This window comes from Parasteatoda tepidariorum, chromosome 5 (assembly GCF_982258835.1).
Source record: "Parasteatoda tepidariorum strain Cologne lab strain chromosome 5, Ptep-v5.0, whole genome shotgun sequence".
Lineage (NCBI taxonomy): Eukaryota > Metazoa > Arthropoda > Arachnida > Araneae > Theridiidae > Parasteatoda > Parasteatoda tepidariorum.
The window spans coordinates 1113949-1258127 of NC_141759.1; the positions used below are offsets into that span (position 1 = coordinate 1113949).

The window sequence follows — 144179 nt, forward strand, 5'->3', positions numbered from 1 at the left end:
TTCAATAAAAATCATTATTTAGAAACTAAGAAACGTAAAATAAAGAATGCTGACGAAACAAAAACAAAAAAACAAAAAAAAAACTTGCATAATTTATTGTTTAGTTTTACATAAATAAAATATCATGAAAATTTCGACAAAATCAAAAATATGGAATACTTTAACCAAACTTATTTGTCCAGTTTTAAAATAAATGGTTCTTTTAATCGCCTCGAGTGATGTTGAAAAGTAATTTCAAATAAACGTATTAAGATAACTCAGCTCATTTTTGAAGGGTTTTACTTGGAACATCTCTTTGACTGTCACCGTTCATTCGTCAGATTAGGATAATTTTGTTCTTCCTTCTTTTCTTTATTTTATTCACTTATATATTTTCTTTTCTACTTAAATATTATGTTTAACAAAACCTTTTTAGTACATTTCAATGCTTTACACTATTATGAAAAAAACTTTAAGAATGAGTATGAAAATGATAGTGATCATGAACAAGGAAGGCAAGATGAAAATCGTTAAGAAGAAACTTAGAAAGTGGTATAGATGACATTTAGAAACTCTTTTGAACTTCATCATTCAAATCAAATAAAGGAAAGAAAACATTAAAAGTAACAGCACTAAATTGACAATAAATATGAGAAAATTAAAAAATTATTGATTTTTAAATATTTGAAATATATGGTATAATAAAGAGTTCGCTGACAATAGAGTTTTTGTTTTCGGTTCTGTAGAATGATTTGAAATATTTGAAAGTTATTAATTTTTTTTTTAAATTTTTTATAACATTTGCTGTCAGTTTAACGCTGTTGATTTGAACTGTATATGTGTCTCTTTAATGTGACGTAACTTCTGCTGAATGGCATCATCTCTGATGTTGACTAGATCTTCTTTTATTTCTACTGATATTTATTCAAATGTGACACCACCAAAACGTAACGTTGTTTTTAAGGAAATCTAATTATAAGTTTCATTTTTAATTAATCTGAAAGATAACTGAAAGTAATACAGTTTTTGCACTTGTTTTCTTCCGTGTGAGTAATAACGGTAAAGCTATGGTGGTTAAACTAATAGAGAAAAGCTCTCTTTCGGTAGTCGACAGATAAAACAGGAATTCACGCAGACAGTTAATGGGGAGGAGTTTAATGAGTTGTTTACATATGTTAAGAGCTTTCCATACTCATTTGATGATTTATCTACTCTTTTATATTTATTTTTCTCGACGACAATGTATAAATATTCTCTATACTTTGTCACGTCACCGTCGCACACACGACTTTCACAAAAAGCATTCACTTCATAAATGGGAATTCGCTTCAAGTAAATGCAGTTTGTTATGATCATAAACCTATTTTGAAGTTCAAAACTTAAAAATATTTAATTTGTTATTTTAAGCTAAATTTATTTCTAAAACTGTGGTTGGTAAGTATTATATTTGATAAATCTATTTGACTCCATTAAATTATGATCCGCGAAGGGAATGACCTACGTATTCAGATGTATAAATGCTCTTTAAATAGTTTGAGAAGCGAACTTAAATGATAAACGTCAAAGTACTCACTATGTCAAATAATTATTTTGTTTTTCGTTTAGGATAATTTCAACATGAGTAATCATCACAAATGTGGAAAATGTAAAGATTTAGAAAAAATTTGCACGCTAATAAATAGCGTGTTTTTTTTAAAAAATTGTTTTTATTTATTTATAATATATTGACAGATATCAAAAGTTCAATCTTTGAACCAGCTTAGATTTTATTTTTAATTTTGATGAAATAAAATGAATTGAAGAAAACAGTTTTGAATAGCCATATATATTCCAGATACAAACCTAATGGTTAAGATTACTTATCTTACCAACATAGGCTATACTTTGTGCCATGCAGACTAAAGCAAAAAAGAAGAAAAAAAGTAAATAAAGCATGAATGAAAGCGACAATTACGTTTTATTTCTGCTCTGCGCTTGATCCGCTTTTCCTTCTTTTTTTCTTTTCACAATTATTTTTAAATTTTATTTCCAATATAATTTGCATAGGAGGTGTTCCCTCTCTGACAATTGTTATTTTAGAAGTATCTTCTGATTATGGCACTTCATTTTATTCAAAATCGTCAGACAACAATATCACATTTACACTTCATATCTCTCAAAATCTATCTACATAGAAAAATCATAAGATTTTCTATTTAGGTTGCTCAACTTTGCGTAATTAGTTTAAGAGCAGTGAAACTTGTAATTAAAAAATGCCTTGTAGGGCACTCTGCAGCCGAGAAATTTGACATGGAAAAAAAGCAATTTTTATTCATATTGTGAGGAATGGTGAGCTCGTCATTTTAAGTTAAAACAATAAAATTACTGCAAACAACAATAAAAGATTTATTCATTTAATACATTTTTAATTAAGACTAATTAATCAGATACAAAAAAATGAGAGAATGAAAGATGATTTCCCGTTTTCCGTTCCATATTCTAACCACTCTTATAACTAAACAGCTAACTCTACACGCTTAATCTAATCAGAAAATGAATTCAATTTACAAAAGAGAAGAGAGACAAAGAAGTAAATAAACTATTAAAACATTAAATCAAAACGGAAAAGCGCCTGAAGCAGCTAAAACCAAATTTACTTTATTTAATTTAGAAATTCAATCAAACATTAAATTTTTAAAAATTAAAATTACGCGCTTAATTAAACCTTTCTCTTGAACTGCCTTATATTCTTTTTTTTTTTCTAATAAGCCATTGCCGAACTTGTCCTTCACTGCGTCCATTTGCATGTCTCCAAAGCAAAGTTTGAACTGAATCTTTTATGCTGTCTTCGATAATTAAACATTGGAAACTTCTTTGCATATCTGCTAAGGTGATTGTCTATGTATGTACGAGAAAAGAGTTAAACCCCAGCTCTGCTAGTTTCAACGTTGAAGGACATGTGTTGTTAATTATTGCGTTGAAGGACATATGCCGAGAATCATTAACTCGTTTTTTTAAACGATTGCTGACTTATATTTTTATGGCTATGCTGTTAAAAATTAAAATGAAACCTTTCTTGTAAAAATGTAATATACGTGATTTCTCTGTAAAAATTTAAAAGAATGTTGAATCATGATATTCTTCATATTCGCTTCAACCCCTATAGGACGTTAAACTGAACTCCACTGTTGGAAATTTCCTTGAAAAATTTCTAAACAATTTATTTAATCGTTTTTTTTTACCTTTTTCAAGCAAAAACGCAAAAACGTCACCATCAATAAGATGGTATTCAAATTGTTAACTGTGAGAAGAACCGTTTATTAACTGCTTTAACCTGAAAAGTTAAACAACCAGAATTTTATAGCGCTAACTAAGCTCACCTAATGAAGCCACTTAGTTCCTTGTAGCTGATACCATATGATAGCAGAGAGAGCTATTCTGTCAGTCTCAAGATGGACAGAACGGGGGTTCGAGTCCTGGTCAAAACAACAACAGTGTATTTTTTGCCATCTTGCACTCTAACATGAATGAGATACTAGTAGGGTTAAATATCATACAAATAAAAATTTTCCTCATTCTCATAAAAAAATATCATTGCAAAAATTTAAAGCGATGTTTACTAATTTTAAATTTTACAGAACACACTTTAAAAAATTCCAGGATCAAATTACGGTTAAAAAATACAGACGTGTGCCTCATCACTGGTGTATGCATCAATCATAAAATCCATTTTTCTGTAAAATATTGTACCGTATTTTATACAGTAATATTTATTGAATTCGAGCATTCAGTAATTTTACGGTAATTATTACTGTAAATATTACCATGAATTAAATTTTTTATTCCGTAACATATTCCAGTAAAAATGGATTTTACCAACAAAAAAAATATCACCACTCTAATTACCGGTACTTTTTGCGGGAATTTTTTACCGTGCAATAATCCTCAAAAATGAAATTTTTTTTATTCTTAACTCACGTAACCTTGTTTTTTGTGCTTCAGCTATTCATCTGCAATATCTTTTTTATTTACCTTATCTCATACAAGGAAATCGGAAATTCAAGGTCATTAAAACACCATATTAATTATATACAATTAAAAATGGCTTTTACACATTTTAAGCAAAGTTATTTTCATTAAACTTTAGTTTCTATTATGATTTAATAGAAATGCCAAATTAAATGTTTTTCTAAACATTTAATATGACAGCTTTAGCAGACGAAAAAATAATACCTTGACAATGCTACTTAAAATATAAAGATTTTATGTGCCAAAACGAGTGCTATATTTAATGGGGACCAAATTTTTATGCTTACTCAAACTTTTATGCTCACTCAAACTTTTATGCTTACTCAATCCTTAGAATGCTAACTCTTATGTTCACTCAAACTTACTTGCTTGTAGCTTCGTGTGTGTAGCTCCACGTGTTTGGCGCCTATTTCGTTAAGAGGGAAATATTAAAATAATAATGTATCCTGTTTCAGTGATTTCATTTCTTATATTTCAGTTTTTATTTGATTTTTGATGATTTTTAGTTCATTATTGAAGAGATTTTGTTGTTTACACTGACGCTGAGAATCAGTGAATTTAGAGCATTGCACACACAGTTTTGTAGAAATATCTCCCTCCCTCACCTCAACGAATTGAAACTAATTTTTTCTGTGTTTTTCCTGTATTCCTTCACCAATAATGACTATAAAAATATTCATTCTTAAAAAGTGTGGATTAAAGGGTGAGGAAAGAAAACTCTGAACTGTCATTTCACATTTTGTCTCGTGAGCACTCATGTTATCTGCAAATTTGAATCAAATTGTTCATTTGAATTTATTACAATATTACAACATTATTTACAAAAGACAGTGATTTTGTACTTAAGTATTAACGTTGAAATGTTCCAGAATTCTATTTAAGTTGTTATATATATATATATATATATATATATATATATATATATATATATATATATATATATATATATATATATATATATATATATATATATATATATATATATTCAAATTAATGGAATACCACAGGGATCTAATTATTCATCTCTCTTAGCTAAATTATTTTTGCATTATTATGTTATTATGAAAAAAATTTTACTCTTAGTATTAAGTTTGTTTTTAGATATATTGATGACTTAATTATCTTTAATTTCCTAGATTTTACTGTTTTATTGCGTGATATATACCTTGAGGAATTAATCTTACTTCGTAATCATGATGATAACATTAATTTCAATTTTTTGGATTTGGTTATTATGAAGGTTGAAAATATCTGCTTTGTTGATTTATACGATAAAAGAAATGATTTTAATTTTAATATTAATAAACTAGTTACTTGGAATTCTAATGTTTCTAGGAGCATCTATTTAAATACCACTTTTAATGAAATGAACAGAATTAAAAGAATATGTAGTAATATTTATTTATCCAAAAAACAAATCGATAAACTCTTTCAAAATCTGATAAAAAACAATAGATACCCAACTAATGTAATAAAATTTTATATAAAATCATTGAATTAATCGTATATTTTGGTGGATATATTTATTAAACATATTTTTGTTAATTTTTATGATTTTCCCATGTGCAAATCCATTTCAGGTAAATCCATTGCCAAAATTATTTCTTTGTTAATTTGTATAATTTTTCCATGTGCAAATCCATTTTGGGCAAATCCGTGGTTAGAATTATTTACTAAAAATTCCTTTACTAAATAATTTTCTTTGGTAATTTATACAGTTTTTCCATGTGCAAATCCATTTCGGGCAAATCCGTGGATAAAATTGTTTGCTAAAAATTTCTTTATTAATTTATACAATTTTCCATGTGCAAATCCATTTCGGGCAAATCCGTGGCTAAAATTATCTACTAAGGTTTTTTCTTTGTTAATTTTTCCATGTGCAAATCCATTTCAGGCAAATCCGTGTCAAAATTATCTATTGAAAGAATTTTTTCTTTGATAATTTAAATAATTTTTCTATGTGCTAATCCATATAGTGCAAATCCGCGGCTAAAATTATCTGCAAAACAGGCAATTTATGTTTCTCTTTTCTATTTTGTACTTTTTCTTAAATAAACATCTATCTTCTAAAACTATTTATGATCAATTTTTAAAATTATCCAGTATAATATTACCTTGCGCACATCCATTTCGGGCCCATCCTTGGTAACTAACAAATCAAAACTCAGAATAACAAATCACTTCAACAGTGCAGTAAGAACGACACTTTAAAACCCTCTTGTTACACTCAATTTGCGCTTTTGTTTTCATCTTTTGTTTTCATATTTTGTAATCTGGCAATCTTTCTGCGAAAACATTTTTAAATCATTCTTGAAAAATATCCGTCCATGTAAGTTGAACTGATTTTGCTGCTCGCTTTATAGTCCCCCCTTTTTACTTTATTTTATTATCTGTTTTTACATGTTATTTTTACTTATTTGTACTTTTTGTGATCTATTTCATTTGTTGTTATTTTTTAAAAAAATTTTTTGAGTGCTCCTCACACTATTGTATTAATTTATTTAGCTTTGGCTTTATTGATACAATATCAGAAAGCACTCTGATTTGCGGATATATATATATATATATATATATATATATATATAGCAAAATAAATAAATACAAAAAGAAAGTTAAGAAAAACAATAGGTTTCATTTATTGCGCCTACGATGACGATGGCAGTGTTGTATATCATCTGAGAGGAGGTATTTTAAAAAAGAAATTTTTTTTCTGCTTCACTTTCAGTTTTTATGAAACGCGTTTTGTGTTTAAGCGAAAAGAAAAAAAAATGCTGTCAACATCTACTGAACCACAGTATTGGAAGCTGCATTGAAAATATCAAAACTTGTTTGATTACCGGATGAATCAGAGAGGAGCTGAAAAGCGTTTTTTTTTTTGTTTTTTTAAAATCTTCAATCTTCTTCAGGCAATCAGACAGGTTTTAATGTTGTTTCTATCGTCTTCCTCGCTTACGATTCAGTTTCTGTCTTTTCTTCGCTAAACATTTAATTGCGGCCCCTGAAGTGAATACTTTTTTACTTGTTTTTCTTTTCTTTTTTTACAAGAATTCAAAAATATACATTAAGGTCCACAACTTGCATAATTAGATACTTTTATTTTTCAGTCTAGGCCCAATGGTGTTATTTACCTTGATTTTTCTTTGCTTTTGCGAGTTCGTTCTTGGTGAACAATTTCGCTATTACTTGGATATAGAGAATTTGATGGATCCCGATTGGAATTACGCTACGCACACTGTCGGTACTAAAATCCAGTGTGCATCCATGTGCTACAGGCAGCCAGAAGACTGCTTTTACTTTGGGTACGAACAGAAAAGCTGCTACCTCCTGAGAGAGAGCGTCGACAGACACCGGTGCTCCATCGAAAACTGCAGCAGAGATGGAATGAAAATATATAAAGTGAGTAACGTTGAAATATTTCTCATGGAATTTAAAAAAACCCGACTCTATCTGTCAAATAGGACTGTCTATGGGCTGAGAAGATTTATTAAATCTAGGTTTCTTTTTAGAAAAGCAAAGTCCTTAATTTACACAACTCTTGTCAGGCCGGTCTTGACATATCCTTCTGAATCTTCAACAATGACAAATCTGGAGGAAAATTGAATCTCGATATTTGAGAGAAAGATTTTGAGGAGTGTACTTGGTGTTGTAAATGAAAACAATAACTGGAGAATGAGATTCAAATTTGAACTGTACAAGATTTATAAACATCCCGATATTATTAAATGCGTAAAAATAAATAGAATGAATTGGATGGCCCAAGTGATTCGAATGAGTGATGACAATGCAATAGAAATGATATTGTTATTTAGACCACAGAAGGTGGAGGTTAAGATGGGCTGATTCGGTGGAGTCTGACTTTCTTGCAATTCATGGAAAAAAATTGGAGATCAAGGATAAATTTGAAGTTGTTAGGGAAAAATCTTCAGAGGAAGGCATTGGCACACGCTAGGCTGTCTAGCCAACTATGATGATGATGATGATCGCTGAAATACGCTCTTATAGGTCTGAATCTCACCAAGTCATAGATCCAGGGCTTACCAACAACTTGCCCGGTTAGTAAAAACGCAAGAAACGTCGTGCTAACCACCATCCCCAGGGAAAAAATAGCTTAAAACCTTTAAAAAAAAAACTTCAGATGACCTTTTCTTACTTTTGAGTAAGATTTTTGACCGAAATGCAGCTTTTTTTTCCTATTAAGGTGTCTGAGAAAAATCTTTAGGTTTTTAACTGAAAATCAATCCGAATTAAGTCTGAAAAACCTGCAAGTATTTTTTTGAAAACTTTTCTAAATGCTGACTGCAAATCTCTGAAACACATGTATAACTCTGCATGTTTTCAACGGAAATTTTTTTCCGAAAGAGGTGGTCAGCAGAGAATTCCATTGAACTTCCTTTGACAGCTGACACGAGTAACAGAAAAAAAAATAGCGAAGAGTTTTTTCAGAAGTTTGCTGCGATATTTAGACAGTTAAATATTAGACTAGATAAAAAGATATCAAAATTAATCCTGAAGTAACAAGCTTATAAACTAGTCAATCGAAAATTAATATACATATGCTTTAGATTTTTTATAATTTTCTTGTGTCTAGACGTAAGCAATATTTTTTAACATGAAAGATCAATGATGCTTATTTAAATTAAACTTGACTCTTAACTGAAAAAATAATTAATTTCTGAAATGTAATTAAAATTGCTCAGCACTAGGTATATATATATATATATATATATATATATATATATATATATATATATATAAGAGTTAAAAGGTGAGTCAAGTTAATTACTAATTACTTTCAAAATTACATCTTCTGTACATTTTAAGTCTAATATATTATGCGGACCGGAAAGTTATGTCGTTTTCGCTCATTAATATTCGTTAGTTTTAAAAACCAATTCCGTTTTTTTCGATTCATTTTTGATCCGGGATTAAAAGGTTGTTGCTAACGAGGGTGAATATATTATTGATTAAAAATAAAATCTTGATAACAAATATCAAATGCACCGAAACGACATTACTTTCCGGCCCATACAATATGTATAAATGAGGCTAGACTTTAGTGTTGCTCAAATTTTCAACTTGTTTCCTGTTCACATACTGTAAACTTCTGTCACATGGTTTCCACAGCCTGGGAGTGGCTAGAATATTTGGATATTTCTTCAATGTGCTTAGTATAAGAATTTCTGGGTGATTGATTTAACTCTTGTTGCGCGATGGGAGGATTCAATAATGATTTTAAAATAACCCGAAAGTTTATCTCATTAGTACAGAATTTCTGCAAGTTTATCTTGCTTTTAAGGTCCATCTTCCTATACGACATGGAAAGAGAGCATGGAATGAAATTCCACTGTGTGAAACTCCAAGGCATTTAAAATGTCCAACACACATGTTTGATTGACAGGAATTCATTGAACAAAGATCAATCTATCGAAAATATACTTTCCAGATTTGGATTAACTTCAAATCATTAATTTTATTTTATTTTATAACCGTCGTTGAGTGTGCAATTAAAGAAATATAAAAAAGCACTTAGCATAGACCTGAAATTAGTCTTTGTATATTATCTTAGTTTATAACCGTCGTTGAACAGCCGACCCATTTTAGGGTTTACGGTTACTAATGTTCAACTATGTAAGTTTGAAAGCAATTTCAAATTTTCATTTATTTTAAGAATGAAAGATATTAACTGAAGTTTTATTTCATCTCTGTTCATTACAACTTTTTTGCATTAAAGTGTTCCGAAAATAATTTCTGCTCATTTTATTGTGCACTCCTGAAACTAATAATAAGCAGAAAAATATCCCATCATGAAATTAAGATGAAGATAAAAGCAAAACTTTTTAGACAAAATTATATTAAATTATAAATTTCTTGACGAAATCATTATTTTCTTAAACCTGCAATTTTAATACAGCATAAAAAAACTTCAAGGTACAGGTTTTATACCGGTCTCAATTTATTTATACATTATTTGCATAAAAAATTTATATTATTTTTAAACAAATAGCTCAAACCATTTCAATACAATTATTTTTGCTTGATTATAAATTTATAGTTAAAAAACCAATAATAAATTAGTGGCATAAAAGGAAAACATAAATGCATAACTAATTCTCACATGCAAAGATTATTTAGAATAACATAAATTTTATTGAATTTAAAATAATAATATTAAATGGTTTATATATGTGAATAAATTTTGAGAACTGATTATTATGGAATTCCATAATATAAGGCTTCATAAATGTAAAAAAATATTGTTGATGACAGATTTCATCTTTGATAGTCTTTTATAAAACCTGCAGTTTTTATTTTGAATTATTAGAAATCATGGCTTCATAAAGCTTTTGAAAAAAACAAAGATTTCTTTTCGCAGGTCTAGAGTGACCTTTGAAATGTCTGCGTAAATCCTTTTCGAAGGTCTACGAAACGAACTGACCTACGAAATATCTGTAGTTTTCTTAATGAGACATTGCTTTCCCTGAACAGTTTTTGCAGATTTTCTTCCCAGGTCATGCCGTATTGGTCTAAGAAATTTTGGAGATTCCTTTCAGTCCTTTATCCTTATGAAGCTATAGTATTATTTAACAGCACATTATTTTGCAAAACACGTGGAAAATATGGAAGTCACTTTCGTATATTAAGTGTTCAGCGTTTGATTATTTTAAGTACTTCTACGTATATTTTCTCGAAACTTTGAAGGAATATTACACTATGTACGGTTTTGAGTTAGCTACTTATCTTAAACTACACATTTGTCAAGCTTTTGAGTTTTTAAATATTTTAAATTTATTATGCTTAACACTGCTGAAAACTGATTTGGATGATTCTAAAAAATTACAATAATGTAAATTGCATAAAAACAATAACATGAAAAATCTGAAACAAACAATGAAAAATCTGCAGAATGTTAATCAGAAACTCGGGGGAATCAGCAGAATACAAAATCTGTAGATTGCATAATTTTGTCCGAAAAAAATTTATCGAGAATCTAAAATGGCAAAGCATATTACATCTCATTATATTATATCTCATTATATCTCAAATTTTGATTAGGTGACGGTATTTTATTTTACATGCAACGAAAGATACAAGGAAAATAAAAAGCCGCCTAACTTATTTCTAGATAAACCATGACAGATATAAAATCATCATTGATCACTTTCAATGCTGTAGTTTAAAATAATAAAGTTGAAGAGTAACGAGATGTTCCAAATTTAGCAAAGAACGACAGCCATCTATACTTTCTCTCCTTGGTTCTCTCGCCAGTTAATTAAATTATTGGTAATATTCATGTATAAGTCTATGTTAAAAAAGAGCGCCTGTTGTTAAAAATCGTCACATAAATAATTCAAAAAACTTAATATCTGACTATCTGGACTATAATGTATTCACGTTTCCCTCAAATAAAGTGACTTGAACAGCAGTGGCTCAGGGAATAGAGCGCTTGTATCCCAACGAGATGACCCGAGTTCGATCCCAGCGATAACAGGTCGATTCGAATTCCGCACCCGTCTCACACCGACCAAAGCGCTGACATAAAGTACCTTCGGTGGTACACAGATCAAAGATTAGCGTCCCCTTACCATCAGGTTAAGGCTGGAAGATTTTCGTGGTTTTCTTCTCCATGTAACGTAAATGCAGTTAGTGCCCTCTAAAAGTCCTCCATGAAGGCAAATTTCTCTTTATACTTGATCCAGGAGTCCCCTTGTCTTCTGGATAGGGATCAAAATTACAACCGTAAATCCTAAAATGGGTAGGCTGCTCAACGCCGGTTACAAAATATAAATTATTATAATTTCATTATAATAATTTAAAGCTTTTGCTTTCTCGAGAATCATGAGTCATAATTTGGAAACAATTTTTCTAAATTAATTGCTTTTCCACAATTTTTATCATTTTTTTTTTCTTTTCTTGACAATGATCAAGGAAAAAAAAATGACGGTTAAAACCTTTCATACACTACAGGCAGAAAGCTCACAAAAATTCTTTTCGGTGACTCTAGTTCTAAAAAAATTTAAAAAATTGCATATACATCCAAAATTACAAAATAATGCTTGAAGTATTTCTGGAGAAATTTTAAAAAATGATAAAAACTGAAAGTGTGTCTTTTATTATTGTGGGGTAAGGCATTTTCTCTAACGCAAAAAAATATACAACTCGAAAAAATAAATAACAATACTTTTAATTACAGTCGCTGAATATTGCATTCGCATATTTATTGATCCATTTTGAAGGTTAAATCACAATAGAAAAAATTGTGATCCCCGCTAGGCAATTACAGGTTACTCGTTGGCAAAATGATTGTTGCTTAATTTACTTTTGGAAAAGAAACTCTATTGTGTTTTCATCTTGGACATCTTTAACTGATAATCCTGAACTGCTCGGTACACAATTTCGCAGACATATTGAATTGCAGCTCAGACGCATTCTGTGTAAATTCTTTTGATGACTGAATAGACATTGAACAGCCAATCGAGATCAATATTATCATTTTCAGATGGGTACAATGGTGCTTGATGGTGATTATAAGCTGCATCATACACCTTTTTCGAATTCACAAGCTAATACATGAAATATGATTTGAAAGCTAGGCTTTTTTTCAATTTTACATGAAAAGTGAATGAATCATTTATATTGCGTGGAAGACAGTCTACGATTCTTGTGCAAGTCATTGGGTACTTTGACAATGGATCCTTTCATCCCTAACTGGTGATCAACACCCAGTTCTCGTATTTGCATGAAAGGGGTTCGGAGAGTCACCATCCCCTCTTCGGTAGGGTTCAATTCCCTCAACCACTTTGGTATTTTTGTGAGGGACGGGCTTCATGATTGCGTTTGCGAACGGAATCCTTTCGTTTTCTCGTTTGTGTGGATTGCTTAAGGTATTCCCGTCTGCGTTCTTTGGCTTTGGCTGTTTCAGCCTCGGTAAGTTTAGGCCTTGGCATCGTTTTTCTTCTTGATTCAACTCTGACTTTTGGGACCGTGTCAATCAGTTTCGACCCTCTTTATTTGTGATACTCACCTGAATTAGTAATGAAAACGATCCAGTTTGAACTGTATGTTAGAATTTCTGATTCTTAATTAAAACAATAAAAACAAAAATATTATTCAAATGATGAAATTCTCTTTTATTCACAACTCGAAAAGTATTTATGGGATCTCACATTTCCCATATCTCAAAAATAAACTCTCCAACTTAATACATAACAAAATTAAAGTGAAAAAAAGAATTCGAAAAAAATTATCAAACACCAGCGGTCACCATAGCAACGCATGAGCACTGTTCACTATTACTCTTGATTATTAAAGTTGAAAAGTGATGACGCCATGAAATCCAAACCAAGACCCATTTTGGCAATGAGTAATATATTCGTAACCATAATACGAACTTTTTCAGAAAGTTGCATGAAATGTTTCATGCATGCGTTGAACGTAACGCGGTTGCAGAAAAGGCGGATGCTTCTAAGTCTTGCGATCTTTATTCGATTTATCAATTTTATCTTTAGATCATTAGATCATGTGTACTTTTCTGTTTCTTCCTTCAAAAAAAATGATTCGTTTCATTTGCTGAAAAAATAAATACAAATTAGAGAATCTTACCTTGTTTCTAGGATATGAATTTTGTCTTTGAAATTCATCAAATCTAATCATTAATGTCCATAGTGATTAATAATTAAATCTGTTTAAATGGCTGGAGCACCCTGTACCTTCCTGTCATGTAATTTCAACGCTTTTAAGCTCAAACAAAAAATGCGAGAAAAAGGAAACAGTTTCTTTTTATAGTTTTTAAAATTTTTTTTTTAAATATTTGAAAACTTGCGATTCGTTTAAATCTCGTATCTTTTTTGTTTCTCTTTCTTTGAGGTGAACTGAATGTTCTGAACAACCAAAATGCAGTTCCGAGATTGATAGATAGTCAAAAATGAGAGATTTATTTCCAAGTGTGTTTAAACCAATGACTGCCTCAATCAAATTTTTTCTTCTTAACTTTTAGGTAATAATTCCCCCCTTAGAAACCACTACACCCATGACTACTTCAGTAGGTAAGTATTATTCTAATATCTAATCGTATATTAGCAAACAGAACAATACATTATTCATTAAAAGGAGACACAATTAAATTGAATTCATTTTTATGGATGGAATGAAAATCGGTTTTCTCAAGAATTATTTTCAAGCTCCGATTCGAACTTCTAGTGTATAACTTCTATCGGTGTTTAAACTTATGGATGTGCATTATTTAACTGGAGCTTATCCCAATTCGTTGACTTCTTTTCCCCGAAAACGTGAAACTTATTACCCAAATGTTTCTTTCTTTCATAGTCATTTAAATTTTCGAAAGTTAATCTATAATCATGGACTTACTGATTTTCTTCTTAGACTTAGTGGTTGCTAAGATAAGAAAATACCCGTTTAGTTTAAGCATGAATAAATTACAACTCTTTTTATAATGGAACTTTTCATATCACTTCAATTTTTTTTTTTAAAAAAAGCCCTATCCATGAGTTCAAAGAGAATTTCAAAAAAATTGAGAAAAGAAGGTCCTTTTTTGAAAATTTTGTGTTTTTATAAAAAGGCCCATTTTTCTATATCAATAAACTAGCCGTCTTCGACGAATAGCTGGCCGGCTGTTGAGGTTTGAGTTCGAGATTAGATATAGTTTTGAGTTTCCTGTGCTGGCAACATCTTATTGTTTTTTATATTCTTTTTGATGTAAATAAAAGTTAAGTTTTCAGTTTGTTCTACGTGACTTTCAGTCTGATTTGCTCTCAACAAAATCCAACATTTTGGTGCCGAAATAACTCGGTAAGTCATACTGAAATTTTATAATTACTTTCGTCAAAAATCTGAATTGGAATGGCTACCGGTAGTGAAAAACTTGTAATATTTAAACGCAAACGAACAACGCTACGTACCGCCATTACGAAACTAACGACGAAATTGAACGATGCTGCTAGTACACAAACTGAAAAGGAATACAACATTGAACGTTTACAAGATAAAATAAAAGAATTAACCTTGGCAGACGATGAAATACATAATTTTTTAAATGATGAAGAATATCAGGAAGACATAATAGAATGCGAAAGATACACAGAAAATGCTCATTTGGCGTTATTTAATTTCAAAAGAACAGCGAATCGGAACACGAATTCAATTTCTGAAACATCGCCAACAGCTGCCAATATAAATAATTTTTCGTCTTCGCCTTCAAATGTTACAGTAAAGTTGCCTACAATAAAAATAAATACGTTTTACGGCGAAATTGAAGAATTCCATTGTTTTTGGGAGCGTTTTGAAAACTGTATCGACAAAAACGAAAGTTTATCGCTAATTGACAAGCATGTTTTTTTGCGGGGATATTTAGATGGAGAAGCAAAACGAATAGTTGATGGAATTAATATAACTGCAGAAACATATGCAACAACAAAGAATATTTTGAAATCGAAATATGGCGATAAAGATAAAATAATACAGGCTCATCTCGATTATTTAGAAAACCTAAAACCTGTCAAAAATCACTCTCCAGCAGCAATAAATGAGTTATATATTGATTGTAATCGAAGAATACAGGCTTTAGATGCTTTAGGAGAAAAAACTCAATCATACGGAAGAATTTTGGCTCCTAAAATACTTCGTGCTTTTCCTCATGAAATCTGTCGTAACTGGATTGTACATGCCAAACGTGAAAATTTTGGTGAAAGCGATATTTCAAAATTAATGAAATTTTTATCAGAAGAGGTCGACGGATCAATTACTGCAAGTAATATTAAAGGTTCACTTGCTCCAGATTATCCTATTAAATCCTCCTTAGAAAATTTTAACGTGAATTCTAAATCAGTTACCAAAAGTAAAATAATGTCACCATTTTGTCCTTTCTGTGAAACTGTCGGACATTGGCCTCAACAGTGCAATGTTGTAACGGACATAGACGCGCGCATACAGAAATTGAAGACTAGTAATAGATGTTTTTTGTGCACTAACCGAGGACATAACAAAAAAAATTGCCCTCGTAGAGAAAAATTTGTCTGTTCCAAATGCAAGAGAAAACACCATACATCAATATGCAAACCTCTAACCAATGAGCAGCCTGCGGCTACATCTACAAACAAAATGATGTATCGCCTTCCAATTTCGTTCATTTGCAAACCGCACGAGTTTTCATAACTGGGCCCACTGGCATTACAAAATTGACACGTTGTCTTTTGGATGGGGGAAGTCAATCTAGTTTCGTTTCTTCTAATCTTGTGGATACTTTAAAACTTCCAGTAATTTCAACCAGACATTTGGACATTCAAGCCTTTGAATCCCCAGCTAATGTTGGCTACATGCGAAGACAAGTCAAATTTCAGTTATCAAGTATCTGGGACAAATCTAAAGTTAATGTTACTGCATTTGAAAGCTCCAACAAATATGCATCACACCTACCTTCATCAACGGATGTTTCACTTTTTGCTAAAAACAGGCGAATGAAACTTGCTGATCCAGATGATTCATTGTCGAACTTACCAATTGAGATTTTAATCGGTGCAGATTACTACTGGATTGTTATGAATTCTGAAGCTCCAGTCAGGTTGTCGGATTCTCTGGCTTTGGTCCCATCAAGTTTTGGTTGGGTACTTAGTGGAACTCGATCACACGCAACAGTTTCCTTCATTTCAACGGTTCATAATGTTGATGTGGATACTTCAACTCAGGAATTAGATAATGTGGTACGAAATTTCTGGAACTTAGAGAGCATTGGCATACAACCAACACAAGAAAAAATAAGTCCTCACAACTCTGAACTCTTAACGAACTTTCATCAATCTTTTGAAATCATCGATGGTAGAAGAGTTGTAAAATTGCCTTGGAAACCAGAAGTTCAACTTTCGTCGAACAATTATGAAGTTGCAATTCAACGATTTAAATCTTTAACAAGGAAAATGCATGCAAATTCAGAATTCAAAGAAAAATATATTGAGCACATGCAAGATTATATTGATAAAAAACACGTTGAAGTTGTCTCAGAAACACATAATGAAGAACGTTTATTTTACTTGCCCCATCACGCAGTAAAGAAAATCACAAATGGAGAAACTAAGTGGCGTATAGTTTTTGATGCATCTTCACATTCTCCAGGTCACCCATCTTTGAACGACGCTCTTGAAGTAGGACCAAATCTTCTTCCCGATATCTTAGCCACATTGTTGAGATTTAGACTTTCTAAAATAGCAATCACTAGTGATGGGCGACAAGCATTTCTGCAGCTGATTCTAGCAGAAGAAGACAGAGATGCAACACGATTTATTTGGTACAATACTACATATACTCCTGATGGGAGACTCCGCACTGAAGATAAAATTGTAACCTATCGATTCACACGTCTTCCATTTGGACTCGTCTCTAGTCCATTTTTATTAGCAGCTTCTCTTCGTGAATTGGCTACAAAACACAAACAAGCATATCCTACAGCAACTAGACACATTGAGAATAACACCTATATGGATGATTTTGTAACCGGAACGTCTACGGATACTGAAGCTCTGATTCTTTACCAAGAACTGCAGCAACTTACATCACTTATTAGCCTACCATTAGACAAATGGACTACAAATTCTAAGACTTTGAAAGATATGTGGAAACAAGAAAGAATCTCGTTTAAGGATATCACGCAAGTCTTGGGTGTTAAATGGGATACTAACAGTGATGTTTTTCAAATTGATGTGCAGACAAAAATTGTTCAAGCATGTAAAGAACCAGTTACAAAACGCTTGCTACTGAAGTTGATGTCAAAGTTTTACGATCCTCTAGGCTTGTTTGCTCCAGTTACAGTAGTTGTGAAGATATTGTTTCAAGATACATGGCTTAGTGGTATTCAGTGGGATGAACTATTACCTCCATCTGTAGCACAGCAGTGGCACAAGTGGATAAATGAATTACATTATCTGAATGAAATATGCATCCCAAGATGGATTGGCTTTTCCGAAAATTCCGACGTTACCATACATGTGTTTTGCGACGCTTCGGAACGTGCATATGGTGCTTGCTTGTACGCGCGTCACGCAGATGATATTTCTACTGAGATCCATCTCATTTGCAGTCGAAATAAACTAGCCCCAATCAAAAGGGTCACCCTTCCGAGACTTGAATTGTTAGCTGCACTACTAGGAGCTCGCCTACTCCAGTATTTTTGCAAGGAAACGAACATGAAATCCCACACTGCCATACTATGGAGCGATTCTACTGTAGCTTTAAGTTGGATAAAGGGAAATCCTAACCAGTGGAAAACATTTGTCTGCAACAGAACAACAGAAATCCTTCAAAACACTACTTCAGCACAATGGCGCCACTGTCCCGGTACAGATAACCCAGCGGATTATCTTACTCGTGGTACCTTTCCATCACAGTTATCGATTTTAGAATCTTGGTGGCACGGTCCGAAATGGCTAAAACATGATCCAGAAACTTGGCCTATCAAAGTTTTGTCTACACGTACACAACCTTTAGTTGAAGCTGAATCACGAAAAACCAAATTTCAATCCTCCTACGTTGCAACTACAGAACCCATCATAGACATATCACGTTATAGTTCTTATACGAAACTTCTTCGTGTGACTGCCTGGATACTACGTTTTGTATACAACTGTAAGACACAGCAACGCATAACTCATGAACTGAATTGTAATGAAATAGAGAAAGCTAAAAACTATTGGATACAAACTGTACAGAATCAATGTTTCTCAGCTGAAATAAATGCCTTAAAAGCTGAACGTCCCCTGCCGAAAAAATCCAAAATTTCCTGTTTCAATCCCTTTCTCGAAGATAATTATTTACGCCTTGGGGGAAGGTTGCAATTTTCAAACATTTCATCTGACACTCGACACCCTTTATTGCTCGATGGTAAACACTATTTTGTCCACCTTTTGATCCAGCATACACACATACGACTCCACCACTTAGGTGTGCGTATAATCCTGTCCGAGTTACGTTCAACCTTCTGGATTTTAAGAGGACGTCAAGCTATAAAGCAAGTTATTCACAAATGCCTACCTTGCAAGTTGTCCAAAGCAAAATACGGAAAACAAATCGAAGCTCCTTTACCTCCTGAAAGAGTTGTACCTTCTGCTCCATTTACTACCACAGGAATTGATTTTGCTGGACCCGTGAATATTCGATGTTTGAAATCAAGAGACACAGCCTACATAACACTATTTACTTGTGCAACAACACGTGCATTACACATTGAACTTGTGTCGGATCTTACCACAGACAAATTTCTTTTGGCACTACAACGTTTTGTTGGCCGCAGAGGACTCCCACACACAATCTATACCGACAATGCTACCACTTTTCATGCAGCAAATAAGGACTTGATTCTGCTATGGCAAGTTCTGTCATCAGCTAAAACTCAGCAATACTATGCCCAAAATGGCATAACTTGGAAATTTATCGCCCCACGAGCGGCTTGGTGGGGAGGCTGGTGGGAACGCCTAATCGGAGTTGTCAAGCGATGTTTACGAAAGGTACTCGGACGAGCACTTCTTGACGAGGAAGGTCTGTCCACGGCCCTCATTGGAATAGAAGCCGCTCTGAACAGCCGACCATTGATATACGAAGATGACAGTTCCACAGCCTTAACACCAAGCCATTTCTTGACAGGACGGAAACTAACGGCCATTCCATCCAGCCCAAATAACAACACAAAGCTAAGAAAATTCTACAAGCAGCAGCAGGACTTACTCGACTGCTTTTGGAAAAAATGGTCTAAGGAATATTTGCTTCAATTGCGGTCATTTCATCAAGTTCGTAATCAGGACAATATCATTAACATCCGAATTGGCGATATTGTACTTCTACAAGAAGATGTCCGACCACGTCACATGTGGAAGAAAGCTAGAGTGGTGAACTTGCAAGAAGGACGAGATGGAAAAATAAGATCCTGTGAGCTGAGAGTTAATGGTCACAATATAACCCGTCCGGTAGCTCTGGTCATCCCCCTCGAGGTCGACCAGGGTGGGGAGGATGTTGAGGTTTGAGTTCGAGATTAGATATAGTTTTGAGTTTCCTGTGCTGGCAACATCTTATTGTTTTTTATATTCTTTTTGATGTAAATAAAAGTTAAGTTTTCAGTTTGTTCTACGTGACTTTCAGTCTGATTTGCTCTCAACAAAATCCAACACAAGTACTCCTTCGCGTCAGTCTGCCATGAATGCCAGAGTTTTTACTGATTTTGACCGGCAGGATTTCTTTTCTCGGTATAGAGTACTCTTACAATCATTCTAAGAATCTTTTTCATCCATTTGCAGAAGCATATAACTATCGGTGATGGGTAAAGCAATACATATTAAACGGGTGTATTTAACTTACATGATACTTTAAAGGAGTTATTATAGTCCAGAAGTTAGACATTTTCTTTGGAACAATTAATGCCGATTTTTATTTCATAGAAAACTCTGTTTATATCCTCTTCGAACTTCTAAATTATTAATCTGATCGTATCGAGATGGGTTTTATTCAATTCAGCGTGAAAAATATGCACCGAAAACAATAGTTCACTTGCTTTTCTGGAGAAAAAATTCATTTCTCAGCTGAAATTAATCCCATTTTCTTAAAAACTAAAGTGAGTAGGAGAGTAGGAGAATTTTCAGGTATCCATTATATTGACACGAAAATGTTTTTATCAAAACGTATTTTGGACGTTAATTTTTCCCCTCTTTTAGTTATAATAATTGGATAATTAGTTCAACCTTTAAAAGTAATCGCCTCTAAAAAATGAAAAAGGACTTTTAGTGGTATTATTCAGAACTTTCGAAACTGAGATTTCGGGTATTCCCGTTCAAACATTTCATTTCAACGATTTTTTTTCTTTTGACGTTTTATGCAGACATGCGATCACTCATTTTTTATTCTTTTCTTATTTCTCACTCCTAAATTTACATATATTCTGTATGTCGTGCATTATCCGCTCAAGAAATCTAACACTAATAAAATTTCTCTCAACAAGCATTCACTACTACTGAAAAGGAAACAACCACCCCAGATATAAGCTCAACCACTGAAACTACAACTGACGTGACATCAACAACCACCGATGCAGCAACAACACCTAAACAGACAACGACAACTACCCCTGGCACGACGACAACTACCCCTGGAACGACGACAACTACCCCTGGCACGACGACAACTACCCCTGGAACGACGACAACTACCCCTGGAACGACGACAACTACCCCTGGAACGACGACAACTACTCCTGGAACGACGACAACTACTCCTGGAACGACGACAACTACCCCTGGTACAACGACGACTACTGCTGACACAACAACAGCCAAAGAAACAACTTCTGTATTACCAACTACGTCTGAAGCGACGACCACTACGACGGCAGAAACAACCAGTACCACCATAACAACAACGACCCAAGCAACTACAACTACGACAGGTATGCTTTAAAATAAAAAGTGTAAATTTAATATCTCATACTAAAGTGATGAGATGCGTGCATTTGTAGCATATCCGTAGCTTCATATATCAGGATGATTCAGTTACTAAGTTTGAGGGAGGTATTGCACCTCATAAGGATTGAACATTGCTTAAAGACTATAAATGTCATCGTGCCCCACAAAGTTATGAGCTGACTGTTCATGCGTATTCGAACTTTTATTTATCTAAATTGTCTTAATTTCGTGTTAGTTTCACATTTTTTAGTAACTATAGTCAACAAGTGCATTCATATAGAATCTCTCCGATTCTCAAAGTCTGGTCGTCATTTTTCTAAAAACATAATTTCTAACCTTATTTTATCTCAGTTCATAAACTATCGGTTTCAGAAACTATCATCTGATTTTCATATTGTGTTTATGAATCATCATGTTTTATTCAATATTTTGACGCACCAAAGAATAAGAAATGACTCGTCCACTATTTAAAAACTAATCCGTAAGCCGTTGCTTCGATTTCAAACCTGTGAATTACGTTGCTCAACTATACATACTGTTGAATTAAAAACTTGCTTTAGATCTAAAAAAAAAAAAAAAAAAACATTTTCTTACATTTTATTTCATATAATTCATTATATTTTATTTTACAACCATTGTTGATCAGCCAACCCAATCTTGACTTTACGACTACCCATATTCAACTCCGTATCCTTGTTATTTTGAACCCAATCGGAAAGACAAAGGAACTCCTGGATCAAGTATTGGGAGAAAATTTGCCTTCCTTGAGGACTTTTTGATGGAACTAACCCGCATTTGCGTGACATGGCGAGGAAAACCACGAAAATCTCTTACGATTTTTGGATGGCAAGGGGACTCTAACCCGTGATCCGTCTTCCACTGAGAATAGTTTATGTCAGCACTGCAGTGGGTGCGACCTGGGTGCGGAATTCGTATTGATCAGCCTTTGCTGGAATTCGAACCTGGCTCACCTTAATAGGTGGAAAGCGCTCTATCCCCTGAGCTGCCACGGCTCGCATAGAATTCACTGAAACATTGTTCAAATTTAAAATTTTGCGTGAAATAATTCATTATTTGTTATTTAATTTAGGCTCTCGCTTTACAATTCATTGCACTCGCGTATGAAATAAGCCCCCCACGAAGTGGACTTCCATTGTGTGAAAAACTGGTCGACCTTTTGTTCTCGAAAATGTCGCAAAAGCACCAAAAACCACATTTATTTTTAAATTCATTTATATATTTTAATATGCAGCATTCGGTGGGAAAAAATTTAATTTGAACATTCCACAGAAATATACATCCATCATGAAATGCTTACTCGAAGCAAATACTTTATGCTTAACAAACGGAATCGTTTTACAGTGAAACATTTGGTATTTGTCACTCGGAGGTTCAATGGTAGAAGAAAAACAACAAGAAAGAAGAAGAATTGTCATCATTGAAGTGTTTCTTTCTTTTATACAGGTGCACCGCAATTTTCGTGTGATCCTCCGGACGGTGCTGCAGCTGAACTCCTATGTCCCCAAGACAGTTACCTTCTCAAAGCATTGGGATCGTAAGCATCAACGGATGTTCTCCTATTCAGTTTTGACATAATTGAAAAAGAGGATTTGTAGTGAGAAAACTTCTGAACCAAATGTGCCTAACCTATATTCCTCTTTTTCGTCGATTTTCTTTTTATCATTATTAGTATTTTTAACTCTTAAGGACTACTTTTGGGGTAAATTAGGCATACAAAGTACGGAATTTTACAAGAATTCGACATTTTATATAATATTGATATCACATTTCATTCGGGCAGGATAGAGGAGAGAAGGGTACTCTAAAGTCTGTAAAAAGTGACAAAATTGACCCTGAAGGTGACAAGTACGATTGAATATTCATACTTGAAGATCACGGTAAAAATTTCCCTGGAGACAAAATACAGAACTATTTTTTATTGAAGTTATACTTCCTATGCGACTTCCAACAAGGCTGCGTTAAACGTTTAACGCTACACTTTTATTGGACGGGAAATCGCGTGGTAGGATCCAGTTTTCCCTCATTCATTTCCATATTGTTTTGGTTCTCACTAGCATAAAAATAATAAAAGTCATAAAAGTATTGTTTTTCTATAAATATTTTTTTAGTTTAATTTGATACACATATAATTTAATAGGATAGTATTTTTTATTTTCAAATTTAGTGGATAACAATTGTAAAAAATGAGTGAAAACAATCCCACGGACAATGCGACGGATTTAAGGTTATGTCAAGGTACGTCTCTTGTAAATATCAATTGATTGTTAGGTTTTCTCTTCTGAAATTACATTATGACGCATTCACATTAATACAAGTACATTTTCCAGGGCGAGACGATAAGGCAACCACAAACACTTCCACTGGTTCAAGAGGGAAAAATGCACAATATTACCGTGATTACAGAGCACGGAAGCGAGAGGAGCAGGTAAAAGAGTCGTAGAATAGAACTAGTGATCCTTCTACGACTGCTGATTCTTCTACAATTAACGTCGCAGGTTGCGAAGTTTAACTTCTTCCGCGCGGAGGGACCCCACGCGCTATTTTTTTTTTTTTTTTTTTTTCAAAAATAAATTTCCGTGTTGAAAATTAGGTTGAGTTTGGTTCAGTAGTTTTCTCACAATCGAGTTTTTAACATTTTTGTTCTTATTATTATATTATAATTTCGAAATGTTTGTCCCCTTTTTTCTATATTTTTTTAAAATTCAAAACTATAAATACATCGAAGTTCATTTTGCTTATTAAAACAGTTATCTTTGTAAAATACAAGATATGTGATAAATTACACTAAGGGACAATTTTTTTTCTTCTGTTGCATAAGATTTTTGAGCAGATCTTAAGGGACTTCATACTGACTGCAACAGCAACAAAACCCATGTTGCAATGACTTAACGCATGCGCACTTTTTTCACCTTCCTTCTGTTGCAACAACCAGCGATTGTTTTCGCATTGGCTTCAAGAATTGGATGGGGTTCAATTTTCGTCGCTGTTGCAGACTCAGAGATTCAATCCGATTCATATTATATTTCTAATCTCAAAGGCAAAATACGATGAAATCACGTATGATTTTAATGTTAATATCATTCAGAACATAGTGACTTATGTTTAGATAAAATATGTGAATATATTTGAAAGATTTATTTGACACACATTAAAAGACATTTTTATTACAAAAATTTATTTTAAATGTTTTCATTTATGTAAATCTTAGTTGAAATAATTTTTAAATATATGTGAAATAATACAATTTTTAAAAACATTGATTAAAAATTTTTAAAAATATATATTGACTTGATTTAGAGACAGTGCTTCTAACTTCATGAATTCCTAAGATAAATTTTTAAAATTCTAAAGAGGGATTAATCTGCCGATCTTTCGTTGGTTTAAGCTATTTTAATGAGTTTTGTTAATTATGAAAAATGCATTGAATAGATACTTTTCTTTATTTAATTCTCTGAAAGTATTTTAAATTCATTGCGAAAAACTTAATAACGCGTCATAAGTTTTTTTCCTAAAATTAGATTTTTTTAACTGTCATTTTTATCCATATTTTTTGTCCAAATGTTTGAGTTCAAAAACGTTATACATAAGAGGGGATATATCTCGTAAATGCTGTGACACAATTCTAGGGGAATTAGGGCTCATCATCGGGATTAAAATTGCATAAGAACCCGAAAATGTCATCACATGAAGCTTCCCTATTACTGAACTGCTTCATGTGCTTCTGAACAGTTTATAATAAGCGAAACAGCCCCAATACGCGCATGACGACATTTCCGGACATGGGTTCCTGTGCAATTTTAATCCTGATGATGTGGCATAATTTCGCAACGTTTATGCGATTCCTTGTTACATAAAAAAAATTTTAAACTTTTACATTTCAACCAAAAATAGGGCAGACTTTATATGCTAGATTTGAAATCAACGATGCGAAAGATGTGTTCAAAAATCTTATGTAACGAAAAAAAATTCGCGGATATAATAGTGCGAGATGAAGACGAGAAAATATCTTTTCTTTATTTTGTTTTCCAATTTTTTAATATTTAAAAAAAAAACTTTTTAATTTTAAAAATATTTTATTTCATTAATTTTTCTTCTTTTCTTTATATTAATCTTTATTATTATATTATTTTCCATGTTATCTCAATATTTCTAACTGTGCGTGTGCGTTTCCGATTAGTAAACAGTTGTGTAGGTAGGTTATTATTGTTTATAAGTCGTGGCAGTTATGATATTGTTTCTCCTACCAAACATTAACAGAGAAATATACAGTTTTACTATAAGTTTTTTCATATTCTTTTTGAAAAGGCTGCCGTTATATTATGAGTGTAAATACTTATATATACTGTATATATACTGTATATACTTATATATACTGTATATATATACTGTAAATATATATATATATATATATATATATATATATATATATATATATATATATATATATATATATATATATATATATATATATATATATATATATATATATATATATGTATATATATACTGTAAATATATATATATATATATATATATATATATATATATATATATATATATATATATATATATATATATATATATATATATATATATATATATATATATATATATATATATATATATATATATATATATATATACATATATATATATATATATATACAGTGGTGGCCAAAAGTGTGGACATTTTTTGATAGTTTCATGCTTTTCAACTTTGTGTGCTTGAAGAATATATTAATTTTCACTTAAATACAAGCGTTTATGTATCAAATTGAAGGTAATTTAACGTAAAATTTAATAATAAATACAGTATTACAATATCTGAATTACAAAAAAAGTTATGCTCATTTTAGTAGAACAAACAAACACAAATTGTTTTGAATAAGAACGTGTTTTGAAGTAAAGGCGTACTAGCCAATCACAAATACTGTTCTTAGAAGAGTTATTGTTGTGGAAATATTTTGCGGAATGATGTATACTATTACAATTAAATAGAGTATTGCTGTTTTTGAATATTTAAAGTCCTTCTATTTAATTAAACTAATTTTAAACAGTGTCATCAACAAGAAGAACTAATTGGACATCTACAAAAAGAAGCCGAATTGTCATATTGAGAAAAAATGGCCTCTCTTAGGCTGAAATTGCGAGGCAAGTTGGTAGTTCAGTGACTTGTTCTGGTGTAAGAAAGTTCTGTTTACGTTATGAAAAAACGAAATCAGTGGAAAATAAAGCCAAATCAGGCCGAAAAAAATGCACAAGTGCTACTGCCGATAGAAAAATTAAACGGCTATACCTTCAAGATAGAAAAATTTCATCAGATGCCATTAGATGTGAAACGAATGCAGCGGGTATTGCAGTAAGTTCAAGAACAATAAGAAGAAGGTTATCAGGATTTGGACTACAAGCTAGAATTCCAAGGAAAAAACCTTATTTAAATCAAAAGCAACACCAAAAACGAGTTAAGTGGGCAAAAGAACACATTAAATGGTCAGAAAATCATTGGAAGCAAGTAATCTGGAGCGATGAGAGTAAAATATGGTAGTGATGGTAGAAAATACGTTAGACGTAGAGTAGATGAAGCACTTCATCCTGATTGCATTGAAGCAAATACAAAAAACACAACAAATGTCATGATTTGGGCATGTATGTTTGCAGATGGAGTGGGCCGAATTCAAGTGATTGATGACATCCTGAATGCCAAAAAATACATCGAAACTGTCCTGAAACCAAAATTGATACCTTCCATCAGGGATCTCTTCCCCAACAACGCACCATTTATTTTTCAGCAGGATCAGCTGCACGCCACACAGCAAAAGTATGCCAATCATGGTTTCAAAATAAAGGCATAGATATATTACCATGGCCAGGAACTACTATTAGCTGCATAACTTTTTCTTTTAATACAGATATTCTAATACTGTATTTATTATTAAATTTTACATTAAAGTACCTTCAATTTGATATATAAACGTTTGTATTTAAGTGAAAATTAATATATTCTACATGCACACAAAGCTGAAAAACATGAAACTTTCAAAAAATGTCCACACTTTTGGCCACCACTGTATATATATATTAAGAGAACTTATACATCATTTTGTTCAAAATTGAAATGGTAGGTAAAACAAATGTCTTTCAGCAAAAGTCCATTCTTCGGAGACGCTCTCTCACCGACATGCAGCACTTTCAAGGACATACTATATGGTGACGTGGAAACGGAGAAGGTATTCTGGTCGTTGGATGGAGGATTCACTATCAATGCTTATTGTGATGGGGAACGTGACGTCATTCTCAGTGAGTCTCTATAGTCGCACGCACACACACACACACACACACATATATATATATATATATATATATATATATATATATATATATATATATATATATATATATATATATATATATATATATATATATATATATATATATATATATATATATATATATATATATATATATATATGTATATATATATATATGTATATATATATATATATATATATATATATATATATATATATATGTATATATATATATATATATATATATATATATATATATGTATGTATATATTTATTTGTATATATATATATATATATATATGTATATATATATATATATATATATATATATATATATATATATATTTATATGTATATATTTATATGTATATATATATATATTTATATGTGTATATATATATATATATTTATATGTGTATATATATATATATATATGCTACGGTGAATGACCGAAGCAGGTGGTTGTTGACTTTCACCGGTGAATTTGGAGAAACACCAAAAACGTAGGTGAAAGATCGAATATTTCATTACATTCTTGTACATTCGGACCCTCACCGGTGTATGTCAACTATCACATTGTCGCTTTGGTGAATGTCCGAAATATTTGTTACGAGTATATCCAATTTTATATTAATTTATTCGTTGATATAATTATATTTATTTGATATATTTATATTTATTTCACATATTTATATTCATTGTATATTTTAATACTTACTGACGATAGATTAGACATCAGTGTAGGGTATACCGAGCCAGTTAAGGCTAAGTGCCACTGCCCGGTATACATTTGCCCGGTATACCCTGCACTGATGTTCGTATGCACTGATGCTGCACTGATGTGATATATATATATGTATATATATATATATATATATATATATATATATATATATATATATATATATATATATATATATATATATATATATATATATATATATATATATATATATATAAGTCGAATTTTATGCAAATTCGAATTTTTCTGAATCATTTGATTCGAATCACGTAATTCGCAATTAAGTCTTTATTCGAATCAGTGATCCAAATTACTAGATTCGAAATGAGATCTGTGTATCTTGATTCGAATTGATCTAATTCATTCGATTCGAATTGATCTGAATTATTTAATTCGAATCAGTGATCCGAATCACATGATTTGAATCATAGATCCAAATCATTTGATTTGAATTGTGATACAAATTGCATGATTCATAACAGTGTTCTGAATCCCTTCATAAGAATCATTTATTCGAATCACATGATTCGAATCACTGAATTGAATCACTTGATTCGAAAAATGATCCGAATTACATGATTTGAATCAGTGATCTGAGTCACTTGATTCGAATTTGTGATTTGAATCTCTTGATTCGAATCACTGATTTGAATAACTTGATATGAATCAGTGATTAAATCAATTGTTTCAAATCAGTTATCAAAATTACTTGATTTTAACAAATAATGCGAATCGCATGATTTGAATCATTGATTCACATCATACAATCAAGGGTTCGAATCATTCATTAATCCAAATCATTTGATTCGCATCACTACTTTGAATCGTTCGATTAGAATGACTGCTCTGAATCCCTCGACTTGAATCACTAATCAAAATCACATGATTCGGATCAGTGATCTGCGTCACTTGATACGAATTCGATCCTCTCACAGCATTACTTTTGTGCAAACGGAGTGTTTCATTGTAATTTGTTTTATGTAACAATTTTGATTGAAAAAAATATATATTAATTGCATAGTCGCAAAACTATTACAGATATGCTAACAGTAGAAACACGTAAATATTTTTTTTTTTGTAAAATGTGAACCATTAAAGACAGAAGTATAGCTTAAGAACAAAAAATTTTAGTACATAATGAATTAAAGACAAAAAGTACGAATCATCATTTTTTCTTTGTTAAGCAGCGCTTTCAGAAAAAAGAAAAGCAAAACAATTGAAACATGGAAACAGCAATAAAATCTCGACCGTCATTTAAATTAATGCACCCCCCCCCCCTTCTTCGAAATTTAATATTCTTGAGAGCTGGGAGGCTGAAGAAAAAGAGGAATATTGATTATTTGTGATAAAAAAAAAGATTGAGAATATGTACTATTAAGTTGGAAACCACACCTTCTTCTGAGGAAAAAAAGATCAATTTTTTTTTCTAAATGATTTACACACGTATTCTAGAGTTTATTTTACTTTATTTTCCTTATTTATTTACTCATTTATTTATTTATTTCACAAAATAGGTGAAAAATAGGTAGTGTTTATTTCCTGTATTGTAATAGTTTGCTTCCTATAGTGTAATTCTGTAGCCAAGTAATTTTGTACTCAACACAAAACAAGGGAGCTCCAGGATCAAACTAGCTTTCGTGGTGAGCGTTTTGTTGAAACTAACCCGTATTTGCGTTACATAGAGGAAAACCACGAAAATCTCCCGTAATTAGCCTAACAGCAAGAGGATTCTAATCCAAAATCAGCCATGCACTGAGGATATTTTACGTCAGCACTGTGGTCGGTGCCTTTTAAGCTATTATTGGTGCTAGGAATGCTTAATTAAATTGTGATTATAGGAAAATAGTGTACTTACACAGGCACTAGAGCAACACGGGAGTTGGTGTACGCTCCAAACAGGGTCTAATCCTAACCTTTTTTGCATTTATTCGTATCAAAATAAAAAAGGTTATTTTGAATCATGCCTTAAACAAAAAGGCAAATACGAGGAATAATTAGAATAGCTTTTTTTGAAAAGACAATAATATGATATTGAGGCAGTACTGCAGAAAAAATTTAAAAATAAAAAATTAAAAAAAATTTAGAATCAATTGTATAATAAATAAATCACTTTCATCTCATTTTTATCAATTTCATTATCGAATCATTCACTGATTCGAATCAACACGCGAATCGAATCTGTAAGTGATTCGAATAATCAAAGTGATCCGAATCACTTTGATGATTCGTTTTGCCCAATTCTACTAGGTAATAGAAAACAAAAGTAATGATATTTATTTGTTTAGAAGAGCCGTAAAAACTCATCATTGGCGACAATGAGGCTTAATTAATGTTGTTAATATGTTAATTGATGTAAAAAAAAAACTACTGTACTGAAAATCAAAAATAATAGAGGAAAGATAATTATTCAGTTTGAAGAGCCGTAAAATATCTCCATATTATTGTTGATATTAATGCCCTATTAATATTGCTAGTATTAATTGAAATGAAATAAGCTATATGTAAAAAAAAGCAGAATTAAAGGAGAAAAAATATTAATAGAAAATTCGTTTATAAGAACCGTAGAAAATAGCCATTCACAGATGTCGCTTAATTATTGTTCACTACAGACGATAATAAGTACTACTGGTAATTGGTGGGGTTTTTGTAGGAACTCTAACAATGGGTGTTCCGTAGTTTCAGAAAATATTTTTTCAGTGGTAGCAAAGATAGTATATTAATTTTATTTAAATAAATTAGAATTAAAGAACTTTATTTTACTACTATTTATAAATATTTCAACAGTAAATTAAGGTCTGGCAGAGAAATGATCATGCTTCAAAATCCTTATCAAGTTCTAATAGGAATTCCATTTAAAAAAAAATTCGGTTTTAGCTGCCTGACAAATGTAGTTTTCACAAAACTAAAATTTTGAAGGGTTATGTAATGAGTACCAAATATGCTAATGTAAGGTATAAAATATTATATTGATATATTAGGTGATTATTTAAACAGCACCAATACTAAGCAGTTTTAATATCACCCAATATATTAATATAATATTTTATGGTCCCTCGAAAGGAATATGTACTGGAGAAAATTACTTGATAGTGGCAAATTTTAGCTATCGTGAATTAGCCGTAAATAATCACATCATGCCAAATAATGCAAAATCCATTTTATTTTTATTCTAATGGGATAAACTACAAAAAAACGAGCATTGCTTACTTCAATAAAGCAAAGCCACCGAAGAGGGCAACAAATAATATTAAATTAAAAATTAGAAATTATTTCAGCTGGATTAATTGAAAAACTTGGTGGAAGAATCAGGTAAGTGACATTTTCAGAATGAAAAAAGTTTTATCCGAACTGTTTTATTATCAATTTATTAAAAGTTGGAACTAATAATTCTTTGCTTCATTTTATTTACCACTGCCTAATTTGAAATAAAAATCATGCAATGGTACTAAAAACTAATGTGGATTGGTTATGTTAAGATCAGTTCTGTTATATTAAACATACTCATATTGATGCAACTACTTTTTATTATTTTCTCTGATTCATTTATTCTCTTAAAAATTTCACTTACCTGGTTCTTCGATCAAGCTCTTTAATTCTGCCGCTTTTCAGTTTTCAGCTTGATTTCGTAGTATTACTCAGTGCTGATATTTTGATTATTTATTTATTTTTTACTTACCCCATGCAAAGAACGAATTTTCAGCTAGCTCTTGAATAAAAATCTGGTAAAAAAATTTATTTTGAATATATATAACGAAAAAGCAATTAAATAAACTCAAAGTAAAATTTGGAAAAGCGCTAAAGCAGCATTACCCTAACATCTGTTTTCAAATAAACTTATAAAAAGATTTTAAAATTATATTTTTATCGAAAAAGAAAAGTAAATTTTAATAGAACAAAAGAAGTATGAATGCAATACAGGACTTTATCAGGGTACACCCTGAATTCATGCATTTATGTAGGAGCATTAAATAGTTCGCAACTATTTAATGAATCAAAAGCTCTATTCGTGATTTGAAATTTACATCTTCTGCGTTTTATGTATTTTTTCGAAATGGAGCTTCTGTACACTAAGTCAAATAACGCGCCTGTTTTATTAAATAGTTATTAACAAAAAAATCTTCAAAATGAATGCATGCTGAATGATCCCTGATAAATTCCTGTATTGCATTCATGCTTCTTTCATTTTATTAAAATTTAGTTTCCTCTTTTCATTTGATTATCATCTCTCTCTTCTTCAGAGCAGAGCATTTAATTAGGCACACATGAATCGCCTTTAAGTTTCATCAAATTGCAACGAAGCAGATGATTATTCGGGTCAGATGATAGTAACCTTTCGATTGATTGTGTGTATTAATTTCAGAGTACACTCTTTGTGTGATGGATGCCCATATACCGGTCATCCTTCTCAAATGCCGCAAACTGCTGGATTCAACGAAGGTGGTAAAGACTGTAAAGGCTACCAGCGAGGATAATAAAAACGCCCTCGTCTTGTGCGGCTCAAAGACGGCCCTCCAGAGGATTGACATGGAAGATGCTGGCGATAGGGTTATCACAAGAGTAAACTTCACATGCGCTGAATTGGACGCTGAAGAACTGGCTGACACGAGCTTGGCTGAAAATGGAGTTGGATAAAACCCTATTCATTCGATGTTCACAAGACCAATTAAATCTTGAGAGAGAAAACTTTGATTTTTAGCAAACCTCATTTTCATTGGCATTCGCAATTTAGAGAATTTTCGCATTAGAATATCAGCAGAAACCGCAGCTTGGCAATTTTTTTGAAAAGTGAGGATATTGGGTCGACCAGATAGGTTACGCAAATTCAGTAAATAACTTTACTGAATTTGCCTGATATGCTCTGGGGAAATGTATTCCGCAATTTTCTGCAATCTTTACCTGGCTTGAAAGTTGCATTCTCGATCATTGCGTTATTTCCAACATGAAGATACGATGCATTGCCTGTATACCAGTAAAAATAACAGCCTCCGTAAAAAATTTGTTTTATACCTTAAAGCGATGGTAACTGGTGGATGTTAGATCTGTCGGGTCACAAAGTCCTCTATGTTACCATAACAAATTATACCTCTGGGGTTACTGGATTGGAGAGGGATCGTTTTCAGGTTCAGGTCAAAATTACGATCTGTGGATGAATGAATGGATGTATGAATGGGTCTGCCCTATAAACGAGTGTGAAGTATGGGTGTGGCAGAAGTTGAATTATTGGCCATAGATGGCGCTACTGTAAAACACGAACAAATGGTCCCCATGCCTTAATGCCTAATAACCGCAACATACCTTACAACTCAATTGGATGTGCATGACCATGCCTGTATATTAAAACTGTTGAAAATTATGTCATCAACAATGTTATTTTTCTCTCTTTTATCACACAAAACATATTAAAGTCTGTTTCGTAGCTTTTGAGATAGTCGACGAAATCGGAAAATTCTCTTCATTTATAACACCAATGTAATAGCTGGAGTTATTTATAATGCTCCTGTTGCTCTATCTATCGTTTTTTTAAATGGTTATATTTTTTACGCATGTGTTCAATTAACTTATTTAACATAGAGTTGTTTTTTATCGACTGTTTTCGCTTATTTGCAAATGCATATGTAGACTGTAGTTTATTTCATATAATATTATGAAATTATGCATGAAGATATTTATTAAAAGCTTTAAAACAGAAAAACAAATGCTGTTTTACTACCTTTCAAAAACTGCTGATTTCTTAAACAATTTACTTATTTAACATAGAGTTGTTTTTTATAGACTGTTTTCGCTTATTTGTAATATAGACTGCAGTTGGTTTCACATAATATTATGAAATTATACATGAAGATATTTATTAAAAGTTTTATTAAACAGAAACATGAGTGCTATCTAACTACCTTTCAAAAACTACCGATTGTAGAATTGTGATGGTATTATTTTGGCAGCAAAAATTTGATGAGAATCTAAAATTCCGCACATTTTATGTCTCCAACCTTGATAGGATGGCATGTATTTTGCATGCATCGGAAGATATTGATCATTAGAGCAAATATCCACTTTTCTTTTCTCAGTATCTTCCAATACATTTATTTTTTATTTTTTATTTTATAACCGTCGTTGAACAGCCGACGGAATTTTTTGTATTTACAACTACTAATGTTCAACTCCGTAGACTTGTCATTTTAAACCCAATCCAGAAGATAAGGGAACTCCTGGATCAAGTATTGGGAGAAATTTTGCCACAGTGGAGAAATTTTTGGCGAAACTAACCCGCATTTGCGTTACATGGAGCGGAAAACCGCGAAAAAAAACACGGTTAGCCTGATGGCAGGGGGACTCTAATCCATGATCCGTCTACCATTGAGGATATTTCACGTCAGCGCTCTGGTCGGTGCAAGCCCGGTGTGGAATTCGTATCGACCAGCCATCGCTGGGATTCGAACCCGGTTCACCTCATTGGATGGCGAACGCTCTATCCCCAGAGCCGCCGCGGCTCTTTCCCATACATTTGGGAAAATTAAATAAAACAGTTTAAAAAACATAATTAGAATTCCTCCAACAGTAAGATTCCACATTGAAAATTAAATTTTTTCCTGCTGTAATATAATTATAATAGATCTGTGATACCATAGAATGAAACCATTCTAAATAAAAATAAATAAACCAAAATGACTGACTCATTGCGAAATGAAGTCTAGTTTCGTTCCAACATTGAAAACTAAAAAGAAATCAACGCATTGGGAACAAAACGTTAACCGAAACAAATTATAATCGTCTGAAGATTGGTTTGTGTGGCCCATTTTCACCTGTCGCTTATTCTAAGGGAAGAGAAGAATGTCTCCGTTGAAAGGGAAATATTCCAAAAATGCCTGACAGTATACATCAACTAGAAATGCTTTTCCCAAATTTAGAGCCTCTTTCCCGATTAACTTGGCAATAACGCTTAATCTGCTTTAGATGTACGGTTTACCCCATCACTCATACGGCTCTTCATTCCTGGCATTCTGCAGTCCCCTCCTCTTATTGGTTGCATTCAGAAGAATGACGTTCTGATGAGGGCGTGGTCGAAGGATGAAACGGTAACGCCTTACGTAATGTTCATCTATCAACGTAACTAAAGTCGGGTTTGAAATATTTGGCTGGAAAGTGCCCGCTCTCCACAATGTTTAAATAAAAATCTTTTATTTATTTTAAACACATTAAGAATCTAGTTACAATGAGAAGAAAAACGTTATTGTAACAATAATACATCTAAACATAATTAAAACAACGAGTAATAAAAGCGTATAAAAAACGATGATGAAACGTAAATAAGAGTTATAAGAAACATCAAGATCTTTTCAAGGTTCGATAAAAATATTGCGTATAAAGAATTTTTTTTATATTTATTTTATTTATTTGTTTTTGCATATTTACTTACAGTTACTAAATGAGCTTACAAATAATTTTTCACTTTGTCATAATTTTTCACCTTCTTGCAAAGTGTGACTTTTGCAGGAAAGCTGAATCATGCTTAAAATAAAAGAGCAGTCAATATTATTTAGAATTTTATCGAAAAATAATAAACAGGATAAATCTTCCGCGATACAATTTTTTTAATATTGTTATAGGAGGAACTGCACATATAATACTTCAATATTCCGAGACAGGGCGAATAAAAGTAGAAGAATTTTTAAGGTATGTTCATTTTTAAAGTCTAAGGTTTTGCATTTAATAAAACAGTTTACGACAAGCCTTGGAAACTAAATTATTAATATGATAGATAAAAAAATTAAATAAATAAATATTAGATTGAAAAGTAACTGAAAGTATAAAATATTTAAAATTAACTTAGTAATAAAATGAAGTCGAAAAATCTTATTCTCATTATCAATGCTATAGAAATAGTAAATCCTTATTTATATATCCTTATTTATATATCCTTATTTATAATCCTTATTTATAATCCTTAATTATATAACAATTGTTATTATGAAGTACATCATACAAAATGACCCAATAAAGTAAATGACCCATTTTTTAAAAATTATTAATTTCATAAATGCGAAAAATTGTGGAAAAAGATTGTTTTGGACAGTTTTCGTTTAGCTTTCATTAATAACTCATTTAAAATATGAAATTGGTAAAATATAAAATATGTGAAAAAGACAACGATGATTTCATTAATACACAGTAAAAACTGTGATGTAATTTCTCTCCGACCTTAAGTTAAACAACTCTTAAAACACCCCTTTTTTCCAAGTTAACGCCAACTTGATCTTTCATATACATTTTAAAGAGTATATGAAAGCTCTAAACACCAAAAATGGTAAAAATTTACACCGAGATAACTCGCTTTTCACCCCATAAATTAAATATTTTCACTTTGGAGATCTCCCGATGTTGGAGCGTTTTTATTTCTATAATAAGTTGACGAGTGTTTGCGACCAATGCTGCTTTCCATCTACTGTTTATATGTTATTAGTTGTGTCATCACGACATTTACATTTTAAAATTTTCAAGTTTTTGTAAAATGCATTAAATAATTTTATAATGCATATTTTCTAACCGCTTCCGCTCCATTAAGTCTATTTCGAATTGGTCTTAATATTCTCTTTGCTGCGCGTATGTTCGATATACAAACTCCTTGTATTTTAAGAATTAGAATGAGTGTATGTATGGCAATCTGAATTGCTGATTTTTACATTATACTGTTATGCAACAGAAAAAAAACTTCACTGATTCTTATGCGCATCTTATTTTACTGCAATTTCTGTAAAATTTTAGAGATAATAAATAACAAACATGGCTGTTGGGGGATACGCCAAGTTGTTTAAAGGAACATTCTAGGTGTTTCATAGTACCTGGAACTATCCTAGGATAGTGGTGTAGTAGAACAATTGTAAAGTAGTTGCCATCATTTTTGGTGTTGAGGTGAATTAAAACTATTTACGGTGCATATAGCCACATTTCTGATTTACTTTTTCAATCTTATAGTTATATTTATTTGTTCATTCTTTTTTTGTTTGTTCGCATACAGGCAACATGTATTTTCATGCTCATTAGAATCCATTGACTGGCTTCTTTGGAAAAACATTTCGCTTAAAAAACGAGCTGATGTTAATATCTGGCTTACGAAGAAAGACAAAATTTCGAATTTAATCTACCCTAAAAATCAAAGGACTTACTAGATTAATATTTTAGTTAAACTGTCTTAATTTACATTTTCTTAATTCATCAAAAACAGTTTTTAATTTAAAGACGCTTATTTGATTAGAAAACTGCGAAATAAAATATTCATTTGAAAGTTTGTAAGAATATGTGTCCATATTACTTGGCAATGTTGATTACTTTCCAATTTATCAGGCACTCTCTTGCCGTTTATGCAAGTTCACAAATTCTTCTCAAAATGAATTGTTAAAAGCTGAATCGAAATTAGAACTCGAAAGGGTTGAACATCGTTCATCGATCCCACTTTTTATTGTTTGATAAAATAACTATCTTTTAGCTATATTATTTATAGTGAGACATTCCTCTCTATTTATTTTTCAGTGCATTTGAATTCCTTTTCAATGTGTCTTATTAACACCAGAGATAATTCGTCTGTCTTATCTCGAAAAAATCTGATATTGAAGAATCTAAAATATTTTATGAATGAACCCTTTTAAAGGGTGTCAATAAATTTTCAAACTTTTATGATGGGAAAAGTTTACACCAATCTTACGCCCTCTTCCACCACACATTAAATACTTTCTTTCGAAAATACCAATGTTGACGCTTTGCCAAACACATAGAGCAAATTGGAGTCCGTAAATTTTTTACACAAATGGGCCCAAAGTTTTTAAGGCCAAAAATTTGCCCAAAGATAATTCCATCCCGAAATTAAATTTAAGTAAATTTTTATTATTTTATTTATTAATAGTCAAGAAAAGTTTGAATTGCTGGGTATAATTCTTTTACATCATTTTAGACTATTCAATTTTACATGGCAAAATACAAAATTTGAATGAAATCGGTTGAATAGTTTCTGAGAAATCAAATTTCGAAAAAGTCGTTTATATCAAATTCAATTTCTCAGGATGGAAATATGTCTCTTTTGCCAGGTAAAATCTCTTCTGCTGTGTAAAATTATCTCTTCTGCTTTAAAATTATGTTAAAAATTATATACCTTTTAATTCAAAATTTTTCGGACTATTATTAAATAAAATAATAAAAATCACCAAATATTTACTAAATTTTTTTTTACATGCATAAACTTTGTCTTTGGTTTAGCAAATTTTATTATTATGTTCAAAAATGTTTCACTTTTCTTAAAAAGTTCCCCAAATACGGTAAAAAACGCAAAAAATAAAGCTAATACGCTTTCCTGGCCATACTATTGAAGCCATATTTCCCAGATTGTGGCTGACCCCTATAATTTGGGGGTCAGAAATCCGAATCCGTTGAAAAAAAAAGTATTTTTTTCAATGGATTCCATTGAAAAAAAAGTATTTTTTTCAATGGTCTCCTGAAACGGATAAGCACTGAATATAGAGTCAGCCACCTTTTTTTTAAAAAAAAAACTCCGAAAAACACTTAATTTTATAAAAAGGCAATTATGATTTCATTAAAGCATGTTTTGACTCCGATCTTAAAAAGCGCTGATTTTGTAATCCAGTGATTTTCTAAGTACCAACACCGTACAAAACGTCGCCGTTAGATTAGCGTCAATGATCGGTAAAGGTTGCTTAAGACTCGGATGATGTGTTTTTCGTAGTACGGTAAACTGTGGAACGAGTGCAGTATTGCTATGTGTCGAGGAGTGAGTCCCCATGTCATGGTCACCCATGGAGAGGTTCTTATAGATGCCGTCGTTCTGTTCGCAGACTGATGCACCCGAATGGAGTTAGGAAGCTGCAATAAGCTGGCTGCTTCGCTCAAGTTCGTGACAGTTACTGACACTGAACTTTTATCTCAAAGAATTCCGTCTAAATAAATGACAAACACTGAAGCTAGCCGTATAAAATAAAAACGGTCAATACTTCATCTGGCTGTATAAATCAACGGCCAACTGTCAGAATTTTACGAAAATTTCTTAGTGAAGGGTTACTAAATTAATTTTCTCTATGGAGGCTTACTCCATATTTAAACTGATCTTAAGAATCTACACATAAGTTGAAGAAAAATATAGAGTATTAGGTAGCAACTGCTCTTAATTTACATTGTTAGGTACCTTTTCAAAAATGAAATCAAAATTGTTAGGGGTCACACATTTAAATAAGGGAACAACGAAAAAGCAAAAACGTTATTAAAATCAGACGAATAACTGTGAATAAAGGTGAAGTTAAAAACATCAAAACAAGTTTGCTTGACGGATTAAATTTCAAAGTGGTTTCTTATAATCGTTTTTCACCATTTCTCACCCTTCACGTTTTTCACCTTCAGTCATCAAACAGTTTTAAATGTTGTCCACTTCTTGAATTGTGGTTTACAAATGAATGTTCGACTCTTAATATGCATTTAAATCTTTTTGGCTAAACCTCTAAATGCATACATTGCAAAGACGGCCATGACGCGACACGTCTTTATAAAATATCATATTTTTCAGATCATAAATCTGTTTCAATTTACAATCTTAAAAAGAGTCTTTGCTTGAATAAGTTACAAAGCAATTTATCATCTTAAGAAAGGTTTTAAGAATTAATATGCTATGAAGTTTGTAAACACTGAAATCTTAAGAACTTACTCAACATTCGCAAAATTCTTAAGTAAATGACAAATGTTACAAAAAAAAAAAATGTGCTGTATCATAATAGAGGTGGCCTAAGAATTATTCAAAAGCACAAAAACCAGTGATTCTGCGTTTTATCCGATACATTTTTTTGAAATTTGTTTTAAGCCCACGTCATTTTACTTTTCTTAAATGTTAATAAAGCTATCTTCATGTACAAATCTTCTACTGATTTCATTTTTGAGACTTCTAAAAACATAGACGAGAAGCGCGCTATTCGTAAAAACATCACTTTTAATCATATAGTTTGAAGTATAATCGTTAGTCATATACTGAACTGATTAGGAGAATTATTTTGCGAAAACACCGATATTGGCTAGCTTTGAATATCATCTGTAGATTGTTTACATATTTACATTTGAATTCAAGTTGGGGAGAAACAGTAAAAGTTTTCGACGCTGTTACGCACTGATCAAAACAAAAGGTAGCCACAAAAATAAGTTTTTAATTGTGTAATAAGGATAATTATTAAATCTCTCTGAACTGCATCATCCATATTTTCTATCCCCTTCCATTAAGTCATCTTTATATTCTCTCTGTGCTTCTCCTATATTTGACTTAGAAATTAATTTTATTTTAGGAATTAATCTATATATGCTTTCGAAATTAATGTTTCTTACTTCATATCGTAACATAAAAATAGCTTTAATGTCTCTTATGTGTACCATGTTTTATTGTAATTATAAATATTAGTGTTATTAAATATAAAAAAGAAGGTAAAAAATGATACCTCAAGTAGTGAAAAAGGAATATTCTTGGTGTAATGGAGCATTTCATTGGTGTGAAGCAGTTGCCGCCACTTTTTATGTTAAGATACGCGAAAATTTTTTGCAAGAAATTCTGGTACTAGGAAACTGTTACAAATATGCTGCATAGGCTTGCATAGCTCTTTAATTAACTTTTCAAATGAACTAAATAAATAAGGTTTTATATTTTATTTATTTATTAATTTAATCAAACATAGGCTCAAAAACATTCAAATCGGATGAATTAGATTTGAAGTAGGTATTAATTATCATACTATTCATTTGAATAATATTTTGTTTCCATACCAAATTTGAATAAATTTCTTAAGACCAACAGATTTGTTTCTTCTAACCGATGAGAACAAATTTTTAAGTAACAGAAGTCGGAGTCGAAAAAATTTGCCCATTTTACTGACTCCAACTCGTGCAAAATTTCTCCGATTCTATAGCCTTAATACCGCACAGAAGATTGGACTCAATAATTAATTGCGATTTTTTCTTTTAAATTGGAGCATTTCTCTTTAATAGTTTTAATTATTTTGATCGAATTTTCTGTGTATTAAATATAAATCAACAATTATACAACAATAATGTTGAATCTATTTATTTTGTTCGATCGTAGGGTGGAAATTGAGATACCTTTTTTATTGAAAAAAAACATATTTACGAAACAAAGCATCTAAAGAGTTGAAACGCAACTACTAATCGTTGAATAATTTGCGTCACAAAATTATGCGAAAAATGTCTGTCCTTTCCTCAAAAATGTGTGACACACTGTGATACATTCATTGGATTCCAATTCATCTGTCAAGTTCTGCTCAAGTGACGGAAAAACGATGGCGATAGTTTTCCAACTTTGGCGAGAGTGGTGGCGAAAAGTTTTCTGGTAACCCATTCCTCCATTCTGCGGGATCCGGGGGGCCGTCGTCACCCAAAAATGACTCCCATCCAAACCAAAAACAGAAGTTTAAGGTGCAAGAAGTTTCCGGATCCTGTGGTGTACTCGAATATAGAAAATTTGTGTCGTTTGAATTTTTTGTTCTGTGAAAGATTCTGCATGCATCGAAAGGGTGCACCATGAGTTGCGCGGATGTCATGTATCAGCCGTACTCGCCGTATTTTCCGTATCATCAGAGATCACAAGTTGCCGTGTCGTCCACGGGGGCCGTCGGACCCCTCGCACCCATACCTACTCAAGTGTCTGCGGACTATCGAGTAAGTTAAAGATTCTTTATTCCCAGTGGCAAACTCAAATCTAAACGCAAACCGATGAGGATGACTAGCATAAACAATTATTATAAACTAGACACAAAAAATGCTTACTCATCATGATTTTGAATACACTTTGCAAATTTTTTTATCTTTATTTTCAGAACAAAAAACAGCGTCATAAAGCCTAAATAAAAGGACAGAAATGGACACGTTCTGTTGAATGCTTTCCTCGGTGTTTAATACCAAATGACAGTTTCTTTTATGCTCCTTTTTTTTGGTGCTTTAATGATGTTGTTTTTTGCTTTAGTCTAAGTAGCATTAAGTATACTCTATCCTCCTTTTGGATCAAATAAGTAAATTTTGATGTGCATTTAGAAAATAATAATAATTTTTTTCCTTTTAAAATAAAAGTGTTTTTTTTTCAAGGCTAGCCTTATGCCAATGAGCTAGTTTCGATATATCTTAATACTAATTATTTATTCTATGCTTACCTAATCTTCTCTACTTTGTGAAGTAAATTGAAAATGGATCCAATTTCAGCCTAAGAGAATTTTGTTGATTAAATTTTTTTTACAATATTTACAATAATTTATGTTAAAGCCTAATGAATAATAAACTCATACTTTCCTGCTTTAACGAGAGATTCGCCTTAAATATTTTAATGTGGTAACAAACGTTCAACTTTTTTATTTGTTTTTATATTGAATTTGATTAATTATGATTCGGCCTTCACAACAAATATACAATTTTAACAAGATAAATCTTCCACATAATTATGTTAATTTTGTATCAGGGCTCCGGTACTAAGAAACATTTAACAGTGGTAGCAACCAAAATGCAATAAACTTCGATCATTTATTACATTTGTAACCACCACGTAACATAATTTTGTTAAAGAAATACGTTGTATGAGATTTGCGACCTAACCATACTTTTTATTGGTATTTTTGAACTAAAAAAAAAGAAAAACAACCCATGCTAGGATTAACTTAAATTCACTAATACTCTTAAACTCGCGGCATATTTATGTGTGCTCGTTTACATATTTATACTAGACCCCTGGAGTTAGTTGTTAGATAAAACTCATTAAGTAATAAGCATATTCATTCATAGTTATTGTTAAAAACGATGAATTAAAAACTGTTCTAAAATGGCAATTAAGGAGAATTTGTCTTTCCATTATAAAGACCTAACTTTTTTTTGTTAGTTATCTTATTCACTATCAAGTTTTATGCCGATCTCTAATAAATAACAGTCACCAGAGCAAATAATTTAAGTAGCCTTCATTTGTCTGCAGACAGAAGCATTTCAGTGTATAGCATTTCAGTGTAACTGCTAGCAGGTAATTTTGTTAGAAATCAATAACCGCAACGTTTCCTTAAAAACTTAAAATTCTGAACTGTATTATGAATGCAATCAAAATGCGTAAACAGCCCAGGATTCATTTTTACAAGAAACATTTTCCCGACCTCACCATTAAGTATTTAAATAACGTTTTTAACAAATAAAATGGGTTTACTCAAACCCTAAATTTTGTTATTGAAAAAATGATATCAAATAACATTTATGTTAATTTTATGTTAATCAAGAAACAAAATGTATTCATTTCAAATAAATCTAAAATATTTGTAATTGATGACATTATAATATGAATACGAGAAGCACGTGTTTTGTAAGGTGACTTTGTGAATAATGATGCAGATACGATGTCTTCTATCCTGTTTAAATCGTTAATTTCACCCTATATCAGACATCAAGACTAAGGCGTGTAAAAAAAGGGATTATGATGGAATTAAAAAAAATTTAGCTCTCTGTAAAAATTGTTGAGAAATAAGCATATAAGCCACTCTGCAGGCCGCAAGAATGCAACTGCAGACTAGAAATTTGGCCCTGCTGAAATAGAATGTTTGCTTATGAACTGAATTTAAAGTTTTTTTTTTTTCTTTCTTACGAAATTTCAATTTGTTTGAATGTTTTGCCATTCTAAGTGCTTCTTTCCGAGTTATTTCTCACACATTTTTTTTTTTTTTTTGTTGCTCAAAACCTATAAAACTTAAAAACTTGAAAGTACGAAGGGGAGTGGGAAAAAGGGATTATGATGGAATAAAAAAAATTCCATTTAACTTTCCAATTAATCTTGTGATTAGAAAACAAAAACATGTTGGTTGTTCCATTGTCTGCTGAAATGCAACAGAGCTGAAATTCGAGGTGCTGATAAGATCATTTTGAATTATTTTTAACGGGAGTTTTTTGTTTTTCGAAATTCTATTTATTCCGATTATAAGTACTTTTTCGTGAATTTTTAAATTTTTTTTTTTATTTTAAGCATTGATTATTTATCTATTGTTGCAGAAAAAATATTTTTCCCTTACGAGATCATAATATTTTTATCTTATAAGCTCGCATTCGAGTAGATATCAATCATAACATTCATAGAGAAATAAACTTAATAAATAGCGATGAAAACCGTTTTCTGTTTGAATTGCTCTTAGTCTTCGCATTTATTTTCGTTATTTCCACAATGTGTATTCCTTTAATTATTTTTTTTATTCAAGTACAGATAATTAGTTTTAAAATCTAGGTCATAGAGTGGCTTATTGCATTACAATTAACACATTAACAAAATATTCTTACACAAATGTAAAAAAAATATTTAAAATCGTAATTTTCAGTGTTTTTGATAGAAATATTTACGTTTAAGAAGAAATGAACAATAATAAATGAGAATAAATTATGGGACTTGAAAAATGGAGCGAGCAGGACAAATTTTTTAAAATAATAAAAGAGAAGTACTGTATTTTGATAATATCTGTTTCACTGCAATTTTCACCCTTTCCATTGACTAAAAACTGAAAAGAAAAGCAGATGCACGAATATTTTCTTTTGCTCTCAGTAAGTCATCGTTCATTGCTAATTCTACAATTCATTTTATTTACATTTTCACCTCATTTCATTACAAAAATAAGGAGATCTTTTTTTTTTTTTTCGTCTTGTGCCGATGAATACTCTGTGACGGACAGCTTTTTTTTTTCTCTTCCAAGCATTAGTTGGGTACCTGAAATAGATTATTTTCGATTACTATAAAAAATTACTATATTCAAGTCAATTTTATTTAACACTTAAGACATTTATCTTAGATCTTGTATTACTCTTATGACGTCAACAGCCTCTTATCATTTGATGTTTAGCTTTTTATATCATACTACATTCTTATTACTTTCTGCTTTTATAGCACTCCTATCATATTTTACCCGTATCATTCATAGGACTATTATGCGTTATTCATAGGGTCTCTCTCATATTTTTATCACTCTTTACGTTACATTATTTATACATTTTACAATACTTCACAGGCTCTACCGGTTACTCTTTGCTCTCATATTTCTCTTATAGTATTATTCTTGTATTATCTTCACTATTCGTCTTTCTTGACTCTTCTTATTTTTATCACGTCTATTATTAAATGCGAACTTCTTTATAATTAGAGAGATTGAAAGTATTCAGGTGATACTATAAGCAGTGAACACACACTAAATATGACACTTTCTTCACAAATATCATTAAAGGAAACCTTTCTAAATAGTAACAAATTGTTTGTGATAAAGAAGGTGGAAAACGGGAAATGTTGAAGTAGAAGAAAAAACTTTATGTTTTGATTAATTATATAATTTTGAATACTTTACTGCTTCAGTTAAGTTTTTGGTATCACCTTAAATATTTAAGCGAATTTTACATTATTCTCGCACGATATCCTTTTAATTTTGTTTACTCTTTAGCAGCAAAAAACTTACATAATCAAGAAAATTTCCTTTTTATTTTTGTTCCATTGATGGAAATTTTTAGAAATATCTGTTCTTTAATTCCTTCGCACAAGGTTCTTCTTAATATTGCACTGATAAGGGAAGTGTTGTCATGAAAAGGGTGATAGCGAAATCACACTTTACTCTAGTAGATATTTTCTTATATCAACTGCCGCTCAAGTTATTTAAAAAATTATTTTTTCATGATTATAGATTAAGTTAAAACTCTTATATTACCACGATGAACAGGTGTGTTTTGTTTTGAAATGAATAATTTCACGATTTCTTCTTGAGTCGATTGCCAAACATTGAGTCTTCCCCTCCCCTAGGATTTCTATCTTTGGTCAATTAACACATGATGCTTCCTCCCATCCTGTCAATCCTCTTTTGCAATGGTCTTCTATGTAGCTTTACCTCGCCTGTCTTAATCTTCCTCTTTTTCTTTTCACATCATGTGACCATCTACTTTCAACATTTGCAAGATTGGATCTTTTTGCTCTTTGCATATGGCCGAGCCCTTTCCGTCTTTGTTTTTTTTAAATTTCTTCCTTATTTGTATGATATTATATTGGGTCAAAAGATTTTTGGTATTATTTTTACACATTTATTTTGAAATGTTTCTAGTCTTTCTTATACTAATTTCCTGAAGCTCCAGCATTCGTAACCATACAAAAGAATGGAATGCACAATAACCTTGTATGCATTTTCTTATGTAGATATGTATACTTAGTGCTCTTCAAAAGTTGTAGATTTCTAAAAGCATGATCTAGCTTTCATGACCTAATGGGAACACAAATAATTATGCTTTTTGTTTCTATGGTTTGGAAAAATAAGAACTAGCAAATTTTTGTCAAGTTAAAAAGAGCATTTTCAAGACAATTAAAGATCTTTCTGATCAATATTCTTAACGTATTGTTGACCGGTCACGAGTTAACTCGTGTTTTCATAGCAAAACGTTGCCACCTGCTACGAATAAACTCGTGACGTGCGTTTTTTTTCTCCCTCGTCACCGTTGTTTTTTCAGTGCGTTTTTGGAGATCACACAGTATACAATTGTTGGTCAGCAAACCTCAAGCTGTTTCTCTCGGTTATAAGACCTGGCGGAATACAATTAAGCCTACGTGCATATTACAGTACAATAAACACATGAAGGGAATAGATCTTGCCGATCAATATTTGTCTAATTACAGTATTTTATGAAAACGTTTCAAATGGTTAAAAGAAAAAAATTTAGCCTTTTTTTTCTGAAAAACTCAACTTTGTTCAATGCATATGAACTTATGTGTATACATGTAATGTATGAACATATATACAATGAGTTTTGTGCATTATATGTACATATGTACAATGAGTTTTGTGTATTATATGTACATATGTTCAATGTACTTATCTGCCGGAAAATAAAGCGAGAAATTTCTACTGGATGTAACTAGAGAATGGATAACTGTGGATTCCAAAGAGTGCAGTATAGCAACTGACACTTCCTGATTTTCTAAAACAGTTCCTTATGATGATTCACCCTTATAGTAACGAATATGTCTTAATATAATCACTGGCAAAAAAAAAAAAATCAACTACAAAATTAGATATATTTGTAAAAGCTTTCGTGTATCGTTACTCGTAGGAGATTTTTACACAAGAAAAAGAAATATTAAAATTGAATAATGAATACAATTTATTTATGTTGTTTAACTTTCACATCCAATCACGAAATAATATCTGGAGACATGAGATAAATTCTGAGTACAATTGCTGGTCAGCAATGTGTTAAAAAAGAGAAGAAATGGAAATTTTACAACTATTGACCAAAGACAACTGACGAAGTTTTGATTTCAAGAAAAAAGGAGTGCACTTACGATATCTCTCAAGACGAAACTTAATAATAATTCGCCCTTCTGAATTGTCACTTCAAAATTACTATAATTGATAATTTATATTAAAGCTTCATAACTCAAATACAAAGTTTAAATTTTTTTTTCAATTCAGGCTGCGGACATAAAAGTGCTCGAACTCAACTGATTCTAAAACATATCTCTCTCGTACTCCATCGACATAAGTGACCATGGATAATAAACACTCAATTCTTCTCACACTATATTTTTTAATTTCCTCAAGAAATGGAGAATCTGTACTGGAGTTGCCTACTTCATTCCGTTCTTTCAAGAAAGCGTTGTTTTCCGTTTTCAATGGGGATTATTTTTCGTTTTACAAGCTGATGTTACCGTTTCTAATATGGATATTTTTCGTTTTACGCATGGCTATTTTCAGTTCATGTGATATTACAGTTGTGCAATTCCGTCATGGCGAACGTAACATTCACAGACTCTAAATGCACATGACTAAGTTTAAATTAAAAAATAATGCTATGAATTTATAATATAGTTTTTGATAATTTATACTTACACTAGTTTTTATTAAATTTGGTTGTTAGCGAAATATAATTCATGTGCTGCATCCATAGCAGTTATTTGTTTTTTTAAATTTTAGAAAAATATGTTAATCAAGGAAAATTAATGAAAATTGGAATAAAAGTAGATGACACCAACAGTTTTTTAAACATAAAATATTAAAGCTGCTTTGTTTTGAAATTGCACGGATTTGAAATCTACAAACGTTACGATTGTTAGACGGAATTTCCCAGCTTATACTGATCTACGACTTTCTTCTCCGTGCAGTAACTATCTTTCTTTTTTTCTTCTTTTTTTTAAGTCATGCGCAATCGCAACTTTATAATAAAGCATAGTCGAGATTTATACTTAATTTAAACGTTTGTGTGTTTTAGGATTGAACACTAGGTAACAGAAACCTTTCAATAATTAATAATAAATTCTAATTAATTTGAAAGTTACTAAAAAAATAGGTTACATTATACTTAGTTAATAATCATATGAACTACTTTAGTTGTTTTAAATTTGAAACAAAACATATAGTTTCAGAACATATATTTGGTTATGTGCATATTTTCTTACATTTTACGAAGCTATTAAAAAATAAATAAAACATTATTTAAATTGCGATGTTTATGAAGACAATTTAAATTATCTACCAGGGCAGACATTATAGTAATGGATATCCCTCAAGTATTTCTTTTGAAATTATAGTTATTTATAGATATAATATTTCGGTTTTCAATTTTTTAAAAAAAAAACAGCCATAAGTAATCTAAAATGAATCCTATGCATTAACTTCTTGTCTTAAATTACGGTCTCGGAATATTATTATTATATATATATATATATTATGTGTGTGTATCTGTGGGTGGGTGCAAGCAAACAAATTCTACAGCGGAGCTACTATTCTGTTTTTGAGTCATTAGATTCTCTTAGGAAACTTTCTATTCCTTCGCCAGCAGTGAATGGAAAATTTCAAGTAATGTACCATGTAAAGTTCCATCGAGAATGGAACTAGTACACTGTACCGTAAAATTACAGGTAAACATCAGTCAATAACACAATGCAATTTTACAATACACTCTGTTACAGTACACTATCGCATTAGATTATTTCGTCTCGTTCCACCGTTTGCCTTGATTCGGCAAACAAATTGAATTGTCCGAATTTCAAACAACGTGAAGGACCGAACTAAAGATAACTTATGAGCACAACGTTGATTTACGGTCAGTGGTCATTCAGTTTTTGAGAAAAAATACTATGAATTTATTTATTGTCAGTGACCATAAATTTATTCATGAATTCCAACCATACATTTATTTATTATCAGTGAATGCAATACTTGTTGTTGGTCACTGACCGTAATCTAACGATGAACAACAAGTTCTCTAATAGTTGATAGAGCCAAATGAAATGTATAGCTACTTTCAATCGGTCGAAGAAGCTGTACTATCCATAATATAAATTGCATTAAAACAAGTTGCACTTTTCAGGTCCTTATGCCTCAATTATTAAATTGAGAATTTTATCAAACTGACTTAGTTCCTTTAAGTGTATACATCATCACAGTGATTATAATGAAATATATTTATCCTGTAACAAGAAAGGATACTTAAAATTGTTCACAATGTTTTAATACATATTCTTACCTTACATTAGTCACATATTTTAATAACGTACCTATTTGTCCTATCTTTTAAATTTTACATAATTTTAATAAAATGTTTGGAATCTTGTTTTATTCATATGAATGTTGATTTCCTTGTTAATGACATTAGTTTCTTACCCTCTCTACCTAGCGCGTGTGAATGCATTTTACATTGACTTGCCCCTCTCGGCTATTGCGGTTTTTCGGGTTTCGTTTCTCATTTTTTTACTCTCTCTACGCCAATCAATTTTTTAGCTTTTTTTCTAACCATTATTTTTTCCTATTTCGCAACTTTAACCTCTTTCATTTCAAATTACTTTTGTTCTTTCTCATTCACGTCTCGCAAGTCTTGAAAATGTGAGAATATTTTTGAAACGCTTGAAATATGTGGACAATTATTTCCTATTTGTATATTTCTGAAGTGAATGAAGTTTTTAATCAGGTAATATTTCTCCGCTTTCAGTTTCGTGGGATTATTCATTTAACGTATGCATTTATCTTATTTTTATTAATTTTATGAATTTTTTAATCACATTTAAACTATTAATAAAATGCAAAATGTTTTGTAATATTTTTCATTTTATAATTCAGAGATACTAAAAATAATCACACTTTTGAAACTATTACATCAGTTGAATTTTCAACTTGTGACAATTTAAATGTTTTTTTTTTTTTTTTTTTTTTTTTTTTTTTTTTTTTTTTTTATCTTTAACGAATTTGAATGTCATAAAATTGATTTTTAAGTAGAATTATTTCTTGAATAACGTTTTTAACATTTGCTGTTAAATTGTTGTATTTCCTATTATTTATGCATGGAATAATAATCACTCAAAATTATTATGGATTTTATAAAATGAAGTGGGTATTTTGGGATCTATCTATTACTATTCATCATCTCATTAATACATTGTAAATAAGGTTATCGTGTATCATACTTTTAACTGTGCAGACATATTGTTGTTTTCTTTGAACTTGTTGATTAGAGCGTAGATTATTATTTCTGAAGTGAAAATAGGTATTTTTAATATAATAATGTCTCTAAAGATTAAGAACAAAATGCTGACGAATAAAAATCTTCTTTGAGTGAATCATTTTATAAATTTAGATCATGAAATATGAAGTTTGTTGCCTGTTTTGCGTTTTTTTTTTTTATGGAATTTTTTCTTCTTTTCTCTGGGAAGTCTTTTTTAGAAATATTCCTTTTTAGTTAGTCCTCGGTTTTCTTTGAGAGTGGTTTAATTTTAATCGAAGTTATTAGACAAATTTATGATCGAAGACTGAAAAAAGTAGATTTTAGCGGAACTGCACTATGGTTTTCAACCGAATAATTGTATCTAGAACGTGTAGATTTCAGCGGAACTATACTGTGGATTTCAGAAAAAATAATTATATCTAGAACATATATGATTTCAGCGGAACTGTACTGTGGATTTCAAACGATAATTGTATCTAGAACATATAGATTTCAGCCAGTGGAACTGTACTGGGGATTTCAAACGAATAATTTTATCTAGAATATATAGAAGAAAAGTAATCCTAATTTATAAACGTGTTCCTGATTGTAAACGTGCCAAATATGCCTGTGTTTTTATTTTATTTCATTTTTTTACTTACTTTCCGCCATTTTCCCAGAAGAATAAAAATTTTCATGAGAATTTAATTGTCTGAGAACAATTTCTCAAAGCATATAGTAAAATAATTCTCATATCTGATTATCGTAAACTGAATAATGCATTACGAAAAAAAAATTTTTTTTGAACTATATCATAAATGTAAACATAAAAAATGTTTTATAATAATGTAAATAAACATAGATAAATAATAATAGATAAATATGGAAAATATAGTTAATATAGATAAATTATTCAAACATTTTTAATAAATAAAATTGCTGAAGATTTTTTAAATAAATATTAGAAAAATAAATATTGTAAAATAAATATTGATGATTGAAATTTTTTGAAAAAAAAAAATTGTTAAAATATTTTATAATAAATATAAATTATTGAAATATCAAAATTCATAAGACATGAGTTCAAGAAAATTCTAAAAGAAGGTGTAATGAATCTAATTAATTTGACATAAATATAAATTCTTGACGCATTTTATAATCAATGAAAATTGCTGAAATATTTTATGTTAAATGAAATTACTGAGACTTATAAATATAAAATATAATCAGTAATAGATATAAATAATTGAAATTTGGTCGAATATTATACACATTTTATTACGGAAAAGAAGAATAAAAAGTCCTATTTTTTTTCCAGGAAACTAACCGACGGTTGTTGAGAAAAAGGATGGCACAAATCAGAATAGAAAAAAAAATGTAAATAATTGAATTGGAATAAATTGAAATTGAATAAAAATTGAATGATTCGAATCAAATTTAAATATTATATAATAAATATAAATAATTGGAACTGAGCATTGAATAGCTAATGTAAACAATTGAAACTTAATAATTTGAAATAAAATTGAAATATCGTATATCTAATGTTAATATTCAAAACAGAATAAGGTGAATTTGAACTGAAATTTAAGAACTGGAATTGAATTAAAATGTTGTGTAATATATAATTGGAATTGAATTGAAATATTGAATAGTTATTAGGATGCCATTAAGCAATATTATTATTATTTGCAAAAAGAAGAGCGTTATCTTTTATTCATGTTTTCTCAAAATATTACCGACACATGTTAGCGAGAATGGTATACAGAACCAAAAAGACAAGGTTAAGTATTATTACAAGATAATCACCTTTTGAGTAGAAGCTTGTTTTCTTTTTGAGTCCTCGTTACATCTTAAGAGTTCATCTGGGGTTATCTTTGTGCCGGCATCTTATGAGCTCCTCCCCCTCCCTCTTTCTTATAACTGATAAATGAGCTCACATTTGCACCATAATATCGGCACTTAAAACCATGAAACAGTGCAAATTTTATTTAAATTTAATGAAGCATTAAATTGAATCATGTTTCCTAACAAGTTGAATCATGTTTCCTAACAATTGAATCACGTTTCCTATAAAATTGTTCATAACTTACCTTTTCTTCAGAATTCACTCCATAAGCATAAATTTTTTTTCTTGCTTATTCTTTAAAATAACATATCAGAATATAAATCTTTTATCTCATCATCGAGCAAATTTTTATATCCTTTATTTAACGCAGTTGAAGAAACACGAAAAAAAATTGTCTATCTGAAAAAAAACTAATTTAAAATTACTAGAAGTTAAATGAAGGGGTCTAAACTGAAGCAATACGCGTTATTTTTTCAGAGAAGAATATAATAGGACTAATGCGCATAAAAATAGTAAGAAATATGAGGCTTAACATGCTTTTTCGATGGCTACAGTTTTAAGATATTGATAGGTTAATAAATAATTATGAATAAGATATTTGTAAGTTAATAAATAATTATAAATAAATTATAATAACAAGCCAACCCCTGTTCACCATAAAACAGCTCTCACAAGGCCTTAGGGATTGTTTTGGTATTCCAGCTTACTTTGTTTGCGCATTTGATAAATATTTTTTTAAATCTAGCTTTGAATAAGTGGTAGCGGTCTCATTAAAATGAATTTTTAAAAAATATCCAATACATGCATCTAGAGCAAGAGATGGCTCAGGTGAAAGAGAGTTCGCCTTCCAATGAGGTGAACCGGGTTCGAATCCCAGCGATGACTGATTGATACGGATCCACATCTGACTTGCACCCACCACAATGCTGGCGTAAAAATATCCTCAGTGGTAGACGGGATCATGGGTTAGAGTCCCCTTGCCATCAGGTTAACCATGAGAGTTTTTCGTGCTTATCCTCTCCATGTAACGCAAATGCGTCCCGTAGTGGACTGATCGTTAAGACACGGTTCCCGCCAGATCACCGAAGTCAAGCATTACTGGCTGCGGTCAGTGTTCGGGTGGGTGACCACTTGGATCAGTCTGCGTATGGACCGAGGGTGTGCGGTATGGGTCCTCGTTAAACTGTTCTACCGTAAAGTGCTCGACTTCGCGTGCAGGTCGTCGGGCTACCAAAACAGGGTAGCCATCCCCTCTGCAGAGCATCAAAATTGTGATGATATGTTTTCGGATCATCCTCAGGGATGTTCCCCAGACCGTCGCCAATAGCCCATTGTGCAGCTCTAGTGCGACGTAAATGAACTACAACAAGTAACGCAAATGCTGGTTAGTTCCATCAAAAGGCAAATTTCTCCCAATACTTGATCCAGGAGTTCCCTTGTCTTCAGGATCGGGTTCAAAATGAAACAGTTGAACATGAGTAGTCGTGAGCCCAAAATATTGGGTCGGCTGCTTCAACGGCTAGTTCTAAAATATAAAATAAATTCTATGCATCTTTTGAAACTTTTTAGCGACAGACCTTTCTTTCAATTAAAATACGTTACGATTTTAATTGCATGCATTTCCCCGGAACACGGAAATAACATTTGAAAAAAGTAATTCACAGAATGTCCCTACGTATACGAAATTACAAAAATCAATGTTCGGAGACGCAAAACAGTTCGCAATTCAGTTTAACATAACCTCGTAAAATGTATAAAATCAAAAGAAAAGGGTTACAGAAAAAAATGCATATCTGGCTGAGATTTGTTGATAAAAAAAATTCTCACCTGTGTTAATTATGAAGTATCATTAAATATAAAAAATAAAGGATTAAATTATAAAAGAACCTGCGTACATTGACAAGTAAAATTAAAATAAAAATATTGTTCAGTCTGTTTTATTCATATGAATTGTTCGTTTTTAACCATCCATTTCTGCTCTTCCTAAACCACAGTTTATTTTAGTTTTTCGTTGTCTATGCGAGAAAAGAAGATTCAGAAATTTGCTAACATGTACTTTTAAGCGTTAATTCTTACGACTTCTCACTCACTTGATATTTAATTCTTTGTTGCCTGCAAGAAATCGAAGTATTATTTTTTTACAATCTACACATTATTATTTTGTGTAACTGCTTGCTGTGCTCGCCAACCCCACACATCTCTTACAATTGCTTTGCAACTCATGCTCATTAGATATATGATACATTATTAAACTTAAATGCAGCTCTTAATTATTTTTGAACTATCGGAGCGTAACAAAATAATTAAAACTCAAAATTGCCTGTACTTGTAAGTTTGTTTGCTTTTTTTTAAATTGAAATTATTAAAACTGAAATATAATTGCGAATTATTATTAGAGCAGTTTCTTTATGGAAGCAGTTTTATAATATTTTTGAAGATAGGATAGTTGATGAGCACAATAAAATCAAAGTTATAGCTCTGTTTGTTCGCTTAAAGTTTGCTTAAGCATTGTTCCTTAATATTTTGTTCTCTATTTTCATGTTTATGACTGCTCATTCTCTTGATATTTCAGACTGATACTCTTTTTTAAGCAAAGTTCTAAAAATTAGTTGTGCTTGTATGAGTTATCCGCTTTTTACTCTACACTACAACTCAAATCATAACAAATCAGTTTGTTTTACCCTTTCACATAACATGCAAGATTTTCATCGCAGAGATAAAAAATAAAAAAAACCTGACCACTTTAAATAATTTTTGATCTAATTGGTTGTCCTCAAATAAGCTAATTAATTACAGCAGAGAATATTTTAAATTTCGAAATCAGAAACAAAAACGCTCTTTCTATGGACAAACATGCCTTTTTTTCGATGGATTCGAATTTCTGACCCCCAAAATATAGCCGGTAGCAGCAATCTGGGAAATATTGTCCCAACAGTTTGGTTAATATAATAGGGTTGAAAAGTTTCCCTATAGAGAGGTAAAAAGTTTAGATCCCTTAATGTTAATCTTATTTTTTGCGTATTTCGCTAAATGTCGAGAAATCTTAAAACGTAATGAAAAATTTCTGAACTCAGTTATAAATTTTGTATTTCCGAAGATTATTCCTGAAAAAAATTAACTTTCAGTATCTATAAAGTATTTTTTTTTTTCATTTTATTTAATAATAGTCGACAAAAAATGAATTGTTGAAAGGTATTAAATTTTTTGCATTATTTTAACGAATGTAATTTTTGCAAAGCAAAACACGAATTTTAAGCGAAATCAGTAGAATAAGTCCAGAGAAATCGAATTCAAAGTATCTAATTTGTTTTAAAATTCGAAAAGAAATTTCATTGGCTTTTTTTAACAATCTACCAAGCGATGAAAAATGTAGGGTATTTTATTTGACAAAATGAGTGGTGAATTTGCTTCTAAAAATGGATATCTTATTTGGTGTTATTTTAATCAAATAACACATGGCTCAAATTACACTTAATAACACATAACATAATCAAATAACACATACACATCAAATAACTATTTGGCTCAAGGCGAGTTTGAAGGATGACAAAACAAATTAGCAGCTTTGTTAAAATCAAACTTTGGATTTGTCTGCTATTATTAATCATCATTGCTATCATTAATTATCTTATACATTGTTATTGGTTATTAAAACGCTCTTTTACTACTCAACTATTATTTGTAAAGGATTTGCCAAAACGAAGGAAACTCTTACTGTTATATCTAAATTTCATTCGGTTAAGAGAATACGCGAATCTAAAAGAGTAAATGAGACATTTAAAAACATAAAGATATTAGAACAATTTTAAAAATATTCCATGGGCAAAAGATAACCTTGTTATTTTACAAGTGTCAAACAATTGTCTGAATGTGTTGCTATTAAATTTAAGAAAAGAAGAAAAAAGTAGGGTCAAATGGGTTAATTAATATCCATGGGATAATTATGACCAGAACCATTTTTTAAAAACCCATTAAGGGTCAGAATTTTTAAATATATATTTTATGCATACATTTTTTCAAGGAAGCTTTAAGTTGTTCTTAGTTAAAATTATGGAGTTAATATTCAAATTAACTCAATAATTTTAACTAAGAACACTCACTTTTGGTGCGTATTGATTCAAAGTGCTTTCAAACCCCAAAGAAAAACCTGTTTGTATCTAAGCTCAGCAATTTTTTTCTACCTACGATAATTATTTATTTAAGCTTATTACCTGAATGTAAATGGTCATAAGTGTCTCTATTATTTTACCAGAAGCGGGTAATTAATGACAATATTTAAAGTTCAAATTTATTGACCTTTTGTGCTCAGTTGTTGAAAAAAGCAAAAATGTCTAAAGCACACAATTTTCAAGAAAGAAGAAAAAAGAAGAAAAATGAAAGACTGCAGTAGGCTGTTGCGATGTTAACAGAATCAGCATCCAAAATCAGATACAAATTGGTGCGAAACTTAGTTCAGAAAGTCAAGAAGCTGTCTAACTGAGCTGGAACTTGAAAGAAAAACAGGAACTTGAATGTTTGTTGTCAAGAACCAGGTTTGGTGGTGAAAGTAAGAGCTTCTGTTTAAAAAAAAAAGATTCGAATTCTAATGTTTTCAAGGATGGTAAACCTGGGAACATTTTCGCTTGATCCTGAAGAAAGCCGAGCACTTTCAGTAATGGGTCCAAATCTATGTCCAATTTCAGAAAATGATTTAAAGTTTTATAAAGAAAGAAACTAAAAGCAGTACATAAATAGAAAAAAGGAACTGACATCGTCAGAAAAAGTGTACCTTTATCTTTAAAGCGGAGATTTCAGTGTGCACTGAAGATGTGAAAAGCGCTGGTTAGAACTTTTGGAAGTACTGATTGTGAGATAACGGCAGTATTAGGATATGCTCAGCTGATAGTCATTTCTCAACATGTCACCTTTAAAAAGCTTAGGTATGTAAGTTTGATACTGAAATGCTTTTTCTTTTCTTTACATTCTTAAATAGTAAAAAAAAAATCTCCTTAAACCATCAAAACAAACTTTTTTTTTCTTGTGGAGATTGAATGAAGTTTAAAATAATAAAAAAAGAGTGAAACGTGGTCAATCTGGCCCTACACTGAATCGGGTCTAAACTGCCTGAATATGATAAAACTTACCATGATTTTGGGCTCGAAGGGAACACCAAAAGTACGATAATTTCTGAGTCAGTGCATTACTTAGAGATTTTTGTAAAATTAAGAATAAAATGTTGCTTTATAATACGTAATAATATTTGGTAAATGTGGTAAAATTCGATCATTTTATCATGATATCTTAGAACATGACATAAAACCATTTATTTGGCTAAATTTACTCGTCAAGTTTGTATTTGCTACGAATTGTGAACTATTTTGATATTTCGATTTACTATAATCGTGAAAACCAGAATTTCTGGTAAACCGTTACATTATGAAGGGCTTAAATACCGTATATTTTGTGATTATTACCAAAGTTATGTCTTTATTTTTCTTTTCTTTCTAGAAATGTCTCTACTATACAGAGACAGAATCTTATACAAAATAGTTCATGTAAGCAGATGATGCATTCTAAACTATTCTTAAATGTCTTAGATATTTTGCTCAAATCAAGATGTTAAGACTATTTCTGTGAGTGTCATTGTTTCAGTTTGTTTTGTGTATCTCTGTAGCAGGTCTTCTACGGCGGCAATGTTTACCGTGCGAAGTATCTGTTTAAAAATAAACAGATGGAGGTGTGCTTGTTAATACCCCTCGCAAACGATGTTCAAAGGAGTCTTCCGTCCCCAGGGATGAGCTGTTTTGATGAGCCGTGACATGTTCATTCCCCTTCTCCCTTTCCATGAGATCGTGTGACCATTTCCGATCAAAGACTTTCAGTGTCTTTGCCCGAAATTACACCATAAGTTACGCCGACTGATGGTCCGTTCTGCTTGCGGCACAAAGCGGTGGCTTTTTCACGTTTTGAAATTAGTAATTTAAGATAAATCTGAGATATAGATGGTTGCATTGTTGGTAGACACTCATTTGTCCTCAAGGCCGATATCTCTATCTCATACCCCAAACAATCGGTTCACAAAGAAGGTTGCTTTATCCCGAAAGCATCATAAATTTCCCTAAATTCATATAACTTTTCAAAATATGTATCTCTTCCTCGCTTTTTTTTCTTATTCCCTTAATGTTATTTCGGATTTATTTTTAATAATTGGGTCTGGAATCACTAAAAAATAAAAATAAAAAATACCCGTGTAAATATCTCCTAAGATCTCAATGCAAAACTGACCCTAAAATGGGTGATGGCATGTTTCCTTTTAGAATTTTATGTGAGGTCAGTGTGGGCAAATTAAATTATATATATGTATGAAATCCGTTATTTTATAATTTTATAGAATGCCTAGTTATTCCATGAAATGACTGATCGTGTCCGCTAAAGTGTAAAACTGTCTTGTATTTCATGGTTTAACTAGTTATTTCATGGAATAACGATCTGCAACCCGTTAAAGTGTAAACAAACAGTATTAAATAATCCCATTACGAAAGTATGTGTTGTCTGTTTAAAGGAATGCAGTGAAGATATAGTTTGCTTCAAATGTATGGAGCCTGTCCATATATCATGTTCGGAAGATTATGTTTCAGAAGATGAAGTTGAGTAGAAAATCTGCAAATTGTGCTTTAATGAACTTAATGTTCAAAGAGAAAGAGAAAAGTCTAAAAAATGTTTAGAAATTCAAGCGAAAAAGATGAAATTAATGTCGGATAAATCTCATTCTGAAGCCTCTGTGGGGTTTACCGTTCGTATCCCAGTGCCTGAAGTTGACAGAGGAAAAGGTGATGCCAGATCTATTTTAGCTATCATCATAAAAATAACCGAAGAAGGATTTTTCCAATTGGGCACAAGAAACGGCCGCATAAAACAATTATATTCCCGATCCCAGTTCAGTGTCTGCAAACAAAAATTAATTAAAATCGAAGAAGTACCAGATGTAGAAATATCGCTCTGGTCGGTTGCTACAGCTCAAAATTTAGGTACTGGTCAGGGATTTAAAAAATGTTCGTGTAAAACCCAGTGTGTCAACAAAAAATTTTTTTGTTTTAGAAATAATGTTCTTTGTAATTCCAAGTGTCATTTTAGTAATCCTTGTGGTAACAAATGATTTTATGGTACGTTTCCATAAATACCATTTATACGCTGAATAAATTAGATAATTTTGCTTATTTTTCATTTTAATTGTCTATCATTAGTCTATTTGTAGAATACCTAGTTATTTCATTTTAGATGAATTGTTTATTTTGCACTTTAACTGTCTCTCATTAGTTAATTTATAGAATACCTAGTCCTTTCATAGAATAACTAGTTAAAGTGTCAAATTAATAACATAATACACACTTTAACGGACACAATCAGTTATTTCATGAAATAACTGCATTATATATTTTAACGGTAACATATATATATAAACTCAGATAGATACATCTTAAACAAAAAGGAAATTAATTTCAAATCATAATAAATCTTGGCATGTTTTGATTAAAATACTAGTTTATAATGGAGCATTTCTCTACAGTAAAAAAGCCGTTTGGGCACAAATAAATTTATTTAAAAAGATTGATTTATTTGAAACAAAATTGAAATTTATATCTTTCCTTTTAAGAAAATAAAAAATAATTGTTGTAGGATAGTGGCCTGTTAGCTTTAAATAGGTATTGAGATGCAGTTCAGGTAGTTTAACCAATTATTAGTTTGGTAAATGAAATGGTCGATGAAAGTTTGGTAACCATTTCTTCTTCTCTTCTGAAAAAACGAAAGAATCTTGAGTAGAAGAAATGTGCACTTCTTATTCTCTGCCGAATAGAACATCTTAGTCTCTCTAAATATAAACAATTTCCACTCTACCAAAATAATGTACAATACTGTTTTTTTCTTCTTGACTAGCAGAAAGTGCTAAACTCTCATGGAGTTGTCAATAAGTTTCAGTTTTAATTCTCTCCTTCAAATTCTCTGAAAAGAGTGGATTTAGCTACTTTTCTGTTGCGATATGCTTTTGATATCTTATTTCTGCTTCATTGACAATTACAGAATCAATTTTAAATTGAATCACCCATTTTAAGTAGATGATGGACTGTTTCGAACACAAGGAGTGTAGCCTGAGCGGTATTTCCCTCACTGGTGCATAAGAGAAGTTTGCTCAGATTTAGTTTAATGAAATACAAAAAATTAATATAATTTAAAATTATGTTTTCTTCTTTAATTCATCTATGATGAATTCAATTGTTTTAACAAACTTGATAAAATATCTTCTTTAAATTTCAAAACCTTTAAAAACTGGATGAATGCTAAGGTTTCGGACTCAATTTTTATTTGAAATTGAAACTAATATTTGCAATTATTCTGCAAAATCATTCTCATTTAGAAAATAAATAATGCTAAATATGTAACCAATTCATATTTCTTTCACTGGAAGTTGAATGGAAATCGATTTGGATACGTCCATGTGTCTATGCTTACTCTTACGGAGACGACACTTTAAGTTTTTGATTGAAATGATACAGAGCAAAAGTTAACTTCAAAATAGGTAAAAACAGTTTGGTTTATAACAGAGTATCACATTTTGTTGAATTTCCGAGAATAAAATATGCTAATAACAGAATAAAGAGAGCATTTGAAAATTGCTTTTGCACCATACAAACTTTTTTTTTATTTTTACAAATAGATTGTGATTATGTAACAGATAATTACATGATGCAAGTAATGTGCATATTGCAACACAAAATATAACTACACATGCAAGTGCACAATGAACATTCAAGAAGTCAATCCATGATAAATCACAGATGAGATTTGACAAATAAATGAAAAAGCTATTTAAGATGTCGACTTTAGTCCCGTGTCTATGCTACTGTAGTTGTTGTTGTCGTACGCTATTAAGGCGAGGGGTATGCTTGTTCTTGCTCTTCAGTGGCGCTATCTATGGCCAAGAATTCGACTTTTACCACACCCATGTGTCACACCCGTTAATGGGTCAACCCTTTCATACATTTATTCATTCGACCACAGATCGTATTTTTGACCAGAATCAGAGAACGATCCATCTCCAATTCAGTACCCCGAGAGGTGTGATTAGTTATGGGAGCATGGAGGACTTTGTGACTCGACAGATTTATCGTGTACCAGTCACTAGAAGTCCTTGACCGGCTGTATTTAAACTACCGTTCTCACGAACGTGAGTCCAGTGTCCAGCCACTCAGACTATCTCGGCTATCTATACTACTGCTACTGTACTATGGAAATAGGTGTTTCATTGTCTAGTGAAAGGGACGAGTACCGATGAAAACTGCTTAATTGTGGTTATCACGAGATGGTCTTTAGCTCATGCCAATTGCTACTGATTACATTATTTTCGTGCGATGAATTTCCAGAAAAGTGTTATGCTTAATTTCATAACGTAAAGCCATCACTAAGAGCAATAAATAAATAAAAATTGGAAAAACTGTATCTTTATTATTGCGTTGGTCTTCCAGTTTGGTGTGTGATTTCAGAGCGTTGATTAGAGCAATGGAGTCGACGGTTACAATATTCGAATCTAACTCTAGACGTTCCCGATTCCAAATTATATTCAATTCCACCAAATTCCTGGAATTGTTACGATATCATCGTTTTGTAATCGTAGCTTAATATTATAATTTATCTGATAATTTGATTGATATTCCATTATTCTAACTCCAATAAATCTTTAGTTTATTACTTAATCATAATAGATTGTTTAAAAGACGATGACGAATCTGATGAGGATGAAGTATAAAATAAAAAACTTTTCTATTGTATTGCAAGAAAAAAGTATTATATTTATTGAGTATAACTTAGTAGAATAGATTTGTTTATTTTTCAGGTATTATGCTTTTTTTACATAAATTTTATGTTAAAATGTATTCTAAGAATTTCTTATAATTTTTTTTTAAAGAAAACAGAAAAAAAGTTGGTTTTTTTCGAATAACACTATTAACCTCAAATGAACCACAGACATTTTGTTTTCTTTAAAAAAGTTGATAAGAAGTTTTTGCCACATATTTTAAGATAAACTTTATATAAGATGAACATAATGCCCGGAAAATGAACTGAGACTATATCAAATTTATTCTAATAAGTTACACTCAATATATATAATTGTTTTATTTTTTCGCGCAAAACCATCGAAATGCTCTTGTTTTTTTTTTAAAAATTAAAACCTTTTCACTATAATTAAGCTTATTAAGTAATACAGGTTACATAAGGATTTAGAACTTCTAGTTTCAATGATTTTTGTATATAAAACTCTAGTAGTCATTACGAAGTATTATTAAAACTAAAATATAGTTCTGAATCAATAAATGGAATGGCCTAAATGGAAATGGCCTAAATGGAATGGCCTAAAATAAAAATTTAGAACAGTTTGTTTGTTGATACTTGGTTTTAATATTTTATTTCTGCCCAAATAAGTGTGTTTCAGCTTCCCAACCAAGAAAAATATATTTTTTTTAAAAATTCGTAAATACATATGTTTAAGAGACCATCCTGGATTTTAGGTTAAATTTTATGTGTTCGTTTTCTTTTCTGTACCTGATTTTTATTGATAAACTGCTATTCGAAAGCTACTTGAGAAAGGAGGAAAATAAAAGTGCTGATTAGATCAGCTTTTCTTAGGGATAAAAAAAAATAGCAATTTTGATCAATTTTGTAATATTTATGGAAATTTCGTAAAACTTAAAATCAGTATGGTTACTCGATTTGTGTTTTTGAATTCATCATTTAAAACTACACTCGTTTGTCAGACTTTATTTTATTTATTTTTCCTTTAATTTAATTTTATTACAGTTTAAACTGACAAAAACTGATTTGGATGATGCTAAAGATTTCGTTAACGAAAAATTGCATTAATGCAAAAATATTTACCAAAAGTCTGAAAGCAGACAACTGTATACTATTGTGACGCTTATCGTCACTCAAAATTAAGGGCAAGAGGAAGGGCTAAATATAGATTTCTAGAACATCTCAAAGTTTTCGATTAAATAAAACTACTGTGGGATATCTCCATCGGCGAACAGTAACTTTAATACGGATAGAGTAATTCAAGTGAACAATAAGGTTAAAATCTCACAATGGGCCCCCATCATGGGACTCATTCGAAATCACAAATAACTTTTGTGCTCATTCTCTAAAACTTTCCGCAAACTTTTCATCGGGCCAAAAATACTAATATTAAAGCAGCCGAAGGAAAGGAGAGCAATCAAAGTGATTCTACTCTAGACAGATACCGAAAATTAGTAAGTCTCTCCAACTATTCTAAAACAATTTAAGTTATAATGCTAAGTTGATTTAATTGTAAATGGTAAAATGGTTTAATTGTAAGTAAAATATTATTTCCTTAAATTTAAGAGAGACGAGCAAATTTCCTTTATTTAAATTAATTATAATAACTATATGATATGGCCTAAAAGAGCCACACTATTTAACTACTGTTCATGAATTGAGGATTTGGAGAATTGTATTTGTATAACGTCATCAGGCAAAAGTAATAAAGAATCTGAAATACCGCACAATTTATGTCTCAAATAGCCTTTTAAATGTTCATGCTCATGACTGCTCACTCGCTTGATATTTCAGTTTTCATATGTTTGTGGCCGACGTGAAAAAGAAATGTCATCCATTTTTTCTTAACAATTTCCACATGAGTGTTTTACAATCTAGATGAGTTGACTTTGAACTATAATAACTACTTTTATTTCATTTAAAAACATTTCAGCACATTTATACAGAAAAAAGAATTAAAAAAGACTTTAAACTGATATTTTATGGATAGTTATCGCATTGATTATGTATACGTATTTCTTCAGAGATATTATAGGCATAATTACAAGATACTGCATAAATTATAAGAATAATTATAACAATATTTATAATAAGATTTGACGATATAAAAGCGAATAAATATTATATTTTAAAAGAACAATGCTGATACAATAAAGAAAAACTGCACGTAGTCAAATTTTTATTGAATACGAACAAATTGATTTAAAAACGAGAAACTTTCGTATAAGTCGTAGACGAATTTTAATTCGTATTAAGCAGAGTTGAACATGTTTATGGGAATGTTGCAGTCATCCTTTAACTTTAAGCTCTAAAAATCTTTCTCAAAAACAAATTTAAAAAAAAAAAGCATCCACATTAGGGAGGGGCTGTCACAAATTAATATTTTACTGAGGAAGGAAAAAAATTGCTTTCGAAGTCTCTCAAACCCTCATTGAAAAAAGCTAGACAGAAAACATCAAAACCAGTTTGATTGCTTGATGAGTTCAATTAATTACCTTTCAATTCTTCTTTGTTTCCTCCATCTGTCAAACTGATTCTGATGTTTTCAGTCCCGGCTTCCTGAGTACTGATTCCTATGAATTCGATAACATCCTGTACTTCGGTACTATTTAAGATTTAAGAGGTGATGCAAGAGGTGATCGGGAAACTCAAATTTTAACTGAAATTTTAGCTGTCTTGAATCTTTTTTTTGAAACTATAGGAATTGAAAATTGTTGTGGAAGATATTTGTAAATTATTAAAATGTCATATACTCAGTTTTATGAATGATATTTTGCAAATTTTTCAAGTATTATATTTTTCTATCACATATTTCCGAGGAGCCCATTTCTTTCTTCCATTTTTTGACGAATCTTTTGGGATAAATTATATTTTTTGATTGTTACTCTGAATTTTAAAACAGTCTATGCATTCTAGTTCTCAAAATTAGAAGCTAAAATGGAACATCCAATATGAAATACCATCTGACATTTTTACAATAAGAAATTCTTAAATAAAATTCTTTATTAACTGAATCTCCATGTCTATACACTATATAACTTTAAAATAAAATTCTGCATAGAAACAATTCTCTAGCATTTAAACAGGACGAGGTCCATAAATTAAAATACTACATGAATATAAAAAAATTAAAATACTACATGAATAATGGATTTCAACAATTTTTCTTGATTTATGCAAGCATTTTAATTGTTTTTACATGTTTTGAAATATTATTTTTAAGATAGGGAAAGTTTCTGAAAAAATTCCATCTTTATTCAGTTTATTGTTTGCTTAAATACTTAAATTAGCATCACTACTAAATTGTGGCTCATTTAATCGATATCTAATTAATCTGTATTAGTGGAAAACTATTGCCATCCATTAAAATTTTTAATTGTTAGTGCAATGCATTTTTTTTTTTTTTTTGTGCCATGAATTACTGAAATTTTCAGTGTTTAAAATAGTTTTGATGTTAATAGAATGAATTTCGTATTCTTTCGTGAGACGTACTATATTTTGTTTTTCAGTTTCAGTTTTGAATTCTTAAATGATATTCTCTAAATTATTCTATAAGAGCTCATCTGGCTGAATTATTATTGTGAAAGAAAGTCATTCGATCCTTGCTTCAGATCGATGGGGTACCACTTTATTTGGGAAATAGGGGCGGCTTGTGCGTCATGCTAACCCTATTGTCACCGTCATTCCAATTGTCATGAAACTGTACCAACCTTACCTCCAAGACATCTTGACTTCGAGCAGACATTTTTTGCGGGAATGCTCGATGGTTTTATATTGTCCAATATGAGATTCCCAAAATAAATGAAATTGAACAAATATCTAAATGTAATTATTTTTACAGATATCTCGATACATTTATTATTATTAAAAAAAAATTCATTTATTTATTTTTCGTGGTTCTCTTTTTAGAAATTTACTTCGATCAAATCACACACAGACACCAGTCCGAGCAGCCTCGATCCAACAACACCCGCCGCTTCTCCCATCGATTGTCGTTCTTCTCTTCCATCCGCCGCCGCCTCCATCCGGAGTCCTCCGGCCGCCGCCGCATCTTCATCTGCCGCCAGCAGCACTTCTGAGGGAGAGAAAAATGATAAGGCGGAAGCCCAGTATTTGTCTGCCAATTGTGTCCTCTTCACATACTACAGTGGGGACATATCATCCGTTGTGGACGAACACTTTGCCCGGGCACTCTCACAGGTCACCAGTTATTCACCTCCTGAGACAGCCAAAGCAATACAGGCAAAAGGTAAGCATCATTCGAATCACGGAAAAAAGGCACCTGTAAAAAAAGTAAATGCAAGAACGCACCGAGCGAGAATCTATAAAACGAATTATGAGGGGGACAGGAAAGTAATGTCGTTTCGGTGCATTTGATATGTGTTATCAAGATATAATTTTTAATCAATAATGTATTCACCCTCGCTAGCATCAACCTTTCAATGACGGATCGAAATGGATCGGGAAAAAAAAAAGGAATTGGTTTTTAAGACTAACGGATATTTAATGCACCGAAACGACATTACTCTCCGGTTCCCCTAATAATTTGAAACCCACAGTAATTGAAATAAAAGTAATAAGTTATGTATTTAAATGCAAAATGAATAGAGAAAGAGTGCTAATTCGTCTAAGAGAAATGTAAAAAATCGTAATATTTACTTATTGAAGCCGATGATGCTTGATTAAATTTGTTATTGGGTAAAAATTTGATTAAAATATAGTTCTGTTCAAGGAAACAAAAAGAATAGGGATTATTCTTTTGGGGGAATCCTGAAAAAATTGTCAAACTATTATTGGCTCCAATGAGGCTCAATTAATTTTGGTTATTAGCACCCATTGAAATAAAAAATAGGCTGTGAGCTCAAAAGAGAAAGTAATGGAGAGATGGTTACTATTATAGGTGTCAAAAACGCTTACATAAATTTGGTATTAAGTATTTAGCGAAATTAAAAAATAGATATATATTCTATGCACTATAATGCAAAATTAATGGAAAAAATGTAACAAATTGTTCAGGAAACACGTTAAGTCGCCATTTTATTGTTGGCGCTATGGATAATTATTTAAATCTGATAATAATAATTAAATGAAATTAAAAAATAAGCTATGTTCAAAGCAATATTAATGGTGAAATGATTCTTATCTATTTAAAAGAAGCGTAAAAAATAGCTAAAATATTACTAACACCAATAATGCTTAGTTAATTTTGAAAATAAAAACAGAGGAAAAAAATAAGGTATTTACTCTAAATATTTTAAGGCAAAATTAATTGCGAAAAGGCTTTGAGACTCATTCGTCTAGGAGAGATGAAGAAAATCGTCATATTATTATTGACGCCAATAATGCTTAATTCATTTTGGTAATAGGCTCTACTGGTATTATGGTCATCTGTAATAGGTACCAAATGTTAAAATGTTGTTTTGTATATAGGTACCACACATTATAGTAGTATATTTGATACCTATTGAAACTACATCGATACTGGGAAGTTTTATTATAGATGCTGCTTACAGTTCCTCTAAAAGGATAAGTACTGGAGAAAATTCCGTGATTGTTATAAATTTTGACTATCGTGCGTTGTTTTCGAGCATCTTATCAAATAATTTTGACTTTTGTTAATCCTTATTTTGCTGAGTCTAAAAGCGTGTTGTGTTTATTCTAATAACGTGAAGCCACTGGGAGGGACAAAATATAATAATAAATTTAAAAAAATGGAATTATTAATTGTACATGTTTGTTAGTTTTGTGGCCGTTCAGACATTTATTGATTGTTCGACGCGAAGAACGAGTATTCAGTTAAAGCAGCAAATTATGAAACTTTACTTAAAAAAATATCTGTATATTTTTGCAGCATAACCGCTTGAATTAGTGAATTATGAAATCATTTTATTCTTTTCCGATGGTCCGCAGAGATAATGATTAGAATCAAACATTGACATCATTTGATCGAAAACTGGTGACTTAAATCAATATATTAAAGATTAGTATTAATTGATTCCTATTTGTAGATTCCAATTAAATTAAATGATTTAGTGCAAGATATCCATACTGCGAACAGTGTGCACTGAATCTGTTAATTCTTATAAGCTCACCCATTTTTAAGTGACTGTTAAATTTTTTTACATGCATGACACCTATAATCGGTTGATTTCAATTACTTAGTCAGTTTGAAAGTGTCGAATTAAAGACTGATATCACTTCATTGGGTTCGTGATTCAACTCCTAGATTTGAATCACTTCAGTGATCTATACATTTGCTTTGAATTATTTAGATAATTTATGTTGTTCTACTCCTATGTTTACAGCGTATTTCTCAAAGATCACCCTTAATCTGTATTTTTTAAATCTTGATTAGGAATGAAAACAGAAAAAAGAAAGCTTACACATTTGAGAGTCTCAAATTAATACTTAAGAGAGCAAAAATCAGGAACGCTGTTGTTCTATGACGAATAACAGTAAAGGAAGCTGAAAGTAATAAAGATCAAAACAGGGTGAAATTTGAAGTTAATCTGTCTTGTTTTTTATTCAGTTTGCCTCGCTGTCCTGTGATTTTCTAAGTTCAGCAGCGTTTACTTTCCGCCACTTTAATATTAATTTATGACCCTAGATGTGTATTTCTGATAAGGTTTATGAAAAATATAGATTAAGGTCAGAAATACCCTGTATAAATATGAACTTTTTTTTTCTATCGATAATTTATCGCAAGGGCAATCGCTGTACGTCAAAAAGTTATGTGGTCAACTCATGAAATTTTTCTCTAATGGCAACAATCGAGTACAGAAGTATATCAATAGAGCTATCAGAAAATATTACTTGAAAGACAATATTTTTTTTTAAACTGATCGAAAGATATATACAATTATATTGGATTTAAATCATGATATAAGCATAATAAATGATGCAACTTGTTTTCTTTGTCTTCTCGTAAGTCTCACTCATTGAATCGGTACCTTTTTTTTCCCTTCAAAAATAGCTTAATATATTGAAAGAAAACTTATCGGAGTGTTAATATGTATGTAAATGTAATATGTTTTAAAAAGAATAATTTCAGAATTTGAATCAAATGAGGAACATGTCAGATTTTAACAAACACTTGTAAACAATCAAGTTTAAAAGTAATGTTTATATTTTGCTTATTCTTAATGCTAATATTTTTTTATTATTATGATTAATATTTTCCTTTATTTTATGCTATTTGTGCAACTGTTGAGAGTATATAACAGTTATTCATGAATATTACGCTAAATTTTGTCCATCTCTAGACAGCATCCTCTAATCGTCATACTTTGACCCCCTACGTGACAATAAGAAGTATGAAGCCACAGTTCATAAAATTAAAAACATAAAGCACATGTAATTAATTCTTCTTCCCTTTTGATATTCAAAACGCTTTTCCTATATTGAAATGTATAAGCTCATAAAAATATTCAAAAAATGAGAAATATTTTTGATTTTCATAATTTTTATTGAGATAGAAAATTTTTTTCAAACGGGTGATTTTTTAAGAAAAATGTTTACATACTTTTTGTAATAATTATATTACAAGTATATGAGTAATTAGTATATGAGCAATAACTATATGTAAGTAATAAGTATATCATTTTAAGTGTAATATTAGTCCGTTTCAGAGGTCTATCCATTTAGTTTAACTCTGTTATTGTTTAAAATTAAAGCTTTCTTTCGATAATTTAAAAGTTTGTCCACATATTATCTTCAATTTTGCCGACATTTTAAAGTACTGTTTTTTATTTTATATGTTATCTATTTTACTTATTTTTTGAAAAGAAATTAAAGAATACCCCTAAATAATAAAACCTTTAATGAATGCTTGACTTCTTGATTTGAAAAAACTAGGAATATTGTTTCGGGGTATGCAAACAATGCAATTTGAAAGTCTTTAACTTTTATTTGAAGTTCGCAGACAAGTTTTAAATAAACAAAAAAGAAGAGTGATTCGAATGAATGCACGTTAAAGAGAGCAGAGCTGCTGTTAAAATAAAAAAGAACAGGATGGGATTTCTCGCATTCAATTCTTTCACGTGCTTTGAAGATTTCACCATCCGACATAAGTTCGTACATTTGCTGAGGGGAGGCGCTGCTTGTATGTTTTTAAAAATATTATGATTTGTGCCGCTTGCTTGTTGAGTTTCTCCTTTTCCATCTCAACTCAAATTCCATTCACATCAGATGAAAAGAAAATGAATTCATCGCACGTCTTCCTTACGAAAATTACCTTTTTTTTCTCAGTTTGATATTCTCTATTCCATAGTTGTAAAGGAATTGGAAAGTTTTTATTTGTCATGTGCGTCTTAATTCGTGTATGTCGTAAGCTAATTGAATAACATTGTTCTTTGTTAAACATTGACGTCATTTTGAAATGCTCCTAGCAAATTGAGAAAGTATCTTCCATTTTCTAATCAGCACGATGTTTTCTAGACTTATTGAAGTGACTACATATCTATATATTTTTAAACAAATTAGAAATTAGCACAATCAGCCTGATTTATTTCTGAAAATTCGTTTTTAACCCAGAGTGGGGAAGAATTGTTATAAATAACCTAATAAGCGGTTTTTGTATGTTTGGTAAAAAAAAGTGTAATTTTGTATACTTTTAAACTAAATATATCATTCATTGCTTAATGATTGATTCAATGCCTGACATTAAATCCAAAGTGGTGAGGTGCATTGTAAATAAACTTATAAAATGTATAATAAGTAATTAGGATTAATTGCAAATTAAGATTAATTAATAAATTTTGCACTCTATTCCTGATTAGTCTACAAGCATATAGGCTGATAATGTAATCCTAAAAGTATAAGGCAAGATAAAAATTTACCTAAGAATTTCCAATGTGTCTAATTGTTTTTCCATAGGCAAATGTAACTTCAGAGTCCGATTCTGAAGATAAATGAGATGAACCCAAAATAAGCATGGAAAGGCAATAATGGCGAATTTTCTTTTGTCTCGGAATCCACTCTGAATGAAATTTATAGTCACAAACAGATGCTCCTAAAGACAGTGCTAAAGAAGCGAATTTCTTCTTATCCAGGAAACAGATACTTATTGCATTCCCACAAAGTATGCGAGTCAATAAAGCTGCTCCAGTTACCCTCCCAAAATAGAATCTCCAGAGATTTCGACATGAAATTGCGTCAGAAAAGGGTTGCAAGTAACTGGTATTCGACTTCTCAATATGTGATATGCTTTCAAGTGCCTTGCTAAGAATGATTTTATGACTCTAAATTACCAGCATTCTTTTCTTTAATACAACAGAGGGAAGACTCTGAATATATTTATATCAAGTGTTGATTAAGATACACTAAGACAAAAGGAGAGAAAGAAAACCTCTTTAAATCGCTTTTCTACTTATTTTCTAGATGTTCACATTTTAAAATCAAATCTGTTCACTCCGGATGAGATATTACTGAGATAATTATGAAATGACGCGCATTGCATAAGTTCATCTCATTAAAAGTCCAATCGGAAATTTCTTAAAAAGCGAATAAAATTCGGAGTTCTCTCGTAGTGTTAGTTTGATTGGCAAATTTTCACTATAGTCCGTCATAATGGCCCTCAATAGACAGTTTTAGATTTCTTAATAATTCTAAATCAGAATATCGTCGGTGCTAACTATTTAGTATATTTGAGGTCACCATTAAGATTGAGTTCTGAATCATGAATATCCGATCATCAAATCAAAAGTTATTCAGGGTGGTCCCTTTTTTGCCCTCCGTACATCGCACGAACCGTAAGGGTTGAATTATTTTTATTCTAGGGAGGGAGGCAGTGAGACTGAAAGATCTTTTATCGATAATTTTGTTTGTATTTGTATCTTCTCTGTTAGTTTATTTTCTTTCAAAAATTATTTTTCAAGTAATTCTTGAAGTACAGCTTGATCCGAGAAGGGGAAAAAAATGTTGAAGATTGTGAAAATGTTGAAAAATGTTGAAAATGTTGAAGAAAGTGAATCCTAAAACTTATTTCCTATGGATCTTCCACATTTTTTTCAAATTCAGGCAATTTAGAGTTTTATTTCACAAAAAGAAAAAGAAAATCAGCTACTACTCACAGCACATCTACTCTGGGGTACACTTTAAAGCTTTGCAAAAATAAATAAAATGGCAAGGCAGTTATACCACCGGACGTTTTAAAGAAGACGGTGGCTGTAAAATACCATATTAAAAACTTTTCTTCTTAAGTTAGGCTTTCATCTTCCCTTATCACGCTTCAGCAAATCAAATTTAGTGCCATTAATTTATCATGTATTGAATAATTGTCTTCAAAATTTGCTAACCTACCAAGTGCAATATTTGAGTGCTAATATTTTTCCGACGCTTTGCAGCTAGATTTTAGGCTTTGCAGATAAATTCTGAGGTTCTGCTATTGGGATTTTATCTGAATTTTAATATTGAAAATGATTTCTTTCTCAGCTGTAGCACTTAGTTCCATAAAGAAAAAGAAATCTAAAAAATTAAATAAAAAGTGCATAATATTTCAGAAATTTCAGTTAAGAATACTATCGTATCATTATTTATAAACAAAATTAAATCAATTATTAAAACAAAAATTCCAATTTCTAAGAGATTTACAAAATATTTCTACGTTAATTATAATCAAAACAATATTTCAACATATATCTTATAATCTTTTATGCAAGCTCTTATTTATAAATAAAATTAAAAAAATTCTGGAATGTGGAAGAACATGAATATTTTAGAATGGAAGCTTTGCTTGTTTACATCCAGAAAATTTTGTAAGGGTGAGGACCATACAACTAGAGAATATCAAAAGAAATGAATCACTTATAGCTTATATGGAGGAACCCATAAAAATTTAAATTTCAAAGCAAAACCTAAAATAAAACTAATTGGATGCCTACATCGCGGGAATGGATCCTAATTTGCTGTCTGTTAAAACCTGTTTCTTGTTTATTTTAGCAGCTATTCTTTCCATTCTATTTCGAGTACGCCTAGTCCTACAAATATGTATTCTCTTGTGACACATTCTATATTCTTCAGCAAAGAAAGATTTTTTTGTTTCTTATTTAAGACAAAAACTGGCAGGACGCCATATAGAGCTTAAGTGAGTTAATTATGCAACAAAAATGCCAGTTACACAAAACAAAAATAATCACGATTATGATAAAATGCAAATTATAATTCTAGGTTAAATTAAAGACTTAGATCAGGAGGGGTTTTATTTTAATCAATTCTATATGTGATAAGTCGTTCTATTAAAGTAACATCGCGACAATCTAACTTTTAAATTTAGCTCAATCTGACCCAAGTCAAAAATTTTTATGATTTTCCATTGATGGACCAACATAATCTTGATGGTAACCATCAATAACTTCCATCATGAACCATTATACTTTTAATGGTAACCAACATAAGTAACCATCATCCCAATGTAGGAATTCGGACTGATTTATGATGGTTCAACATATGAATAGCAGCTTGTTTTGATGGTTTGTTCCTGTTAAACCATCAGAAATTTCCATTATAGTTTCTTAAAAATCAGATGTTAGAACGATCATGAGCAACCATCATCCCACTCTAGGAATTTGGACTGATTTTTAATGGGCCAAAATAAGAATAGCAGCTTGTTTTGATGGTTTGCTCGTGTTAAACCATCACAAATGTCCATCATAGTTTCTTGAAAATTGAAAGTTGGAACGATCTTGAACAACCATCATCCGAGTGTAAGAATTCGGACTGGTTTATGATAGACCAACATAAAAAAAACTAAATTGTTTTGAAGGTATATTTCTGAGAACCAACGGGAATTCCCATTAAACCATCCCGGAAATGTATAGTTGGAACCATCATGGATCATCATGGTCCATAAGAATCAAACTTCTCTTGATGAAGAACCATCATAGCGTATTAAAGTAGCATCATGGGATGTTGGAAGTTTGTTGGCATATGAGAAACCACGAACTAATAATGGAAAATGTTAGATGATGGTGGGCATCAAAAGATGTTGGACCATCATGAATCGCACTGAAACCAACATAAACCACCAAAATGATTTGATGGGACCACCAAGAATTTTGACATCAAAAAGGTAGACAGAATTTTAGAACGATATATTTTTTTATAAACAACTAGCTGATGCTGTATTGGTTGTCTTTTGCTTCCCGAGTATCCATAGTGTGACATCACAATTTCTTATTTAAATGCATTGTTCCATTAGCCAATAAAGAACAAAAATCTATTCTAGAATGGACGATCGATGTGACAATTTCTCTCGGAGACAGAGAATCTTATTTAGAGAGAGAGATAGAGAGTAGATATCGCATCAACGAAAGAAGAAAAAAAAGAATGAGTTGACGTATTAGTGATCTCTACAAAAATGTCTCATTCGGGGTCTTCTTTTTCGATGACATCGCTTCATTTGTCAAAATGTCTCTTCTTCAGTCCCCTCCCCCTATATTTAGAAACAATGGTGGGGGGGAAGGGGTTCTCGACAATTGTCTGGTGCCCTCCGCATGAAAGGAGATTCCATCTATAATTAGTAAGAAAGTAGAGCATTTCTACTGTTCTTTCTTTTCTTTTTCTTTTTTTTTTACTATTATTTCATTAAAATTCTTTTTCAAGAGTGGTAGTTAATAAAAATATAAAAAGGATGGGGGATGAGTTAGTGATGGTTGCCATGAATTTAAATCCAAAAAAATGACGTGCATGTTATGGTTCGAATGATTAATTATCCATTTTGCATAATCACTCTTCATAACCACATAATAATCACATTAGCTGGACAAAGTAAGTAGTCATTGTCTAGACCTTGAGCGTAGCCGGCCTCAGCCTCAAACGTGATCATGAGTGATCAATGAACTGAACTCTGCCTTACGATCAAAAATGAATTTCAAAAACTACATGACGATGGTGAGAAATTTTACAAATGTTTTTCAAGCTAATTCTAAACAACTGAATTAACTGAAAAGAGAATCTTAAAATTCTAAAATGTAGAGGTAATAATGCAAAGTGCAATTGTTTGACATTTTGATTCCATTTTGAGAAAATTTTATTTACCTAAAGATGTTCGAAAGTAACCAAAAACAGACGCATAAAGAGTATATATTATTTTAGTACCACACTTCTCTCAGCTAAAGGTAGTTCTTACGTAGCTCTAAATGCTTCATAACTTATTCAACAAATTTTATTTACAGTAATCATAGATGTATGCTTCTTTATTTGAATTGATGTCTTCTCTTAAATCTTCTCTTTCTTCAAATTCTTCCGATGCGTCTTTTAATATTTTGGATTCTTCCTAATAAGTTCAAAATTATTGACAATACCAACTAAATTCTCGTAAACTTCTCTTCATTAAAAAATGATAAGCTCTGTTCTGGGTGTTTAACTTCAAAACTTGAAAGAAATTTCAAAGGTGGATAAAAAAAAATTTTAAGAAATCTACAGGGAGTACGATGAATTTAAAAAATTTAACGTTCGAGAATTAGTTTGAAAATTTTTATCTGTTCCATTTGCGAAAAATACTGCCACTCTACGGGGCCGCAGAAATGTAACTTCATAGTAGATCATAATTGTAGAAATTTGAGGTGTTGAAGGGGCCATATTTGTTTTTTCAAAATTCCAATTTATTCAAAAGTTTGCTATTTTTAGTTCCTTTTATAGCGATATTTTTTCTGATTTTTTTTTCTTCATGCTACATTTTGTTTTGATGAGCAGAAACTATACAACTTGAAATTGTGGTGAAATATAGAAAATAAGTACAGGGCGCATAACGGAATAAATAAATTTTTCTTTTGGTTAATACTACTTCGAAAATTATGTACTGTTAAACAAATAATAAAAAATAATGTGAGAAGCGATTAACTATGGTTTCGAAATTTGAGATGCTGAAAGAGCCATTTTTATTTGTAAACTTAAAGCGTGTTCTTTTTTGCGAAATTTGAATTTGTTTGGAAGTTACTGAAATTTTCCGAGTTTTTGCTGTGATTTTTCGAATTTCGTCAGTGAGCTTTTAAATTTGGACAAAGCTCAAAATGAGCGTTTTCAAAAATGGACATAGCATTTAATTCCGCTTTTTAGACCAGAGTTGGGCGTCGATTACAGCATCGATTACATCCGTAAATAATTAGAGATAATTATTACTGTATAATTTACTAATTTGTAATTACAATTATAGGTTATCGTAATTACAGGTGTGCTCGACTTCGCGCGCAGGTCGTCGGGCTACCGAAGCGGGGGTGCCATCCCTTCCGCAGAGGATCAAAATTGTGATGGCATGTCTTCGGATCATCCTCCGGGATGTTTCCCAGACCGTCGCCAATAGCCCATTGTGCAGCTCTAGTGCGACGTAAAGTAACAACAACAACAACAATTACAGGTAACTACGGTTACAAGTAATCATGGATCTAGTGATCAGTACAAGTAATCTGAATACATATGGTCATAAATAGTTGCAATCACATCCAGAAACGACTACAGGTAATCATGATTGCAAGTAATTATAATATATGATTACAGGTAATCAAAACTACACGCAATCTTGATTACAAGTAATCAAAGTATACAAATTATGAATTCCAATTGTGAGATGTATGATAGGACATACATTAAAAGAATGTATAAACATTGCACGCATGTACAGAGTGCAAAAAAACGGAATATCCAAAATAACTTTTGATGTAATAATCAGATCTGCACGTTCTAGTACTCGACCTTAATGGTTCGAGGTGTTAACATCAAATAAGCAAATTTATTTATGCATACCATATTTTAAGTTACGAAATCAGACAGAAATACATACTTTCTCTGAACAAACATAAATTCTTGTTGTTGACGGATTTAGATTTCTGACTCCCAAGATGGCTGCAGTCTAGGGAATATGGTCCTCATACAGTTTGATCAGGAGAGATTTCCAAAGTTTAGACACCTTGACGTTTACTTTATTTTTTGCCTGTTGAGCATCTCGAGAACTGTTTAAGCTAATTAACAAATTTTTGCATCCAAATGTAAAATTTTTTATTCAAAATTAATTTCATGCAAAGAAATAGCTTTTAATAAATATTTATTATTTCTTATTATTTTACATATTGACTAAGTATCTAAAAAATTTTAAACTTAAATACGCAAATTTTTATATTATTTTAAGAACCATTAAGATTGAGGCCTATAACGTGAAGATCCGATCATTAGATCTAAAGTTATGCAGGGTGGTCCACTTTTTATTTTTCACACTGTACATATGCACTATATATGTATTTCCACTATATGTATATATATATATATACGCAATATGCAGTCGCATTTACTTGTAATTGTATATTTTGATTGCTTGTAATCTTTTGGCAAGTAAGGATTATTACAGGTATCATGATTACTTGTATTTAGATGACTTGTAATCGCTGTCACAGTAGTAATAAAAATTATGCGTAGTTGTAGTCAAGTTACAAGTAATTCGTTATTGTAATTCATCTGGTGTAATCATGATTACAGTTTTAATCAAAACTGTTTTGAGTTGTAATCATGATTACGAGTGAATGATTAATGTAATCAATTGAGATAATCGATTACATTTTTAAAATCTGTTTAATATTAGTACCATTAATCATTAAGAATTCCTTATTGTCATTTAAAATCCACTTATTATATCAAGTTATTACGGCCTTCCGATTCTTTTTATTTTGCCTAATGTATAATATATATTAAAATTTTAAAGTTATATAATAATTATGTATGAAATTAGTAGTAGCCTAATATTCAAAAGATTTAGTATTTAAATTGTAAATGACAATTTATGCATATTAAAACATAAAAATTTAAAACTTCACTCACAGCTTTTTCTTTGATGCGTTACGGGTTTTGTTACAGCATCACAATTCTGAACTTATTGGTTAACATTGTAAGAGCGCGTTTAGAGCCTTGTCCATTTTCCTAAACACTTATTGTGAGCTGTGTCCATTTTCGTAAACACTCATTGTGAGCTGTGTCCATTTTCGTAAACACTCATTGTGAGCTGTGTCTATTTTCGTAAATGAGCATTTCTAGCTATGTTCATTTTTGTAAAGGCGCATTTCGAGCTATAGTAATTTTTTTAAACGCACATTTCGAGCTATGTCCATTTTCGAAAACGCGAATTGCGAGATATGTCTATTTTCGAAAACGCTCATTTTGAGCCATGTTCATTTTCGTAAACACGCATTTTGAGCCTTGTCCATTCTCGTAAACGCGCATTTCTAGCTATGCCTATTTTCGAAAACGCACATTTCGAGCTATGTCCATTTTTCTAAAAAGCGCATTTTGAGTTATGTCCCAATTTAACAGCCCGCCGACGATTGTTTTTTGCTTAAAGGATTGATTTTTGAGCCATTGTGGAAAAAAAAATTTTTTTTTTTCTTTCGAGATCTTTATTTTATAAGTTTGCTCTTGAGTTGATGTCAATCGAAAATAATTAAAAGGGAGAGAAATTAGATGCGACCAGTTCAAATTTTTATGCGACCAGTTCAAGATTCAATTAGATGCGACCAGTTCAAATTAATTTCAAATTTTTAAATCAATAACCGAAGACATGCCATCACACACGAGATAAAATCCGTTCTCTATTTAACAGCCGCGTTAACGAGTAAAATTACTACTCATTTATTTCTTCTCCTAATGAATCACACAATCTTTAGACTAATTTTCTTTTCAAGCACAGTTGATTGATTTTCTTATCCAGGTAGTATTCCTTCATTTCATTACGATTAATTTTCTTACATAGAACGGCATAATAAAAGGTTTTTTTTAGTTTAGTGTGAAAGTTAGACTTTTCAGAAGAAAAAATGATTAAAAGAGAAAAAAATACGGGAGTTGTTGAGTGAAGAGATGCGAAGAGTCAGCTTTTCATTTAAATTCATTGAATTAGAAATTCATTAATCAATTTTATGCGCCGATCTTTTATTCGCCGTCTGTCTTATTCAATGATTCTTTTTTTTCTTCCTAAAATGTATGCAAAAAAAATATTCAAAATAAGTTTTTAAGATGGTGGGTAGGAACTTTATTTACCTCACACTAGAGTTGCACAATGAGCTATTGGCGATGGTTAGGGAAACATCTCTGAGGATGATACAAAGAACTGCCATCACAATTTCGATCCTCTGCAGAGGGGATGGCTCCCCTGCTTCGGTAGCCCGATGACCTGCGCACAAAGTCGAGCATTTTACTATAGAACAGTTTAGCGTGGACCGATACCGCCCACCTTCGGTTCCTACGCAGTTAGAAAAGTTAAGTCTCAAACAATATTGACCGGATTGTGTTTTGTCAAACTATAAACTGGTGATGAACCTAGGATAGAGTGTAAACTTGAGCATTCATTTTGTCAGTTTTATCGGTACCTCAATATGATACAAATTCTCTTTCAATCCCAATGAGGAGTTAATTGAGGCAGGTTATACGTATTGTGTAATTATGTTTAAGAAGTGCGATCATAGGGTTCAACTTGAAGGCGATATAAGATTGCAGCCAATTTTATTGATATTATGGTTTTATTTTCAATATTGTACGTAGTTTCTGAATAATAAAATAATAAATCAATGCAAAAAAAATTATATAAATATTTAAGTCTTATTTGTGGCAATTAGGATTGCATCACAAAAAAATATAAATAAAAATTGTGCATGCTTGGAGGTATGCATGTACTACAGTTTGAAGAGCCCGATAACGCAGTTGAGGAAGGCGTCACTTACACTGCTGGTGGCAAGCTACAAGTCGTGAGTTCGACCCTACAAAACAAAGTATATGCAGCAACGTGACCGTCAAGTCTGTCGTGACTGAAAGTTCTGTCGTTGATTGAGGTGTGAAAGATTAAAGAAGGCGCTGTACCGGCTAAGGCGCTGTCCCCGTCGTCTTACCAGAGACAAAATTACGTGGTCATCATTCCATAGTTGTTGAAAAAGATCTGGAAAACAAGGATAGGTGCTTGGGCATGGTTTGGTGTTGTGTTCTATAGTTTGAAAAATTGCAGAGTGAAGAACAGAGAAATTTCTTTACAGCAAAAACTGTAAATGAACATATTTACAGCAACTGCTTTGAGTTTTAAAGGGAGAGGCAAACAAATCTCTTTGAGTAATTTTTATACATTGCTTTTCAATTTATACGCATTAAACCAATATACACTTCTTAAAATATAAATTTTACCACCACTTTAAAAATTTTATGAATGGGCGTAGGAGAGTTTCCCGAGTGCTTAGGATGAGATATTAAGGAAAATTACCCACCATTTTTACTTTTTAAAACTCCAGGAACGTCAAAAATATCCACACTCACTTGATAAATTCACCCCCTCGTCATACAAGGCACAGTAGAAAATGAAACGATGGGGAAAAAAAGAGGGAGGACGGAGAAAGAAAAAAAAATATTCAAAATACTTCATTCGCATTTTTGTGAACTGTGAAGAAGCAAAGCTCTTCTCTAATTGGCCATTAATCTTTTCATTCCTCCGCGATAAGATGTCACAGGTGATGACGAAGCTCTTCGTGGGCGAGCATCTACTCAACTCTACACAAACGAAATGGCGTAGAAAAAGAGTTCCACTTTAAAAACCATATTGGCGCGCCATCTTGAACTGAAACAATAGTCGACATTGTTTCTCACTTATGGGGGCCCAATAGCGAAACAACTCACCTGGAAAACCAAACGAGCGGATGTGTCGTTGCCATTTCTTAAATTAGAAACTTGGTGTAAGGAATTAAAAAAAGAAGTGTATCTCCGACGGAATGTGGTCTTTATTAGAAAGACGTCTTTTCAGCACTGTTTGTCTACTCTTCTCCACTCTTTGTTGCTTTTCAGTGGCTCTTTCAAGAAGTCATATTTACTTTTCTCCCTCCCCCCTCCTGTTGTTCATTCAAATGGAATTATGAATACCCATCTTTCCTTCATCCGAAGAATGAAGCATTTGATGGGAAGAGAGACTGTACCCGTAATGTTTCGAACATTATTTTAGAACAGTTCTTCTTTGCTTGTTGTTTGAAGCTAACAATTTTCATACACTTTACAAAATACGCGATTAAAGCGTAAGATATCTCTGTATTTAAAACCATACATTCTTAAAATAAAAATCAGTTTTATGTTAGACAGTAAGACAGTTACCTTCAATGATACAAACGAATTTGCTGCTATATATCTAAGGCTTGTTCCCATTCAAGTTGGTACCGTACACTATCGTTACATAGAGTTTAAGAATCGCCATGTTCAAATTTGCCCCTTATTTAAATTGCAGCGAATTCGAGTGATGTTTTTGCTCAGCATGCAACAAAATTCAGTGTACATGCTCAAGCATTCATGCTTTTTTTTTTTTGCTGATGTTACGAAGATTTCTGATTCTGTGTTAATAATTTTCATGCACGAAAAATGGCATGCTTTCAAAATACGTTAGGTTTAAGTCGTAGACACGATAATACTGTAGCTTGAACCGCAATAGTTCAACTGAAAAGAAGAAGGAGAAACGGAGTCATTTTTAGTTATCTTTTATTATTGACTAGCTGAATAACAGTATTCAACACGGGGTGTTAAAAAAAAGAAGAAGAAAAATTCAATAAATCAGTACTAAACGACACTACGAAATCATGCACATAACTGTCAGATAAATACAGACACAAATAATGAAACTATAATAATTCCGATATTTTTTATGTATTACTACTTTTTGCCTTCTCAGTGGCTTTACGTTATTAGATTAAGTAGAACACGTACTTATTCATTCATCCCATGAAAATAAGATTAACTGTATTCGGTATTAACCGGTATAATGCTGTTGTTCGAGGCAACTCGTGATATTTACCACAATCAAGCTACTTACTTTCTCTTGTACTTATGTCTTCTAGGAGCCGTAAAAATGTAAAGTATTGGTGCATCCCAATTAACTCTTTACGACAAATAATTCTTACGCATCTGCTGTGCCTACTATGCTGAAATGTCCCGAACTCACACTTACAGCGGTTCTTGTAAAGTAATAGCAGCAGGGCAGATTTTAATTAATTATTAAAATTCAATACAAAAAGAACTGTGACACTATCGTGGACATGTTAGATAGTGAAAAAATCTGGTTAACAGTAACGTAAATAATACCCCACGATTCAAAAATAATACACTACATGTTACAGGGAGGAATGCTCAACATGCGGCCAGCGTAAACATCTGAACATAATAAAAAAACTATTCGAATTCTTTTTTCTAAGAAGAAAGAAATCAAAAAATTTTGAATAGCGCAAAGTTCTTGAACGCGCCAAATCTAAATCAGTGCAGTTTCTTGATCGTTTTTTTCTGTGGTTATCACTACGAATTTCCAAAGTTTTGAAAATCCCGACAATTTTAAAACGACACAATGATGATGCGTGAATTCCGAATTTTACTTATCACTTTTAAAGCTCTTTGAGTTCATTTCATAGTGAATCCAAGTGATTTTTCGATCGCGTTTTCGGGATTTCCTCATGTTTCATAAAATCCTGACCTTTTGAATCGTGCAAATAGTCATCACCTTTGACGTCCTTTATTTGTGTCAATTTTATCCGAAATCTAAGCTATTTTTCTATCATTTGTTTTCGGCTCTGCGCATTTCCTCATGGTTTTGAAAATACCGATATTTTTAATATGTATTCGTACGACACTCGAATCGCGCATTTAAATGCATGCGCTTTATTTGTGCCAATTTTGTCATAAATCTAACAGATTTTTTTTATCGTTTTTTTTCAACAGTTATTGCTGTATTTTCTACACGGTTTCAAAAATCCTGATATTTTTAATCCGGTATTAAAACGACTCACGATTTTTAATCACGCATTTTAATCATTCATTTTTCTTCTGATTTCATTGTTATTTTACAATCTTTTTTTTCATGTCTCAATTTTTTTAACACTATAATATAATTACGAAATGCAAAATTCAACTTTGAGTTTTAAACTGCTATCTATATTTTTAGTTTTGTTTCTAATTTTTGGTAGTTTAAAAAAAAGTAATTAAAAAGAAGGTTTAAGACTTAACATTCATAAATTATATTATAATTCACTAAATATCAATGTCCCAAGGTTAAAAACAGAGAACTTTATTTCAACTAAAAGTTGAATCTTATTTCGAGCTATAATACTTCGTTTTATTAAAAACATTTTAGATTCCTAATGATTTCTTTCACTAAAATATTTAATTTGCAGTTTTGTTGTTCAATAAAATGTTTGTCCTTTCTTATTTTTACTTTCATTCATGAACATTGCAGTTAATTTATTTCAAAATACACTTTTGTGTTTGCGTGATGTGATAAAAAAAACTCTCCTTTTTTCCCCATATTTATATTTTTCGAAAAATCTTTTTTTCTTTAAAAAGGAAATATTTTTATTTCGAAGAGTATCAGTTTTGTTTTCGTCAATTTTGAATGTATATGTTTAAAAGAATTTAATTTTATGCAAATATATTACTAAGTTAACTGATAAAAAGAATTAATTAAAAAAATCAGATAATTAAAAAAAGAATCATAGTTATTTAAAAGGATTTAGCAAATAAATCACTAAGCTGAAAAGAACAGCGTCTAAAAAACACTCATGTTTACATTAAAATTATCATAATTGCCGTCAACATATCTAAATACGTAGCCCTTCATTTAAAAAGGTTGTGCATCACCTTACTATATGAATTTCAATAAAAATATTTTATAAGATATTTTAATTTACTTTATAAATAAAAACAAATCTTAACTAAACTTTGGATATAATTATTATAAAATAGTGAGTTATTTCCTTGTATCAAAGTTTTTACTCAATAAGTGTACACAATGTTCCAATTTATTACTTTCTGCAAATTCCACCTTTTCATCGCGAATATTAATTCTTTAATAAATTATATTAAAATAATTTAAATTAAAATCTGTATATTAATTAAAATGAATGATTATAAAATGTCTCTTTATAGTGTTCTTGTCTCATATTATTATTATTTTAAAGAAAATTGTGTTATGTCTAAGATGGGGCACATTTAAAATTCTTGTAGGGGGCGCGCCTAAGTTAAGGTACACCCCTGCTGGTTAATACATTTTTTAAAACTAATTAAGGTGTTAGGATTGGAGGAAGGGTTGAAGAATTAGAATAATTAAATACAGTTGTGCTGCGCATTCGGCTTGGTTACCATTAAAGTTTATAAGTTGCGCAATACGATTTTAAAAGGTTACCAAATGGGTCACCAAAGATAACTAGTAATATTAAGAATTTCATAGAAAAATAATAAACAAGACTTACGATATTCCAATGATAAAAAATACATCGCAATGTTGAAACATTATGAGATAATGCATAGTTATTATCTGATGTCGAAAATTATTTTTTACTCTTTCAATGCAATGCTTGTTGTTGTTGTCGTCTGACAATAAGGCAGAGAGAGTACACGATTATTCTTGTATTCCAGTGGAACCATCTATGGCTAAGAAGTCTACTTCTGCCACACCCATGCGTCACACCCGTTTATAGAGAGGGCCCATTCGTACATTTATTCATTCATCGCAATTTTGACCGGAACCAGAGAACAATTCATCTCCAATTCAGTACTCCCAGAGGTATTGATTTGTTATGGGAACATGGAGGACTTTGCGACTCGACAGATTTAACGTGCATCAGTCACCATTTTATTACACGAAAAGTCTTCGGCCGGCAGGATTTGAATTCCAACGCCCTGCCAATACAATGTTTTTTACTACTATATTAGAAACTCCCGATAGTACAACAATCTTCTAAAGTAGAATGTTATAAAAAAAAAGTTTTGTGTTTATTTGTGAAGTCTTAAGAGTTTAACGTATTATACAACTTCGGATATTCTTCGGAAACAGATTCGTTTGAGATTTCGTTTGAAACTTCGGAATACGGATTCGTTTGAGATATTTATTCGATTATCGTCACATCGGTTTTGCAAAATGCAGAATGTCTGAAAATTGCATCAAGTGTTAGAGGTACTGGATAACATCCAGAGGCTCCCGATATGTGAGCAATGGGGGGCGTTTATCCTTCGTTCGGTAAACCAGGCACTCTTAACTAATTAAGTTAGCACAAAGTGACAGATGCTCGGGCATCCCTCCAGAAGTGTATCCAACTTTTGGTGTGCGAAACAATCATTCCCCGAATAACAATGGAGTTTTAACACTGAAAGAAAGCAACAGAATTCATTTTGGTGATGTGAAATAGCAAAACTAATGGGAAAATGATTGTTTTAGTCGATAAACATCCCATTGTTCAGACAATTCGAATTTTTAAACAGACTAAATGAGAAAAGACAATGAAATTGTTCTGCGATGAGTGCGTTCGTTAGAAAGCATGCATTTAAATTTTAATCTAAAAATTGTGGCGTATTTTACCTGAAACGCATTCATCAGACATTGACTCATCGGAACACTTAGGAGTTTTGAGAGAAGAAAGTTTTACTTTACAAAATTATAAAAAGAGTGCTGTAAGCGGGGTAATTTTATAATTAAAAAAAATGATGTCGAATAATCAAATAAAAAATGTTGCGTCCTAATAAACAATGCTTCAACTAAACCATTCAAATTTTGATTTATCCCTAGCAGCAAAATAACGTGGGAACTTATTGGGCCAATATTGCACCGATATAGAAATGTACGATTCACCCGATATTTTATAGTCACTATTCAGTCAATGTTTACCCTACATAAAATTGTCACATTTTATTGCCCTTATTTACCCAATATTGGAACCTATACAGAAGTTCACCCGATATTTTATAGCCGTTATTCTGCCTATGTCTGTTTGATACATTGATCTTAGAATGACTTTCAATAATGGACCCATATCATTTTCTATGCAGGACCCTTATACCCTACAAACAAAATAACTTGGGCCCTCATTCAGGAATCTTGACTCAATAATTGTTCAAAGCGCCGTTATATTCCGATATTGGCCCTACATGGAATTTTCCGATTCACCCGATATTTTACATCCATTATTTAGCCAATATAGGTTTTATACTGGTCAATGTAGGCCATTCTAGGATTCATATTAAAAAATATAGACATTCCAATAGAGGTCCCTCGGTGCATGTTCTTATATAACTCACATTGAGCCAATTTTGAAATCAACTGGGGACAAGGTAAAATTGTTGTTAGAGGGGTGACCGCTACAGTGTACTCAAACTGAAGTTCTAATCTTACGAGGACACCATACCGCCAGAGAAACTTTTTTTTTTCGCAAATTCTCTTTCATCTCTATAACTAATTTAAAATTTAAAGTGAAGAAAAAGTGAGTTCAGAAAAGCATAGAATAAGTCATAAAGTTTCAATCACTGAAAAATTTTTTCTAAATATCAAAATGCAAACAAATTATTGGAAAAGAATTTTTTCATTGACTAATCCTAAATTATCTTCTCACGTTATATTTTATTTTGATATTTTAAAAATTTCTTACCAGTATTTGAAATTTTATGGCTTACTCTAGGTTAGTCTGAACTCAACTTTTTCTTTATTTTAAGTTAGTTATTGAGTTGAAAGAGAATTTTCGACGAAAAGTTTTGGTATGGCGAAAAAGGTGAAATTTTTCCTGATAAAGTGTTGCACTGCGTCAGTGTGTCATAATTTGCTTTCAATGTAATATTTTTTTTAAAACTTTTCAGCATTAGAACTTCATGGTTTATCTAAAGTTTAAATTACTAACGGAAGTGAATGAGAATTTGCCATGAAGAATTTCTCTCGAGGTCATAACGTCCTCTTAAAAATTAAAATTAATTTTTTCCGGTATTAAATTGATTATTAGTATCCGGTATAAAACGATTCGTTGCTAAACCAATAAAGTGTCTGAGGTAAAATTTCTTATAAAGAATGAATAGAGATTTCCCTCCAGCCATGTTGACGAGTGCTCCTTAATTGAATGAGCAACATCTCCTCATTCATTCATTCGGTTATGACTTTCCTTAACTTCATTTGATTTTTCATTCAAGAGTGACATTCAATTAGTTCATCGAAGTTCTCTTCAATTATGACGTTCATTCAATTTATCTAAAATTTCAGTTGATTGTAGTGTTCATTAAAATCATTCAAAGTGACGCTTATTTGAGTGTTTTAAAATAACACTTACTAAATCATTCAAAACAAATTGGACGTTTTTCAGATTCATTCAAAATTTAATTTTATTCTGATGTTCATTCAAAACGCCAAAAATTATTCAATTGTGACGTTCATTTCCTTAAGACAAGAAAAATTTCAATCCATTCAATTTATTCACTTGTGACGTTCATTCTGTTAATGTATTTCATTCAATCGGAACATCTATTCAATTTATTCAACTTTGACGTATATTTAATTCTTTCTATTGTGACATTGATTCCATTCATTCAAAACATCATTCAATAATGTCGGTCATTCAATGCATTCGTAATTCCATTCAATTGTGGCATTTATTCGAAACTTCATTCTACGGGGACGTTTATTTCATTCATTCCCAACTTAATTAGTTCATTTTTTCAATTCACACCAAAATTTATTCAGTTGTGGTGTGTTCATTCCAAATTTCATTCAATTCTGACGTCTTTGTAGTTCGACCTATTTATGGGAAGAGATATCTTCTTATAGGAAAATGTTTTCTTCCCGGTGGAACTGCGACGACCCGTTGCCACAATACCTAATGAAACTACTGAATTCTGACTACAATGCTCGGGTGCATTGTTGTGAAATATACTTTTTTTTCTTCTCTTTGACAATTACGTTTGAAACGCTTTTCTTTTCTTTTTATTTATTTACTTAAAATGAAGAAAAAATTAACCATTAAGCGGGACTCAGACAGAGAGAAGGAGAATTTAAGAGTCTAGATTAGCCAGGTGATGACGTTTGATTGGCGATAAATTAAAAACAAGAAAAAGAAGAGAGAGAGAGATAACAGCTTTGGCAGTGTTTCATTTTGGCGCTCTCTCAAAAATGTGGTTCCTTGTCTTTCCAACTTGATTCGAGTCTGAGTTTCTGATGAATTGGTTATGGCATATCATCTTCACTTTCTGAAATCGAGAATGTTTCCTGCAGGAAAGTCAACCTTAAGTTCTTTTTTTTTTCGCTGAAAAGAGATGAAATGTATAAAGGCATTTTCTTGTCTCTAAACATCCATGTATTTCGTTAGTAAGTGAAAGTTTATTTTATGATGCTTTTTTTTTCTTCTCAAAAACGCAATTTAATGCTAACAACAGCTGAATCTTTTAGACGCTCACTACAATAAATAGTTTTATTGATGCATCAGATTATCTTCAATTATCAATTTATGAGAAGTAATATCATCATTGCGTACGTTACATCATTTAGACGTTTTCACTAGGGGGACCGGAAAGTAATGTCGTTTCGGCGCATTAAATATTTGTTTGTCTTAAAAACAAATTCATTTTTTTCGATCCATTTCCATTCATTTTCTATTTGGCATTGAAAGGCTGTTGCTAACGTGGGTGATTACATTATTGATTAAAAATAAATTCTTGATAACAAATATCAAATGCACCGAAACGACATTACTTTCCAGTCCCCCAAATATATTTCAAATGCAAGAAAATGGCATTTTACTGTAAAGAAATATTTCTTATCGTAACTCTTTTGCCAAGGAAAAAAGTCACAGTTTAAGTACCTTGCGCTTGAAGCAAAGCTATAATTTTAAACTGCATATGCCATCTTACTGTAAAAAAAATTACTTAGGCTCTCGAACGTACAAGTAACTAAAATATTTTAAAAGTTATTAACTTTCTTAAAACTCACCAATTTGGCGACATTTATTCATCTAGATGAAATTTTATCAAAATGAATGTTTCATTCCCGTTTTTTACAAATTTTTATGAGCATTAAAGTAAAAGTAAGTTTGTAATTAGTGAAAAATTAGACAGCAAAGTGCTTTTTATTTACACAAAACTGTTGCTTTCTCCATATTGACGTTCTGCTGCTCCATATTCAGAATAAACATAGAATGAGCTGTCTAAAAACAGGCTGAACTTGACCACGAGTAACTGTTTCAAACTCACATCAGTTATGAAAATAGCAAATTATTCACATACACACACACAAAAAAAAAAAAAAAAAAAAAAACATAATTTCATGCGACTACAGAGCCTTCGAATGACAGTCTTAAAATATTCGTATAAATTATTTTAGAAATAGATAAATAAGTTTAAAATGCTAATTTTAATCTATTTTCTGTGAAAATACTTGCGAGGTTTTGTACGTTACCTTTTTAGACAAGCACGAAAATACTGTTTAAAAAATCTTTCCTGAAAATAAAATTTATTAGTGTGACATTCGTAATCAGCGTTGTGCAAATAAGTTAATTCACTTCACGTTACTATAAATTCACTCAATTTTTATTACTTATTGAATTAAAACATATTTGTAGTCAGAGTTAATTATACTTATTCAGGCAAAAGTAATTGCTATTTTTAACTTAATTCCTAATAATTAAATCGAGTGATTTTAAACTTATACTATAACCAATTTTATTTAAATGCAGAAGAACAGTATTAACATATTTTAGCATTAAATTATTTTGTTTTTCCACGTAAATATATTAATGAAAGACTCTCCCCTGCTTTCGGAGTTTTTCTGTTTTCAAACAAGCACGGTTTTTATAAAAAATTTTGTCCAATAATATACGACACAAGGGAACGCAATTTCCCTATTCTCCGCACTTTTCCCCTCTCTGTTACCATGGTATCCGCAAATTTCACTTTTTCCCACACCAGTACATTCTCACTTCTTCCTGAAATCCACTGCAGTGAGGGGAAAACACGATTTTCGCAACCATAGTAACAGAGAGGGGAAAAGTGTGCAAATTGTGTAACTTTGAAAGGCCAGTTTTATTTATAAAAATTCAAGTTTAATACTTCTGTTTTTAAATTTTTGCATTCTAAGGAAGACTTAGAATTTAATTCTAATTGTTTCTTTGATTTTTTTTCTCTATCCGAATTCAAGTTATTACTTACTGGGGAAAATACAACTCAGTTTTCATAATTCTATAAAAAAGACATAATCGAGACATTTCATTTATGTATGATTTCATATTGAGAATTTCGTATTTCTCTCTCGTAAATCTAGTTTTGTTTTACAGTTAGCATCACCCAATTATCGTCACACTTTTTTTTAATTTTGCAAATGTTAGGTGACTTTTCACTTCCATTTCATACTGCTTTATGTAACTTGTTGTAAAACAATTTGAAGCTTCGAGAGGTTAGAGACAGGTAAAAATTCTATAATTATATTGATAATGCATAGGAGTTTGAGATTAAAATTTGACTTAAAATAGACCGTATAGCATATTGACTTGTTTGTGACATAGATTCGATGCGTGACTTTTTCAAAGGGAACTCACAAAGCATATTTTTCTAATTTTAACCTAGTTTACAAAATCAAAGTCTCATTGAGATTATTATTCTGATTTGAATCATTAATCAATATCATTAAAGCAGTATATTTATATGCATGTTTGTGTGTATGTGCATCATACAAATCCACTATTGTGAACCAATTTGCACCAAATTTGGAGAACTTATGTTCGATAACGCATCACTGTCTGTGGTCAGTAAGCGGGTGAGTGACCACTTTGATCAGCCTGCGTAGAGACCGAAGGTGCGTGGTATCGGTCCACGTTAAACTGTTCAACAGTAAAAAGTTTGACTTCGCGTGCAGGTCATCTGGATACCAAAGTAGGAGAGCCCTCCCCTCTACAGAGGATCAAAATTGTGATGGCATGTCTTCGGATCATCCTCAGGGATGTTTCCCAGACCGACGCCAATAGCCCATTGTGCAGTGTGACGTAGATAAAGTATCTACCATAAGATTTAATAAATATTTTACAATATGAGCGATTGGGTAGCTTACAATACTTATTATTTAAAAGTTAGTTTTATCGCATTTTCATGAATTATTTGTCTCTGGTTTCCTTATTTAAAGTAATCATATCACAAGTAAAATTAACGTTAATAGTTTGTGACGCATAGTTAATCCGTCAATGTTTGTGACTCATTATCCATGCGTCAGTGAAGCCAATATCAGTAGTATTACATACACATTTAATTAAGCACTTATGTCATTAGTAATGGGGTTTCGCAATTTTTTTCGTCTTCCTACCAAACATCAATATTATTTTGAAAATTATAATAGAAATATCAGTTTCATTACTTTTACGCTTTGTTGTAGGCAAAATTCATGGAAAAAATGTACTTATTCGTTTATTATAACCGTTAGAAATTGCCGTACTCTTATTGTCGCTAATGATATTACGTTTAGGTAATTTTGATAATAGGTACAAATTGAAATAAAGACATTAAGTTTTGTACAAAGAAGATAAATTAATGAAATAGGTACATATTTGTATGGGGGGAAATCATATAATTATTAATACCAATCTTGCTTTATTAATTTTGGTAATAAGCACTATTAATATTATGTTAATTGATGCTTTTAATAGATAATAAATGTGTTAATTTAGCTTTTTTACGGCCGACAGCAAGGATTAAAAGTTCCGGAGGAGATTAGGGTAAGGAGTCACATTCGTGTAATAACATTATGTCAAATGGTACTTAATATAACTATTTTTATCTTGATGGAAAACATTACTAAAAATGAGTTTCGTTCAATCTTATAGACACCGAGAAGAGCCACAAATAATAATAAATATTAAAAAAAAAACTGAAATTGTTTTACCTTAACTATTATTTTATAAGCTTCGTTGACCAGCTGACCCAATTTTGGGTTTCCGACTACTAAGGTTTAAATCTGTAGCTTTGTAATTTTGAGCCCAATCCAGAAAACATGGCAACTCCTGGATCAAGTTTTGGGAGAAATTTGCCTTCGTGGAGAATTTTTTGATGGAACTATTTGCGTTACATGGAGAGGGAAATCACGAAAACCTTCCATGGTTAGCCTGACGGCAAGGGGACTCTAACCCATAATCCGTCTATCACTGAGGGTATTTTACGTTAATAATGTGGTCGGTGAACGCCGGATGCGGAATTCGTATCGACCATCCATGGTTGGGACTCGAACCCGTTTCACCTCTTTTGCAGGCGAACGCTCTATCTCTATCACTGCTCTATCTCAACTAATTGTGACGGTATATGTTTTTCAGTTTTGTGCGTTATTTCAGAAAGTTACCCAATGATTACTGATCATTTACTTCTATTTTACCACGTATGAAGAATGGATACTCTGCTAGTATTATAATAGTGTTGACGAATGAATTTACTTTTGTGGTTTGTAAATTATCCTATTTACAGGTAATGTCATTTGAATTTACTGTTCTGAATTAAAATTGTAGCATTCACATTAAGAAAGGAGAGAGAAAAAAATTGTGTTGTCTTTGAAAGATATTTTTTTAATGGCAAGCCATGGTAACTAAGTTTAATAAGTTGTTATTAAGGTGAAAATGAGTTTAGTGCATAGCTGGTAGAGTCTCCCCGTGACTGGTGAGCATTAAATCTATCTGGTCACAAAGTCCTCCATGTTTCCATAGCACATCATACCTCTGGAGGTACTGAATTGGAGATGGATCGTTCTCCGGTTCAGGTCAACATTACGATCTGTAAATGAATGAAAGGATGTATGAATGGATTCTCCCGGTAAACGGGCTGTGACATGTGTGTGGCTGAAGTCTTATTCTTAGCCATAGATTTGCGCCGACGGAAAAGAAAAAACGTGCCCTCTGCCTTAAATTCACTTGGTTTCAAAAAACATTCTTGCTGGTTGCAAGTTACATTAGAAATAACAACAACAGTTGCCGAGTCATGTTAATTGGAAAGACACTACAAAAGAATGACCAAAATGGCTATCTACAACTTACGCAAATATTGTGTACATATACTATTTACGATAAAATAAAACGTATTGAATCAGCTTTGAAGGAGTAAAACAATTCGTTTCTTTATTTCAACTTGTCATGATTTACTGCAATATCATCTCATTATAGTATAACCCCTCCACCCACTTGCCATCTCTTGTCAATCACGGTTACCGTTAAGCATTTCTCACACTTCTCATCTCTCCATCTTAACAATAATTTCAAATAGGATACTTCCCTTCCTTAGAGAAGCATCCATTTTTTTCTTCTTCTTTGAGCATCGTCTGGTGCATCCCTCATTACCTACCACCGCCCTTCTTTCATTCGATAATGAGAAGGAAGGGATCGTTTTCTTCTGCAGCCACGTGATACCTCGTTGCAAAGATCTTCTTCCTCCTTATCTTCTTTGGATGAGAATGGTGCTCTTCTTTATCATCCCCTTCAACGAGACGAATCACTTTGCAGTTACTAAGCACTTTCTTCCTACCATTCCTTCCTGTTTTTTTGTTCCTTCAAAAATGAGTTAAAAATTTAAATAGCCTCTACACTCATATACTTTTCAATAACACATTGAAAGCACTTTTATTCCGTAAAACAATATAAACTTCATCAATAAAATAAAATATGAACATTGCCTAATCACGTCAAAGCACTTACTATCTTTTTTTCAGAGCTCTATCTTTTTAAAGCGAGGGTTTTAAGGCCAAATATTTGTGATATCAGTCACATGAAGTGTGCAATACCTGAACTGGGGCGTTTCTTTCCATATTTCATTAATGACATGACTTTAATCCACGGCAAAGTTCAGATTTCAGCGCCACACACGATTAACTGAACTTTCAGGAACGAAATCTCCAGCTTTCCAACAATAACATGAACGAAATTTTTGTTGTTTTGAAATTGTTTCAAGTAGCTATCAGTCAAGTGCTACAGCTATTAGTTAAGGAAACAATCAGTAACTATCAGATTTATTAAAGGTAACAATAGGGTAGTGTTAAATTAAACTGAGAGGTGAACAAGTGACTGATACAGATTTAAAATTAGCCTTTAAATGTATGCGACTGACAGCTATCATTTACTGTCAGGTCCATGATAACATCAAAGGAAAATAATCTTACTATTATTATTAGTTCGCCTCCAATGCTTTGATCTTGAAAGGAAACAATAGGCTGCTGTTACAACACGCAGTCGAAATTTGCAGTTCAATATATATTCGTAGTAAATCATGAAATTGCCGATCTATAGAAATTGGTAACTGAAAGTGATAATCAATCATGTCCATGAAAATTACCGTATTATAAAGATTGATTTAACACAATTAATTTGCTTCGAACGGCTCCGGGATAGAGCGTTCTACTTGCAATGTGGCAAACTGGGTTCGAATACCAGCGATGGGTGGTTGATACGAATTTCACACCCGGTTCGGACAGACCATAGTGTTGACGTAAAATATTCTCTGTTTTAGATGGATCATGGGTTAGAGTTTCCTTACCTTCAAGCTAACCATTGGAGGTTGTCTTTGTTTTCTTCTCCATGTAACGCATATGCAGGTTAGTTCCATTAAAAAAAAAGTGTGCTCCATTCCACGAATGTAAAATTTCTCCCAATACTTGATCCAGGAGATTGCTTGTCTTCTGGATTGGGTTCAAAATTACGAGGCTACGGAGTTGTACACTGGCAGTCGTAAACCCAAAATTAAGTCTGGTGTTCAACGACGGTTATAAAATAAACTAAATTTTGGTTTTGACATGCTATTTTTTGAATGCTACTTTTTGCATGGAAGCTATGGAATGTAATCGCAACCCGTTATTGTTTTCGACGCAATATTGCGAGATATGGTTGCGTGCACCCTAACATTGCGTTCCGAATTAGTCTTTCCATTTCTTCTTGTTATTGATTAATCATTTTGTTTTCTACGCATTGCCTACAAGGAAAGATAAAAAAAAAAAAAGGAAAGCATTAAAAGGGGCTAAACATGAGCGTGACATTAAAAATTATCTTCCAATATGCATGCAATAAATAGACATGTACATATTTAATAAACTATCTTTTACTTGTTACAGTCGTTCTATTTGAGTCATTTAATATCTATTTCAACCACAGTGAAAGTAATCATTATTAGCAGACCTTCATTGAAATCCCTTTCGATGCGTGATTTATTTCTTTAGCATTTCTGTTGTCTGTTTTTCTTTTTTAAATTGCTTTTTAACTTACATGAAATATTAACTATGATGAACATAATTAACTATCTTTCAGCATTAGTATGGCTAATATGTCATGTCATGCCATTGACAAAAAAAAACTGTTATTTGCATAAAACAGCTACTTAAAGAAGTATATGGAAGGAAACCATTAGAGTACAGTTAACAAACCTCAGCGGACACTCTATCAACTCGTTTGATGTCACTCGACGAATGTCTTCAAGTTCGTCAATCCGTGAGATTCGAATACCATTCGTGTTTCTTCGATATTCGAGAATGCCGCGGTTTGGATTCTCTCCAACCCTCGTGGGTCTCATTTGAAATTTAAAAGGAGAGACGCGAGCATTCCAGAACCTCTCTCTCTCTCTCAACTTGTCTCAGAAAGAATCGAGTGATAAATAACTTCCATTCGTTTTCGAATGTTCCTGTGCTCTTGCGGACGTTCTGTCATTCGTGTCTCTCACTCCTGGCATTCTCGAATGCGAGAGAGGACGCGATGTTGCATAGCTGTCTTCGGCATTTTAATTGGAGAGACGTTCCACTTGCTTTTATTCTCTCTCACAAAGACGTGTCTTTCATAGATAATGACGATGTGAGGCAGTCTTATCGAAGTTAAATTTAATTGCCTCTCTTTTGTTGCGGAGATCTTATCACCGAAAGACACCCACAATTCTCGAAGTTTAGAAAAAGTGCAAACATTGTATAATAAGCTCCTCAGAATTATTCATTCCCTTCATTTAATTGCAATGATCGAGTAGCGTTTCATTTCGAACTAAGATGAGAGCACAATATATTATTCAAATGGCGAAATATACAGAACCTTCTTTTAGTGCTAAATGTCGACTCTGGGTGATGGAACGATTTTAGTTCGATATTTTCAGCGCATAAGATAGGCAACTTGAATTCTTTTTAAACTGATTGTTTCATCATTATAACTGATAAATGCACGCAATTAATTTTAATATTGCCAACATTGAGACTTAAAATATTTTAATGAAATCTTTGACAGTATTTGAGTCCTCCAAATGGTTGAAATCAAGGCCTGAAGAATTCTCATTAGATTTTTGTCATAGATTTTTGATGATACCGATTATTTCGACTTAAGTTAATTCGACATCAGGACAATTACTTGGAATAAATGCACAATTCGGATGATTCATCATCGGTCTGATTCGTTGCGATTTCCAAGCAGATTTCTATTACCAAAATCTGCACAACACTTCTCTCTCTATATATATATATATCTAGACACACATATTTTAACAATGGCGCTACGTATAAACAGAACACATTTAATAACTTTTGATTTAAAGATTATCACAATAGTTCAATATTCTCTCAAAATATGAGGTTTTCTGAAATATAGGAATTATATTCCTACTAGTTTAGTTAGGAGAGTGCTGTTTCACTTCTTTATTTTACAACATTTTTTAAGCCATTTAAGCGTATTAGTCAACTTTTATCCTCAATTATTACATTTGTTTATTCTAAGGTTTGATATTAATTCAAATTTTTCTATATTTTAATTATAATTTACGAAAAATGGCCCCGATTAACCTTGTTAAACTTGCAATTATTTGTGCTACATAAGAAGTAATGATATGAACTTCAAAACTAATTTTTGAACATATTTTTTGAGGCTGGAATCAGCAAATTGAAAATCCTAAAATAAATAATAAAAATAAAATATAAAAAATTAAGAGTTGGTTTCTTAAATGAGAAAGGTGTAGGAATTATAAATTATTTCGATACCTAAACACTTTAGTATTATTTAAATAAAACTTCAAAGGATTAATGAAATATTTGAATAGATAAATATAGGTTGATACATAAATTACTTTAATTAATATTGTTAATGCATAAATTATTATTTGAATGGATACGTACGCATAATTTATTTCAGTTGATACGCAAGGTTAATACATAAGCCATTTGAGTTGATTTTTGTGATTAATACATAAACTATCTGAAAAATATGTATGGTGAATACATAAATTATTTGACTTGATACGTATTTTGAATACATAAATTATTTAAGTTGATGCGTGTGGCTAATATCTAAATTATTTGAGTTGAAACGTATGGTGAATAGATAAATTAGAATTGATATGTGTAGTTAATACATAAACTGTTCGGATCGATACATAATTTTTTTTTTTTCAGATGGTCCACCCATGTCCCATAGAAACTTTCCTCCTTCCTTTTGGAACAGCAATTACCAGCCGATGACCACTTCCAATATAGGGGCCATGACACCAGCTGGACTGGGCGGCCTTCCACCAGATCTCACTTATGGTGGTGACCCTTATCATCATCATCCCGGTACTCTACACGCGACCCTCCACCATCAAAATGACCCGTGGCACTATACGCTGACAGGACAACCCGGACATTTTGGTCACCACAGGTCACACGAACTCACTTCCTATCACCCCAGTATGTCAACCGTAGCCGGGGCTTCTAGGTTCACGCCCCAGTACGGATCTCTCCTTTTGCAGCCCTCAGTTCGATCTGCTGCCCGATTAGGACCCGCAGCGGCTGCGGCCTGCGCTAGTTTGGAGAAGTCGGCGGCAGAAAGCTGGGGCACTTCCAGGTATCATGATCCGATTGGGCACATGGATTCCAACTATGGCGCCGCCTACGGACCCATGACTGGTAAGTTCATCAACATGTTGTTAGTTATGGACGCTAATTATTAATAAACCTGTTAGTTTAGGGAGTGAACCAGGTTAATTGACAGTGTGTAATCAACGTGTTAGTTTTGTGAAGGAAATTTTTTAGGAACACACTAATAGCATGAGTAAACTTTTTAGATTGATAGTGTTAATGAACATATAGTTAACACGGTAATTTCGTGAGTTCGTTAACAGCGTGAGTGAGCATCTTATCAACATCTTAATTTTGTGAGTGAAAATTGTTAGTCATGTGAAATTTGTATCATGTATTTTTTTTTAAACACGTTAGCTAATAAGGTAATTTCGTGAGTTCATTATCAGTGTGAGTGAGCATCTTATCAGCATGTTAATTTTGTGAGTGAAAATTGTTAGTCACCTGAGCATTTTCTTTTTTTTTAAACAAGTTAGTTGCATGAGTGAACCTCGAGTAAATCTTGCGTAAGTGAATTTTTGAAAAATGTATTAGTTAAGGGCGTGTAACTTTTAAATATGTTGAATTATCTTGAATCGCACTCATGATTATAGTTAGTGAGAAAATTTTATAAATTGATAAAACAATAGAGAAAATCCTCATTTTTTGCTTTACTCATTTCAGTTCAAAAAATATACCTCAGAAATGCAATGTACCTACTTTGCAAGGTACGGAGTAAACTTAAATGTGCTACTATCTTAAAGCAGCATTTTGAAAATGCAATATAATGGTTGTTTTCATTGCAACACCGTTTTAAAAATGACCCATTTGTTTTCCTAAACATATTGAAACAATTTTTTGGTAGGTTCTAAATATATTTTTTATGAAAAATCTACTAGACTAAGATCTTTCCAATTCGTCTATTTTCAATTTCAGAAAAAGATTTTGAAGTATGTTATTTTTACATGAGGTTGGTGTTGCATATGCTCTTAGAATATCAAGAAGGCAAAATAGACAAAAAGTAATTAAAATTGTTTTCAGTAAATAAATTAAAAAACACTATTTTACTTAAAACACATTACATTACATTAAAAAACAAAAATATTTTACATTAAAACATTAAAAAACACTATTTAGCACTATTTTACTTAAAACAACCTAACAAAATAAATAATTACAGATATTTACCAATTTAAATAGGCAAAGAATCGCGTTTTTCGTACCACGTGAAAGAAAGAAATATATAAATAAACTATTTTTCAATTCTTTTGCAAAATTTGATTTTCACAATACGCAAAAATTTCTCAACATATTTAAGATTAGAATCAAAATTCTAAAATTAAGTAAAATATAGATTCCAAAAATTAAACACAAATATGAACACTATTTAAAATATTCTGGAGGGGTTCAAAAGTATCATTTTATAATCTAAAAAAATCAAATTTTATTTGTCATTCAGAATTCGGGAATAATTCCAAAAATAGTTATTTTTCTATGAATTAAACTTTGTTTTCGGATTCTTATGTCATATATGTAAACATGTAATGATGCTTGCCATAAAACTCCGCAATTTACTCTAAAGTCCCCTTTACATACACATTAAGAATATATACTACGTATTTGGCGCACTTCATGCTTTGTCAATACCAGTTAAACCTGAGACCCGGAGTCCAACATATTGAACATATTTTGTTCTATTTTATCTGTTAAAAAAATTATACCTTATGATTTCTGTTGACATAACTTCACAAAGCCCATTGATTGTGTAAAAAAGCAAATAGATCTCGTACGTGGGAAATACAATGAAGTATTCTAAGAAAGGTAAGAAATTCTGTTCAAGAAATATTTTTCATAGCATATAAATATCCTATTATTTAGAGTCTAATTGGCTTTTGCTTCACGACGAACATGATGAAATGCAATATCCTACATAAATCCTATAGTATGCAAAAAAATGATAAAATTAAAAGTTATCCTTTTTTAATCCATCTATTAAAAATATCAAAAAAAATTAATTAAGTTTGTTTAATTATTTAAGAAAACGTGAAGTATTTTATTGCAGTTATGATATTACTTACTTCTAAATTAGCATTTTCTGAAAATTATTTAAGCCGTGGGTCTCAGGATCTAAAATAATCAGACGAAATTTCTTCAAATATTTAGATTAGAATAAACTGTTTCGAAAGGCAGATTAAAATAAACAAATTTTATTTGAAATTGAAATCAATGCATTAAAATAAACAGATTAGGAGTTATTCATCCAAATCAGAGTCAATATAATATACTAAAAAGAAGGGGAAAAAAGAATATTTTAATGATTCGATTCATCCCTCAAATTGAGTACATATTAGTTCTAAAACTTTTTATCGTATCATATCCGAGTGATTAGAATTTTTAAAAAAAATATTTTTTTTTATTTTTTTTTATTTCTCTTTCTCTCTCTCACCCAACAGAGGCTGGTTTTACGAGTGTTTACAACGTGTTACACAGCATGCAGATGTCATACAGGTGACAACACAGTACGTGACACCTTTTTTTATAATTTGTTTTCTGGTGGTGGTGGCCTTTTTTTTTTTCTTCTTCTTTTCTTTTACTTTATTATTTTACCAGCTTTTATGTTATTCATGACTTTAAATCATCGCTTTTTATATTTCAATAAATTACTTGTTCATGAAACAATATAAAAAGAAAATAAGTAGACATTCGTAAAAATGGAATTTGTGCAGATACACTTTAAGCATTTATTTTTAAAACCTTAAACTCGAATTATTTAATTTTTAATGGGGGGATAGATCTGTCTACCAGCATACAATTTATGTTAAAATGGCTTGAATTCTTGATAGCTTTCTGAAGATTTAATTGCAGAATGTATCTTCAAGATGTTTTTTTTTCTTCTGTGTCCTTTAATTTTCTTGAATGTTTTAACTAAAAGTTATTTTGAAATAAGAAAATGTTCAATTTGACAATAAAACTGTTAGTTCCAAAATGATTTTACTAAGCGGGGGAAGAAATTTTTTTTTTTTTTGGAACAGGGCCGCAAGGAAAAAAAACCTTGCAACTTATTCAGTTTTTACATTAATTGTTTAGTTAACATTAATTGTTTATTAGAGTAACAAGGAAATTAGCTTGTTTTAAAAATCAAGAGAGAAATAATAACGAATTACTTGTAATATTTACAATTTATATTATTTTGAATTAAAACAAATTACATTTGAGGCATTTTTTTCCTCTTTAAAAAAATGAAACTATAGCAGTCTTTGACTTTTCTCTGAAGGAAATTCAATTTCATATTATTTAATAAATTAATTCATAATTATTTAAACAAGAAAAGTTATTGAAAATTTAGAATCTCTTGCAGTTTGAAAAATACGAAACTCAATCTTACCTCATGTTCGAATTCAAATATAAGCATTCTTTTTCTTTCATTATACGAGAAAGAACCAATAGCATTATTTTCTTTTTATTAAAAAAAATACCCATTCTTTGTACGGGGTGAAAAAAAATGAACAACGCTGCAGAACTATGCACAAAACTGTAAGACAAATACAGACGAAATAATAAACCAAAATAATTCCAATATTTTTATTATTATTAATTGCCCTTCTCGGTAGCTTTTCGTTATTAGATGAAGCAAAAACACGCCTTATTCGTTCATCCCATCAAGATAAAGATTAACTGCATTCGGTTGCATCTGCACAATACTGTTCCTCTTGCAACTCATGATATTTCAAATTTGATACAATCAAGCTATTTCTTCGTGTTCTCGAAGAACCGTAAAAGCCTATTTCTTCAGTAATGTACAGTGTAGCTGTAGTCGTCACCGAATTTATTCTTTAAGTACTTTGTACCTATATAGGAGTATATTTGGCACACATTAAAACTGCACCAATTATGGGAGTAGTGCCTGCTACCAAAATTAAGCATTATTGGGGTCAATAACAGCATGGCTACTTTTTACTGTTCTCCATAACTATTAATTACATTTTCTCCATTTACTTTGTATTTCAGTACTTAAGTTTCAATAAGCAACGACAACGAAAATTTAATTAAGGCATCATTGAATTCAACAATTGTCGATTTTTTAAGCCTCTTTAACGTATTTAGTGCCGCTTCTCCATTCATTTTACCTTTTAGTAAATAGCTTACTACCTTGCTTGACAATTGCTAAGGAACAGTTAGTATTTCCGGTATAATTCATAATAGACATTATTTTAAGTAATGAAACAACTTAAGTAATGAAATGTGCAAACTTAGTGGAGGCAATGTGCATTTATTAATATGCAAAATGGTACAAATATTTTTCCATCTAAAAATAAGAAAATTAAATATAATATTCTCCTTATATAATTTTCAAATAGCTACGAAAAATGGTTCTTATTGTTAGAATGAAACAGGAATGAGTATCTCACAAAGATGTAATTATTACCTCAGACAATAATGAACGTTTTGCATGTTATTTATGCTCTCCACTAAACGGTGCCCTTTGGGGGTCTCACTCCTCTTTCAAGGTGATCCAAGTCAGGTTTCTTTTTTTATTTATTTATATCCGTTGATGAACAGTCGACCCAATTTTAAGTTTGCGGCTACTAATGTTCGACTCCGAAGCCTTGTAATTTTGAACTAATCCAGAAGGCAAGACAACTCCTGGATCAGTACCCCCAGAGATATTGATTTGTTATAGGAACAAGGAGGACTTTGCAACTCGACCGATTTAACGTGCATCAGTCACCATTTACTACACGGGGAGTCTTCGGCCGGCGGGGATCGAACCCCCGAACTCTTGGACATGAGCCCAGTGCCCTACCCACAGGCTATCCTGGCCTGCAAGGCAGGTTTGGTATGATTCAGGTCCAGAGAGTACGCAGACCATTGCACAATACTTTTACTTTCCAGTGTGTCCTATACCTCAGCGCTCTTGTGTGGCCGTCGTTTATGAACATAAATTCTGAACCTGCCACACCCCTAAATGGACGAACATGGTTCGGAACAATCTCTCTGCAATACCGCTGAGATGTAGTGCTATCTCTCTCAAAGATTTGAAACGGTGTTCTGCCATTGTGCATGATGCCTGAACACACGCATGAATCACACCGATCACGTTCATGAACTTACTGTTGTGCATAACGTGTTCCCCATCTCTCTCCACACTAGCTGGTGACCAGAATAACTTGTCACATTGAAACGGGATTATTCATGGAGTATCCCTGTGTACCACTGTTGGTGAACCAGATCCCAACCAATATGTTTTTTTACACCAACGTAATCCTTCTCGATGATAGCGTGATTGAAGCGAAAAGCATCGAACAGGCTTCCGTGTATACAAATTTGTTTTAATCTCCGTAAGTTTGTTTTGGCAGAAACCTTTGTACCGGTAGTGGTTGCAAGGTGACATATTTCTGTTGATAAATAAGTTCAACAGTCTTAGATGCTACATTATTAAACCTTATCATGAGTTTTTTATTGAATGAATAGATAGTATACACTGATTTTTATAAAGAATGGTCTTGCTCTACAACGCCCTCTGTGTTTGATTTTACAGTTACTGGTGGGCTGTTAGAAACGCTACTCTACATAAATCAGTTGTTCCTAAGTAATTGTCAAGCAGTGTATTTCACTTCAATTGGTAACTATTACCAAAATAAATTAACTAAAATTATTTTAGTACATAGCTTATTTTACTTCAATTAATAACCATTACCAAAATTAATTACCATTGGCATCAATAATATTATTGGCAGTTTTTACATTTATCCTCAACAAATTAGAACCATTTTTCCATTAATTCTGATTTTCAGAGCAAAATTTTTTTTTCCAATTCAGTTACTGTAGATTTTAAATTATTTACTTTTAAAACACGTTTCAAAAGCATAAATATCAACAAAATAAAGACGTATTTTCAGGTAACCTTAAAAATACTAATTTGGTCTCGTAGTCTGTCTACGGCACAGCAATTACGTTGATTATTCAGATAACCTGTCATAAAGACGAATAAAAAATAATTAAGTATTATGGAGCACACTTTTTTGATTAGCGCTATATGCTAGCAAACATATTATTTACTTTAAAGCAATGTGGGTTCCACAAAACCAAGAATACCATTGCGGAAATACTATTTTTCAACTACCTTTGAATCAAAAATATAATTAAAAAATGGAAAATCGGGTTTCGTAATTTGTTTGCAAATGTACTCATTTAGCTACATATTGAATGTAGTTGTTGCTATTGTTGTCGTTGAAGATTAAGGCAGAGGGGGTGTGATTGATGTTGTTTTCCAATGGTGCCATCTTTGTCCAAGAATTCGAGTTCTGCCACAAGCATACGTCACACCCCTTTATATCGTTGACCCATTCATCCATCCACAGATCGTAACTATGACCTGAACCAGAGAACTATCAATCTCCAAATTAGTATCCCCAGAGATATTGATTTGTTATAGAGGACTTTGTGGTACGACAGATTTAACGTGCACCAGTCACCATTTACTACACGAGGAGTTTTCATCCGGCTCCCGTTCTCACGAACGGGAGTTCATAACCCTACCAACAAGGCTATCCCAATCTTTGAATCAAAAATATAATTAAAAAATTAAAAATCGGGTTTTGTAATTTGTTTAGAAATGTACTCATTTAGCTTCAAAGCAAATGTAGTATTTTTAGAGTTTACTAAGTACCCACTTATCGGCATACAGACACACAGGCACAAATTATTTTATTACATGCATAAATTTCTCAAACTTATCAGCATTCATTCATCCACATTACAACTTCAGAATATATTCAAAAGTTGACATTAAAAATAATCCAAAATCCTTTTTGCTAGACATCTCATCTCTCTCTCATACACACACACCGAACGAATATACTTTTTTTGTGTCACGTTTCATTGTTTTTTCCATCACTTCATTTTCTAATTCTCTCGATTCCACGTCACTCAGTGTTTCAGATTGAGGACACATTCTTCCAATAATTAAGAATTCGCTTCTCTCTCATCCGATGCACAGTAATTGGCAGATGTTGAACTGTAATTATCCTTATGACACGACTGAAAACATACAAACATTTTGATCATCCTCTCTCGTGAACAAACGATTATCGATATTCCACATACGGTAAAATCGGTGCTTTTGGAAGCGAAAATAATTTACGACTGGGGGGGGGGGAGAAAAATGCACGAGAGGAGAGTGTAAGAATTTAAAGTGTAAATGAACGCTTGATATAGAGTTGAAATAACGTGTTCCATCTCATTTTTTTATTGGGTTATTCAACAACTAAATTCGGAGAGAGATTACGCTAGAGATGGATGATATAAGGCTTCTAGAAATGTTTTAACTTGCATCATTTGCTCATCATAACTGAACGTTGTTTTAAATATCTTCCCAAACAATAATTGATGTGACGTAACATGAGGAGCAATCTAACAGCACAAAAGTAGCATTGGGCAAGAACATACGCTAGAATAACGAGTCAGCCACAGGATATTAAAACATCCAAAGGTCGGTGAAAGATCCGGGGAGTCCATGCCCACAAAAATACGGAATTGAGCAGAATGCCTAAGTTGAAATATTATAATTTCATCCTTTTTAACACAAACCTACGTCTTGCTTTTACTGTCGTTAAATTAGGTTTGTTTTTTTTTTCTTCTTCTTTTTTTGTTTAGTAGTTTGTTTGTTTTTCACATTGACCTTACATTGCTCCATTTATAGTTTATATCTCTTGTGGCATATGTTTTACTCCCATTTATATTTTACTTTATAACCGTCGTTGAGCAGCTGATCTAATTTTTCGGGTTTACGCCTACCAAGGTTCAACTTCGTAGTCTTCTCATTTTGAACCCAATCCAGAAGACAGGGAAACTCCTGGATCCAGTATTGGGAGAAATTCGCCTTCGTGGAGGACTTTTAGATGGAACTGACCCGCATTTGCGGTACATGGAGAGGAGGACCACGACAGCCTCCCACGGTTAGCCTGACGACAAATGGACTCCTGCCCATGATTCATCTTCCACTGAGGATATTTTACGTCAGCACTGTAGTCCGTGCAAGTTAGATGCGGAATTCGTGTCGACCAGCTATTTCTGGGATTCGAACCCAGTTCAACACAGTGGAAGGCTAACGCTCTACTCCCCTGAAGCATCGCGGCTTTTATATGACTCTTGCATTTACAGAAAGGAAAATTAGTTTCTCTCTCTCTCTCTCTCTCTCTCTCTCTCTCTCTCTATATATATATATATATATATATATATATATATATATATATATATATATATATATATATATATATATATATATATATATATATATATATATATATATATATATATATATATATATATATATATAGGGTGTTTCAGTTAAGCGTTTCAGAACTTCTAAGAGGGGTAGGGGGCATCCTGACGAGTCGAAATCATATAGCAATGTGGGGTCGGAAATACTTTCCTGAAGCGGTGACGTACACAGAAGCACCATAAAGAAAAGAGACCGTAGGTGAAAAATCGCTGTAATAATACATTGAAAAAATTACATGGCCTCCTCGGTCACCCGAACTATCTTGTCTTGTTTTCTGGAGCTGACAGGGGTGTCAAAACACTGGTTTATGACACCCCTGTTGATAATGCTGGTTGCAAGAATCACAGTAGCTGCCTGCGAGATATGCCTGGAGTATTGCAGAATGTTCGAATGTCCATGCACCGGAGATGTGAGGTGTACATTGTGGCCGGTGGCAGAAGCTTCGAACACTTATTTTGGCCCATGTACCATATAATTTTTTCAATGTATTATTATAGCGATTTTTCACTTACTGTCTCTTTTCTTTATGGTGCTTCTGTGTACGTCACCGCTTCAGGAAAGCATTTCCGACCCCACATTGTTATATGATTTCGACTCGTCAGGATGCCCCCTACCCCTCTTAGAAGTTCTGAAACGCTTAACTGAGACACCCTGTATATATATATATATATATATATATATATATATATATATATATATATATATATATATATATATATATATATATATATATATATATATATATATATATATATATATATATATATATATATATATATATATTATTTTATTATTTCCAAAAACATCTCAACACCTTCATCTCTTCCCCCTCTAAACTTAACTCTTCCCCAAACACAGCATTTCCTCTTTTGGATGTGATATCAGTCAACACCCCACCCCCCTACGCTATTCGCTCTAATTCAATTTCTCTCCCCCCCCCACCCTTCCGCTCATCTTCTATTTTATGGGGAAGGAAAGAGAGAGAGACCACCGTCCGACGCTGCGATTGGAGGATGATAGGGGCGAGAAAATCTAACATTCCGCAATCCCCCCCCCACTCCCGTTATTGATCCCGCATTCCTAAATTCCATTCTTGATACCTTCCCTCCACTCCCTCCCTATGCGTAATCCTGAAGCGCATCCTTTGCCCATAATGCGCAATTTATTCCCCTCCACCCTCCCACACGTTTCGTTTTCTGCTCGAATTCTTGCACACACCCCCTTTTGCTTCGATGCCACCACCACATTCTACGCCCTCCTCACTTAATATTCTTTTTTCATACGCTTTGTTATTTTTATTTTATTTATTCAATTCCGCGTATTGTTGTTGTTGAAGAGGTTTCTTATTTGAGAAGCACTGAGAATTGATATTGCGGTGATTCTCAACTTTCGCTTTTTATGAAAAAGGAAAATCTTTTACATTTTTTTGTTTATTTATTTTTTCACCTCTTTTTACTGCTGTTTGTTTAAGAGAGACACTCCCTATTTCATATAATTTTGCATTCAAAAACTTTTAGAAAAACTCGATGGATTTAATGCGACGAAATAATTCAAGAAAACTTTAGAGATGAATGATACTATAAAACACTTTCTCAACGGTAATATCCAATTTTTTAGCAAATGATACCGTAAAATGTTTTTTCACAGTATTCATCAAATTTTAGCTGTAAAATGCCAGTATTATTCAACTTTTAGAGAAAAACTTAATAAGCATAATGTTTTGTCTACCCTGAGACAAAATTCTTGATCGTCCCATCAAAACATTTTGATGGTTTATGTTGATTTCAGTGCGATTCATGATATTCGAACATCATTGGATGGTCACCATCATCCAACATTCTCCATTACGCGTTCGTGGTTTTTGATATGCCAACAAACTTCCATCGTTCCATGATTCTACTTTAATATTATGATGGTTAACCATCAAGAGAAGTTTGATTGTCGTGGAACAGCAATCCATGATAGTTCCAAATATACATTTCCGTGATTGTTTAATGGGAATTCTTGTTGGCTCTCAGGAATATATCATCAAAACAAATTGTGTTTTTTTATATTGGACCATCATAAATCCGTCCAAATTCCTACATTGGGATGATGATTGTTCATGATCGTTCCAACATTTGATTTCTAAGATACTATGATGGAAATTCGTGATGACCTATGATAGTACAACAAAGCATTTCTATGATGGTTTAATAATAATTATTGTTGGTTCCTCAGCAATGAACCATCATAGCATTTTTTTTTATATGTTGGCCCATCAAAAATCAGTCCGAATGCCTACATAGGGGTGATGGTTACTTATGTTGGTTACCATCAAAGATATAATGGTTTATGATGAATTATTGATCAAGATTATGTTGGTCTATCAATGGAAAACCATCAAAAATTTTGACTTCATACAGTGCTACTCAACTTTTACAATAAATGACACTTCACAGGTTAGTTTCCACAGCACTTTTCATTTTTCACAGTATAAGATTCGGTTCTATAGAACTGCTTAACTTTTACAGTAAAGTATACGGTAGTATATTCTAGATTGATACCACTAGGCTATTTTTTAAAACGAATACTTTTTTACTGTTCGTACGCCTGGAAAATATTAAATGTTCATATAATTCCTGTGGAACTACGCAGGGCTATCTCCGAGAAACGAGATGGCGTCATTGTTGTCCAGAGATTAACCGTCGCTATTTCCTAATCGAAAAGCAAATATTTAAAATGATATATTCATACCAATGTTTAGAATCTTATTAAACTGATCCAAATTTCATTTCCTACACAACATAAAAGTCTTGCTTAACCGTCAGAACGAGTCCTTTCGTTGTGAAATCAAAACAGAAAATATGTACGTTTATATTTAAGAGCGATTGAAGAACGTCATGGATTTCTGCCGAATCACTATTGAGAAAAGAGAGAGGAATGAAAAACTTTAGAGCCAGTGATCATTTTTAATGCGTGATGAATCTTCGAGTTGTTTCCCTTTTTCGATTCATTTCTGTTTTAATAGCGCCTTCCTCAGTAGTGACTCGTTAGTTTTTGATGTCTTTTTTTTTCTCGCTTAATTTGTGCCTTTAAATGAGCATATTTTCTGACTGTTGCAAATCTATATTTTAGAAAGTAAACATTATGGAGAGTATCTTGTATAACCAAGTCAAAATGTTTGACGGTCTTCCATTGATGGACCAACATAATCTTGATGGTAACCATCAATAATTGCATTATAAACCATTATATTTTTTGATGGTAACTAACATAAGTAACCATCACCTCAATATCGGACTGATTTATGATGTTCCAACATAAGAATTGCAACTGGTTTTAATTTTTTGTTCATTTTAAACCATCAGAAATTTCCATCATAGTTTCTCTTAGAAATCAAATGCTGAAACGATCATGAACAACCCTCATCCCAACGTAGGAATTCGTACTGATTAATAAATTGTTCTGACGGTACATTCCTGAGAACCAACAAGAATTCCCATTAAACCATCATGCAATTGTATAGTTTGAACCATCATAAACTGTCACGAATCATCATGGATCGCTGGTCCATGAGAGTCAAACTTCTCTTGATGATTAACCATCATAGCATTGAAGTAGCATTTTCCATCATGGAGCGATGAAAGTTTGAACGATGGAACACGTAATGAAAAATGTTGGATGATGGTGATCATCAAATGATATCGAACTATCATGAATCGCACTGAAACCAACATGAACCATCAAAATTTTTTCATGGGACCATCAGGAATTTTAATTTGTATAAAAGGATACTCTAAATTTTGTTGACTTTCAAATGTCTTTTCCATACCAATTATGCAAATTTCTTACTTATTTATTTCCATCAAATGTAATTCTTTAGAATGGTACTATTATTCAAATTTGTACTCTTTTTTTTTCCAGGTTTGGAGGGTCAGCCCCAAGAAAGTAAGGAAATCTACTGGTTCTGATAAAGCCAAAATAAGTGATATTTTCTTCCCCTTTAGACAGTTTCAAGATGTGGTCGCGACCCAAGTCATGTGATCGCCCGGTTGTGAAAAGAAATCATCAGCACCTCAGGAGCCTTCTTCTTCTGTTCTTAAATTCGATTTATTTCGTTGCAACTGTTCATCAGCAGTGATGAGCAAACCTTTGTTCGGAATCTTAACTGGACACGACAGCATATGTACTTCTTTATTGTGTATATAAAAGAAAAGAAAAGTACATATTTTCATGAATAATTTATAGGTCCTTCCCACATCTGAGAATCGAACAGCGTATACTCACCCAATTAAAATTATTCAACATTAAAAAAAAATTATTTTGAAAATACTCCGATTTCCACTGTTCCTTGCAAATATATAAGCATTTACATAGTTAACTTAACATAAAAGGTTAACATAAACATTTATATAGTCAACATAACAAGTTAACGTAAGCGTTTACATAGTTAAAAGCAAAACGTGTTACAAAGAAAAGGTTAAGCAAAAAGTGAGAAAGTTGAGGATAACGAAAGTTTACGATAAGTTAAGCAAAACGTGAACATAAGTGATTCCCTTGTGTGATTCAAAAATCAATATATCTGAAATAATTTTGACAAATCAAACAAAAAAATTGAATCTCTAACTAGAATGAGTGCTATAATTATTATTAAACATTCATTAATTTTTCTAAACCATTTAATTCAAAATTGATTTTTAATAGAAATAGATCGTAGGAGAACTTTTAATTTTAAGACTTACATTATTGCAATGTAAGTCTTATACATTATTTTTTTTATTAAACGTTATATTTATTAAACATTATTTAAGACTCACATAATTTTTTTATAATAAAAATTAGACAGCTCAAAATGTAGGAAAAGGATTATAGGAAAAAGATATGTTAAATAAAAGCACACTTGAAAAAAAATTGAAATGTCTGAACATTTTAAGGAATGTTAAACAATAAATCTAAATTTTTAGTCGGTGTGTTGCAAATCAATAAGAATATTCATATTTTCAATTCACTATAAATAATCAGCTTTTACTAAAAAATAATTCAAAAATGCAATAGTCATACATAATAGTTATTTGAAAAACCAGAATCGAACCAGAATCCATTTCTTTAAAATAAAATAAAAACCTTTATTCATTTTCTTAATTGTGCATTTTGTGCGATGTATATTATTTCAATCGCACTTTTCAAGGAATATCATCATTTTTTATGAGGTTGTTTATTGATTTCTGTCGTCATTTCGAAATAACGTTATTTTCATGAATTGTATAATATTTTCATAACTACTGAGAATTTGCAACAATAACTTCATAACTGTTGCCGACAGATCCGTATTTAAAATTGCTGCAAGCAACTGTTATGATGTTGAAAAACAGTTTTTAGTTCCCTTTTAGATTGTAACGGATCTAAAACTTCGAAATAAAAAGCCGCGCAAAATTTGGGAAATTTTCTAAACAAGCTATCCAGAAGGAGCATTGAAAAAAAATCTCTTATTTATTTATTTATTTTATTATTTTACTACTACAGAGGTTATTAATTATTCTGTTAAAATACCAATTTATTTTTGAAATGCGTTTTACATCTGAAAGTGCCAAATTCCCTAACCATTTTAGTGCCAACTAAACTTCGGAGCAATATTAACTGTTGTTGATTCGAGAACTCAATTGATAAAATATGCATTACGTTTTATATGTATATGTTTAAACAATAGAAACCTTAATTTGAAAATGTCTATTTATTCTACGTTTAAAAGTGTTTTATTAATCAAAAGAGAAGATTCACACAGTGTGAATTAAAACTACGTAAAGAGAACAGGATTAAATGCTCTTGTGTAATGGAATGAAGGACTTTTTTCCATTTCCAAAATGAAAGTGAGTTGCAGAAAACATTATAAGCGAATTATAACTTGAAAGAAGAAATTAATTAATAGGGTACCCAAACTGTGCTTCGCGAAATCCTAGGGTTCCGTAGAAACAACAGTCTGGTTACGTGGGAGGTTAGGGTGCCTTTTTTTTTTTAACCAGTAGTGAATTTTTTAGGAGATGTGATAGTTGAGGGGATAGAGCACTCGCCTCTCAAAAGGCTGACCTGGATTCGAATCCCAGCGATGACTGTCAATTCGAATTCCGCACCCAGCTCGCAGCAACCACAGAGTTTTAGTGAAATATCATCAGTGGTAAACGGATCATTGGTTCGTAATTTCAAGAAGAAAAAAAATTTAAATAAAAATCTATTGAATAAATTGCTAAATGATATGCATTCATAGTTTCTAATTCTTGAATCAGTATTTCTCATCAAATTTTAAAATTTGAAATAAAGTAACCAAATTCAAGAATAAAGAATTATTTTTCTATGATAACCTTTATCTCAATTTATAACATTTTTTTTTTTAAAATGATAATTCAACTTATTTTACTCAATGTCAACTTAAACGGGAAAAACTACTAGACTTATACAATAAAAAACGTTAGCCTCTGCAGTCTTGGGAATTCAATTGCCTAACATAAAACCTAATTTTAAGACCTATTGGTGAACAATGAGCAAATTTCATTTTCATTAAATGCTTCTAAATTAATTTGTTTTCGTATTATGAACGTTTTTTAAAAGTCAGTATTCCAAAAATAATAATTTTGATCGTTAAGGATAGAAGAAAAAAGGTTTTTTTTTCTGGTTGTACCTTCTTTGTAATGTTTTCTGAATTTGTGTTATTCTGTGTATTGACATTGAAGAGATTTTTTTTTTTTGCATGAAATAATCGTTCATACCATTGAATTTTCTTATTGATGCTTCATATATTGCTTAAAAATGCTGTGTTATTTATTTACTTACTGGCAAATACTTATTATTTGACATATTATTATTATTATTGTAACGAGAAAATTAAAAGTATCTGTTGGAAGGCTGTGCTTCTAGTCTTGTTAAATTTTGCTAGCTTTCCAAATTTCAAAATATATTTTGATAACAGTAAATACACGGTGCAACGGCAACATTTTGCTGCATGAGAAAAAGAAACTGATAAAAAAGCGACGCAAACACTCTTTATTGCGATAGGATTTACAGGTGCGAGCGTTATTGAGTGATAAATTCGATTAATTGGTTCAAATTTATTTTCAAAAATTTTATTTCTGAGATTCCAATATTGAGTTTTATCCATTTCATTCATTTATAATGATTCATTTTAACAGCAACACTTGAGAGTAACGTTTTATTTAAATAAGATTCTCAAATTTATTTTTTTACTGAAAGTGCCAAATTTTATGATATTTTATGAATGCAGATTGCAATTGCATAGAAATGTGAAATGTTATTTAACTGAATGTTAAACAACGTGCTAAAAAATCTTTAAAGAAATCATTTAAAATTTATATGTACACTATCGTATATAATTTCAATACACTTATTTTTTCTGTTTTTATTAGAAATTCTGATAAATTCTTTCTTGAATATAATTTTTATTGAAGCAAATTGACGACATATTTCATTACGCTATTAAAGAAGTTGTCATAATAACAAATGTAGTCAAAATATCAACTGTTTTCCAAAGTTTCGGTGAAGACTTTGCCAAATTTTGTATCCAATATTATTCCAAGCGCATTGAATCATCTCCCATAGGATATTCCGAGTTATTTATGTGATATACTTACCTATTTGATATTTATATTTTTGACCAATGTCAGATATAATCAGATATACAAATATCAATATTTATCTATCTAATGAATCTTTTTAAATGATACCAAAGTAGTTTAATGAGGTTGAAATATAGACTCTGAAACGAACAAATAATATTTGGCTCTCGTGTGTATTTTGTATGGTGGACGGAAGAACAAAGAAGCACATGGGAAAAAAAACTCATTAGATTTTAATGTAACGACCGATTCGATTTGGGCTGCTAAACCCGAATTTAATGAAGTTAAATAATTATTCGTACGTATTAAGATATTTCTTAAAAAAATTAATTATTTCCTAAGGATTAATTTATAGTTTACGGAAAGGAAACTTTCCTACTTAATTCTACTTGACAAAATGATTAGGATTCCTAAGCAGTTCTTAAATTGTTCAAATTTTCAATTACTTATTGCACTGTTACATAATAATATGCAAATAATGCTTTTTCAACTAATCATATTAAATTGAAACACTTTATAATTTCGTTAATACAGTAGAATACCGATTATCCAGTTTAATGTGAACCACTACAAACTTGCTAAACCGGAAAACTCGGTTAAAGCGAAGAGTATAAAAAAGGAAAAAGTAGCTATAAATGTAAAATATTTAACAAATACAAAATTTATACGAGACATACAATTCATTATTATAATAAAAGAGCTAACTTTACGAGAATGAAAGAGTTTTTACTTAAAAAAGTCCTTAATTGATTTTTTGTTTTACATTACTTTGGCACTTTTCTACAGCAATGTTACGCCATTTTTTAGAGATAACAGGAAGGTTGGTATCGCATCCTCTCGTTGCTCTGTACATTCAATAGCACTTTCGATATCTTTTAGTTCATCCGTATGAAAGATTTTTATAGGTTGATTTTCATCGTCACTGTCTTCATCATCTTCGCTAGATTCATTTTCATTATTGACGATTATTTCATCGGATCAAGTTGTTGCATTTCGTTTTCCAGTCTGTTTGGAAGATAAAATTCGTATTTTTTTCTATCAGCGATAGTTTTAAAAATAAACTAGAACAAAAAAGAAATTCTTGAAATGTTTGATAGCTCGTTTGAAGCGGAAACTCTCGAATCATCAGGGATATGATAATCGAGACTCTACTGTAACTTTAACTCATCAAAAGATTTACCCTCCCTGAGAGAAACTACTGCTAATTAATAAATTATTTATAATAATACTATTTGTACTATTCATATAACTGTATTTATAATTAAAACTATTTAAAATATTTCGTTCAGTCAGCTTCAAATTAAGGAGTATACTATAATTAATTTTTTAAAAAATAGCAAATTTTGAATTGTTATTTTATTAATATTTCGAATATTTCGATCGAATATTTATTTAATTATATTAAATTTGGATTCCATGGCCCAAATCGAATCAGGCACTACATTTATATTAATGAGATTTTTTTTCCAGCTCTCATTTTACCGATGCTTTATTTTTTGGTGATTCTTTTGCCGTGATTTATTTTACATAGTAGAATCCTGAACATTTACTGAGCTATAAATTTTTCGCTTTTGTTCAACAATAAATTTCACTTTTGATCGCAAAAAGCGTATGTACCTTTTTTGTTTTACAAAAGTGAATTAAAATAGCTTTTTAAGCAAGAGCTAACTAAACATTACATTGAAAACTGTATTTTATGCAACAAAAAAAAAAGACGTATTGAAATGGAGCTGTAGTTTTCCTACTGCTGTGTTTATAATTATTATTGGTATAACTTTTTATGTGTGAATTGACAACATGTCTTCCTATCAATAAACTATCCTGTGCTAAATTATAAACTTTTTTATATCCTATGCATGATGCTTAGGAGAAAGTAGAATTGCAGTTCGAAATATTATTAGTGTACATATTGTGCGGAATCATTTTTGTTCAATTATTTGTTTACTACTTTGAATGAAAAGGTTGTGTATATGAAGTGTATAAATTTAAATAAAGCAAATGTGATCTTTTATGTGTCATGTTTATAACTATTAAATGTAAAAATAAGTTCATTTTCTAATTCAACTCATAACTTGTAAAAGCAGGAGTAGCTTAATACTTTAAGCTGTAAAGAAAACTATTCTAGAAAACAAACACACATTTTAAAATGAAAATATTTTCTCGTATATATTATATATACAAGAAAATATTTTCTTTAAAAACAAGAAATGAACTTTTGGAAATTTACTCAACAATAATTTAAAATCTACCCATATTATAATAATGAGTATTCAAATGTATGTTTATTTAAACGCAAGTTTTTCACAAAAATGAAACATTAGTTTTTTAAAACAAATGAAAAACATTGCAGTCATTTAGGAATTACGCTATAATAATTTAAATAAATATTTCATTCATTAAATAGTTTTAAAATTAATTTCTAAAACATATATTTTCACATTACTCAAACTTTAAACCTTGATTCTAATTTCAAATGTGTTGACTTAATTGCTCATCATGTAACTTTAATTTTACAATGCTTTTTTTAAAAATATAGTCGATCTTAAATAATGAAAACAAACAAAATAACATGATTTAGCAAAAATACGATTAATTTACCGCTTTTTTACAGAGAAGAAAAATGAAGGCCTGCATATTATAATTTCTTATGACAATTTATCTCTGCACTTTTCAATCAAAAGTTAACAAAAACGTATAAAAGTGCCAAGGTATAGAATAAATATTGCGTAAAGGAACAAAAAATAATAATCTAATAGAACATACGCGATATAAATTTTATAATCAAAAATGTTATATAATAATTTTCCTCAATTCTTTCGTAAGTACTCACGTGAGAATTAATAATAAACATTATAAATTCAAGCATAATTGCTAAGAGAAGAACTGAGCAAAAACATTACTGAACTTTTATTTACAATTTGAAAAGAATGTTACTAAAGCCTGAAATATAAAAAATGAATTGTTATCAGAACACTACCTAAAAAGATCTGTAAATAAAAGGTATACATTTTCGGTTCTTTTACCCCTCCCCCCCCCTATCACGCTACTTAGGCGATACCAGTTAAGATCTCTTGCGCAGATTTCTAGAGATTGCAATATCGGAAGAGCAACGGAAAAAAGAAAGAAAAGCACTAATTATTATAATAATGGATAGAGAGTTCGCCTTCCAATGAGGTGAACCGGGTGGAATCCCAGCGATGGCTGGTCGACACGAATTCTGCATCCGGCTCTCACCGACCTCAGTGCTGATGTAAAATATCCTCAGTGGTAGACGGATCATGGGTCAGAATCCCATCGCAGTCAGGTTAACTGTGGGAGGCTCTCGTGGTCTTCCTCTCCGTGTAACGCAAATGTGAATTAGTTCCATCAAAAGAGTCCTCCAAAGAAGACAAATTTCTCCCAATACTTGATTCAGGAGTTCCCCTGTCTTCTGGATTGGGTTCAAAATGACAGGGGTACGTAGCTAAACATTAGAAGTCGTAAACCCAAAAATTGGGTCGGCTGTTCAACGACGGTTATAAAATAAAATATATATAATGTGTAACGATCGATTATATTTGAGCCGTTGTACCCGAATTTAATTTAATTAAATAATTATTCGATCTTAATTTTATATTTTTTTTAAACAAAAATAACTAATATATAAGGATTAATTTCAATTTTACTTCCTCACTTCACACACAGTCTATTTCACTAATTAATTTGGATCCTAAGTATCAATCAGCCGGCTTCAAATTAAATTTTGTATCATTTTTTTTTCTTCCTCTTCTTTTTTAAGAAGAATTGAAACTATCTTTGCATTGAATTTGATTTCAATGGCTCTAATTGAATCTGACGTTACATTTATACAATGGATAATGAGGTGCTCTTTTTCGAGTGATTCTACTAGCTCAACGTCTTACCCAAGTGACTGCTATATCGAATATCTCATTACAACGACCCTGCTGCTTGACGCTGCGAACGACTCGTTTGTAGTTAAGGCAATGCGTTTTCCACTAATGTGTTCTATTTCAAGTTCTGCTGTGTACGATAGATTTCGAATACACGTTACGCTCTCTCCCGCGAATTAATAAACGTTTTCTCGGTAATTGGATTCCCCCTCTTTCGTTAACGAAAAGAAAACAAAGGTAGAACGAAATAAAGACAGTGATTCATATGTGTTTGTCTAAATCAGAGTGAAAATGAAGGTAATCAGATCTCTAGAAAACACACCGTTTTCATTCGAAAAAGAGAATCTTTTACTTGATGAATGGGCCGCACTCATCTTCCTGTGCTGCACATGGGATAATTAGTTCCTGCACGTTAGGCATGCAACTTCCGGTGTGACGTCATAGGACTACCACCAATAAACGCTTGAGGCTTCATCCATCATATTTTGGGCATGTCACATCGGTTAAGAAAAGAAGTGCGTACAAGAGGTTTGTCGTTTCTCACGCTGTGTTCTAATACAATTTTTTTTTTCTTTCTTTCTTTCTCTTAATTAGAGTTTCGGATATCCAGACTTCTTTCTTTTTTGAAACGAAATTTATTTTAGTTATTTTACTATTTTTCTGGATGGATTACTGTGGTGAAAGGATTATGATGCTTTTTTCTTTGCTCATAAATAGGTAACCCTTAAACCTGAATTACCATAAATAGAGCTGGAAATTGCAATTCCATCTATTTTTTGCGGTTTGCCATATTCATTTTATGCGAAAAATTTGAAAGCCACGAAGCAATGGCACAAAAGCAACTCAAGTGTTTTCGTCGATACATTTGCACATTTTAAAAATCGCGACGTTTAGCATGACTGGACCCCTATAAATGGACGGGTTGAAAATATTTGAGAAAAATTGTGACTTGAGAAAAATTAAAAACCAACACTGTAAAAAATAACTGTAAATTCCATAGGAGAAAAACACATCTTTCACAGAAAAAAACTATTTAAAAAAATACAGATTTTTTTACCAGTTATCCGTGCGTTGCAAAACATTTCCGTTTCTTTTATTTATTTTTATTGCGAACTTTCTCTTTATATTTCATGCTTTGAATCTGCTCTGTTGACAAGACGATTTTTCTTTGTTTTCCATCCTAATCATAAATTGATTAAAATCATAAATGATTCTAGTTTTGCGACGAGGTTTTGCTTACCATACGATAACTCTATTTTTTTAAAAGTCAGTTTACGATTATTTTCTACACTTATTTTTCAGCAATTATTTTATGGTTTTAAACATAGTATATATAAAACTGTGAATTGATTCTCTACCTGATTATTATATGCATTTCCCTAGAATAAAATACATTTTTGATAATTTAAGATCCAGGCATTTTAATACGGGTCTGCCACTATAGTTTTAAACGTTTCTGTGCTTAAATATTATTTGAATAAGTAAAATTTTTAAGATAAAAACAGTTTTAAGATTTTTTTGTATTGTTAAAGTAGAGCTGCGGCAGTTCTGAGGACAAATAGCCTGCTTTTCAAGAAGTGACACGGGCTCGAATCCAAGCGTCGACTGGTCGTACTACTTCCCTCGGTTCGCAAAAGACCACAATACCACTTTGCACAGTATATATATTTTCTTTTTGTCAAAATAACGGAGGGTTTTTTTTCTAAAATAGAAGTACTTGTCTGCCTAAAAAGGCGTCAGTTTTTAAATAACATTTTTTTTCTGCAATAAGTAAATCGATAACTATAGTTTTTAACTATACTTTGCAAATTGATATTAAATGTCTCTGAGAAGCCATAATGGTTCTTCAGAAATACCCATATTATAAATACAAAACTAAGAAAATAAATAAATAAAAATACACGGGTAATTATTATTTTGAATTATTATTATTAAAATGTGTTGTGTAATTTTTGTAAATCTTTTATTTTTTTTTAAAGTATGAAAGAAGATTACAAAGAAACTCTGTACGTAAACAAAATTAATATAGTTTACTAATTTAGTAATGATATTCGTTAAGAATAGATTTTCAGGACTTTTTTGCTCTGTTTTCGGTTCTCTTTCTTCACCTACCATTCTAGAGATAAAATTTTTTCAGTGATCTCTTCGTTTTCACAATTCCAAACGTTTTAATGGTTTTGAAAAATCTAAATTATCTAAATCTAATCTAAATTAACGTCCATTTACCATTTATATGACCCATGACAACATTGTAAAAACATTTTTTTACTTTTAATATCTCTTTAAAAAAAAGTCTAATTTGAAAAAAATGGACTAAGTTACTTAGACAAATGGATGATATCATATTACGAATTTGTTTGGATTCATTAGTTTATTGTTTTTTTTATTTCTTTTTCATTTCAAAGAAGAAGAAAAACACTCAAAAAGGAAGTTTGAAAACGGAATTAAAACTATGTCAGTTATATTTTATTAAATGCACGGAATAAAAATTATGTCCGTATTATTTTATTAAATACGCATCTGGAGCCAAGGTCATTTTTTTAAATACACGGAAAGAGGGCAGTGTTCATTCTCTTAAATATCAATTTTTAGCTGTTTTACCTGACGACAATGTAAGTTTGAATCGTTTTATAATCGTAAAAAATAGAATGTATTGCCATATTATTGATGCTGGGCGTTAATAATGAATGAAAGTTTCGATCACTATCCAAGTAGCGCTCGAATTTTAACAAAAATCTCGCTAAATAGTGAAAAAAAAATTCACATCTAGAAGAAGTGATGTATTAAGAACGTAGTTCTGCTATTTTAATTTTATTTTATGGTACATAGATTAAGGAACTGTATTGATTCATCCATAATCAGTTTGAAATTTAGACGAACACATTTCAGTCTGGATTTCTTTTTTAAACATGCAAATATTATTTTTTTAATATTTTCCTCTTTCTATCGCTCATGTGAGGAGTAAGGAAACCATTTGTCATGAATGGGAGTTGCTTTGTTGGGTGATGAGGGAATAAAATTCTTTCTTTTATTTTCATTCATAATATTTAATCTTTTCAGGAGGATAAAACAACCTCACCTAAATGAATGAACTTTTCCAACAGTCTATCTTATCTTTGAATTAAAAATTTCCCAGTTTGTTGCTGAAATACATTTTATTTTACAAAAATTCTCTAAGCACGTTGAATTTTATTTGTTGAGAATTTACTAATTTGCAGTTTGTTTATTTTTAGGGTTGGTATACTGGTTAGACAGGGTTAGTATATGCGTCACGTTCTAGGACTCAATCTTTATGACTCGAATGGGTGACCTCAAATTAGCTAATGAATGAGTGCAGACAATATTTTAAGTTACGAAATCAGACCCAAAAACTTACTTTCTGTGAAAAAAATATGCTTTTTTTATCTTATTTTTTACGGATTCAAATTTCTGATCCCCAAAATATAGGGAGGAGGAGCAGCAATCTAGGAAAGAGGGTCCCAATAGTTTGGTCAGGAGAACACTCCAAAATTTGGACCCTTTCGTGTTAATTTTAATTTTTGCATATTCTGCTTTATCTCGAATACATTTTAAGTGAACTGAATAATCTCTGTGCGAAATTGTAAAATTCGTTTATCCGAAGATAATTTAATGCAAAAAATAAATTTTAGTAAATATTTATTTTTTTTTATCATTTTATTTAATAATAGTCGAAAAACTTTATACTGTGAATCTTTTACTGAAAAACTTTTTTCTGTGTGTTACTGTGAGACTACTGTGAATCGATACATAATTTATAACAATACTTTTATGCATTAAATATTCGCATTTAAAATTAAAAATGTATAAAGTATTAAAAGTTCCATTTAGTCAAGTTCAAACTTTATATCTTAATTTAATTTTTTTCAACAAAATATCTAATTCAGTTCAATTATGTATTTGATAAAATTGCATTCGGGTTAAGGGTTAAACTGACCCAAACCGAATTAAAGTCTAATTACTTGTCAATGAGTGTCTTTTTTCCGGTGCTTTTGCTTCTGGTGCTTCTTTTATCCCGTGTTCCGTGGCAAATTCTGTCTTTACTTCAAATGAAATAATTTACTTGAACCAATTTGATGTTCATGAAAAGGAATTATAATATTTTGTACATACTTTTTATTCAACAACCCCATGTAATTACATTAGCATAGATTGTGTATCAATTCATAATATTTTCTCTGATTAATTAATTTAGTTATAAGTAAAAAAAGTTAACAAATATAATAAAGAGTTTCTTTTAAATACAATTTTTTAAAAAAAAAAACACTATTTGATAGCTGAAGTAACTATTTTTATGCGATTTTTATATCACAGGATGATAAGTTTCTTGAAATTTAGTAATCTTTTAGCAATCTTTTTTCTTAAAATTCATGATCATTTAGTTAAAAAATATTATTTGTGAAAAGTTTCCTTTAATAAATTTCAAATTAATCTTTGTATATTATTTGGTTTTATTTATTTATGTTCACACATTTACTTTTCGTAGTAGTTAGTTTAAATATTAGTTGTACATGATTTTAAACACGTCATTTCCGTTAACATTCAGCTGCAGTCTAAAGGATGATTTTCATATTGCATTCATTGGCGGATACACGCATCCAATTCCAAAAATGAGTTGCTTTAGATCCGTCTTTATTTTCTAAACTAACATTAAAAGTAGTTGTCAGGAATCGCTACAAACTACTGTTTTCTGGATCATACTACATTTTGGATCATACATACACTCTACACTACATTTTTTTTTTGTTGAAAAAAGTAGCACACTACACTACAAACTATGAAAAAATATAGCGACTACAGTTGTTTCACTACCTGCAGTGTGCTACTTCCGACAACTGGATCTGACACGTAGAAAAATTTATATCTTCTTCGAACTGTAAAAGCGTTTCACTGCTGGAATGGATTACATTGTAGAAAACAAACAATACACTGTTTCTTTTTTCTTCCTTTAAATAAATATAACGGTTAGAGAGAATATGTATTATTGTTTAAACTTTTTTTTTTTTTTTTTAGGTTTCAAAAATAATGCTTTCCTTTAGATAGGATAATTTTGTCGTGATAAAGATTAGTCTTTTTGATGAATTTCTCATCATTTCAACAAGATAAAACCAAAAGAAAAGAAATAAAATAATTTTAAGAACGATGTTTTTCAAGTAAACTTAAGGAAAGAAAATAATTTTACTTTTGTAAAACCTTCGTTATTTACATCACCATCCTCATAAATTTCTGTCGAAGCCCCTCCCCTTTCTCTTTTTTGTCCGAAAAAAAAATCAAATTTAATGCAAAATAAATTATTATTTTGAAAATAAATTTTATTTTTATTCAGTTCAAACACGAAGCTTACGAAATTTTTCTTTTATTTTTATTAAAAACATAAAAATAAATCACCCCCCCCCCCCAAAAAAAAATGCAAATGATCTTTTCTGTGGAATTGTATCAATTGAGCAGAAAGAATATTCTATAAGAAGAGAACATAAAACGGAGGGGTGAGGATGGATACAAAAAAGGCTTAATGCAAGATTAAAATGACGCGCAAGATGTTAATGACTCCATAAAATGCCGTCGTTCTCCAGACCCCCCTTTTGAAAGCGTGTTTCTTTTTTTTTTTTCCGGGAAATTCCTAAATTTCTCTTTCTTTCCTCCTTTGTTGTGCCAAGGCATGTGTAACGTAATTTACCGCCATGCTAGCCTTTCTTAGAAAAACACGGAAGACCAAAGCATAAAGGAGAACTTCTGTGGATAACTAACAGGCTGGAAAGTTATGAACCCGAGCCCTTCTCTTTTTTTTATTTTTAAAATAAGGGGCTCTTTATTAAAAAGAATCCCCCCCTCCCTTCGCTAACAAAGTGCAACGGGGCTCTAAAAGACGCACGCACATGGTGCTACTTCTCGAAAATGAGTTTCAAACCAAAAAATGTGACTCTTTCCCTCCTTAAATGGGAACTTGGTTTTGTTTTGTTTTGTCTTGTCCCCGACATCTTTTAAACAAAAAAATTTAACTATTTTGTTGAAGAGCATTGAATATTGTTAAGCAGGTTGTGTACCTTAGTGGGCACTTCTCAAAATGTGTCAGCCATACTGTTTAACAGCCAACTCATTCTGATTTCTTTTATGCATTCGCTATTTATGAAACACATGTTTTCGTTTCAATAACATTAGAATCCTATTTTTTCATCAAATCCTCGGATTATTTTAAACAATACATTTATAGAAAAAACTGATGGATTATTGCGTTCATTACATGATTCTGACTATCTACTATTTCCCGTAGGAGGAAAATGACATTTTTAGGCAGAAATATTTCATAAAAACGCAACAAAACATTTCAGTCCTACAAAAACTATTTTAAGGTTAGATAACTATGCATAATTTAATCCATTTTCAGTTAAAATAACAGCGTCATTTAATGTGTTCCATTTTTGGTTCCAAAGTATTTTTTTTCTTCTAAAAATCTTTCACTCGGTCAAATAAAACTTGTCTATTGCTGTCCTTTTTTGAATAACATTTTAACTGTTTAAACTTTTTATTCTGAGTTTAGATCTGTGCCCACCTTTTGAGAACTATCCAAATAGTTCTTTGACCACCGAAGCTGTTAAAAATAATATCATTAAAAATCTTAATACAACTCAAAATTCAACTCGATTCCAACTTAAAGCTGCATTTGAAATATATAGTATCCATTTTAAAAAGTTTAATGGTTTGCATCACTCTAAAAAGTAAAGAAGATATGTTTCGAACATATTTTGAATAATTCTATGACATTCTAGAAAACTCTCATATTCTTTATCAAAATATTTTTTTGAAAACTGAATATTCATGGATGACAACATTACCATCCACTCATTTTTCATAACCCATGCATGGTTAAATGCCCATTTAATTATCAATGTGGACAAGCCTTATCTTTAGACTTTGCAAAATATATGTTTACTCGACTCAATAAAATAAAGTGTCTTAGCAAAATTATCCATGCAAACTTTTAACAATTTACAATTTAAAACTGCTTAAAAAATATTGAATTCAGAACATGGGTATAACAATTTCAGAATTTACATTTTTTGATTTTTATTAAATTAAAAGAAATAAAATTATCTACTATGTAGTTACAATTGCGTGGAAAATTTTGTTTCCCTTTTTTATTATTATAATATCTTTGTCATAAAATATACTTCATTCAAAGACAGATAGTATTAAATTGAAAGCATAATAGTAGAATAAAAAATTTTGAGAAAATAAATATCGATAGAAGTATTGTATTTGCTTTAAATTAAGGAAACTTTAGGTGTAGTTAAAATTTTGCGAAATACTAGATAACTCAAATTATTTGACTTCCTGATTATGACTTTTTCGTCACCACTCGTTTCAATTTTACTTTTAAAAGAAAATTGAAATTATTAAAACAATAGAAAAATTGAATTTTTAAATAAAGTAAAAATAATCTACTTTTTCTGCCTTCAATATCAGCTTAAATCAATATTATTACTGATCATTTGTTTAGCATTTTCAATCAAGTTCATATTCAGACACTTTTCTGCACACAAAAATGCGGTAAAGTAACGTCACTTTGGATGCACTATCCATTAAATTCATTTTTAGAGTAAAATATTAATACGCAATTTTTATCGCAGTATTTATTTAATTAGAGTGATTCAGTGATTTCACTATTATTACTATAAAAATTACGGTACATCACATTTTTAAAAGATTTGTGATCAAATTTATGTTTTATCAGATTGTTGCAGAACATGTTACGGGGAAAATTGATTTTACGGTAAAAAGTATCGGCACCTTGAGAGCAGTTATTTATTTTTTTTACCATTATTTGGACCAGAATTTTTAACAGTACAATTGCTAACTAATGCACAACGCAAATCTCAACGTAATCTCAAATGTTTTTATTATTATTACTTTTTTTTATAGTAAAGATTGAATTAAAATTCGAAAATGTTTTTCTTTTAATAAAAAGTGAATTAAAATTGGAAAATGCTTTTTTTTTAAAAAAAAAAATAATAATTAAAATTAAAAAATGCTTTCCTTAGCAGCATTTAACTTGTTATATAAATACACGGATATTATATAAAAATCCCTTCTTTGTAAGTGAAAATCTCTAAAGTTATGGTTGAATAAGGGGAGGGATGTGTTCATGGGTGTTGTGTCATCATTATGAGGGAACTTGACGTAAGAGTTGGAGGGTTTCGCCTTTCAGCAAAAAGATGAGGTGAAAAAAAGGGGGATGAGCATGGATTGCAGGTGCTCCTTCCGCTCCACGGGACTTGGGGGAGTAGAAAAAAGGGGATGCTTGGGGGGGGGGGAAGAAAGAACGAAATAGAATGCAAGTGCACGTGTTTCTCTAAACATGAAATTCAATGATCTGTTAAAAGTGAGGAATGATCCCGAGGATCAAATCTCGTTGTCATTAAACGGTTAAAAAAGGCTTTCATCTGTCCTCAAGATACAGTTCTGCCAATGAATTGTAATTTTAAAAAAATTTAAATTGAAAGAAAAAAAAGGGCAAAATGAGTCTGCTTTCAGATTGCAATATAGACTAAAATGGTAATGAGCTGTTCATTTTATATTATGCGTTACTTAATAACTGATTCAAACCTTTGAGCCGAAGTGAAATTTAATTGAGCATTTTCGGAATGCAATTCGATATTTTTTTTTAAAGTTAAATTACGTACAAGGACGTATTTTTCGTGTGAAAATAACTTTTAGCGTTTTATACTTTTCATATTTTAAGATAAATTCCCTCGACAGCTACTTGTGGGCCATGGCAATTTTTCCCAGTCCGTCTTCATTTCAGAAATTGATCTCCATTTTTTTTATTAGAGCACGGTAATGGGGCGTTTTTATTAAATTAAATAAAGAAATAATATAAGTCTTAGATTTTAAACAAATAACATTTTATTTACAATGAAACTATTTTAGTATCCACTTTAGCAATACAACATTAATGTAAGCATTAATTTAGAATAGATGGAGAGAGAGAGACTTACCAAGTTTACTCACGGTTTCGGTATCAGCCTTTGACTGATACTCTGACTGATTGTTCGCTCTGATAGCTCTTCTAACCCCTTCCTTCGGGTGCTTTTATATCGTATTTTTTGAGCGATAAAAAGTTACAAATTTGAGGAAAGGTCAAGTCCAAACGTTATTGTTGTTTTCGAGTTTGCCCCATGATGGGGGTGACATTATAAGATTTTAACCTAATTATTTATTTGAATTACTTTATCCGTATTTAATTTACTATTTGCCGATGGAGATTTCCCACGGTAGTTTTATTTAATCGAAGACTTTGAAATGTTCTAGAAATCTAATTTTAGCCCTTTCTCCTGATTTTAATTTTGAGTAGCGATAAGCCGAGAAAGAAAAAGAGAGAGAAAAATAATTCATGCTTAACCAGTTAAACTCAGAAGGAAAGTCTCTCTCTTATTCAACACGTAACATAGTTTTCATTGTATTTAAAACTTTAAGTAAACAATCATCATAAGCGCGATTAAAGTGATGTGCAAAACAATATAAACAATATGCAAGAAAAGAAATAGATATATACATAACAATGGAATTAAGATACACATGAAAATCTTATCATTTACAGGAATAAAATATTATGTCGAAGAAAGCTTTTTCCAAATTTGACAAAAGAATCCTAACATTGCAGATGATACATACATTTTGCAAAATAAATTGGTAAATTATTATTATTACATTTTATAAAAAATTTGAAAATTATATGTATATATGAAAAAATGATTTGTGCTTAAAAGAGTTTAAAATATATGGGATTTATAGAAATTTTGTTTGATTAAGAGAAAAGGAAAGTTCAATACGTTCTATGAATAATCTCATGTATCGTTATGTACCATTAAAAAAAAATTTCGCAAGAAATATAAAATATATATAGAGAGAGGAAAAATAAAAATAATTTTAAAAAAAATATCCAAAATAATAGAAACTAAAAATTACAACTCATCGTCTACAACAAGTAATGCAAGTTAAGAAGATGGTAATGCTTAAACAAATAATAATAAGAAAAGCTCCAAGCATTTTGAAACCAAAAAATACATTACTCAATGTAGAAAAAGATAAAAAGTTAAAGAAACCTGAGCCAGAAGAATCAGAGCACGATATCACTTTAGTTTACGAGGAATTAAAATTCAGGAGATTTATACTAGGCTCAGTTAAACAAATGGAAAGAAGCTTGTAATGCTTCATTTCTCTTGCTACGAGGCATAATTTTTCTTGATAACATTTTTGTTCAGCCTGAAATTTAATAACGAATTCTCGTGGCTCAGTCTCCAATATAAATGACTGAGTGTATAAAACATTTTTTTGAAGTTCAACAGATACTGTTCCAAACTGGCAAATGGAATGAGCAGTAAACTTCAGCTCACTTAAAATCTGGCAAGAATAACAGCCTTTTGCAGTTACCTCGCTTTCCATAATTTTGGGGCAAATTTGTGACGTGTCTTTTCTTGCATTATCTTAAAATCACTAAAACTAATTGAGAGTTTAACAGGAGCAGTTGCCAAGAGTTGTGATACTAGGGAACCCGTGTTCATAGAAAATAAGTGCAAGTCTCTGGCCAGTGGAAGGGCTTTTTCCTTTGAGTCGGTTATCAGGGTGAGGCCATCTGGTTTCGTTGTACACCTCAATGTTGTCTCGAAGAAATCACACTTAGTGACGTCGGGATCAAATATGAAACTTTTGGAAAAGCTTTCATTGGCCTGAATCTGACCTACCAAACCAGCCATAGGAACATGTTTGAGGGCAAGCTGGCGTCAGATAAGCCTCTGATGGATTTCCAACTCAAACAGAAAAATGAAGTTATGGTTGATTTAGCGAACCCTGAATTTCCATAAAAATTCCATCTTTTGTTTGGGCCGATAAAGGGAACGTCGGTACTTCCGACGTACCATTTTCCGATCGTTCAACCTCTATTGTATATGAACACTGATGACCTACAATTGAACGTACTTCATAGGAATGTATGAGATCAGGAATGTAGAATACACGGTAAAACAAGCATCCCTTCCAGGAAATAATAGTGCAACCTCTACCCACGCTTGAAGGATTGCGGCTATAATAATAGTTCTGGGGACAAGCCAACTGACTGATGGTCTTTTCTTGCACTGGAAATGTAAAATATAACCGTTTGGATGAAAATTTGCGTTGTGCTGAAATTAGTTTAAATTTTAGATGAAATCGATTATTTCTGTGGATGTCTTGAAACCATAAACATGTTTGGTACTCCAGATTCTTTCATGTAATTTCCGCCGTCGTAAAAATCGCACATTTTTGATGACCGTCAAATGTTTGACAGTTTTGAAGGTCGGAAGTAATAATTTAGTGGCTTGTGCAATCACTAGTTACTGTTGCTAAGAGTGTTAAGAGTACCAGCAAGGGCAATGTGTCACGTCTGATTTGTTGGTTCACATGATTTTCGAGAAATTGGTTAAAATTGAAAAATTGGCGCCGAGCTGAGTTGCCAACTATCGCTCCTCCTAACAGTGAAATGTTGAGAATACCTCTGATGAATTTAAAGGAAAATATAAATATATAACATAATGTTTTTCGAAAAACGTTGTTTCTTTGAAAATAAGTTGTAAAAAGAATAAAATTAAAATAACTATTACAGAAATAGCATCATAAACTAGATAAGCAATATGACGAGGCCAGCATTTGATTTGATATAAAAATTCCTTACAAAGAATACAGTAGTTTGGTGACTTTCTTCCGTCGACATTTACAGATAAATAAAGCGATGGAGGGCCTACCTCTTCTTCGAGAAGTTACTAAGTTGATCCTTAACTCTGAAATTATTGAGGATCCCAAAATAGTTTCAGCAAAGCATAAAGTTACTGAGTTTCAGCACCCCAAGGAGTTGGAGGAAATTTTCGATTTGAACCTCGGTGATGAACCGTCATCTCTCGATACTATGGTGAAACTTTGTCAGGATGTTCTTAAATACAGTGTTAAAACTTGTCATCCTATGTTTGTGAGCCGACTCTACCAGGGCGTTAACGGATTCGGACTGTCAGGGGCGTGGCTTGCAGAATCATTTAACACTAATCAGACAACTTATAAAGTGGCTCCTGTGTTTGTTTTATTAGAAAATGCATTATAGGAAAAAATGATTAAGTTAGTTGGATGGGAAGATAGCGAAGGTATATTTTACTTAGGTGGGTCAATGGCAAATATGTATGGAATGTCAGTTGGGGACTTTCATGCTGATCCTTCAGTAAAAACTAAAGGCATACGGGAGTTACCTCCTTTAGTGTTATTTATATCTGATCAGGCTCATTACTCAGTCAAGAAAGGAGCTTTATTCTTAGGGTTTAGAACAAATAATGTGATTGAAATATCTACTGATTCACAAGGTTGAATGATACCTGAAGAACTTGAAAAAGCTGTATTGAAAACTAAAAGTGAAGGAAAAATTCCATTTTTCGTTTGTGCCATAAATGGAACCACAGTAAATGGAGCTTTAGATCCCTTAAAACCGTTATCTGATGTGTGTAAACGTCATAACTTACGGCTACACGTGAACGGAGCTAGGGGAGGTTCAACTACATAACTCATAAGAATCTAATGGTCGATTCCATAACCATCGATTTACATAAGATGAGTGGTGTATCATTTCAGTGCACAGTATTTCTTACTAGCCATAAGGGTATCCTCTATAAATGTAACGCACTGCACGCGGAATACTTATTTCAACCTGATGCTTACTACGACACACACTAGGCGATGAGAGTATACGATGCTCACGAAGAGTCGATTGCTTAAAGTTGTGGATTGTTTGGAAAGCCAGGGGTGGTTTGGGTTTAGAAAAGCAAATTGATACAGCATTTACTATGGCTAAATACTTAGATAAGGAAGTGAGGCAAACTGAAGGTTTCATTCCAGTTCTTGATAAGTTTGAGTGCACGAATATCTGCTTTTGGTATGCGCCTCCTAGTCTTCGATTTAAAGAAAAGGAACCAGATTTCTGGGAAAAGATTGCAAAGATAGCTCCAATTATTAAAGGAAGAGCTGTGAAGGACGGAACTATGATTATAAGCTACCAACCATTAAAATCCAAAAATTGGGTCAATTTCTTCTTCTCATGTAAGGTATATTTCAGGTTTTGCCTAAAAACATCTTTCGGTCATTCATATTTTATTTGACACTCTTCTCTGAATTTTGTTCATTTCACTTGACGTTACTTTACATCTTCGAAAATTTAAGTTATAAGTTTATACTTAATACTATTTTCAAATCAAAAATTGATATAAAAATTAAAATGAGTGAGCGGCACGATAAACATTTTTTCAAACAATTGCTCTTACAAACGCAAGCTCTTCGTATACTGTCAACCATTAAAAAGTTATATTTGCATTACTTCTATTTTATCTTTCCAATTTTATATTTCAGAAACATCAGTTCTGCACAATCAGAAACAAATGTTAAGACTTCCTAGTTATCTCTCTAGTATGAATCTTCCATAGGTTTTGGACTCATCATATTTTGAATGTCCCTTCACTACTAAAGATTTTTTTATTGTGAGCTTTTCTGCATCCTTTTATTTTCTAATTTTACTTAGCTCTTGATGTAGAATAAACAACGCGAAACTTGCTCCTTAGATGTCAAATTGGTTCTAGTAATATGATGCGTCATATACACAATCAGGTATATATATATATATATATATATATATATATATATATATATATATATATATATATATATATATATATATATATATATATATTATGTGGGTGTGTCTGTGGGTGGGTGCAAGCAAACAAATTCTACAACGGAACTATTCTGTTTTTGAGTGATTAGATTCTCTGAGGAAACTTTCTGTTCCTTCGCCAACAGTGAATGAAAAATTTCAAGTAATGTGTACCATGTAAAGTTCCATCTGGAAGGGAACTAGTACACTGTACTGTAGAATTACAGGCAAACATCAGTCAATAACACAATGCAATTTTACAACACGCTCTGTTACAGTACACTATATATATATATATATATATATATATATATATATATATATATATATATATATATATATATATATATATATATATATATATATATATATATATATATATATATATATATATATATATATATATATATATATATATATATATATATATATATATATATATATACATATATATATATATACTTCTTCCCTTCGTTGAAACTGTACGAATGAAATGTAAAAATGACGACAAAAAAGTTATGGTATCATTTTATTTAATTATTTTTTATTTTATTTATCTATTTATTTATTTAATATTCTGACAGGAATATCTTCAAAACATCAAGAAAGAAACTTCTAATTTCCCTTTTTAAGCTTATGACAGAACATTTCGTGGTAAATTCAAATCTTTACCTTCTTTGACATTATTACGCATTGATTTAGCACACAGAAAGAATATATTCGCCAATTAGACAAGACAAGAATACACCAACGTTAATGTAAACCTTTCTCGAAAGTTGCACCTACAGAAACTATTATTACTACACTTTGTCCCCATGTCGAAATTTTTGATGGTTTTCCATTGATGGACCAACATAATCTTGATGGTATGGTTGCCATCAATAATTCCATCATGAACCATTATGTTTCTTGATGATAACCAGTATAAGTAACCATCACCCCTATGTAGGAATTCCGACTAATTTATGATGGTCCATCATAAAAATATCAACTTATTTTGAAGGTTTGTTCATGTTAAATCATCAGATAATCATAGCTTCTTAGAAATCAAATGTTGGATCTATAATGGACAACCATCTTCCCAATGTATAAATTCAAACTGATTTATGATGGGCAAATTATTTTGATGGTATATTCCTGAGAACCAACAGGAATTCCTATTAAACCATGATGGAAATGTATAGTTGGAACCATCACGGTTCATCATGAATTGTTGGTCCATGAGAATCAAACTTTTCTTAATGGTTAACCATCATAGTATTAAATTAGCATTTTCAATCATGGAATGATGGAAGTTTGCTGGCATACAAAGGACCATGAACACATAATGGAAAATGTTGGATGAGGGTGACCATCAAATAATGTTGGACCATCATGAATCGCATTGAAACCAACATAAACCATCAAAATGATTTGATGGGATCATCAAGAATTTAGACTTGAGTCTTCATATGAAAACAATGAATAAGATTATTTTTTGAAGTAAAAGGGGGATTATTAATGAATCGCAATAATTTATATTATTTATATTTGCCCTTATTCATAATACTAAATCCATGTGCTAGAATATTTTAAAAGATGGATAAACTGTCATCATTTTAAGCTAAACAAGTAAAAAAAAATTCTTGCAAAAATCACTTAAAATTGCAATAATTTTTTTGACATGCTAAAGAAAAAAGAAAATCAAGTAAAAAGTTACGTGCGGAAGATGTGAAATAAAAATGACATCTTGCGCACGTAAAATTTCAACTCCATAGACAACAACATTTCTGTGGGGTTCAGCACATTATGGTATTTTTTACTACAAGGTTTAACAATTAGTTCCCGAATTAATTGTCAAACTTCAAACTTTTTTTTACATTTTATGTTGCATGAAAATCATTCTCCTCATCATTTCAAATTTTTAAGCCTCCTAGTTTTGGCAGAGAAAAACATAATTGTAATATGAAGTTGAACACAAAAGCAAGGGTGGCGCCACTAGCAGCTCGTACGTTTCTTTCATATCGAGAAGAAATATTTTTATAAGAAAATAGTTAAATGAAATAGAACCTCTCTTTCTCTCTCTGACAAGGAAGCAAAATAATTGAGGATGGAGGTTAAGAGTCACTGAAAAAAAAAATTGTCTGTCTCAGACTTGTTCCATCTCCAACTTCAAAATCATTGATGAACTGATTTATTAATAATTACATTTTTCTCGTCTGCCGTTTTCAGATTTGGAGCGAAAATGAAAGTCATTAACATTTGTGCAAATTTTTCTGTTCTCTCCCCCCTCCCGTTATGCACCTGTACACTCTAAATGAAAGATCTTCGTAGAATGTATTTCTCCGAAACTACGGGATCTATCCTAGATCTCTCAGACGATCTTTTGGTGCGTGAGAAACACGACTCAAATCAAAATATTCATTCCAAATATTTCTATTTTAAAAGAAGACACATTCATACTGAGAAGGGGAAGAGAATACTCAGGTTTGAAAGGAACAAATAAAGGAACACAATTATTCCATCCAACCCTCAGGAATGTCGGTTCCGGTAAGAATAAATGTTTCGAATATCTCCCTCTATCTGTTCGACCATTCATAACTATCTGGGATGGAACAATTTTCGAGAATGGCACCCGAAGAAGGATGTGCCAAACGATTCCTGATGACTCGCACCCCCACTTTGGGTAGTATCAAATTCTGGAAGAAATTAAGATGTGACACTCAGATAAATAAATCCGGCGGTTTTTCTTCATTTGAAATTCTGCCGCTCTTCATTAAAGGGAGCGTCTGAACAGATTCGAAATCGCTACTAATCTGCGTAAGACGGTTACCGTTTAGAATTATGGGGATCTTTCAGAAATTGCGATGTTCTCTCAATGTTTCTCGAAACTATTCAATGAATACTGCAAATGAATCACTGAAAAAAGCAATTGGAAAAAAAGCAAGTAAAGCACTGCAAAACGTATTCGGTCGTTTTACCCAAACTTGATGAAATTAAAAATTATTCAAAGTAATTAGATTTCTTAACTAATAAATTAATATCGAAACTTTAATTTGAAGTTAATTGAAAGGAACTTCATATATTTTTATTATAATTATATATGACGTAATAGAATTACTGAGTTATTATCAATTAACATTAGTCTCTCTGGGACATAAGATAAGTTAAAAATATAAACAAAAATAATTAATTATTTAATATTTTTTTAAGAAAATAAAAAGTTTAAAAAAGCATTATATCACAATAACTAGTAATTGAAATGTGATACAATTTAAATATCCAAATCATTTATTTTTAAATAGTTATGAAGCTCTTTCAAATTAATTTTTAGATATTATTTAAAACATCCAATGAATCAATATTTAATTTACAGAATATTCTCAGTCGAAGGCCCGAATCGAATTAAATGTTCAATTCGTGAGGAACTTTTACACTTTTTTTCCAATGCTTTTTTTTCCCATACTATAGAATGCCTCACTTGTCTAGGTAGAAAAGTCAAATGGATAAATGCAAGTACAATAATAGTACACTTTATATTTGAAACGATTATAACACTTAAAACTCTTAAACTCTTAGTTGGTGATTTTATTACATGCGAATTTATAGAATGATTTGGAAAGGAGAAATTCATCATCGAATTTTAGTTTTCGCTGCTTACTAGAGAGAATGTTTTTAATCACACAGCTGTATATCGAAATTTGGTATGATTTCTTATTTTGAATAATTTCACCCCACTAACCTTAGTTTTTGCGCCTTCATTTATGTCGTTCTTTGGAGTTCATATCAGAAAAGTTCATTAATAGGGTCGAATTTTAAAGAGTTTTCATTAGATTTCCAGCACTTGTAAAAATATAGTTTTTATTTTTAATTTATTCCTTTTGTATATTTTCAAAGGACGTATAATGACGAAATGGGGTGCTGTCGGATTTGCAGAGCTCGAAATACAAAATTAAAAGTATATTTTGTCCATTTACCCGACTGTAAAAGCAGAAAAAGAGTTGGATTCACTGCGTTCCGCCATGTTTTACTCACTCATGTTGCTATTCCAAAATTAATAAATGGTAATAGAGTATAGTTAATAGGATAGCAAAAAATAACTTTTACTCATGTCGCTATTCCAAAATCAATAAATGCTATTAGAGTATAGTTAATAGGATAGCAAAAAATAATTTTTACTCATGTCGCTATTCCAAAATTAATAAATGGTATTAGAGTATAGTTAATAGGATAGCAAAAAATGATTTTTACTCATGTCGCTTTTCCAAAATTAATAAATGGTATTAGAGTATAGTTAATAGGATAGAGCAAAAAAAAAAAAAACTCGGTATCTTTTACATTTCAAAGTTTGGTTTAAGTGAATAAATTTCGTTCTAGTGGGGCTAAAGGACGACATAGTTCGGTGAGAAAAGAAGCGGCAGTAAAAGTATTCCCATAAAATTCGATATCTGCCCATTTTACGACAGCTTCTTACTTTTTAGGAGAGTTCGGAGCGTTGCCATGGTGACCTCACCGTTTCATTTCATCCTTCTCATCTTCCATAAAAAACAAATGATGCCGATATCCTTAAAGTCGATGCCGAAGAGCAGATCTTCACCGTCTCTTCTCCCCCCCCTATCTTCTTCAAGTGTCATTGAGAGACACGGGGAAGGGGAGGGAGCGGCGTGTATCAAAAGGTCACGTGTCTCAGCTTTCCGGCTAAACGTTGCTTTCCGATCTCTCCCCGATCCTTCAAAAAGGGCTGAGTGGAAAAGAAGGTTACTCTAACATTGGAAAGATCCCACATTTGGCGGTGAAAATTGCATTTGGATGAAACTTGTTGATCATAAGTCGGTTTGATTTCAGTCGGGATTCAATGTTTCGTCAGTTGTTGACAGAAAATGCTGACTGATAATATTTTAAGGACTTCCAAAATGGGTCGCATTTTTTAAATGCAATTGAACTCTCTTATAACAAGTTCTTATTTAATGAAGAACATAAGTTTAAAAAAGAAATTGGAAACACTTGGCTGGTACAAGGTTAGGTCCATTGAAGCATAACTCGCTTCTTACATGCAAATATCGGTTTCCCGTATAAATAAATAGTGACCGGTGCAAGTTGAATTTGTCGAGTCACAAAGTCCTCCATGTTCCCAAAACAAATTGTATTTCTGGGAGATTGAATTGGAGATGGATCGTTCTCTGGTTCAGGTCAAAATTATGTTTTGTGGATGAATGAATGGATGTATGAATGGGTCCACCCTCTAAAACAGGTGTCACGCATAGGTGTATCTCAGAACTGGAATTCTTGGCCATAGATGGTGCCACTGGAAAACAAGAACAATCGCACCCCCTCTTCCTTAATGACCGATGACAACAACAAGCAATATTTTGTGACAATACCTACTCTCAGAGTCGCGATGGCTCAGGGAATAGAGCGTTCGTCTTTCAATGAGGCGAACCGGGTTCGAATCCCAGTCGATACGAATTCCGAATCCGGCTTGTACCGACCACAGTGCTAAAGTGAAATATCCTCAGTGGTAGACGGATCATGGGCTAGAGTCCCTTTGCCGACAGGCTAACCGTGGTAGGTTCTCGTGGTTTTCCTCTCTATGTAACCCAAATGCGGGTTAGCTCCATCAAAAAGTTCGCCACGAAGGCAAATTTCTCGCAAAACTCGATCCAGAAGTTCCATTGTCTTCTGGATTGGGTTCAAAATGACAAGGCTACGGAGTTGAACATTAGTAGTCGTAAATCCATAAAATTGGGTCGGCTGTTCAACGACAGTAATAAAATAAAATAAAATACCGACTCTCAAAGATATTTTATATTGAAATTCAAGCAAAAACAAAACAATGAAAGTAATCTCGGTTTTGTAGAATTTCAAACTGAACTGCCTTCAACATACTCAATAGCTTTTGAATGCACAAATGGCAATGTTTTATCAGATCATGAGTCTTACAGCTTATGTCATTTTCTTTATATGAACTCATTTTATACGAGCACTCGGTTATGAAGAACAAAAATCATTGTTATCATTGTTTGCGCTAGTTAAGTTATTTCGAATTCACAGTGTCTACCGTCTGAAACAAAAATTTCTTTTACTGGATCGCCAACGAACACTTTTTTTAAAAACTTATTCCTATTCCTTAAAATCACATTTGTTTGAAAAAATGTATCTAAAAGTTGCTAGTTCAACAATCATTGTAAAGTCAGTGAATTTGAAATAAAGATCATGTAAATTTTAATGACCAGTATATAACCTTGGACCTATAAATTAATAAGACAACTGGGCTTAATATTTTTATATAATTTCAAGGATTTTCTAAATATAGATTGATGATAATTTTAAGAATTTATATTCTAGATGACTAAATAATTTACTTTTGTTTGACTTTCTTTATTTTTCATTATTTCATCAGTTGCTGACTACTTTGTCAATTAATATCGATATTGCTCTGAAGAAAACTGCGGTGGCTCAGGTGATAGAGAGCTCGTTACCAATTTAGGCGACCCATGTTCGAATCCCAGCGATGGCTGATCGATACGAATTCTGCTTTCGACTTGCATCGTTGTCAGTGCTGATGTAAAATATCTTCAGTTGTAGACGATTCGTAGGTAAGAATCACCTTGTCGTCGGGCTAACTGTAGAAATGTTTTCTAGGTTTTCTTCATCATGTAACGTGAATGGTATTTAATTCCATCGAAACGTCCTACACTAAGTCTAGCTTATCCCAATGTTTGATCCAGGATTGAACATTGATTGTGGTAAGCTCACAAAAATGAGTAGGCTATTCAACGCTGGTAAAAATAAATATTTTAAGGACTTCCGAAATAAGTCATTAGCGCTTAACGTCTTTTTAAATATGAATTAACCATTCTATAAAGATCGTTGACAAAATCATTTCGATATCATTTCAATGATTTTCTGACTACGTATTGATGATATTTTTTTGAATTTGAATACACTTATTTGGGATGCAATAATCTGTAGATGAATTTGCTGAAAATATATATTGGTAATGTTGAAAGAGCTTTCGAAACACTCTTTAGGTTATTTTAAGTATCTAATTACAAATTAACGAAAGCAGGATAAATATTTCGATATCATTACTAAATTATTTTGTCAATAATTAGCGTAGTTAGCTAGCATGGGGTCCCATATTAGTTCAAAGTGGGAGTTTTCTGCAGAATAGGTTGTAATCAGAAGAGATTTTGGTGACGTAACATCGTGGGTATTTTGTCGATTATCTGATCAGATTTACTATATTAAAAGAAAGGAATAACGATATTCTTTAAACCAAACACTTATTTCGATATGAATTCTCCAGTTTGAAATTACAATCGAATTGCATTTACGACGAACTCAAACTTGAGTTTTGCATTTCAATCTTAAATAGGCTCTTTTCTACTTTAACAGACGAGCAGTTTAACGAGGACTGATACCGCGCACCCTCTGTCCCTACGCAGGCTGATCAAAGTAATCACCCATCCGCCTGGTGACCGCAACCAGTGATGCCGTGTCTTTACGATCCATCCACTGCGGGACGGATAATGTCTGATATTGAATAGTTGGATCAGTGATGATAAAATATTCTAATATATTTGTGTTACGTTTGGAAAAAAAAACTTTCTCTTATTCACTCGCCAAAATAGCAGCCAAATTTTTCCCACGGTTTTTTGATAAACGTCACACCGGACATCCGATACACCATGTGTGAAAAAAGGAGGTTCAATATAAAATTAATTAACGGTAGTTACCCGACCTCCTCCTCCTTCAGCAACATCCCCCGCCATTTCTGCTGTCCCCACTCCCTCATCTTGGAAGCATTCATTTTATTACGTGTATCAATCCTAACTTCACTTGTAAGCTTGTCTTTCATTTTATTACGTGTATCGTGTCTTCAAAATTTCAGATGTCATTTGGTAATGCATACCACCCTCATGTTTTCTTTCTTTTTTTTGCGTGTGTATGTTTGAATGATTTTTATTCGTCCCTTGTTATGCCAGATATGTTAATTGATATGAAGTCATTCTTCAACTGTGACTGTCGCCGATGATGTAAGGATGAGAATTTTTTGAATGCGTGACATTCACTCCTGTCGCTCACTCATCACACATTTGAAGGAAGAGAAATCTTTTGCATAACTCTTTCCTTTTTATCTCATTCAAACTCTTTTTCAAAACATTCTTCTTAAAAGTCGCGCTTTTCTTGGCGAAAGATAGAATAAAGAGAACTGCAAGAATAGCATCTCGTTAGTAATGACATAAATGTAGCAAACCATTCAACTCAGGCTGCATAAATATATATATATATATATGTATATATATATAGGTAGATATAGATATATATAGATATATATATATATATACAGTTCAGAAGGATTCTAAAAATACATATTGAGAGAGGTCATTACAAAACATGTGGTAACACTCCTGGAGAAATATCGGGACTCACGGCTTCGTTACTTTTGTTCAAAACAAGATTTCTGGCAAAATGAAGCAACTTTTTAAAATTTTCTGTGTCAAAACTGGTATTGCATTTTGAAATTTCTATTTTCAGTAAACGCTTCATTATTTTTTCAGAATATTTTAAATTCGAATGCTTTTTTTTTTTAATAACGGCAGGCACTGAACATTTCGTTCTTCCTCTTAGAAGATACCGGAAGTGTTGCTCATTTATCGTTACCCAGTGGGCACCTGTGAACCAAAGTCACGGAGGCGAGCAACATTACCCACGCCACACTGCCACGAATACCCGTTCATAGGGTGGGCCACATTCATACATTCACACATCAGAAGACAACACAGAGAGAGAGAAACATCCATGCCCAGAGCGGGATTCGAACCCGCAGCCATTGGCTTCGCAGTCAGGCACGCTAACCACTCGGCCACCTGGCCGGCAAATTCGAATGCTTAGATCACACATTTCTCTCATGGTCATAAAGAAAAATATTGGGCCTTGCCAAATCAAATGATTGAGACCTTGCCACATCAAAGCAAAAATACACCCAAAAAATAAATATATTTGACATTTACTGTTGTTCTATGTATAATTCTCAGAATACCTGATATTTCCAATAACGATCGACGATTTAAAGAGCCAGTTAAATACAAACAAAAAAAGAGAGAAATATACCATTTGCATATTTTCTACTGGGGAACTAAAGAATTTTATATAAAGTTTGAAAAGTTAGTTGAAATAAAACAACTGAAACATTTTCACGGACAATTAAAAATTCTATCATGAATCGAAGCCACTTTGTTATGACAGCAGATAAACATTTGACTGTGACTTTCGTAAACATTTTGACACAAAAGAGACATCTACAAATGATTTTTATGCTTAATTTTGTAACTAAGTGAATTTCAAATATCCAGTTTTCTAAACAGTCTAATCACCCAAATTTATATTTCCTCGTTGGTGTTTACTGTCGCAGCAGAGGTTATTGAACCGTAACAGAATAATGATATTATTGGACTAAATTCCTATTGTTTGAGTTATGAATTTTCAGTAAACGTATAATAACCTGAACCATAATTAATTTTCGTAATGACCAATAAATATGGCTAGTTTTATTTTATTTTATAACCGTCGTTGAGAAGCCTACTCAATTTTTAGTTTAGGACTACTAATGTTCGACGCCGTAGCCTTGTAATTTTCAACATAATCCAGAAGACAAGCGAACTCCTGGATCACGTATTGAGAGAAATTTGTCTTCGTAAAGTACTTTTTGATGGAACTAACCCGCATTTGAGTTACATTTAGAGGAAAACCGCGAAAAGTCCCTAGGTTAACCTAACTGCAAAGAGACTCTAACCCATGATCCCTCTACCACTGAAGATGTTTTACGTCAGCGCTCTAGTCGGTGCAAGCTGGATGCGAATTTCGTATCAACCATCCATCGCTGGGATTCGAATGCTCTATACCCTGAGCCATCACTGACATAGTGACTTATCAACACAGACGTCAACTAACAAAGACCACTAATATATCAGGTGCTGACTAATAATATTATCATTCAAGGTTTGTTTGTTGTCCACGCAATCCGGTATCACTCACTAAAAGCATAACAAGACTGTCGTTCGCTAATTACTCGAGAACCAAAATAAAGATTTTGTTTTTCCTATACAGTTTGCAAATTTTTATGGGATAGTTTGTAAACGTTTATCACTTTTCTACGACACATTGTTGGAGCGCAATATCAGCTAAATAATCCCATTGCTGAAAACCACTTTTACAGATAAATCTTTCCCTAATTTCTTTTGAACTGTTTCGCCGGTTATCTTAACTTTTTTTGTTACAGATTGCTCATTTCTTCGGGATCATTTAGCGATAGTTTCTTTTCCTCTACTTTGAGATACAATCATGAAGAATGTTTTTCCTCATTTTTTCAATGTTGCATTCTCATAGAAACCATATCATATAAAAAAACAGAATAAAAAGAAGCTGAAAAATCTCGAAAAAAAATGAAATACAAAACCAAAGTTTACTTAGCTCATAGTTTCAATTCTAAAGTAAAAACGCGGACCAGCATAAGTTATCAAAACGTAAAGTAATGAACTCTCAGGAGTAATTTCAAACATATATATTCTCAATTTTTATCGTCTAAGCTGTATTTCAGTTTCAAGACGTATAAAATTATTGAATATAACTATAATTCTGAAACTTTTTGTTGTCAAATATTAAAAACAAGTATTATTTTCGACTTCTTTTTTAAATTCAAATTTTCAATGGGTAAAAGTCGGACCCCAACGGCAGTTAGACGTATTAAACGTAAAATTATATCTACTCACATTTAAGACCTGGATCAGTTAAGTCTTACATCCCGAGTTTAAATATCAAGGAGAGAAAAAATTTTAAACAGCAAAAATTAGTTCGCCTAAGCTTAAAAAGTGAATTAGAACAAATTGGCTGTCAAAAATCTATTTTAATTAAATAATTTATAGACATCAACGTGTGTATCGCTTCCTGATTGGCTGTTGAAACGTGACATTTGTGGATGTTATCAACTATTCTTTTCAAAATATTTCGAGTAAGTCTAGCCTGTCCAAAATGAATTCCTTTAATTGACGTGTTTTACATTCTTTCACTAATAAATATTCGGTTTATTTCTTACTTAACACAAAGTACATTATATATTGTATTTGAGCCGTGATGGCTCAGGGAAGTGTTCGCCTTCCAATGAGGTGAACCGGGTTCAAATCCCAACTATGGCTGGTCGATACGAATTCCGCATCTGCTTTGCACAGACTAGAGTGCTGACGTGAAATATTCATTCTCGGTGGTAGAGGGATCATGGGCTAGAGTCCTTTTGCAATCAGGCTAACCGTGGAAGGCTCTCGTTGTCTTCCTCTGCATGTAACGCAAATACGAGTTAATTCCATCAGAAAGTCATCCACGAAGGCAAATTTCTCTCAATACTTAATCCAGAAGTTCCCTTGTCTTCAAAAATTGGGTCGGCTGTTCAACGACGGTTATTAAATGAAATATATATTGTATTTACAATTGAAAAAATATAAAGTGTTACAAGTTCAGTTCTGACAACATCAAAATAAATTTTGTATTGTGGTAATTAATTTAATAAGGTATTCATTTTTGAAAAAAATGTCCAATTATGATCGAATCATTATTTAAATACATTAAATTCGGATTTAATGGCCTAAATCTAATCGGATGTTGCATTTATATAATAATTAATTGGTGCTTTTTTCCGGTGCCCTTTTTTTTCCGTGATTCGTTCAAATCCAACTCAATTCGCTTTTTGAAGGTCTCGTCAACAAAGCATGAATGGTGTCGTAAATTATGGTAGCTATAGATTGTAACGGTATAGTGTTTAAAGTTTACGAAGTTCACAACAACTGATACATTAACTTTTCACACCCAGTTCTTGAAAAACGAGGTGAAAAAAAAAACACATTCGAGTAAGGAAAAAAAAATTATTTTTTCTTGCACTTTCTCATTCTGAAAACTTTGTGAGGAGAACGGCTGAGAAAGGGAGTATTACATCATTTCCAAAGGGTCATTAATTTTCAACACGAGCTCTAAAAAAAAATTAGCGGAATAAAAATTCTGAAGCAAGCCAACGTTGCAGGAAAAGACGCTCGCTTAGTTTGCTCTTTGGAAGGATAAACTATCTCCCGGAAAAAGGCTGCCAAATTGAAGAAAAAAAATGTTCGGATTAAAAAACTCCCCTTTTAAGTTTTTATCCTTCCATGCTTGTGGAATAAGAATTTTGAAAATGTTGTTAATATGATTATAAAGTGGAGATTTTTTGAAACGCTACCACCTGTTCCTTTAAAAAGTTATCCTTCTTTACATTCCTTATTTACCACGATATTGTAGAATTTATGTACTTGTGAGATATATTTATAGATGACAGCATCATACAAAAAAAAGAGGAAAAAAATATGAGTTAAGGTTTACTCTCAGTTTCGAATTTTAAAAAATGAATGCTAGAGACGAGATG

The 144179-nt window shown here is 31.6% G+C and overlaps 2 protein-coding genes and 1 pseudogene across 5 annotated transcripts; all 3 read left to right on the plus strand.

The window, feature by feature from the left end:
* Positions 1-1287: 1287 nt before the first annotated feature.
* LOC107444658 (uncharacterized) lies at positions 1288-33191 on the plus strand. The gene is made up of 7 exons (XM_087165063.1): positions 1288-1413; positions 7092-7383; positions 13982-14030; positions 20975-21418; positions 22899-22989; positions 27598-27752; positions 32866-33191. Exons 2-7 carry the CDS (start codon positions 7102-7104, stop codon positions 33135-33137), a joined length of 1293 nt encoding a protein of 430 aa, XP_087021189.1. The 5' UTR covers positions 1288-1413; positions 7092-7101; the 3' UTR covers positions 33138-33191.
* An 8729-nt stretch (positions 33192-41920) lies between these two features.
* Positions 41921-110820, plus strand: vg (transcription factor vestigial). 4 transcript variants are annotated; one of them, XM_016058875.4, is made up of 5 exons: positions 41921-42209; positions 66580-66919; positions 97814-98305; positions 100690-100755; positions 110427-110820. In XM_016058875.4, exons 1-4 carry the CDS (start codon positions 42072-42074, stop codon positions 100746-100748), a joined length of 1029 nt encoding a protein of 342 aa, XP_015914361.3. In that variant the 5' UTR covers positions 41921-42071; the 3' UTR covers positions 100749-100755; positions 110427-110820. The 4 variants fall into 4 exon arrangements, 2 of the variants coding, with proteins under 2 accessions (XP_015914361.3, XP_015914362.3); XM_016058876.4 differs by lacking the exon at positions 100690-100755; XR_015433572.1 differs by lacking the exons at positions 100690-100755; positions 110427-110820 and adding an exon at positions 98647-99338 and having other exon boundaries at positions 41934-42209; positions 97814-98521.
* An 18971-nt stretch (positions 110821-129791) lies between these two features.
* LOC139426423 (cysteine sulfinic acid decarboxylase pseudogene) lies at positions 129792-131204 on the plus strand (annotated as a pseudogene).
* The last annotated feature ends 12975 nt before the right edge of the window (positions 131205-144179 follow it).

What these genes read in the sequence shown, in the direction of transcription:
- vg (XM_016058875.4), top strand. Translation starts at nt 42,072, where the DNA reads ATGAGTTGCGCGGATGTCATGTATCAGCCGTACTCGCCGTATTTTCCG. An exon ending in AAGTGTCTGCGGACTATCGA is followed by an intron (nt 42,210 to 66,579) that starts GTAAGTTAAAGA and finishes TTCTCTTTTTAG; the next exon opens with AAATTTACTTCGATCAAATC. An exon ending in CGCCTACGGACCCATGACTG is followed by an intron (nt 98,306 to 100,689) that starts GTAAGTTCATCA and finishes CTCACCCAACAG; the next exon opens with AGGCTGGTTTTACGAGTGTT.
- LOC107444658 (XM_087165063.1), top strand. Translation starts at nt 7,102, where the DNA reads ATGGTGTTATTTACCTTGATTTTTCTTTGCTTTTGCGAGTTCGTTCTT. An exon ending in ATGGAATGAAAATATATAAA is followed by an intron (nt 7,384 to 13,981) that starts GTGAGTAACGTT and finishes CTTAACTTTTAG; the next exon opens with GTAATAATTCCCCCCTTAGA. An exon ending in AGCAACTACAACTACGACAG is followed by an intron (nt 21,419 to 22,898) that starts GTATGCTTTAAA and finishes TCTTTTATACAG; the next exon opens with GTGCACCGCAATTTTCGTGT.